The sequence below is a fragment of the Phaethon aethereus genome (genome assembly GCF_964289735.1).
Source record: "Phaethon aethereus genome assembly, chromosome: 3".
NCBI classification, from domain to species: Eukaryota; Metazoa; Chordata; class Aves; order Phaethontiformes; family Phaethontidae; genus Phaethon; species Phaethon aethereus.
In genome coordinates this window covers 52029108-52173286 of record NC_138576.1, presented here as the reverse complement: position 1 = coordinate 52173286, position 144179 = coordinate 52029108, and the positions used below count along the sequence as shown (strand labels likewise).

Below are 144179 nucleotides of genomic sequence, written 5' to 3'. Positions count from 1 at the left end.
GTATTTAAAAAAAACCACACTGAAAATTATTGTTGAAATTTTCAGGGTTTTTATAAGAAACCAACCATCTCAGATCACTCTTAAATGCTATTTCAAACAAAAGTATCTGGATTAGATTTTGCCAGCCCTTTTGTTTGTTTTTATTCAAGTTCTACAACTGTTAATATAAACACTTTTTTTTTCTTTTTTAACTAAAACATTTTTGTTTTAGCCAAGTGGCCAGCTTCATCTCCAACACTCCACCACCGTATCAATGAAGTGATGTTTAACAGACAGCTTGCACGTTCTGGTCAAGGACGCAGTGGTCTGCAGGCATGGAGGTCTTATCTAATGCCGTGGCCTTAAAACTCTCACCTTCTTCCTTCTGCTTTCCTTCCCACCCTTGGCCATTATAACCATTACGCTTTATGCCCCAGAAAATGTAAAGTAAGTAACGTAAGGGAGAGTCTGCATTTTTGTCTGTACCAGGTTGCCTTGCCCACACACATTTGGAAGGATGAATAAGTAGAAGATGTTACAACTGCCCAAGCTTCCCATCACATTTGCATTTATAGTATTGCCAAAAAAACACATAACTTGCGTTTAACCTCTGAAAAACAAAATGATGCAGCTTGAACCACGTTTCCCAACAACTTCTTTATACATTTCACCTCTTACAAACCCATCCTGCCCAAAAAATGCAGAGGAATAGGTAGGTCTTGAACTGAAGACCAGTCCCAAACACTCTGAAAGCTAGAAAGAGAGAAGCAAGGCGTGGAACCAGGGCCATCCCAGGTGAGAGCTGAAGCTCGGCGCTGGACCAACTCCACGACTGGTACGAGTTGTCCCAGCTCCGCTGACTGTTTGAGCACGGCACTTTCCACAGGCGGAGAGGGCTGGTCATCAGCACGCTGCTCTGGGGGCCGCTAACCAAAATGCAGGCTCTGGACCAGACCTTTCCAACTAACCCAGATGCACAGCTCGCCGTACGGTGGGAAAGGTCTGCGTGCCCACCTCCGGCGGCAGAAGCAACAACACGGGTTTTGCGTATGTGTGTGTATTGCGTGTTTGTGCCCGTGTACTGCGTATTTGTCTGTGCGTATTGCATAATTCGCGATCCAGATTTAATCCAAAATATTTGGATGGTGGCCGGCCCGACGCTGGCTTGGTGGGGCTAGAGAGGCGTGCCAAGAGCAGCTCCAGCAGCTGGGGTGCCCGGGATGGTCCGACTCCCGGGCTGGAAGCCCTGCACCTGCGCAGAGGCGCAATCCAGAGACTGTGCAAGTAAAAAAGATCCTGTTTTTTAAATCAGCTCTGGAGGCAGCTGAGGTTTGCCTCGGTGAAAGCAAAGCAGGGGATAGCTTTCAGCCCGTACGCCAGTTCCAGGCCACCTCTCCTACCCAAGCTCTGCAGGTCATTAATTTCTTGCAGCATTTTATTCCAGTGGCCGCCGGGAAGCATTTGGCAAGTCACCGCTGTTTTATGGGTGGGAGCTCAGCTTAACCACACCCGAGAGCAGCGAGGTAGGGGCTCGTAGTGTTTTAATGTGCCACTGTTAGTGTTCGTTTGTCTTTCAGCGCTGCTTGCAACCCAAGGTTTCATTTTAGCTGCTACAATACGCTTGCATCGTTAACAATTACCAGTCATCGTTCCGTTCGGATTTCTCTTGCTAATTAGATTCACTCTGACAATCTGTATGGCCCATAAACCTAACCCCAAAAGGAGTATCTTCCCACAGTGAACAGAATGGGATATGAATAATCAGTTTAATAATTGCATTTGACTCCTCAGCTTCTCAACACCGACGCGTTTATCCACAGGCTGCCAGGGTTCCCCGGGAGGGTCCCGCTCTGCTCCTGGACGCTCTCGCGCGAGGAGCAGGAGCCTCCCTGCCAAACCCGCAAATGCTGCGCGGGTCTTACACGCGCTTTAAGAGCCTCCACTTTTATTTCTTGTGGTCCTGCATAGGCATCCAGCTCCTCTCTTTCTTATTTATTCTTTTCTCACACTCCGCCGTTCCCTCTCACCCCTCTCTTTAGGAAGGCATCAGCCACGCAGGCAACACCAGCTCCTAGGGAGCTAAAGGAATTCAGAAACGTCACCACGCAGTAAAGGGCATGGCCCTGCAGCCCAGTTTGGGCAATCAACCTGGGCTGGAAGCCATTTCTTAGCAACTTGCCGGGCCTTATCCTACAGCCCTTCTCCAAGAGCGTCTCCAACGAGGGCAGCAATGCAGCTTCCAGACCTGGGTTGCTCCATGACTGACTGGCTTGAGGCACGGACAGAAGGTCGGACTCTGCTCGTACCTGTTTGTTTGTGCTTCATCCAGGGCCCTCCCAATAATTCCCGTCTCCACAGCAGATGCAGAAAAACTTCTGGTAACTGCGAGGCAGAGCAATACGTACCTTATCGCTCTGGCTGTGAATCCTGCAGACAGGCAGTTGTTTTTATCCATTTTTCAGTTGCTTTTCCAAGCTTCGAGGAAGAATATTAAAACGAACGCAATTGCACGCAGCCGCGACCGCTCCTCGTGGCACGCCATGGTCGGAGTCGGACCTCTGACGCCGCGGCACAGCTCGAGCCTCGCCGCGGCCCCGGGTGCTGGTGGACGGGCCGGTAACTGCCAGGACAGAGGGCGAAACGTTGCACCCGGGCTTCATTTGGTACCAAAGCACTGGGAGACACCGCTGAGCTGGTCCAGCCTGGCCTTTGCTCCCTCCTCTACCCTAACCCGCCTACATCATGTGCCCCAGGGATTGCTTTTGCCCTTAATCCAGAGAAAACAGATGTGAGGGTGCTAGCAGCTGGCGGCCATGCGGGCTGGAGCAGCCCCGTGCAGGCAGCGTTTGGATGCTTGAGCCCGAGACTCTAGGAGGGTGCCTGCTCCGTCGAACGCCATCCCCACCACCACATGCACGTGCTCCAGGACCTTCCCACGGCCTCCTGGGAGAGAGGGTCTCCAGTCCCCCGGTCTCCCTTGCAGCTCGTCTCTGCTGCTGCACTGCTGTTCTTGCATCTTTCCCAAAAGGAGGAGTGGGAATGCAGGAGAGTCGATCTGGGCTGTGTATGTTGGCAGTAATATTTCCTCATCTCAACTGTAAATAGACGTAACATAAGGATCAAGCTGGCAGCACACAACTCTTCTATTACTCTCTAATGATGATTTTTATTTTTCCTCAGTTATTTCCCGAACCGATTCACTCCCTGTTAATAGCAAAAGCCGCCTCTGACACTGGTTTTCACCTGCATGACCCTTTGTCTTTTACTTGAATGTCATCCTCCTTTTATTACATCCATTCTCGAGGTGCCCCGGCTCGTCCCGCCAGGCCTCCAAACCACCTCCGTGCCAGCAACGCGTTGCGGCTTTGTGCAGCACATTTCATCGGCACAATGCTCGCATGGGCCAGGAGCCTGCCATTAATGCAAACATTAAACCAAAATTGGTCGCAAAACTCTTATTTGAAGAACTCTCCCAGGTAACTCCTCCTGGCCCGAGAGCTCCACTCTCAGCACTCATCGTCTCCTCGTCTTACCAACGATGCAATTCCTCTGCTAATCTATTCTGTCTCCAGCAACATCAGTTGTTTCACACTTGACATCATAGCAAATACATTAAAGTAGTCTAGATAAAGGAAATGTGGCAGATATCACCTGTCTGGAAAAATAATTGTTTTATCAAAGAGAACCGTTGGGTTAGTCTGGCAGGATGTACCTTTAGTTGCATTTCCTCCCATTTTTGATGTGCCTTTGCATTTTTAATTAACCTTCAAGGCACGTTCCAAAGCCCTGCATACCACTGAGGTCAGAGTTACAAGGATGATGGTTGGCTGGATTATTTTTTAACCCTGCGCAACCAAACGCATTGTAATGGATATTCCGCAGTGACAGGGTCCCTCTCTGACTTGACAGATGTATAAAACCAGTTGATAATAGACGTACCACCCCACTTGCTGGTCTTTCCAGAACTCCTGGACAGGCATGACGTGCCTCCCCAAGAGGAACGCAGCCTGCTCTTTGAGCTTTGCCTCCCCACAGTAGCAATTCCATTTCCATATCCCTGTTCCCATTAACCAGCCTGCTTTTGCCCCTGGGATTTGTCTTCCTTACACGAGAACAGAAGTAAAATACTCCTTTGATTTTAGGCCATGCCTAGATTATCTTTAATCTCATTTACTGCATGGTAGCCTGACTCTGCTTTTCTTCCACTCTTACACTGAGATTTGAAGAAGTTTTTCCCATTTTTTCTGGAATACTTTGCAAGTTTCAGCTCAGGTTTGCTTTTGACAGTTGTACTGGCATTTCTTGACCTCTGAATGATCAGGTCCTCTTTCTGCAGTCTGTGAACCCTTGTGTCTTCCAACAGCCTTCCCGAGGCTCCCCAGGACTAACCAGAGAACTGAGTGCCACGGACACGCGGAGCGAGCAGGCAGGGTGCGGGATCCCTCAGCGCCATGCCTCTGCCTGTGCCTCCCCTGCACTCAAGCCTCCACCTTCTCCCCTCGATCCAGCTTTGCTGAGGAACATCACTCCACTTCATCAGTTTGCTCGTTGGCAAACTGAGTCTCAGATGTACACGTATTTGTGTTTATTCCCCCGTTTGCTTCAAACAGTGAGAGCTACTCAGCTCAACGCTCTGCTCTGTAACTAGATCCCTAGTAGCTTAACTGCACATCAGAACAACATCACCTTGTATGATTTCACTGAGGAAGACATTTGCTCGTTTTCAAATCCAAGAATATCTGGGCCCTACCATTGCTAGCCTGAAGCATCATCGAGTAACGCAGTCTCCTCGGATTGCCAAATCATGAGCAGCAGCTAAAGGAACAAAGATAAAGCATATTTCTGACCCCACAGCTTTGCTCCTTCTGAGTTTCAGAAGCCATGTGTGACCACCAGCAGTGCAAGAACTTCTCAGCAAAATCTTGCCAGAAACTTTTATGCTGGGAAACGTTCTCCTCCCGTGCAGACAGTGCTGTTGTGAAGGAGAATTTCTAGATTCTCGTCTTCTATTTAGTTACACTTTTGAAAATATTTTTCACAGCGACAGCAGTTCTTTGGTGCCTGAGATGGGAAGCTGGGCCATTAAGGATGGCCACTGATGGATTGAGTCACCAACAATTCAACAGACCATCCCTGCTCAGTTTGGGGGGAATGCACAAAAATCCCCTACAGGCAGCTCTCCCTGCAGGATGCAGCCTTTTCCAGGGCAAGGAGAGTGAGAGAAAGAGTTTGGCAGTAGAAAGAGCAGGTTTTTAGGCAAAACACAAGCAGGGTGTTGTTTTCAGACAGACTGGTGGGTAGCCCCAGGCTGCCCCAGTCCAAGGCGTTTGGTGGCAGCAGGACAGGCAGGAGCCAAACATCCCTGTCCCTTCAGAGCAGGTTTTTCTTTTCCTTTTCTGGAAGGGAAGCCCGTTTTCTGCAATTTTGAGACTAAGCCATGTGTCAGAGGGCTGGATCGCAATTTCAGCCTCAAGGTGCCAGATGCACCCTGAAAATGTACGAGGACTGAAGAAGCTGTGAAGTCAGTCCGTGCACCACACAGCATGCCCTATAGGATGCTATAGGACAACGGTCAAATAAGATGTGTAAGAGGTCGTCGTCGTGCTGAATCCCGGCCTTAGCAGAGAAACCTGGGCAAGGCCAGCTGCACATCTCTCATTCCATGCTCAGCAGCCGGATGCAAAACAACAATTACGTTGTGATTGTTGTTTGGGTCCACTGGGGAGCAAAAAACACGTCAATATTGTCTTCTGGTTGCATCGAGTCATGATGATTTTGCTTGACTGCAAGCCTGGATGAAACAACAGAGAACACAAACAGAGATGGGGCCAGAGCTTGCCTGTGCACTGCTTTTATCTCCCTGCCTTTCCAGTGCACCCATCAGAGCAGCGTCTAGGTGATAAGTCCGACTCTTTACAAACAGGGAGACCGTGGGCTGGTTGGCTTCTCTGATGAGCTATAGATTACACGGGCTTTACCTGGCTCCCAGCCCGTGCTGTACAGTAGGTAAGGCAGGCGCTAAGGGAGGGTGCTGGGGTGGCCAGCGATAGGATAATTACTGTTATTGCATTAGGAAGGAAGAGCTGAGACTTAAGAGCTGGAGGGAAAAAGAGTCCCAAGAACTGGAGCACCGAAGGCATCGCTAGCTGCACGCACACAAAGGCGACCGACCTATAAATAACCCGACCTCTTTGTTCCAGTAAAATGGCACAAGAACTAAGACCCCCGTTCAGGAAGAAACTTAAAACGTGTGACTGAGCTCGGCATAGCCGGGCAGACCTATCGACACCCCCGGGGTCCGAAGGCACTTCTGCTTCGTGAACCTTTGTGCTCACCTGGGAGAGCGGCTGCTGGGGGTGTCCCACTGGCAGAGCTGCTTACCGGGGGCTGCAGGGGGGCGAGGTTAAATCACTGCAGGTGAATGAGTGAAAGTACCCTGAGAAATTTTGAGTGCAACTTGTCAAGAACACCCAGAGCCCAGTGAAGTGCTCTTTCTCTGCTAAGTTACAGCTAAAGAAAGAAACATCTCTTAACCTCAGTTATTTGATAGTAGCTAGCAACTTGAAAACAAAAAGCTGACATGCGAAGCAAAAATATTAGGTAAGGTGTTAGAATATAAGCCTAACAAATGTAGCCCAGAAGTTTGCCAGTAAAAGAAACCCAAAACAGAAAAAAAAAGGTGATGAGCCAGCAGCAGGGCAGGTCACCTCTAGGTTAGCTTCACGCTGCACGTGTATCGTCTCTCACCTTTTGGGAGAAAACCCGCCCAGCAATGTGCTTGTTCAATGAAAAGGCTTGTCATCAGGCTCTGAAGGTCCTTGGCAGCCTCGATAAAGTAAAACTAGAGCTACTTGTGAAAAAAAATACAGGCTTTGACGGTTGCCTGTGATGAGGAGTAGCACCATTTTCAAATATTTTTTTCCTGGCTCTTGATCACAGGGACTTAAAAAAAAGGTATCTGAAAATTATTTGTAAATATAAATAGATCATAAACCCTTCCTAGCTTTGGCTTTTTATCTTTGCATTAGAGAGGGTAAATAACTGTTCTCCTTGTGCTGGAGGTGGGGAGCAAACCTGGAGAGGGTGCGTGACTGACCCAGCATCGCCCACCCCACCACCAGCCCCTGGCCCCCCGTGACTGGGATCTGCAGCAGATACACGTGCCCCGGGGTAGACGTATACAGGGTGGGTTTAAGAGCCATTAGTTGGTGTGGGGACAACTAACAGGATTTGGTAAGCATCTTGGAGCCCAGGGGGGTGTCAGGCTTGGTTGTGTGCTACCAGGTTAGCAGCTGGCTGGAAAAACCATAATCCAGCAGCCTTTTTCCCCAGGTGAGGGGGAAACAAAGGGATGCAAAGTGATCTGCCAGAAAGTTTGCAGTGGCTGTTCGGGCAATGGCAGGAGGTCCAGCCACTCTCATTTGTGCTGTGAACACCAGGAAAGCAAGGAGCTGTAAGATGTGTACCCGTCCCTTTTGCCTGCACTGTTTTTCGATGTATCAGGGGACACTGAGGCTGAGTAGAGACGCATTCCCTTCATGTAACTACTTATCCCGACCCACAGCACCTTTCCACTTCACCGGCCTTCCCCATGCCTCGCACGTATACACAGCCCCTAAAGCAAAAACTTTAAAAAGACTGGAAGCATAATCCCAGTTTGCATTATAATTCTTCCTATGCAGCTTAGTCATTAGTTACCACGGAGCAATTAAGAACTAACAGGTCTAACAGAGACAGCCAGTGTTTTCTGGTTGCTTTCTCCAAGCTCCCAGGACCATTTCGGCGGATCTCCTGGAAGGCTCTCAGCCCCGTCACAGAGTATTATATGGCAGAATCTCTGCAGCCAAATATTCTGCAGTCACACATTTGCGTGCGTCCTGTGTTTGCTCTGTCTCATGCTGGGAGCCACGACGTTAGAAGCCATACCGTCCGCCTGTTGCCCATGCTTCTCCCGTGTGCATCACCCTGGTGTCCCAAAGAGCCATCAGGCTGCAGAAGAAGCCAAGAGGCAACGTTCCTCTTTGTTCTGCAGCAGCGCAGCGCCTGGCACGGCTGTTCCTGATCCCTGACTCAGGGCACAACGATCTTCAAAATAAATAAAATGAAGAAGGAGAACATCTTTGGACTCATATTTGACACTTGTTTTCCAACACCACTCGGTGCTATATAAACCATACGGATTGGTATGGTAGTTATTTGGACTCATCTGTTGAACAATCATTTTATTTTAATCAATATTTATTTAACTTACCAGCTAGACAAAAGCTCCCTAATTTCTTCATCTGATTTAATTGATGTTCCCTGACAGAATGAAGCTAGGCTAGATAAGACAGTACAAACTGTGCCAGTCGTCTTCATCTTCAGTTTGCATCTCTTTTAACAAGTCCTGTGGCTGTTGCAGTGTGAAGGCACATCTTACGTCTCGCAGACGAACTGGGACCGTACATGGCTGTATACCCTGGGACAAGAAGCCAAGAAACACTCCAAAACAATAAGTGTTGACATAATAATTAGCGTATTGATTCTCAATGCAAATTACGTCTTCATACGTTGTGAAACACTTCACAGTTTCTGAGGACTTCAGAGGAGCCTGTAGTTTCTTATAGGCACCACAACAATTAAATATATGTCTTCAGCTGTAATATTAAAATACAGTTCTGGGTGAAGGATCATAGAAAGAGTCGTGCACACTGCGCAGATAAAAATGTATGGGATGCATCTACCTGACATTCCCCCGCCCCAAACATGCACCATAAATTACATTCCTGAAGGAGCTTTCAGGCTATGGGTATTTCAGGCCTCTTTAAAAGAACTTTCTGCTTTTTCTTTGAAGGAAATGGTCTCTACCTTGTGTCACCTCAGCCTCGTGCCAAGGGAGAGAAGTGGCTGCAAGCTGAAGGATTGAATCACAGAGTTTAATCTTAGCCCAGTACTCCACTTGTCTGGAAAGAAAAGTTCGCTTTAGCAAAACCTAAAATAGACTGGCTTTCAGAGGAACTAATTTTTCAAGCTCAGTCACAACAAGTGCAGGGGAAAAAATGAAGTCTCACAGTTACATGCAGTGGAGTCAGACAGCAACTCTGATCTTGAAGTCAACACCTGGAAAAGCTTAAGTAAGTGAAGCAACACTAACTTGCTGCCCAGATTAGTTCATACCCAGCTCTCACTGCCAACATGTAAAGTCTTTGTGAAATGCTCAAGTGTAAAGGGCAGCACTGGCTCTCAAGTCCAAAGTCAACTGATATTAGGAAAGGGTGCAATAATTTTATGGCCGTTAACAACATTAACGACCCTGTGAGCCAAGACAAAAAGCTGCCAGCCCTCGTGCCACAGAAAGTCCCAGAATCAGCTCTGCAAGGAGGAAGCATCCCCCTCCCTCCACAAACATACCGCAGAGCTGTACAAATTAGCCGACTACCTAAGCCGCAGGCTGGGGCGGTGGAGCTGCCTGCAGTGCCGGAGGCAGAACCCTTCCAGGGACAAATCTGGCACCGTGAAGCACCCACCAGGACAGCTAGGTTTAAATGTAGACCCAGGTACATCAGAGCAGGCTGGTGAGTCCTACAAAAGGGAGCCACGTCATCACAGTAAAATTTTAGGAACAAGTCACTGTCCTCTAATGGAAGGCCCCGAGGTGCACCAAGAAGACCAGAGCTCTTACACGATGACTTTCGTCCAGCGATGCCCTTGTATGCTCTTCACCTAGATGTTGCCACATGCTAATGCTACCATAGCCTCTTGACGAAAAACACCAGCTTGCAAGCATATTCAAGTGCTTCAGGTAAGGCTTCTGGTGGGGCTTGAAAAGGGTCATGGAAAGAACCAGACCCCCTCTGAAGAGCTTCAGGGAACAGGGGACAAGTGAAGCAATTTCATCTTCCGCAAAGGCATTCAGGTCAGCTCAGGATTTGTTCAAGCTTGGTTTTCTACAGAAACTAGTCGTGTAACGTCGGGCACTCCCCATACAGAAGCTCTTGAAACTGTTGGCTGGCTTTGGTCAAGCGTGGCAGGACATGAGGATCTCTGTGATCACCCAGTTCCTGTGAGTTTTCATGCAAACATTACCCTTTCCTGGTTTGCACGGGGAGGCATGACCAGAGGGGTCAGGGGTGCCAGCAGAAGACACGGGACTGCACACAGGCTCACTGGGTATTTGCTCCCTACGGCAGAGGAGCAACCGATTACAACCTGAATGATGGGCTACACCTGCTCCAAGGCCAAATCTTGGCCTCTGAGCATGCACATCCAGAAATGAGAGGAGGTCCCAGCCCCGGGGGGTTGAGTGGCACCATTTGAAATGACTTCCATTCTGGTCCAAGCGCAATTCAGCTCCTCCACTCTGCGCCCCAACAAGTCCTGGCTGTTGGCGAGAGCTGCCCGCCTCGAAAGCTGCCCGTAATTGCAGGCTTTCTGCGCTCTGAGGGAAAGAGCAGGGGCTGGATAAAAAAAACACCTGGGTCTTTGAAACACAGAAGAGGTGTCCGAGTCGGTTCAATAGCCTTTCACGGACTCAGGTTAATCAAATCATCCGCAATGAAAGCAAGTTTGGCATCCCTGGCCCTGAGCTAGCAGTAATGCAGAATCCTCACGCAATTTCTTACAACTGATGCTGTTATTTGGGAAAGACTTCGAGTAAAGTCCTATGGGGGCTGTGTGTGTGTGTGTGTGTGTGTATAAAAAACCCACCCCAAACCCAAAAGCCTGCATGGGCAGAATTGTGATAGAAATTTGCACTTTTCCTGCCTGTGAAGATAATTTATGCAGTTAGCGCTTTATCAGAACTAATTTAACCCACCTTCTCATTTAAAGTAACAGAAAGTGCGTTCAGGACGGTTCCTTTAACATAAAGGACACCTTTTTAACCCAACTTTTGCTCTTGTTCACCCCACCCCCACCCAATGCTACCAAATGCCTTGAAACGTGACACAAAAATACATGCCTTATCGCATCGGTTGGCTTCTCTCACTACAGCAGCCCTTATCAACACTCAGCAGCCCTATTAACGCAGTCCCCTGCAAGCAGCAAGGAAAAGCAGCGCTCCACAGATCTCTGATCCATCCCTTCCCGGCACCATAGGCCATTTCTGGATGCCAAAGGAAGAGCAGGAGCTCTTTTTATGCCAGCAGCCTGTTCCGTGACACCTGGTCTGCGCGCCCGCGGTCCAGAGCCCCGACGGCTCGGCCAGTGGCGGACCCCCGAGCTGCCGCCCCGGCGCCAAGCTGCCCTTCCCCGGGATGCGGCTGCTGGCTGCCCTGCCGCTGTCACGCCGGGCACCCTTCCTACGGCCGGGCTGGGAGAGCCCTGAGCTCCCGCCCTGTGTCGAGCGCCTGCGTTTGGGGGAAGGTTTACCTGCGGATGTGCTACACGTACCGCACTGCTAAGCGCAGACCGCTCCGAGGAGGTGCGGTAGATTTGCCTTAATCCTATGCTGCGTTCTCAGGAGATGTGGTGGAACAAAGTGCTGGCAAACCATTCCCCGCAAACTGCCAGAATTTTTGTAGAAAAAACTGCAGAGACCCAAACCTAGAGAACCTACGGCAAGGAGCAGGGCTTCAGGAGCCAAACTGTTCAGGAACTGGGAGCTGGACGTTCTCAGTCAGCGCTAAATTTGACTTTCAGCCAAAAGAAACCCAGACCCCAGCAGCTGTACCTCCATTCTGTTTGGTAGAGCTGTGTTTGCCACGTTTCAGTCCTCACTGCATATATTGACAATCCCTTTACTAACTGCTTTCCTGGGGTTATCTTCTGTTTGTGGGTTGCTGTACTTCGCTTAAGATTCCCAAGAAATTACAAAATGATGTAAACAAGCGTTTTCAAAACTGTTGGCATCTCTCCTTGTCCCCTCCTGAGGAACAGAGGAGGATGGGACCGGGGTGTCCTTGAGATACTGTATTTGATCTTAGCCAACCGACTGAGAAGCAGGGTTGGGAAAAACAGACAGAGGAAGGATATTGCAAAACACGAGTGAAATCCTTTCCATTGGGATTTGGAGTTTGGTAGGGCAGGCGAGGCTGGCCGGAGGTGAGGGGGATGACCTCTCCGCTTTTGCTCCACACGAAGGCAGGCTCGCGAGGAGGAAGCCTGTCTTCTGCAAACGCCGCTTGGGCAGAGTTCACACTGAGCGCGAGAGGTCACGGGCGGATTTTGGAGCACCCACGGCACCTCCGCAAAGCCAGGGCACCTCCGGCACCTCTGCAACGCTGGGCTGTCCGCGGTGAGGCTGCGGTGCCGGGGTGCCCGCAGCACCTCTGCGATGTCGGGGAGCCCCGCTGAGCTCAGGGCCAAGCCCCGGGAGGCCCCGCCACCAGCCCACGCCGGGGGGACTCCAGCTCGGGCAAGTCCTCCAGCTGGGCCAGTCTCTGACCCACCCTCAGCAGCCACCCCAATTCTGCAGCCCCGTCGGTCACGGCCTGCGGGGGGCAAGGGGCTGGCAGGGAGGTGTCCGCAGGAGTCCCCAGGGCCTGGCTTTTTCCCCTGAGGCTTCATGGCCCTCTTGCAGGGCGGGCAGGTCAGGTAGGGAGACAAAACCTCCTCATACAGCTTCTGTTGCAAGACAGAAACTGCAAGGCATGGTTGCTAGCTATGAAAAATTATCCGGGGAGAAGGTTTCCCTCTTATGAAATGCACCTCCTGATCGTCCTGCAGAAACCGTCCTCGCCCTTGCAGCCACCCCTCAGCTTTTCAGTTCTACCTTTGACTTTCTGACAAGCGTTCAGGAATGTCCCCACGCCAGGCTGCCAAGCAGTGTTGGCCTTGCTGCCTTCCCTAAGATGTGCTGTTTCAATTAGAGGAGAAGAAACCCCCGAACCCTCCCCTAACTTCACAGCGCTGATGCAGAGGGTCTAGGTTTTATCGGGGCTTATAGGTATAATTTTGTCTAATCGAGGGTCAATATTTATACTCGCAGTGTTGCGTTCTTATTCTCTAATGTACCGTTTGAAGGTGTTACTGACACATAAAACGGTGAAATGTAGCCGATCTTCCTTGTATTTAATCCCCATGTGCACAAAAGCAGGGAAGTTCATACTTCCCTGACCGTTTCATTTCTCTATTTCCGTTCTCCAATGCCCGCAGAATTATTACAGATAAGAAGGAATCATTCCACGGTTAAATAAAAGTACATATGCTTTTTGCAGGAAAGGAGGAAAAATCAGGTGTTTTCATATTGCCTGTCAGAACTTTTACCAGTGCAGGAATGGGCTAGATTTGGACCAGGGAGCTAGTGCTCAAAAACATGTATTGCCAAATCAGGTCCCTTCTAGATTCTAGTTTCCATCAAGTTGAACATGAAAGCAAATTTCTTAACATTAACCCCCTCACTTGGTACAACTGCAATTTGAAAGGTGTAAATTGCTGAACAAGTTTGTGGGGAGACACTTACCGAGGTACTAATTTAGGTAACCATAGGTTCTCAGTGCCCTCTCTGTTAAACTGTTCTGTTTCTTACCATCCGTTCACAAATGCTTTGTCAGGACAATTAGTGGTGGTAAAGAAAACTGGAAAAGAAAACTTTTTTCAAAACTTTTGGCTTGGATGTATACAAGCTACCGTGACTGTCACATGAACATTCAGTCCCCAGAAATACACAGTTGCTTGTGGTGAATGTAATTTTCCTGGGGAAAAGGAACAAACCCCTCTAGCAAGTCAACTTATTAGGATTTTATTGTTGTTTTCAAAGAGTCATTTAACTGTGACTGGGGAGCAGGCTCTTCAGAAGCCATGCACGTCACGGATTACACAATGTGCATAAAGCATGATAGTGTCATTACCACACCTCTATTTTTTAAAATACACTTCCTTCTGCTTTTAGGTTGGGTCCAGTTATTCATGGGGAGCACCCGGCTCCGTACGAGGAAGCAGTGAATCCCTCTCTTTCTCCAAAGCACCCAGCCAGCAAGGAAGGCCAAATTTTACTCGGGTTTCCCACCAGATCTTCAGATCAGATCCCTTATTTTCTCAGTAAAAATGTGGCACACTTTTTTTGCATGTTCAACTGTGAAGGAAAGGCCTTGATTAAACCAGTGAAGCTAAACCACCTCCCCAAATGCCACTAAGACACAGCGGCACAAAAATCAAAATTTAAACGTACCATGGAGCAAGTAATCCCAGGTAATCCCAGCAGCCCCCGACAGTCCCTTATGGCGCAGGGCGGGCAGGGACCAGCCATATCTTGCGGTCGCCGACCATTCCCACAACCCGGGGACTTGCCCCGCGTCCAGGTACGGCGCCTTGTTATCAGGGGGACACAGCAGATGGGGCGCAGGGTCTGCGGTCCCACGGGGTGCCAAGAGTCCTCAATGTCCCGCTGGTCCAGCCAGGGGAGAAGTCAGCCAGAGGGAAGCTCAGGGCAGCCCTTTGCACCATGCTTGTTGGCTCTGGTTTTCTTCAGAGACCTTGAGCCTCCCACCCTCAAAATGCCAATGCAAGCGCGAGGGAGCAAGAGACTGATTTATCGCTGTTTGGAAGGGGCTGCCCTAGTTTAGCTCATAGGTAAGGGCAGTGGTAGACGAAACAACAAGGACAAGGAGAGACCTCTGACAGGTTTTTCTCCAAGTCTGTGCTCTGGGCAGGGCGGGCAGATAGGATCTGCAGAACCATAAATCAACTCGTGGCAAAGGGAGAAGAGAAATGGATTGTGAAATGAACTGTAAAATAAACATCTAAAGTAAACATCAAAAAGCCGTGGTTAGTTTTTTTCTGTCTGGGAGCCCAAATGCGGTACAAGGTACTGGCTGGCTATGCCAGTTGCGGGGGGTTTACTGCTGGCCCCGTTGCAGGGCGAGGAGGAAGCAGCCGCTCCTCTTTGCCGTCGGGAGAGGAGGCTGATCCCACCATGAGCACCCCTGCTGTCCTTTGGCACAGCCCCATCGCGCACCGCCTCGGGAGCCTGAGCTTTGCCCTCGGCTCCCGGGATGGGCTCTCCTGACCCAGAGCGATGCCCTCCCAGACACCCGCCTTGGTGGCCTGGCAGCAGGGATGGGGCCACCCTGAACAGCTTCAGGCTGCACCTTTCTCCCGAGCCTGGGTTTTCCGATAAGCAAGTGCTCACCCAAAGCTGCCGCTCCCCGCCATGCCTGCTGGCATCCCTGCCTGCCCAAACCCTTGCTGCTCATGGTCAGTGGAGCTTTGCTGCTTGCACATCTTCTCCTGGTCCAGCCCATCCTCCCTGCTGGGAGGGCCAACGCGTGCCCTCGGCGGGGGAAGCTGGCCACCTCTGAAACAAACCTGACCCGCTGCAGGAACATCTGCCTTTTCACCTGTCTTTAAACTTCTGGACCTTCAGATTTGCAGGCATCCAGCCACGAGAGGGGTCGACAGTTCCTCGTGGTGGCACATGGTGGCACTCCTTGTTCTGCACGAGGGCCTTGCTTAGGGCGTGGGGCACGTGTCCTCCGGCTGCTGGGCTGGCTGCCACCCCAGCAGTCAGATGTTGCTGCCAACTTTCGGGTTTCCAGGCCCCCACGGCCACGGGCATCCAGCCAAGGCTGGGTGGGGCAGGCAGCGTGGGGACTGGGGGGCAAATGTGGCACGAGATTAGGCTCACGGGAGGAGGATGGGATAGGTGGGAGGGGAGATAGTGTGGAGGTCCTGCTCTGGAAACGCACATGCAAGAGCTGATGATAGTTGTTGAAGTGTCGGGCAGAGAACTGGGTTCCAGATTCCTCTTCCTATGGCCACCACCTGTGGTTCTGCCGGGAGGAGGGAGGAGAGGCTGAAAACTGACACTTGGCCAAAAAGCCTGTGGGATACAGCAGAGGAAGCCCCAGGGGAAAGGGACTTTAAGCTGATCACCGTTTCCCAACGGAAGTGTCTGCATCCCGTAATGCCCTACCAAACAGGGCGGAGGGGATGCCGCTGGAGACACTGGTTTTAACTGGGGGAAGTTACCCACCTGCCCTACTCAGTTCACGCCTTCAGCCGTACCTACAGTACCTACCTCGGCTGGATGGCCGAGCCCAGAGAGTTGTGGTGAACGGCGTTAAATCCGGCTGGCGGCCAGTCGCAAGCGGTGTTCCCCAGGGCTCGGTTCTGGGGCCGGTCTTATTCAATATCTTTATTGATGATCTGGATGAGGGAATTGAGTGCTCCCTCAGTAAGTTTGCAGATGACACCAAGTTGAGTGGGAGTGTTGATCTGCTGGAGGGTAGGAGGGCTCTGCAGAGGGATCTGGACAGGCTGGATCGATGGGCAGAGGCCAACTGTATGAGGTTTAATAAGGCCAAGTGCAGGGTCCTGCACTTTGGCCACAACAACCCCATGCAATGCTACAGGCTTGGGGAGGAGTGGCTGGAGAGCAGCCCGGCGGAAAGGGACCTGGGGGTGCTGGTTGACAGCCGGCTGAATATGAGCCGGCAGTGTGCCCAGGTGGCCAAGAAGGCCAACAGCGTCCTGGCCTGTATCAGAAATAGTGTGGCCAGCAGGAGTAGGGAAGTGATTGTGCCCCTGTACTCGGCACTGATGAGGCCGCACCTTGAATACTGTGTTCAGTTTTGGGCCCCTCACTACAAGAAGGATGTTGAGGTGCTGGAGCGTGTCCAGAGAAGGGCAGCGAAGCTGGTGAGGGGTCTGGAGCACAAGTCTTATGAGGAGCGGCTGAGGGAACTGGGGTTGTTTAGTCTGGAGAAGAGGAGGCTGAGAGGAGACCTTATCGCTCTCTACAACTACCTGAAAGGGGGTTATGGCGAGGTGGGTGTTGGTCTCTTCTCCCAAGTAACCAGTGATAGGACAAGAGGAAATGGCCTCAAGTTGCGCCAGGGGAGGTTTAGATTGGATATTAGGAAAAATTTCTTCACTGAGAGAGTGGTCAGGCATTGGAACAGGCTGCCCAGGGAGGTGGTGGAGTCGCCATCTCTGGAAGTGTTCAAAAAACGTGTGGATGTGGCGCTTCAGGACATGGTTTAGGGGACATGGTGGTGCTGGATTGATGGTTGGACTTGATGATCTTAAAGGTCCTTTCCAACCTAGTGATTCTGTGATTCTGTGATTCTGTGATTATGTTTTGAGTTTCATACATGGATTTTGCGTGAAGAAGCCGAGCACGTGCAATACTTTCACCGGGAGCCGCGCTCTGGGCGAGGCTTAGCACGTGCCCACGGGTGCGCGGTGCCAGGGGCCGTCGCTTGCGGGTGGCCGTCCCACGCGCGGGGGTGCGAGGGTCCCCCGGGTTTGTTTCAGGTGCCGTTACCGGCTGTTGCAGCGCCTGTGCTGAACACGGAGGTGTGCAGTGAGACGTAGGAGTCTGTACGCTTCCTCTGCTGCGGCACAGAGCCCCTCTTGGATACACAAAATTCAGGAGTAAACTGCTTAAACGCCAACAAGGAACTTCAGCAGTTTGGTGCAATTAACATTTCAGATAAGAGGGGTCAGAAGAATTAAATTCCGCTCTACCCATTTCTGAATAAATCTCCTTTGTTCAGACCCTTATTACTCTCTTATGTTCCAGGTGCCAAACGCAATCCACCTTTAACATTTCTAATACAGCTTCGTCCTGAGACTTTTGGCACACGGGTGATGTCTGAGACAGGGCTAGACCAAAAGGAAATGTGTGTGGGCTCTGTGTGTGTGTACAGATATGTTAGACAAGTCACCTTTAGATGGTCTTTCCTCAACCATGAGCTCATCCAATCTGCCCGTATGATAAATTTGACCTTTAAGTTAGTCTTGAAATGCTGAACATGCGCCTACAGAGGACCATCGGTTATAGCGGGAAAGAAACAGATACGCCTTTCGTTAGCTTACGGATGAGGTGATCAGCATAAAATGTTCAAATTCTCTTAACCTTCAAGAGGAAAAGTTAGCAGATTCTTGACTGACTGAAATAGAGAGGATCAGAGTTTTTATTTTGCAGATTATGGCCCAGGGAAGCATTACAAGTCACAAGTGCCAGCACTGCCCGAGGGCAGGCACCACAGCCAACGCTGTAGGTGGTGGTTCCCGGCTGCATCTAGGCTGTACGAAGCTACTTCACAGTATCCATTTCCCACAGAAAGACTCGGCAGAGAATGAACAGAGAGAGACACTTTTAAAAAGAGCAAGGCATTCATTTTTTTTCCCATTCCTTTGGCTGTAGCAGTTTGCTCTGAAGTGGTGTGCTTGTGTCCTTTTGAGCAGCCACACCTGGTAAGAGGTGCACAAACTATTTGCACTTACTCTCAGCTCTGCGTCTCCTGACCTTAGCAGACCTTTGAATACAGCCATCAGTTCACATTGGCTGCAAACGTTCTCTTCCGCAGCGTTCCAGGTTTAGCCTGTGTTAGGAAAAGGTGGCTGACATAGCTAGACTGGCAAACTGTGTCTTCAGGCTCAGAAGTAGCTTGAAGCAGCAAAAAAAAGCGTGCTTCTTGCCGGCGTAGCTGGAATGGAGTGAGTTGCACTGGCAGCGAGCTCTTGCCAGGTAACTGTGTTACCTGGCCTTCTTGCTTGTAAGCGTTAAAAATAATCGTATCCACAACTGACATTACTGACCCCACAAACGTTTTAATACCTGGACTTAGAAAAACAGAGAATGTAAAAAAGTCAGAGAATGAAAAAAAAATAAAAAAAAAGGAAAAAAATATTTCAAAGAAAGGTTCCTGGGGATCAAAAGTTAGGAAGACTATTGGTGATAGCAATGGGAAACACTGGTGACTTCAGACATGGATCGAAGAATGATTGAGGGGCATGAAGGAGTGGTTCAGGTGCTCCCTGATGGCAATGCATCATTTAAAGGATAGCATTTTATTAGGCCCTTTTCATGTGCTGCCTTGTTTTTCATTCCTGTATGCTCACATCTCTTAACATTTTCTCTGCACACACAGAGAAGCCCACTCGGAGGCATGGTCCGTGAGCTAGGTAAGGTGGGAGCTGGGTCCCCACTCCTCACACATGCATTTGTGTGGGAAAACCAAACTGCGAGAGGCTCATGCTAACAGCAACATCATGTCACCGTCCCAAAGGCCCTTTCTCAAGAAGGGAACAAAGCTTTGTGAGGTAAGGTGAAGAGATTGTGGAAAAGCAAAGATATTCAAGCAGGAGCTTTAAGAGGCTGGAAATGTAGCCACAGAGTCTCAGACAAGTCCCCCAAGACCCAGAAATTCAGGGCACTTTCTGCAGACGACTTGTCACCTTGAGGTCCTCTAGTGTTTAAAAACAGAGTGAAATGGGCTCACCCTGAAGTGCTAGTTGTGGATGAAATAGAGAAAGGGAAGCCAGGCTTCGTATTGTTATTACTCTAGGGTAACTCCACACATAACCGCTCCTACTCTGTGGTAAGGTAGCTAGCACTGACCCTTTGGTGACAACAAGGTGGCCCACCTTAGCCGGACTGCCGAGCAAACACAACCTGACTGCACAGTGAAGACCCCCCTGCACATCCACATCTGACCTTCCCCTCTGCTACCTTCTCCTTCTAGCTGTGGTCCTAGAGATGAAGCTCCAGAGCAGACACCTAAAGGTAGCTGCCTTCCCCAGGAAGAGCCTTTGAGATCTCCTAGCTCTGAAAGTTGCTATAACTTTATAACCGCTCAGGCACAGTAGAGTTTTGACTTAAATTGTGACTTTTCCATAGGAATCTGCTAGGCTGAGTGACAGTGCATAGCAAAATCTTCTGTGTAAATGAGACAGCCTCGCCATCAATTTTGCTTAACAAACAGATGCACACTGAGGTTGATAACACAGTTTGATGTCACAAGTATGACTCTCAAGACAAGTGTGAATGACAACGGGTGTCATTTAATGAGTAAAAGGACTAAGTTTATTTCGCCTTTTATGAATTGCTTTCTAAGCACTGACTTTTCTCCAGGACATTCATCCATGAACTAGTTAATGGTGTGCAAGCCTGGATAGCCTTAAGTAAGAGGAGCCTATAGAGATTTAAAATAAAGTGCTGGTGAAGTATGAATTTTCTATTGAAACGACAAATGTGACATGAGAAGCTGCCCAGACACCAGGCCTGTTGTTCACAGTGGAGGCTCGGAAAGGCTGGACCTCCGCGGTGGCCATGTCAATGCACAGTTTTCCTCCATCTTTTGCTTTGGAGGTCAGAGGTAGAGAACCCCCATATTTCTTAATTAGCACTTTCTAACTGATGCCTTCCTTTTCCAAGGTGGTTAAAACCAGAAGAAGGATCCATTGTCCACACAGCAGATGAAGCTTCAGAGAGGTCCCACATGACGCACGACAGGAAAGGCAGCACTCTGGAATTGCCTTGTGCTCTGAATTGCAGCAAAACCCAAGTTTTAAGGTATCACCTAAAAAAAGAGTGAAAATTGATGGAATCCTGACCAGGATCGTATTTGTGTTGGAAGCTGGAAAGGTTTTTATGAGATGTCATATGTTTTTATTGTTTTCCCCCCATTTCACGTGTTGTTCATAGGATATAGATATCTTTAAACCTGCATGGCATAATGTAACATTAAAAGAATGTTACAACAGTTACCCTCATTGAGGCCAATTGTTCCTACTGAATTGAGACGTTCTATTTCATTTTCTAGATTAAATCGGTTCCTTGGTATGTCATCAAAGCATCAAACAATAAAGGCAGGAGATGCTTTGTTCTAATAAGTAAATGTTGTGGCACATGCAAAACTACTGGTGTCATTAGTATGAAAAGAAAATCCAAGTGCAAAAATAAAAAATCCAAACTGGAGTTTCTGAATTATGTCAGACAATTCCAAAATTTTCTAAAGATTTGAACAGCAGTAAAAAAAAAAAAAAAAAAAGCTTTTCTTTTGTTTTGTTTTGTTCTAATGGAATTTTCTATGGTTTGTGTTCACATGATAAAAGTATTTTCATTTTAAAAAGTTCCACAGGCTGAGCCAGTGGGAAAAAGCTCTGTGGGCTGGGTCAGGCAAACAGAGGAGCGATGAGACACTGCAGAAGTCGCTGGCAGTGGGATGAATCTGTGCACCGGCAAGAGCGGTATCTACTCCATCTGGCTTGGGCTCCGCTTCACCCAAGAAGTCCTCCTTTTGAACAGGGAGATACCAGTCACGATGACTCCACCAGAAAAAGAGGCAGCCTCCCAGATTTGCTTATCTCAATCTCCTTGAAAGCACCCCTAACTTCCTTGGCAGCGGTAGCCAAACAAGAGCCGTAAAATACTGTTTTCCCTGGTCTGGTCAAACTCGCAACGCAGCATATGTGGTGGGGAGCTCCCAAAATAGCTCTCGGTTGCCTCACCAGTCTCGGCAGCAGCTTGAAAAGCCTTTTGTCTTCTGGGACAACTTGGAGAAGTTTAAAATGCTTGGACTTATTTTGAAAGTACTCTGAAAGATAAGAATGATCTATTCCAAGGCCGGGTGAACCGAAGGTCACAGCTAAGGCATTGCACAACGTAACCAAGTCGGTTCAGCACAAAACTCGCCAAGGATTTGATCAGCTCCTCGTTGCTGCTGCCGCCCCTGCCTAAATTCAGGTCAAAGCTGAGGCCCTTCCAGCTGACACCTCACCAGGCCAAACGCCCTCATCGTTTGTCCTAAATACCACTGGGGCGATGCCAACGAGGCGGAGGACGCGGGTCCTTCCCTGCCAGAGCACTGCTGGAGGAACCTTCAGAAAAACCAAGCAAAACAGCTCCGCTTCTGAGGAGAAGCTGCAGTTGCTGCAAGGACAAGCGCGCGCTCACTCTGGGAAGGCTAACGCACACTTCATCCTGGCCGAAGGCTATGTTCTGACTGGATCTGGTAATATTTCAGGCTACCTCTAGTTAAGACAAAGCTCCGAGTAGCTCTTCGTATGACTTCCCCGCAGTCCCGGGAAACCCCTTCCTGCTGCGTGAAAAGGCTCCTCTTTCTTGAAAATATCATTTGCTCTTGAAAAATGACTCCAAAAAACCCCATATACATCTGTGGCTTCCCGTCAGGGTGGGAGAAGAGTTTTTTGTTGACATGTCTCATGTTTCTGAGCACGCTCTCCTGTGCCTTGGCCACAGCCCTCGGTGTAACTTTCCGCTGATTCAGGCTGCTGGTTTTCTTATCCCAAATACCAAACGGGTGGTTTCAAGTACTCCAGGCATTTTTCAGAGACAGGCTGAAACCCAGCCAAGCCCACGGGGGAGAATAACCGGCCCATTTGCAGTTGGGCTGGTTGTCTCCCAGGACGGGCGAGCTGGGCTGCAGCTGCTGGGTGCAGCCACCATCCCAGGAGCCAACCTCCTCGTCCCTCAAGCTCAAGTGAACGTTGATGATTTTTAGCCGCAGTAAATAATGATCCTGTTGGGGGTTATTTGACCACCAAAACTACACTGGCTTGGTTGAAGGGTTGAAGCGCAGAGGCCCATGTACACAGGCATTTGCAGACTCCAGTGCATGCAGGATCAGGCCCCCTCCCCAGCCCCAAACCCCCACCAGCCGGTTTCACCCGCTGCTCCAAAGTCACCCTTTCCCCAGGTCCTGCGTTTAGATGTCTGTCTGTGACACAACAGAACAGAGCGAAGGCAAATGTGCAATGTAGAGATCCATTATGCTTTATTTACATGCGTCACCATCTCTTTTACAAACTAGATTACAATTTAAAATGGAATACACAAGGCAATATCTACTAACACCACGTGGAGTAAGCACTGCATCTCTGTCTCGTTTGGAAAGGGGCAGGTTTTGCTCCAAAACAAACTTCCTTCCAACCTCTGTGTAGCAAGGTAGTATATTCCTCCAGGGCAGCATCTTTTTTCTTTTTTTTTAAATATAAAATCCTCAGTAAGACTGCAACATGAGAGTGTCTGCTTTCAAATGAAAGTACAAGATAGCCCAAATGAAAAGTATAAACTGTTCAGCTCTTCGGTATGTAAAGACGGCCATGCGCGGTAAGGCTGTGGATTTAATATTCGTCCAATTTACATGGCTTGAAACAAAAACAGATAAAACAGTTTTACAGATACTGTATACATATTTTTTTCCAATCATGCAACTTTTAAAAAAAAAAGTTAAACATGTGAAGCCAAATGTACAATCCATTTTTTCCAACCCATAGTAACGAAATGTATCTGGTCCCCCTTCAGATCTGTTGGCAATTCCTAAGGTATATCGTGTACTAGAAACACTTACAGGACACCAATTGCCAAGCAATGACATCATTTTAGAGAAATACATGACCTAAAAGGTAACTTTTTGAAGCGGTGGCACAAAAATTTCTGGAGTTAAGCAGTGGTCAACTATCCAATTATTCTCAAGAGAAAATTTTTTTACAAAATCATTAAATCAAACCCCAAACCTGTGACTAGGAACTGCATAAATGTCACCTTTTCAGACCTTTTGTTTAGACCAAGTGTTCAAATGATAACTACGTAATTGTTCGGGACCTTTATCTGTTTTACATGGTTTCAGAAGGAAAACTTCTAGGCATAAACATGTTCAAAGACTCACAAGGCCAAATTTTCAAAAGGTAGGTTCCCAAAATTAGCCATTCAAGTCTGTATTTTGAATTCGGCGAGATTTATTTAGCACCTCTGGAGAGGAGGGCGTTTGCTGGGCACCTCAGCGGGTGTAGAGGGTGGTGACCTTCCCCTGGGCCTGGGGGGACCTGGCACCTCTCCTTCCTTCAGGAAGCGACGAGGGCAGAGCAGCTCACCCCCTGCGACCACGATGGAGACCCCGACATTTGGTGCCTGACGCCAGGCACTTCCATCTGAAAATTCAGAATGAGCAACAGAAACTAAACCAAACCAAACCAAACCGAAGAGGCTGGCCAAGTCCACCCCTCTTCAGCAACTGCTGGGATGTTCTCCAAAGCAGAGGCTCAAGGTGTCCCGGCCACGCCAATGGAAATGCTTTCCTTGACGTTGCTGGGAGGCAGGTTAAGCCTTTCAGCTGCCAATGCTTTTATTTCTTTTTTAAAATAACCTTCTCTGCCACTGACGGGCTGTCTCTAAATCAAGTGGGTTTTTCCTGTTTTCTGAAAAGAGTGGACCATAGCTTTCCCTCTCATTTCTGCCAGCGGGAGCGAGGTCCCTTGAACTCAATCAAGGGGGGTAGGCTGCCGAAGCAGAGTGGAAGTTGCCCCCATTTGGTTTGAGCTAACAAGCCTCCCTTGCCTTTGACAAGAACTGCATCTGTACCAAGAAAAAAAATAGAACGATGGATTTGGGTCACCTTGGCCATATCATCAAGTCAGGCCTTACCGGTGCTGTCAGAGACCTGGTCGGTGGTACTTTGGGCAGGCACCCTGGGTGTCACTGGAGGCTCACCCATGCAGGGGCCAAATGCTGCGCCCCGGCACGGGGAGCCACCGAGTCAGCTCTGCTGGTGGCCGAAACCGCGGGGCAGGGGCACAAGCCCAGCCGCAGGGCATCAGCCACAGAGCAGCCTCAGGGAAAGGAGCACCGGAGGGAAGTCCTGCAGCGTACACTCGCACTGCGGGGTGTACTGGGAAGCAGAGAGCTATTGCTACACGCTCAGAGGAGGCTGGTGATAAAGCTCTCAACCAATTTTAGTAAAAGGTGCCTGCAACTGGACTCCAATAGGCAAAGTGGCCTCTAGCCCAGGTGACTGCTGTGCCACACCAGCGTCCGGGGTAGCTGGCTGCAGACGGAGATGGGCAATGAGCATCAGCTAACTCCAATAAATGTAATTAACTAGTCCCCACGCTGACAAATAGACCACCTCGGTGTAAAATGAAAAGAGAGGGTTTTTTAAAAGGCGAATGACAAACCCTTGGCTGCTTGGAAGAGCTGATACGCTACAGGGCTACGATAACCACGACTGCACAGAGTCTACAGAGTCGTAACTGCGGGGAGAAACCAAGAGGTGCATCGTACGAGAGAACAGCGTGGGGGCTACGGTACAAAAACAAAACTTCCATCACACTGGGAGCTGTTGTTTCACCAATATCACCTCAGGGACCTGGAAAGCAAGGAGTGAGGAAGGGCCCATGAATGTGTCTGCATGACTGTGCATGTGCGGTGGCAGTGGCAAGAGGGAGTCACTCCACATTGCATGGGACACAGGTCGGTGGGAACTCATGCACTGAGACTTTGGGTTAAAATGCTAGTTTGTTTTCCTAACAACCATGCATAATGATCCATTTCTGTACATAATAAAATATATTTATATATTTATATGCATAATGCTTTTATGCCACAAAAAAAACCCTTCATATATCGCGTTGGAGAATTATGTATACACTGTCCTATTCAGAACCTCTTCATACCGAGTTCCTATGTACCATTGGTGTTTTCCCCTCTTTTTTTGTATCCCTCCCCCCACAAGATACTAATAAAAAGTAATCAAACTTTCCAGATTATAGAGAGGATCTATACAGCACCATACCTTTTATTCATTATGATTATTATTATTATTCGTTTTACAAAAGAAAATCTTAGAAGCAAAATATATAAAACTGCCTTGTCTTTCAGTGTCATTTATCCTGTTACAATCTCTGCTCATATGAAAAGCCATTTGCATGATACTGTCACCTTGCGATTCCCTCTCCTGCTTCTTCTGCCACAACGGATTATACATAATGAGAAGGAAAAAATAATCAAGGATATGTCCAAAACAAACAAAAAAAAAGGATCATTGATGCAGTAACACACCCTGCAACGACCCTGTGCCTCAACTCCCGGCGTTGCCACTGCAAGCCAACCTGGCGATGCCCAGCCTCTACGCTCAGCTGTTCTGCGAAGTGGCGTACCTCCCTTAATTTTTGCTTTTTCAAACACATCTTTACAGGTGGCTATGTTCAACTTGTCTGGCAGCTCAGCTTCTAACTCCTTACCAGCTCGCCGCGGCAGTAGGGGCAGCCTGGCTAACATACGGCAGGAGGGGAGCCTGCTCCGGCGGGCAGCAAACGGGCTCCTGCCTGGGCGCACGTGTGGGCAACGGCACCCGCTGTCAGTCCGTCCCCACGAGCCAAGAGGCAAACTCGCCGGCTTCCCTTGTTTTGCAACCAACCCTGGTCTGGCGCTTAGGGAAAACAGGGGCGTACCATTAAATTTAAGGAAAGAATAAAAAAGAAACAAACAAACCAACCCAACAAACAAACAGGCCACGCACATCACCTCTCTCTGGAATTCAGCCGGTTCATATCGGTATAACAAACACTGTATATTCAGAAAACCCTGATGTCTGAGCTGTGTTGGGTTATGATCATTTCCTTGAGCGTGCGCAGTACTTCAGATTCCCCAGGGAGAGAAAGCAAAAATGCAAAAATGGTCAAAAACCTAAGGATCAAACTGGAGGTTGTAGGGGGGAGGGCGGGCAGATGGGGAAAACCTCCAAAAAGAAGAGCCAACTTAAAACATCCCATAAATCATTAATATATTGAAACACCACATACTCATTGACAAGTAACTACTGTAAAGGCTACACAGTGTGTTCTCAACAGGATGGTGCTGAACATTGTCTCCACAGCAGGTGCTTGGCCATCCGAGAAAAGGAAGATTTTGCATACTTCAGAATGAGTTCAATTCCCCCCAAAAAAAGAGAGAAAAAAAAAGAAAAAAAAAAAAGGAGGATCTTCACTCCGGTAAGGGGCCTATTAACAGTTTGCTTCGTTAGGAAAATAATGCAGGGTTCACAAAGGTCGTAAGCTGTAAACAGTATCACTGTCCACTTGCTGACAGCAGATTTGGCAAAGGGTTCTCTCTCTACATCTCGTGTCAGTTGGAGGGCCTGGAGAGGAAGAAAACAAGACAGTGAGACTGCTGCATGTAGGAAAACACCACAACAAAAAAGACAAACAAGCAAACCTCCAAACCCAACAACAGCTTACACTGACAAGCAGTTTTGATTTGTTTGCACCCAGAAGCTTCAAACTTAGAGCAAGGAATGAGTTGCACCATGACCCTGTCTGAAAATGCTTCTCCCTTGCCAAGGTTTGAGTGTGCTGCTTGCTGCTCCCAAGCAGGAGAGAAAAAACCCTCTCTACAAAGAAAAACAATAGCCAAGTCTGATTTATAGAAACGCAGTGCATCATCTATACGTTATGTCTATTTCTAGGTGAAGCACAGAAGGAACCTCCAGCTTTTCTCCATTTTTCACAATCACCCTTTCTCAGCACCACCAAAGGGCTGGACCAGTCTTCCATCAGCATTTGACATCGACCACCACCCTTCAAGGACAGCCAAAGGAGGCTGCTCAAGAGAAGCAGCGAAGAGCCATGAATTTCGCTTCAGACTTTGGAGTTCTCAATCTTCCTCCTCGTACGACACAACCACCAACAGACAGGGTCCGCCCAGCTTTAGAAACACGGTTAGGGTCCAGCTTGTTCTGTAGCCATGAAACTTTTCCGCACAGGGAAAGACACTGGAAGGACACCTTGGATGCAGCATAGACAGGACTACAAAGGGACACGGTAAGTAGGTAAAACACTGAAAACAGATGAACATTGCAACCAAGGGGGCCAAGGGCCAGGTTTTTAAAAGTACTCAGTGGCTCAAAGATCTAGGCAGGCATCAAACAGGGTTTTCAAAAGTATGTGCATTTAAACATTCCCATTAAATCCTTTCACATCTTCAGAAAGCCCACTTGGTAGCCATCCGCACTGTTCGGCATGTAACTTCTGGCTCTGAAATGGCTTCTGAAACCAGGGCTTAGTCCCTCACACCACTTACAACCTGTTGAGGATTTTCCCTGAGATGAATGACTGGTGATTTTTTTATACAGTGCAAAAACAAGGAGGCACTTGCTGAAACCAAAAAGCCATTTGAGTTGATTACAGGAACGTCTGTACTCTCAAAAGATCCTGCTACCAGGCACCCTCATGAAAAATGGTGGATTTAGGGGGACTGCTGGATTAATCTAGACCAGCATCTCCTGCAAGGGGGATCACTCAGAGGCTGTCACGAGATGACTCTCCATCACTGCCCTTCTCTTTTCTAAGGTGCCAGGCACTGATCCTATGATAACATTTTATTAAAATGACCTATTCTGATAATACTAAATGACTGATGGAAATTTAATCATTTTGTCTCATGGTTATTAGAGCAACAGCATGACAGCTGCTCCCCGCGCCATTAGGGGAGAACTTCATTCAGCACAGCTTAGGCAGCAGACAGATTGCGCGTTTCACCCAAACAAAATTTGGCTTTAGCCTTAATTATGTGGAGAGGTTTGGGGTAGACTGTTTTGTGAATAAAGGGATTTCCAACTGGATCAACATATTGATTTCTTCATTTTCAAAGGGCAAATTAACGCTAGCCGTTCATTAACGTGACTGCCTGGCAACGACTCCATTTGGTGAGTGCGTCCTGATGGCCGTAACAAGGTCAGCAGAAGATACCCAGACAGGCCTGGTAGCCCCCAGCAAAACCCGGCTAGTGGCTTGTATACAGCTCAAACAAGTGCATGCCCTTTTCTCTACTTCTCCTTAAAGCCTTAGCACTAGGGGGGCTGGAAACGGGCGACTTCCCAAAGCGCAACCCCATCCGAAGGCGAGGTGCGGGTCCCTGCTCGCTCTCGTGCAGCCGCCAGTTACAGTGAGCGCGGGCTCAACTTCAGCATGTGGGAGAAGTCTTGCTGACTTTGAATGGAGCTATTAATTAAAAGCAAACAAGTACAGAAACTGCCAATGAAGTACCAGAGTAGTGTTTAATGCTTAAATTAAAAAAGTATGTAAGATATTACACTATGAAACAAAGTGACAAGAGAAAAAACTGGAGGATGGAGGGATGATGATGAGCATCATTTGTGGAAGTGGCACTGCCTGTTATTTTTTTTTTCCTGAGGACACCCGTCCTTCAGACAGTACCAACGTTTAGGAGACAGATGCACAGCTGAGGTGAAAGTTGCTCATAGCAGAACCAAACCACGCTCCATTTTCACAACTCTGTTTACACGGACTTTGCGAATGGATTAAAACATGAAAAGGAGTAAATCAAAGTCTTAACCTGCCTGCCTTCAAATTACCTCATTAAAGTCTGTAATAGACCCAGACTCCCTCGCTTTCTGTCTCGCCACAAAAAGCCTGTTAACCCTGAGTTAGCAGCCTGCTGCTTCACAGCAATGAAAACTGTATCAGGCAGGGAAGCAAGCACTCCGGTTACATCTCCATTTATCAGTGGTCCTCAACCACAACTCGCCAGTGTTCCTCTCTCCCAGCCCCCAAATATCTCCAGCTGCATCCTGAGCCACCACGAGGTTTTCTCCCATTCCCCACGGCCGTGGGAAAAGCTTGTCCTCTGGAGCATCCCCCTGAATTTGCAGAGGCGGACGGGGTTTCTCCTCTGGTGAGCCAGAATGATGCTGTCCTCTAAGGGCAACACGCAGCTCTCCAGGTAAAGTACTCCAGCGCCCACTTTATCCTTTCTCCTAGCCGTTACTAACAGCAGCAGAAGTATCAGCACAGGGAGTGATCAAAAAAATATGTAAGAACAGAGGTCAAGGAGGGATGCATGAAGTCTAGCAGGGCTAGCGGGTTAGAACAGCGTTTGCTAACTTGCCACAGCAAAGGTGTAGAGCCCCCTCTTACCTGTGGCATGGTTTCTTGTTTCTTCAGCTGGGGGCAACTTCCAAAAAGGGCACAACTAGAAAACATCAGCTGCCTGTACTCCTTAAGCCACCCCCTGGAAAATTCAGTTCCCCCTTGAAAAGCTCCTCTGCCAAACCTGAAGCCCATTTTCAATCATCGGGGAGTGGAAAGGAAGGAGGAATTTTAGACTTTCTCCCAAAGTTTCTTAGACTTCCTTTTCTTAAGGTTTTCTTCTGAAGAAAGCGCAGGCTTTCTTTTGGAGTGCAGTCTTCACAACTGCGTCGATACCTGGGCTCTGTCACACACACACACGCACGCACTGGAAGTTAGAGGCCATTCCACCATGGCTGTTTCGACCCCCGGGGCACAGAAGGCTGGAGCAAGATTCATCTGCTGGACATTAGAAGAATCCATAGTACCATATCAAGCTATAGCTTATGCCAGCATATATGCATGTGGTTGGTGAAAACAATGACTTTAAAACAGAAAAAGCATGAAGTGAGGGGTGAGGACGAACTCCTGCTTTGTCACGTCCCACCGACGTTTTGAACCCTAGATGCTAAATCTGTTTATCCTATTTGGTGGAAGAGTGTAAAGCAAGCCTTTCTGCATTTTCTAATTCTTCAGCTTGCAAGCAATTATGGGGGAGATGAGAAGCCCCTTCCATCCTTTACTCTGCCTTCCCATCCTCTACCTTGCTACCGACGAGTTACAAATGCTACCCTTGCTTTACGCTGTGGCGGGGCTGTTGTGATTTCCCTCTGGCAACATTTCCTCACCTCCGTCTCACATCATGCCACCACTTAACGGGACAGCCATCTCCCAAGCCCCACGCCAGCTCGTGCACCGTCAGAGCAGCTCTGAAGGATCATCTGCCGCCTGTTGCTTTCTCCCTTTGATTCCCAACGGTGCCAATTACGCAGTGCTGGAAATTTCTTCAGAATAGAACAAACAGACGCATGGATGCTCCCCAGAGCGAGGCACAGACAACACGCACCGGCGGTAGGTTTATCAGTAGGCACATACAGTAAAAATCAGCACATACAGTTTTCTGTTAAAAGTTACGGGCTCCTTTACGTAATTATGGCATGAGAAACCACACTACCACCACACAGCTCCTCTGTATGGCAGCCTACCAAGGACCTCCTGATTTGGCTGGAAGGCTTGTTGAGTGGATCACATTTTGGAAAACACCACCACTTAGAGGTCTGTAAAACAAGTGTTTTCCCTGGGTACCACTCCGTAACAACTCCCCAGGGAAAGGAAATCCCAATAACTACTTTTACTGCCCAGAGACTTGGGATGCAAACATCTTGAAGGAAATCTGAGTCCTTCAGTGACAGATGTGCATTCGTTCTGGTGCCTCTGCCCCTTGATTTGTCATCGCCGCCAGCAGTATAGCTTCTACTCCAAAATGGGGGGAGGCTCAAAAAGCCACACTTGATTACGTGTTAGTGAGTTAATATTCTGCCCAAGGTTTCACAGCTCAAGAATGAAGAATACACAGTATTTGTTTAGAAACAAGCAAGGAAGGTAACTACTGTGGCCAATCCTTCTACAATGACAGAATTGCAGCATATTTTTTTTTGTTCAAGCAGTATAAAAATTAGGAATCCCGATGCCATAGCAGGTGTGCCACGGTGATGCCCTACTGGCTTGGCGTACGCTGCACCAGGATGGCTCCGTGCTGACAGACAACGCTGCGGTCAGGGTGCAAAGCCCAAGGGGAGAAAAAGAGCCGGCAGCTTAATGTGCTTTCTTTCCTGAACTTTCAGCCATGTTGCAACTTTACTTTTTCTCTTTAAGTTCTACTCATAAAAATAGATCTTTTCCAGCTCAGAGTCAGGGGCAGAGAGTGAGGGAGAAGGATGGAAAGAGGAAGAACGCTAGCACAGAACTGAGGCTTATGGGAGCTACAGAGCTGCTGTGCTGGTACTTGCGCAGGCACGTAAAGCACGGAAGTGTCTCTTCTGTGGCTGCTCTTCCACTCCAAGAAACGTTGCAAACCATAGCAGACGCCCAAGTATTTTGGAAGTGAATGTAACTAAAGACAGCAGATCATTCTTTCACCCTGTATCAGCTCCCTGGGATGAAAGGCTTGCCCAGAACTCCAGTGAGGTGCCACAACTATTGATATATGTGTTATTCAGATATCCCACTTGTCTACAGAATCATAAAAGTCCAGGCTGGAAAGGACTCAGCATCATCTGGTCCAACCTTCTGTTGAAGGCGGGGCTTTAGGTTAAGTTATTCAGGGCCCTGTCAAGCCAAGTGTAGAATATTTCCAGAAAGTGAGAGTCCACCACTCCTCTGGGCAGTTCATTTTATCCCCAAAGGTGGGTAAGGTCCCTTCTACCCATTTTACAGATGAAAAGGAGACACCCAGAGAGAAAATGGTCCACCTATGCTCACATACTTAAAAGGAAAAGCAGATCATGATTTTCTTAACGTATCAGGACCTAATACTGAACAACCAATTTCATGGGAAATTCTGCATTTGCTTGCAAGACGAGCGGGCACATGCAGACTCCACTATATACGTGAAGACCATATGCTGGTACACTTGTTTTTACACCTACAGACGTGTCAGTGTGCAGTTGTGCCAGCTTTCCAGCACAAGCACTGCCGATACACAGCTGCTGTTGAGAATCGCCGCATCTGGCTGGGTTCAATCCTCTACCCTGGCCAACAGAGAAGAGTTTAGATACAGGACATCATCTCTCTACAAGGTCTTCAGGCCTTTTACTTGACAACCTTATGGTAAATTTTATCCCCTGCCTTTCGTTGAGGGGCCTGAGGAGTGGGGTGGAGATCCTGCCAGTTATGGGTGACACTGCCAGGTTGAGAGACATCAGCCTGGCTGTTCAACACAGCACCTTTTAGGCAGGATGCTGCTGGACTAGAGGAAGAAGGCCAAAAATGCTTGCAAAATACATCTTCTGCCTGGGGTAAAGTACATCGGCTGTTAGAATGGTGCTTTCTTCAGGCACTTGGGAGTACTGGGAGGGAGACCTCTACTGTGGATCAGAAAAGGATGGATAACTGTGCAAGATCAGAGAAGGATTTTGCTTGCACTTTTGAATCTGAAGAATAAGAGACGCTTTTTAGAGTAAAAGGTACTTGCATGGCTGGAAACATCCCGAATTATGCGTTTATAGTGCTATGGAAATGTGCTATGTACTCTTTATTCTGAATGTCCTCATAGGCAAGTTTCTTTTTCTCTGCCAGGTACCAAGCTCATTTTAAAAATATCCTCCCTGCTATGGAGTCTTCTCATTATACTCTGCAGTAAGTTGAAAATGACAGGCCAATAATGCTCACAGAAGTCACACAAAAGGATTTCCACCATGTTGATATAAGGCAGGACATCTTCTATCATGACTTACAAGTGGTAGAAAAGACAAGAGAGGGAAGGTCCTTCCTCAAAACCAGATTTTCTCTACATTTGTATGAAATAAATTACCTATGAAAGCCTGGAGAAGCAGGCAGTACAAGGGAAAAACAATGGGCAAGATACTCAGCTCAGCTGTAAAAGTGCATAAACGCAAGCCATTCTCCACAGCAGCATCTGGGAAAAGTGGCTTTTTTCCTGGACTAACGGCAGACAACTGCGGCTACGCAGCGGCCTCCGTTAGCTGAGCTGCATCTCGGTCCGATTACTGCTCAGCAGATGTCCGCTCCGCCAGACGCCAACAACTGCCACCCTGCGCGGTAATCTGAGTGGAAAAGCTGATTAAATAGCCCCTGTAGGCTGAACCGGAGTGGAGCGTTCCCACCACCCAGCCGCAGGTACCTGATTTAATGGGGTCAGTGTCCCCACGCACCGTGTGGGACTCGATCAAGGTCAGCGCTGAAGGGAGCATCCTCCTGGAGACTCTCCACTGGCGGCACCGGGAGCCCAGGGTGGCACGGCATGAGCGTCCTCCTGTCGTCCTCCCACCCCAGGGTAGAAGAGAAAGGCTGGCTATTTACATACATTGCTGCTCAAACATGTGCAGTCCTGCTGCCTACACTGTACCTGTGCGCTTTGGCTGTCATCAACACAAGGCTTAAACCTCTCCGGCTGTCAGTTCATCACCTTGGCCGAGTACTGAATTGCTATGAAAAAAGATCTCGACCTTCCCTCAGCTGCATGACGCTATGTTTCTAAAAAGGATCTCTTATTACGGACTTCCTCAAGACAGTATGTTTTTAGGGGGGCTATTTAAAAGTCTGTCTCAAAAGAAGGAAAGAAAAAAGAAAAACCACCTGTAACCATCCCAGCCATCAGGCAACAGCACGTCTGGGGAGCAACACTGATCTGCAGCTCTAAACAATCATTATGGCTCATTCACATGAAAAAGATGATTTGTGAAGACTCATTCTGTAATAAAACCTGCATGCTGCTGATCCAGGGAGGAAAGCACTGGGGAGACCAGTTGATGCGGGCTGTTCTAAAAATACCCATTTGTGCTGTCATCTGGTGAGAGTATGTCATCCTGTAATCTTGGCATCTGCAGGGACAGCAAGTTTCTGCCTAATTATTGCTGTTGAATCACATGACAAAGGATGAGGTACTAAAAAATATATCTATATAAAACACCAACAGCAGAACACCCAAACCACAGGATCAGACCACTGTCCTGGCTTCAGCTGCTGTACGCTCACAACACAAGCCTGCAGAGGCAATCCTGGTTTTTACCCATCTTTTTGCAGGGTTAATAAAACCCCAAAACATAAACCCAGATTAAAAAACCACCAAAACCAAAGAGCCCTACCCCCAGAAGGAGCGAGCGATTCATTGCATTTGCTGTCAGCTCCTGCTGCCTTCACACAGCAAGAGCTGCAGCATCCCTGCACACATAGGGCTGGCCCCCATCTGCAAGGGGCTTCGAGGGGCACTGTGGCCAGCGGGATCACATGGGGGACCCCCAGTGGGGTCTGCCTGCCTTTCCCCTCTCCTCCTCCCCAGCAGCCACGAGTACCGAGTTTGCTCCCGCGCTGCTGGTGTGTGCCTGGGGAGCGAGAAGCCTGCTCCGGGCAGGCCCTCCTTGGACTTAATGGGATCCCTGTTACCAGCAAAATACATTTTCTACATGGATATTTTTGTTCAAAGACTAAACTTGGCACACATGATGTTCAGCTAGTTACAAAACCACCTTTCAAAACTTGGGCTGGCTGAAACAACACTTAAATGTTAGAAGCGCACCACTGCCTTAACCACTAACCTGTTACAAACGGAGCACAAGAATTTGCTGCTCCTGAATTTCCTTTACAATTTTTTAAAGGCAGACAGCCCCATCTTGGCTCCATGTAAGAAACCTGCCAACCTTACCCCTAAGACCTCATTTTTGAAAGTAAGAGAGGAGGAAGCATAGCTGTGGTCCTGAAGCAGTCAGTGTCCTCAGGCAAGAAGTCCACCAATTCTGGTTTCCACATTTCAGCTTTCATGAGCAAAAAAGAAGATTTCTGGTAAAGAACAAAAAACATCTTCCTCATGGCTTCCAGAGCTCTCTGATTCAAACCTCCATCCAAATGGAGATCTACTACCTCCTTCAACTTTTAAGACGGTGTTGTAGTGAATAATAAGTCATCCTCAGACCTATGCCTTCGTCTTCGGCATGAATTTCACCCAGAAACAGGTTGAACACTAATTAACAGATCAGCAAGTAGTCCAAACTGATATGGACTAATGAAATACCAGCATTTTGTTATGTTTACTAGGATTTTGCTTTATCAGAGATGTTAATCATCAAAATTGTGTGAATATTATACGACTTTGCTATTAGTAGCTTGTGCACTCTACTGCTACAGTAAGATGATGTGGGACCCAGATGATGCTAGGGCAAAATGAGTGAATTTAACTGATCTGTGAAGTATTTTACTTGTAATTTTCGAACAAGTCAACATGACTCCAGCATAGCTCTGCTACAGAGCTTAGAGGCATCCTGCTGAACAGCACATTGAAATCTCTCTCAGAAGATGCATCTGGATGAGTTTTTCAGACAGTGAAACCAGCTCAAGAAGTTCCTGCCCCGCTTGCGCTGAGCCATCCTCCACCCCAAGCCCTGCCACCATAGGCGCCATTGTAAACTGGATCACTGAAAAAATCCTGGTAAAAACAACTTCTTGGATGGGTTTTGATGATGGAGGAAATTATTGCCCAAGCAGTAGCTGATCACTGGTTCCTGACCTTCCAGGCAGCAGCAAATGTCCCGAATAGTCTCCCTTGCCAGTGTGTTTGGGACTACTCTTTGGCAAATGCTAAGTCCCTTGGGACTCACTGGCTGAGAAGGACCATGGAGCAAAGTGCAGAGTTGTGGGAACCCCAGGCTGAGAGAGGACCCATTAATTTAAAAATAAAAGGTATTCTAGAGACAAGCGAGGGAATAGTGACATCTTTATTTATTTATAAACAAGCTGAAAAACCAAGGTGGTGATTATCTGAGCGGGCGGAGGGCATATCCAGCGCTCTTGGGAAGCAGGCAGAGAGAGGAACAGAGGCCTCAGTCAGCTTAAGAGGAGAAAATTATGGCTGAGTGAATAAAGCAAGAAGCAAGCATATTGATTTTCTCCTTTCCTTCTTGTAAGATAAAAAAAAACAAAACAAACCCAAATTCATTTATATGCCTCAATTAGGGCCCTCTGAAAGGCTGGGCATGGCTCGTCTCACGGGTACAGGGTCAGCGTGGTAGGACCAGGCAAGGCTCTCTCCAGGGATCGTGCACAGGCTTTCGTGCAGCAAACGTGCACAGCCACTAAACCCACAACTGTGGCATCTCCTGCACGGGTTTCTTCACTTCCCCTACGAAGAAACTGTAGTTGATTTTATTCCAAAGTAAACCCCCCTCTGTACCTAGAGTATGTATAAAATACATACCTATGTACTTGGCTTCTTTCTTTTCTTCCCAAAAACTGACTCCAACGTTTCTCTTATTTTCCATAGAAAACACAGCACTCACTGTTCCCAGGTATGCCAATAATCCATTGTAACTGCTTCTGCCTGCCTGCAAAATGCACCTGGCCACCCTCATGAAACAGATTTAGCATCAGCAAGCACCAAGCTGTTCTGCTGAAAGCGTTGCCCAGTCTTCAAGCCTGTAAAGATTCATTATTGGGGTCAAGAACACGGTGGAGAGAAGATTTTAATTCAGGGGTCCCTATTGCTACAGCGAAGCAGAGAAGTAACCGAGAAGGCAATTCAGAACGATTGCATCCGATGTCACGCGAGGTGCCCCTATCAAGATATGAGATGCTCGTAGGGAGGCAAACTCTCAAACAGCACTGCTTAACAGATGAGGAAGGGTGCATGATGAACCAGCTCAGCAGAAATGATCTGCGCTTGCACCTGATACCGGAGGCACCCCACAGAAGCCGGTCCACTTGTCAGAGAGAGGGGAAGAGGCTTCCACAGATGATTGCACAGTAATCTGCCGGGGAGAGCTCTCTCCTTAATAAACCTGTCCTCTGCAACGAGACTCCACTCACACAGACGTGTCCGTTCTTTTATTCGGAGGGGGCAGCCTGAAAAAGACCATGGTGGCTACTCTTTCCATGAACGGCAGCGGCGAGCACTGGTGAGGAGGTGGCATGGCGTGCAGGTCCCCCTGCGGGCAGCTTCTACCTGTACACAGCAAACGAAGCTACAAAAGCAGGAGGCTGCCCTATTTGCCTGTGTCAAGCAACGCTGTCAATAACATCTATTTTTTAGGCCTCACTTGGCAGATGGTTCTGTTGGATGTTTCACAGCGATAAAAGTTCCAACAGTCTTTTTTTTTTTTTTTTTTTAACCTCATGCAAAAAGGGTTTTTAAATCCAAACAGCTCATGCACCTGGAAGAAGAGAGACCTGGTCAGCAAGTGTGTCCTTCTGCAAATTTTTGCTTCCTGGTTCATGGGTCAATTCATTTTTTTCCCCTCTCCTTTCTTAAATTCTCTAGCACTGGAACTGAAGGAAAACCAGAATTCAGCTGTGGCCCTGGCCTTGCCAGACTGCCATCTCGTGCAGGGTGAGGGGGACATGATGTCCTCTACAGCCCACCTCCGCAGCCCGTCTCCTGGCTGCACACTGCAATGCGCTTTCAGCGAGGGGATGGGAAAGAACCAGAGGAAATCCTCCCACCGACAGAGACAGGACTGCGCAAACCGGAGCAAGGCAGCTTTGCAGAACGACCGAAAGGAGGACTCTCTGCAGTCTTGTTCTCCCTCACTGGCAGCAGACCACAGCACACGTCTCCTGTGGTACTCCATCCACACAGGAAGACATTCAGGAGGTTCACCACTGCGGCTCACCTACCGCAAAGCTTCCCCCTGAACGTCTAACTGCGAAACAGAGAATGAAAACTCAATTAAAGATGAAAGGGGCAAATTATGCACCGTGAAGTCAAATGACACCGACTCCCTCTTTCCATCCTCACCTAGAAAATAAAAAAGTTCGAAGTAAGCTGCAAACTGAATGAATGCCTCCTTTAACCTCACCACTGGGATACTCTACATACTATTCTGAAGTTAATAGAACACTTTCAATAATTTATAGCTAACCTTTTATCCTACTATATTTTGAAATCTACTCCCTTATACTAATAAATAATCAAAGGAGAAAGGGCACTTTGTGTGGCACCTACCCTATGAATCAGGGAATGTATGTGTGAGCAGGCAAGAGGTATGGGCAGGAGCCTGCAGAATCACAGAAAGATGACAGAAGCAATGTTTACAAGTTCAAATGCCCCCAGCCATGGAAAAGCAGCAATGGAAAAAACCACATCAATCTGGAAAAACATAATCTGAAGAGGCCAACATTTGAAAAGCACCTATGTCAGAACCCAAACCTACAGATATTCTCTTGGTGGAGTCCAAAAGAAAATGATACCCACCCCAGTCCTGCGGGGACCAACAATTTTTGCATATTTAAAACATTAAACACAGGACATTAATGGGACCAGGATCCCACCGTTGCTATTTCAATATATAATTCCTCCATTTGCTCCGTTTTTTTGACCAAGAAATACAATTTAAAAAAAAACCAAACAGCTTCGCTAGTGTTGCCGTACCACAGCAGCAGTACAACTCTAATTCAGTCCAGACCTGTCCCACACACCCTATCTTCAGTGCGTGCACTGATCTTGCAAAGACGCTCTTCCTCCTCCCCTGCAGTAGTATTGCTCTACTGACTGCAAAGCCCCTTGCCCCATCCCTACGTAACACAGCTTGGCTACGTGCGGCATCAGCTGCAGAGAAGAATCCATCTGTTGCGACTTCAAAGAAGACAAGTTGGAGCTCTGCGATTCCTAAAACCCACAAATATTCCACCTTGGTTTGTCTGATTTGTCATTAACATTTCTCATGCCTAAATTAAGAAGGACGCATAGCATCAGATGCGTGCTGACAGTGTTGCAGCCGGACAGCTTTTATAGCTTAGCCTCGTTTCTCTCCATACCTCCAAACGTTTCTTGGTTGTGCCTGCTGCATACCAACACATAGCAAGCCATCACAAGCCAAATTAATATTATTAGTGTGCACTAACTATTAAGGGTTTGGTGCAAACTCCAATATAACTAAGGAACCAAGTATTTTACCACATCTATGGGGCACTGACCTGTTTGCCCATTTTCCCTGTTCTCAAAGATCCTTCAGCCTGGTACCCAACTCTGTGATGAAGCCTGTTTAGCACCAGTGAAGTTCCCCACATTCAGACTGACAACGTTCTGAGCTGAGATGAGGGAATCAAAGTTAAAATCCAGCCCATCTGCATCCATGAGTTCACTGCGGATAATGGACTCCATGTCACACTCCAAGCTCCCATTGAAAATATCCAGGTCCAAGTCACTTGGGAATTTCTCGTGTCCCATGACTGGGAGGTTCACGCTAGAGTACAAAGAGGAGCCTGAGAGCGGGTCAGAAAGTGTTTGCATAGACTGATTGACAGGTGACTGCTGATGTTTGGTAGATCCCAAGCTGTTCGAGTCACTCAAGCCTATGTTACTGATGGAATTGGACAAGGCACGGCTGCCACTAAGAGAGGAGTTGTGGGACTGGTGCTGGTGATGAGGCAGGCTCTGATTGACCAGACCGCTCTGGCTGGACTGTGCAGCAAACGACATCATGGGGTCATTGCGGAGCATTATATTCCTGCGGGAATTCTGGGCAGACACAGCTGTGCTGGCTTGTGACATGAGTGGGTCAGACTGTGTCATCATGACATCGCTGTGACTAAGTGCATCAGAGGCGAGGAGATCCTGCAGCGTCTGGTTGTTGTAATGAGAAATGGAGGAGAAGGTGGCCTGCTTGTTCTCCTGAATGGTCTGCATGGGTGACTGGCGGAGGGAATTCAGGGACGATGGCCCGAACACGGCGTTGTTGAAACTACTTGACGGGGAACCCAGCCCTGAACCTTTGGAACCATACGGAAAACTGGAGCTTCTCTGCATTATCCCTCCTGTGGGTGACTGCTGGGAGGGAGGGAGTGTTATATTGTCCAAGAGATCATCCATGAGGTTATCTGTCAGTCCATCGTTCAAATTCATTGTCCCAGCCATATCAGTCAACCTAGGCAACTCCACAGTACATGGTTTGTTTACTGATGGGGACAAGCTCGATGGACTACTGTACAGCATGGGAGAAAGCGGAGCATCGTCATCTTGAACATCATCTAGTTCGGTGCTTGCCAAAATTGGTGACAAGCGGCCGCTGATAGTACTGGCGTTTGAATTTGTACGGGAGCGAAAATCTGTCCATGCATCCAGCTCGTCACTGCTGCGGGAGGTGGGACTCCCCGGCCACTTGGAGAGCTGGGAAGGGCTGTCCTCGCTCGTCTCCTGGGCGGTCTGTAGGGCTGCCTTTTTCTTAGCCGCCCGCCCTCTGCTCTTCGTGTACTTGTTGCTGTTGTCCATCGACACAGCACGTCTCCGGGGCGCCTTGCCACCTTTTCCACCGTCTGGATTGATCATCCACCAAGAGCTTTTGCCGGTGCCTTCATTCTGCACCCTGACGAATCGGCTGTGGAGCGACAAGTTGTGCCGGATCGAATTCTGCGGGAAAGGAACAAAACAAAACATCAAGACCAGCACCCCTCTTCTTTTGCTACCCAAATCTCAATCACATAACCAGCATCACATTAAAACAGCAACATGAGTAAAAGCATTGGGACATCAACACAGGTTTCTCGGGTGGTGGATACGGGAGGGCGGGAGCATGACTGTAGCGTGCCAGCATGCTGCTGCAAAGCCAGCCCCATGCGTGCACTAGCTGTGCACTCCTGGTGCCCATCTCTACATCCCCAAAAGTTGCATCCTAAAGAATGAGCATGACACAGCTCCATTGCTGCTAGCAAGAAGCTAGACATTTCTCCTTACTTTTGACTCAAGACAAACCTCTATACTATCAGCAATCTTGCCATCAGTTCCTTGAAATAAAAACCGCAAAGACACTGCAAAAATCTGACTGGAGGGGTAGTCACACTCATCACAGCCCCTGCAAATGTCTTTTTAATTCTTCATGGGCATGTGTGTTGTGTATTTGTTACAATAACTCTTGAGAAAACTGCAAGTGCTGTTGCTCCTCTCCCACAGGCACTGTGCATGACTAAGCTGCACTTTCTCTCTCAATTAGAGGCACCACAATTACGCCCGTACCGCGGTAGCTGGCCAGCTGTCCCCTCGCTATAGTACCCTCACAGTCTTCAAAACATGATGTGATATAGTACACAACAATATCCCTGTCCCTGTAAGCTGCTAGATGCAGAGTTGTATAAAGCCACTGTACACAGCCACATACCCCGTGCTGTACAGGATGCTACGAAATACAGTACTTTCAGAGGAGCCTGTGCACGGTCTGCTCTTGCATATTAACCCCTTGCACTGCTCAGCAACACCTACCATCCAAAAACCACGTTGGCTCAAACCAGTGATAATCACCTCAGAATGAGAAAGAGGCAGAGCAAACCAGCCCATGGTAGCCCTAGTGAAACAACTCCAGATTTATATGAAAATAACTGAGATGAAAATCCCATTCCTCTCATCCTGCTGATCTTGGGCTTAACATGTGTCTCAAAGAAAGGACGATCAAGTAGTATTTGTTAGTGAGAATACTTCCATGTTTGGTTGGTTATTTTTTTTTTCCATGTGCGAGTCAAAAGATTTTTGGACCTATCCCATATTCCTTTGACAAAACAGTTCATAGAATCATAGAATCATTAAGGTTGGAAAAGACCTTTAAGATCATTAAGTCCAACCGTCAACCCAACACCACTATGCCCACTAAACCATGTCCTGGAGTGCCACATCTACGTGGTTTTTTTGTGCTATTCCTCCAGGTTAAAGAGTTACACAAGTTCTTTTTTCTTAAATTTTGGCACTTACCAGGTATATCTATATTGTTCTACCAGCATGCTTTAAAAGCACAAAATCAACAGGATCATAGCATAATCAAACCATCCAGGATAAATGTCCTTCATTTACAAAGCACTGAAGAAATTCCAAATTTAAATGGGAAAAGAATGAATCAATCAACAAATCATTCACAAGCATCTCGACATTTGCATCGTTAGGATAAATGGGTGTTTGACATACATGAACCGGTGACACATTGGATGTATAAAGAAATGCAGCCCAGCTTTTCTTAAACAATTCTTTTCAGTATAAAAGGCCTTTTTTTTCCCCTCTGTAAGTGTTGTGCGTTTTGTCAGGTTGTGAAATGGAAAACACGCCTGAAGTTCTTCTCGCACGCAGACAGCAAACACGGTTGTGATTATCACTTAATGAAAAGAGAAATCATATGGGCCATGGTTCAAAATAGCAACTGTTACGTTTTAAACAATTTGCACAAAACAGCAGGCCAGACTTCGCAGACATACTCAAGAGAAGTTTGGGTCAGTGCCTCAGCTACGAACTTGTCCATTTCTACGGGACTATCATGCCATCAAAACATGGTGGATTGAGCTGCAGCATAATAGTTCTTCAGTCTAAGGAAGGAAAGAGCTTTTTATTATTTAACTGATGACATTTTAACTCTATTTTGAGTCTGGCAACAGTCTGTTTCTAACTTCTAATAACTAGGCGCCACTGCTTACTTCCTCAGGCTTCTCCCCGTTGGCTGGAGAATTGCTGGGTTTTTGAAAAATAACCTTTTCTGATACTCCAGCTTGTACTGCATCAATGCAGGTAGCTCTCGCATTCATCCCGTGGCTTTCACGGACAACCACATGCAAGAACAGCTGCGTGGGGATCTCTCCTCGCAAAGAGAGGATGACCAGAGCTAGACTACTACACCAAGCCAGGCTACAAGAGCCACGCAAACCATGCTGTTCCCCACCTAAAAATGCTGGGTAAAAGGATACACAGCACTGTGACTCTTGTTAAGAAAAAAATCTTAGAAAACACAGAAAAGAAACACCTGAGGTGGCATACGCAGCATGCCACACAGCTTCAAATATAAAAACACTCAGCCAAAGTGCCAGCAGTTAACAGTTTTCAACCTATAGTCTCCTCATAAAACAGCTTATTTCTGCTGGTAGCAGCTGTAACATGAAACTATTTGGCCTAAAACCATGAAAAATTCTAAATAGCAAAACTGTGAGACTGAGGCACCTTTCAGGATGAGGGCTCCTGCATGTGTGGATATGTGTGTGCACATGTGTAATTTTCTTACTTATGGTATCTTTTTGCTCAGTGTTAGTATTACACAAATAATGAAAGAATGTAATAATACTTTTGCATTTAAAATTGGTGGTTATAAAAAAAAAAATCTAAGCAGTTTGTTTTCCTTTACATTATGCAATATACCACTTATACTCTGGCTTCTGTTTTTCTTTACTTTTCTTCTGTAGGAAGATTGTTTTCTTAAGCATAATTATGGGCCAATTTATTTTTGTGTACCCCATCTCCACCCTTTGTTCAAACACTGCCTTAAAACCCACTTCTTTCACGTAACCTCCCCCACTAACCTCTTCAGTAACAGTATCTGAGTTTCTTGGTTTCTCCTTGTGCTGGGTGCTCTGCCAAATCAAATTAGGGCTGGATCCTATTATCCTTTCACATGCAAGTTTTGCTACAAAAGTCACTAGGATTGACAACTCGCATCAGTAAAGGCTGCAATCTGAATGGAAATAACCATATTTTCTACACGGTTTCTGAGCTGTCAAAGAATGTTCCCATCTGCTTAAAATACAGGAAAATATCATGGGACAATCTTTGCTCAGAACCATGTGCATTAGTAATATATGACCACGCGACAAACCGCAAAGGAGGCGGGGAAGCAAAGAAAACACAGTTTATCATTTGAACCTGCTGCTGATCAAATTAATGCGGATTTGTCTTTGACTTATGTGGGAGACGGATTAGGCCATGATGATGGAAACAACACATTTTTCCATTCAAAAATGCAATGAGAAGCTTCGAAAGGTCTATAAAGGAACTTCCATCAACCCGTCCTGCAGACCATATGTAGAAGGGACAGATGCTAGCCAGGCTGCAGACATCTTGGAAAAGAGCTCAGACACCACTGATGGGTACAACATACGGACTGAACAAGAACAGAGTAGAAAAGAAATATGACGAGCTCCTCCCTTTATTAGTGTTGCTATTTATACCGGACTTGAAGAACACTGTGAGCTCTGCTAGATGCCAGAAGACTGAGGTTCTCGCAGATAAGATCAGGAGCACTCCGTATGGCACTGAGCCCGCCCAGCCGCGTCCCGGTCCCCTGGGAAAAGTGGTCCTGCCAGGAAGAACGACCAGCCCTGCAGATGAGGCAGACCAGGGCAGAGGAACACGGGAGGCAGGGCAGATGTGGTGCGAGCGGAGGCTGATGCAGTGCCACAGGCAAGCAGCGCTGCTACCCCACCTCGGCTTAGGCTGACGGCATCAGGAGACAGGGTGCAGCTGGGTGCCCGCTGGTAGCCAGGGCAGCAACACGTAGAGTGACAGCACCTTCCCCAAACCTGTGGCCACGCGCTCAGCTTTTATAAATCGACCTGCTGCACCACGTTTTGCTCAGTGAATGCTCCTTCAGGGAACCAGCCACACGTTTCGCTTGCAAAAAAAAAAAATGAAATGGGCTACCACGTCCTAATTACACATCTCTCTTGATATTTTAACACGACTGCAAATGGGTAACCTCCCAGAGGGGACACTCAAAACATTTCCAAAGAGCTGTATACCTGATTTGATATCAACAACTGAATGAGTCTCCCAGGGAGGCTGGGACTGCACGTCATTTCAACACTCAGCCCCAGTCAGGCAAGAGCAGCAAACGCTTGAGCCTTTAAAACGGAGAAAATTCCCCCTCCCTGAGTCTGTTTCGGCCTCTTCCAACCCATGTTTACCTTGTGGAGCCCGTCCATTAACTCAGACACCAGCTGCAAGTGCTTCCACTGCAGTACAGAGTCTTTTTTGTCTGGAAGCAACATGTGGTATCAATTTATCATCCTCAACAACGCAACAAGGAATCCACTCACTTTAAAAATAAAAAGAGAGTTGTGTAACTTAACTCTTAAAAGCCCCTGCTTTTTTTTTTTAAAAAAAAAAAAAAGCTAAAGATTAGCAAGATGAGGTGCAGCTGGTGGCTGCCGAATCCAAGTTACACACTGGTCTGTTTTTATTTCAGTGTTTTGCAGTGAGTGGCTAATTTGTTATTTCAGATACAGGCTCCTAAACTGTGAAGCTACGGCTACAAATCAAAAGCAGTGTTGTTTATTTTAACAACTAGGATACTAGGACATGACGGGAGAAAAACAAACGCTATCTACAGACCCATAAATGCTGCTAATGCTCACTTGGGAGACTTATACTTTATTTTATACTGTATTAACGTATTTCATGTTCTGACTTCACCATATGAAGTTGTCTGGTAGCCACACAGTAGGGAAAGGCATCAGATCCAATACCACCAAAAAGCAGCCATGACAGTAAGTCCAGCTTATCAGCCTCCAGTTGACTGGAAAGAGCCCTGCTTCTCCATGGCCCTGCTTGCAAACTTGAATTTCAGTTTCCAGTCTGCGTCACCTTACTCAAAATGTTGTAGCACGAATCTCCTTTGGGATGAACATCCCTACAGAGGGCCTCCACCAAAAATTAAACAAAAAATCAAACAAACTACTTTCTTCGCATTCAGTTGTGGCTGAAACAGGAGGTTGCAAATAATCAACACATTTTGCCCATCCATCCAGACCAGTGTCTCTGCCTTCTCATGAAGTAACTCAAGACGTGCTTCAACTACCAGTTTTACATTTTGTTTGCTTTGAAGTCCCCAATGAGATTCAATTGCAACAAGAAAACAGATACAGTGACTCCAAAATTACAAATAATTAAAGTTGCCAGTTGTGTGCATGTATGTAGGAATTTCTGGTGAAAGCAATTCGGGAGTCTAGGCAAGGAGATCTTTAGGAAGTACCAATCTGTTGGTTCCATACAGTCATTTTTTGCCTCGCTCTCTGAGGCAGCAGTGCTGTTCTCAAGGAATTCAGAAATCCCCAACTCAAAGAGGTCTCAGAATTTCTTTCTCTTTCCCATGCAAACCAGGAAAATACATATATCATTTAATAAAGTAGTGAGGGTGCTCTGGAGATGCACAAAAAGCAAGAACTAAAACATAAGGAAAGTCCTCCTACAATATCTATACAACCATGTTGTACCAATGTATGTCTTTTTAATTGCCTGTATTTTTCCATATAAAACCAAGTATTATGTATTCCAGATCATTACATTTTCCCTAAATTATGGAAGTTGCAAGGGAAAAAAAGCATTAAGCAAATTACACACGCAGAAAGAGAAATCCTTCCTGACACCCGAACGTTTTCGATGCTCGATGTTTGGTATCATCTGCAAGTTCCTAAGGCAGCTCCCACAAATCCCACCAGCTGTGCAGCAGAAGCAGGCGGCGAGAGCGCACCAGGGTCCCGCAGGGGACGTCCACCAGCCCTTCGCACCCGGCTGGCAAAGGCCACTGTCCTCACAGCCCTGGAAAGGGTAAGTGGGACGATACGGGCTCAGCCCTGCCACCCACGCATGCCCTCCTGTGGGAAAAAGGTGGGGGGGGAGAGGGGAAAAAACCACCACCACCATGGATTTAGGGAAAAAGAGATCGGCTCAGCATCTGAAGGGTGGCTCTGCGTCTCCTCATCATCTCTTCAAAGGAGTATTTCTGACCTTGGTGGTAGGGGAACGGCTAGAAGAGGCTCCTGCTGTAATTGGCTCTCTGCCTGCATCTCTGCCCGTCGTCCCCCACCCCCAGTAAGAGCCGCAAGCCTTGAGGGATACTAAAGCTCCTTGGGAGAACGTTCAGTCCGGCGAAGATTTATCCTCCGCAATGTGCTGGCTCAGATAGGAGAGCAGTACGCAGCTCTGCCTCTGTCCCGCACGCAGGGCGCTGCGCTGCGCCAAATTACGACAGGAGAAGGTGATTAGCGCAGGGAAAACAAACCCTCCCTAACGACGTGCCTTGCTCCCCGCCCCAGCTGCTCCTTGCCACAAGGGCAGGCGGCAAGCGGTGCGCCCGCCGGGGGGGTTTATGCCCTCCGTTTTGCAAAGAAAAGCATCCCAACGCATGGAGCTAGGGGAACCGAGTCACAACTTAATAAAAAGTTTTTCCTTAAAAAAATGTAAAAATTAATTCTAGCTAAAACAGCTGCTGCCTCACTCTTTGCAAACAGTGATATCGCAAATCGCTACGCTGACGTAAATAAAAATTAGCTGAAAATACACACTGCCTGGAAATTGTCTCAGAGCATCACGCTTCCAGTTAGCAGAGAAATCTCCAGTTATTTTACAGTCAGACATCCTCTGACCACAGAAGGACTCTAATAAATAACATTTGTTTTACTGCGAGTAGAGCATGCCGGTTGCCATTAATTTTTTTCCACTGCGTGCTGGGAGACGGGAAGCAGAGAGCAAGGCAAATGCCGAGGGTTGGGCTCTCCAGCAACTCCTCCCGGCATCAGGAGCCACGTCGCCTGGCGCCCCTTCCTATGGGAAATCCCCTAAAAAATAAAGCGTTAAGCCTTTACGTGCTACGCCAACGCTTTTCCATGTGAAAACGGGATTTGGGCACCCAGAAACAGGCGTCGTCATCGCGAGGCTGCTAACGACACCTCGTCAAGAGCCGCCTTTTTCATTCCCTTCCACACACTTCGTAGCGCGGCTGCCCAAAATTCAAGACGACAACTAATTTCAATCAAAGGATTTAATTCAATTAAGAGTAGGAATTTAAGGCATTGATCTGGCAAGGTGCTGAATTCAGGCCTGACTGGGACACGAACGCAGTCAGCGAGAGCACGGGAGACGTGGCCACTTGCTGAACCTGAGCGCAAGGAGTTGCATAGAAAAAAGCCGCAATGGAATCTCCACAGAGCCAGATCAAAACAGTTCTCATTCCTGTTTAGGAGTGGTGTCACCAGCAGATAACATCTTCTTTTTTTCATATATTTTTTTGCTTAACAGCAAGCCCCAGCATTTATAGCATTTCCACTGTAGGAACTTTGGAAATGACACCACGCTGTATTTGTGGAGCCCCTTCAGCACAGCATCGCTGCATTTCCCCTCCTTGGTGCCACGGAGCCCCAAGAGAAGTGCAGGCGCACACAACTAACCAACCCGAATATTATACATACAGTAACTCACAAAAATAGCTACCACTGTCAGCACAGTGCTGAAGCTGCTGGAAAAGTCCTCCACAAACCTCCGTGATCACCCAGTTAGACCTCAATGAAAAAAATGCAATTTTACTGCAAGGCAGACTTTCACCCTGAAGGCTTTGGGTTTCTTTTGCTAGAAAGAAGAATGACCAAAAAAAAAATTCCCACTGTTTTTTGTTTCTTAGATGCAGCACAAGATCGCAGCACAACCTTCACGCAGCATTGTGGAAACCAGAGTGCTCAATTCTATTTTTGCTCATTCTCAGCATATGGCCATTACTATACATTGACTATTTAGAAACACATATGGGCGTTCTTTCATGCCTTTATAAAAAAAAAAACGTGAGTGATGCTACTGCTTATAATAATTCACTAAAAATAGTAGCTTCCCATGGAAGATCACAAAAGCCTCTCATTGCTGAATCACCTATTATAAATCTTTATTTTTTGAATAATTTTTGTGGTCATGTGTTCATTTTTTTAACACTTCCTACGCCTGTAAAATGCAACTAAATTAGCAATAACTTCCACTGCACAGTGGCAGGGAAAGAGTAAAATCAGTGTGCTTGAAGAAAGCCTTCCAGGGCTCCTGCCTTACCGAAGTGCAAGGCTGCCTTGCACGCGGCTCCGTAAAGCGCTAGCTCTGAAATGATAGATTGTTGAATACCCGGGCTGGATTAATTGGAAGTGTTGAGCTGCGCACATTAAATTGCAAATCTGGTGATAGTTACAGCTGACATGCGACTGATGGGAGGAATAGATCTGATGTGCTGTCGCCTGACCGAGTTTGATCAGGCCTGAGCAAGCCCTTCAAAAGCCAGCGCAGGCACCCGAGACCTTCTTGCGAGAAAGCCTTCAAGCAACCTCCAAACAGCCCCCGGCATTTCTGCTATGTAGACTAATCCGAAACAGGACCCCCCTCCTGTGCTATTTTAAGCACATAATTAGTTTATTATTTAACCAGAAGATATTATCTGATTTTTAAAAAAAAAAAAAAAGGTGCTTTTTAAAACATGATGCGCTTCAGTCAGCGGCTGACGTGGCAAAGGGAACAGTCCGGCTCCACGGACCTGAGCACAAGGGACACCCCTGAGCGTGACTGTCAGTGGGTCTGACCCGCTGGGTTTTAGGGGTAAAAAAACCCCCAGGAGCCCCACGGAAGGGCAGCCGGGGTGGGAACGCACAACCGCAGCACGAGGTATTCACCGAGTTACTGCAGTGCTGGTGCGGACGGGGTGTGAGAGTCAGGAGACGAGGGATGAGCAAACAGAACAACTTGAAAAACGGGTATCTCCTCCTTCACGACTCGGGACTGGGCAGCTATGGTGCTACCAATAAATACCTGTGTGCTCTTCAAAACGTAATGTAATGGTAGCTGTAAAACATTAATGCCTTTTGAAAGTGGAAAGTGATCGTTTTTCCTTCCGATATATTCCGACGCACATTCTGCTTTCGTCCTGAGAATAACGCATGGGTCTTCCCTAGCCTCTTCCCTCTTGGCTTCCTACGGTTTCCTACCTTTTCCCTGTGTTAGGGAACATATTTTGAACATTGCATTTGGGAAAGTATTTGAAAAATCATACAGACTTGCTTTCTGTCAATACAAACCAAGCTCTTACCATGCCAGATGACACGGGCGGACAAAAGCATCCATTTTCTCATCGTTTTTACACGAACAGTAGCAACATGGGTTTACTCCAGGGGTCCTTCCCCAGCCCATTCTTTAACCTCACTTGCACCGGCGCATTGCATTGGGACACCCAGCCCCAAAACCAGCCCTGCCCACAAACTCACCGCCCAGGCACGTGGCTTTAGTTTCCATGCTGTGATGCCCTGGCTGTAATCCCCAAGTTGACAGCATTTGATTTTTTTTTTCGTTTGTTTGTTTGTTTGCTATGGAGAAAAGCTTTTTACTGCCTTAAAATGCAACTCTCCTCACCCAGCCTGGGCAGCTCCAAGCCAGACCCTGACGTCCCAGGTAGTGATGCCGGCTCCCCCTCGGCAGCTGGGGAGAAGCGGGCACCTCCAGCAAATAAGCCCCCCATCCCATCTTCCCATTTTCCTATGCATGTGCCTGACCCTCTCCGCTGGTGGAGATGGACCTCACCCTTCGCACAGGGAAGCTGCTACATTTTGGGACTGCGGCTGCTTTGGGAGAGTCGCTGCCGATGCCTCCCAGGGCATGACGGCTTCAGAGAGCTTGTCCCCACTGGGACTCACCAAACTTTCCTTCTACCCCCTCCAGATTAATCCCAGCCTCACCTAACCCCATTTATGAACTGTCATAGGTTTCATCAAACCTCACCTCGCTCAGATGACTTGCATGTTACTGGTTTTACTGGATTTTTTAAAAATTTATTTTCTGTTCACTGCAGGGGTAAAATACACCTCAGAGCTGACAAAAGGGAAGATGACACCTATTATGCTGCCAGTGAATCAGCCTACAGCAAGCAGGACATTCCTGTTTCACATGCAACTGGCAGCAGCACCATCCCAGAAACCTCACAACCCAGGTAAATGCACAGGTACGAAAGTCATCTTTTTTTCTTTTTTTTAAGCTATTTACCTAATCCGAGAAACGGAGATCAGTGTCATTGATACAATGACAACTGCAAGTGCTAAATGTTGAGCCTAAAGCTAGGCTGTGTCAAAACACTTCGGCACTTCCCGGTGCTTTATTAGCACCTCACCCCGACACCAGAGCCCGAATGGCAGAACGATGAGTAGAAGAGCCCTTTCATGTTCCCTGTTTGAACCTGTACACATGAGTAATCCTTCCCGAAACCAACACTCGGGCCACGGAGGGGCCCTTGTATCACTTAGTACATAGACTGGGACATATTTCAGAGGCAGCTGCAGAGCCACAAGGGCAGTGGGTTTCAGGACCTTGACTGTGCCAACAGCCAAGGTCGTCACCACGTACTAGGACAAGAATTATCTACCCTGTAGGTTGCAGTCTGGTTGAGCTCCCGTTGTGGGCAGGACTGCACAAGTAGAAGACACTTGCATCTGAAAGTTTTCAGCCTCAATAGGCAGACAAAGAAGCCTTAATTCAATAAAGATGCTACAGAACATAAGATAGAGAGGCTTGCTTTGGTTTCATTTGCTAGCACAAGCCAGCCTGGCCTTACCTGCCCTTCAGGACAAGCATTGAGGCAACCTCTCGGTACCCTGAGATGGTGTCACTTCACAGACACCATCCTCTGCTCTGGAAAATTGTAAACATTGACTTGCTGAATCAAAATCTTTGCGTCTTGGGGTTGCAGTAGCTGCATGTACTCTGAGATGGCCCCACAATCCCTGCAGATAGGTGGAACTACACTGCTTGAAGTAACTCCTTTTTCAACACCTACATGTTCAAGACACAGGGCAAATTTTAAAGGACAATGCTAAGAATGACGATGCCTTTGTACATCATAATTTTTTTATGACACTGTTCACTGTATTCATAGCTCAAGAATTCCAGGCCTCCTGAGCATGCCAGGTATCATTTTCACAACAAAGGTACACAAGAAACAAGCACCTTCAAGTTGCAGCTGAACAGAGGAGGACACAAAGAAAGAAGCATCAGCAAATGCTCATGGGGATATTTACCCTCCTTCTGGGAAAGGGAGGGGACACACTACCAAGCACCCTGAGCGATGTGTATAAGTATACATTACGACAGGTCTGCTAATATTTTTATGGTATCAGCTGATATGCAAAATATAAAATGGGCTAACACAAACTAGCTTTATGCTTTTTTTTTTCCCCCCTTCTTTTAAAAATTATTTTCCTGTGATTAAAGATTAGAGATGGGATATCTAGAAAAAACAGAAATGGACCAGGCTACCTTTTGGTTAAGATTAGAAAAGTGAGGAATGAAAAAATACAGAGATGGAAGAGTCCATACTTGACTCTAGTCAAGACTTTTTTCAGAGCTGGTGGAAACTCATTTTGTTTCTAGGATCTGACCACGTGCCCTGTTGCAAAGTGAGATTCTCGCCTACAAAGGCTTTTGCATGGATCTAAATGCCTGTTAGCTGCTTTGTAGACTTGAATGGGATTATCCTCAATGGGTAGGGTGAGACATGTACCAGTCTTTTCTTTGTTGACAATGATAAACAAGAAGAGACACACAGAAATTTCCAATTTCATTCACAGGCAAGTTTCAAAGCTTGCAAAAGCTAACGAAAACCTTCTAGTAATTTTGTCTCAGGCTCTCTTTGAGGTGAAAATGCACCATATTAATTATTTTCAACAGAAATGGGTTCTTGGTGGCATCCAATCACAGCTATAACCCCAGCAGCCCTTCTGAAGCAGAGCGACAGCTGAGTCACTAATGTTAAAACAGGGATGAGACAAGGAAAAAGAAACTAGGCTACTTCCCCTGAGGAGCTAAATACAGTATTTAATGGCATCTTTTTATGAGGCTAACAAATCAAATGCTTCAGCTATTAATTGTTGCCATCATCGTAACTACAACAGGATGACCCTGGACAACCTACCTCTGTCTAGGTTTTTTCCTCCTGTGACACGTCAAGGAGGAGGAAGAGGCTGGAGGCAGCCCAGCCTTTCACCACGTTCTGGGTCTTTGGGGAGACGTGGGTCTCAGTAGCCGCACCAGGTTTCGGCAGGACAAACGGCAATACTGTCAACAGAGGGGGAAGACAGCGGGAGGGAGCAGATGGGGCACTCGTCTTTCCCAGCATCTGCAGCAGCTGCCATCTTCGTCAGCCCTTGCCCCGGTGGCACTCTGCCTGCATGGGCAGGAGCAGGCAGCACTTGGGTTCCTCTTGTTTCACCCAAGCTGAAGTCTCGTCCGCCCCACCCCACTGCCCTTCAATGAGTGTGTCAGAAGCAATTAAAGTCAGGACAGGGAGAAACCTTAAAGCTGTATGCATAGAGGAGTATCTTTTTTTTCCAGAAGCCAGAAGCGTTGGGCACTTTGGACTCCATGTCGCTCCCAAGTTGCATTTTAGTAAGTTGCATTTTAGTAAAGGAGCTTAACATAGGCATATGCCAGAAAACAGCTGTCCAGCAGAACAGTAAGGACTGACGTTGATTTTCCAGAAACCACCTGCAGCTACCTGACAGGCCCTCTGTACTAGGAGACCCTAAATGAACTCACGTAAGTATTTTGGCACAACAGGGTGACATTTTTGCTCGTTCTCACCTCCCTCCTGCTGCTCCAGTTGCCACACGCAACGGCCCTGGCTTGGGGCTCCAGCGGGCGAGCTGCTCCGCAGCTCCGGGCCCCAATAAATGGTTCCCGCTGCAAGAGCCAACGCCGTCGCCACAAACGCGACAGGAAGACGGGGCAGTTCGAGACGCCGCCTCCTCGTTCGGTAGCAGTGCCATACGCGGGAGCACACAAGATACCAGCACGCAGGGAACTGGGCCACCTGGGCCCGTCATTCCTGGAAAGTTCACGTGCACTTGGACTAACCTTTCTCCTTGGGGCCGATGCCCGGGAGCGCACATTGAACACGGGTGGTACTGCATTTATACGTGCTTTTTAGGGAGTCGCTTTCTCCGAGTTCCAGAGTTTGACCTAGCTCGGCCCCGCTTGCCAAACAAGCAAAATTTCTATTTAATTAATCCCACGCATGTCTTCAGCAGCCTCTCCTTTCCACTGTCTCAAAGCACCCCATCCATGCCTCATCACAAACTCTGGCCATGTTGTTATAGTTACTTTAAGCACAATCCGAGCATGATGCTGAATAGCAAGTGACCACTGTTTGTGCAAGAAGTCTGCCTGACTTCTGCAGGACTCCTCGCAGGAGAAAAAGTTTGCAGGATTAGTACTGAAGCCTGAAGACAGGGTCACCTCTTCCCTCTGCCCACCCCTTCTCCTTTGGCTCTGGCATCCAGTACATACATTCTGCCCTCTTCACTGCTTTGACACAGTCCTTAAGGCTTTAGACCTGAATGAAGAAAAGCGGAACGAACACGCTCTATGATTCACGGGCATTTAAAAGAGGGGAAAAAAGGGCAACTGTTAGGCAGAATCTGCCAGGAGAAGGAATTGGTCTGTGAGCCAAGAGGCAAGACTCCACAGTCTTAGAATTTCAAAGGCTTTCAGGAAGGACGACCTCAAGATACTTTCACAAGCTACTTTGAACGAAGTCATAGTTTGGTATTCTGCCGGGTTTTACCTCCTCTCCTTTTTTTCACCTAGATAACTTTCCTTTTTTTCACTTGGCGAAAGGCAAAATAACTTTACTAACTTTAAATAACTTTACTCCACCATTTATGGGTGCTTACATGTCAATTAGCCCTGGATTGCTGCTATATATCGGGACAGTGTACATGCTTGTAAAAGAGTCCCTGGGAATTATAACACCGTAAAATGCCTCAGTGCTTCAGCCACATCCCATCGCTCTGGCACGCCAGCCAGCGAACACAGAGCGCTTTCTTCTGCCATGCCCCTGCTCCGTCTTCCCCTCCCTCCCCAGAGTTAGGACATTGCTGGAACCGTGTACAACGCTGTTTGCAACCATGCATACTTAAAATAAAAAAAATGAAGTCCCATACAAAATCAGGGACTCAGGCTGCCTGCGATCCAGCACCCTTACGCTGCCCAAGTCAGAGCTTGCACGTTTAGATGGCAAAATGAAGACAGAAACTGTAAGGAATGCCTTTTAAATGCAGACAGGGCAGGGAGCGGCTGCCAAGACGTGCCAGCACTAACTGGGGCCTTACGAACGTTTGACTGGTTTCGCTCCCAAGTTTCCACCCTGAGTCCCAGGCGGGTGGAATTTATCTGGGGACACGGGCGGGCACGGGAGAGCCCCGCACCCGCAGCTGCCCTCCCGCCGGGGAAGGGGCCAGCTGGCAGAGCCAGAGGAGGGCAGAACATCCAGCGACTCCAGGCAAATAACCCGACCAGCGCAGCGGGAGTAAGGCCAGGCCTGCCTGCTCGCTCCCAGGCGCGGACTGAGAGAGGTCAGCGTGACGCTGGGCACGTTGGCGAGGTCTCAGGGAACCCGGGGTCCTGCCTTGCAGAGGAGCAGCGCCAGCGGGGAAGGAGGGGACACCACCTCCTGTGAGTATTAATAGTCGTCACCTGCTCATCAGGAGGGGCATCCACCCTTTCATGAGCGCACACTGCCAACGAGAAGTCTGATCAATACCAGATCTGGGACAGCCCAACAGCGTGTTTTGCTGGGAGAGCATGGGAAACAAACAAAAAAAAATAATCCACAACTCTAGTCTCGTTGACAGGTGGCCCCTGCGAGGTGCCAAGTGTCATCTGCCAGGTACTGAGTCCCCCAGTTCATGCTGACTCTTACTGGAGAGAAAAGCAACCTGCTGCGTCACCTACCTACTGCTGACAACAGGATTAGGTTCACTACTGAAGGACTTCTGGAGTGGTAGATTTAGACTAGGTAGAATAAAGACATTTTTTACAACAAGGATGGTGAAGCACTGGCAGAGGTCGCCCAGAGAGGTGGTGGATGCCCCATCCCTGGAAATATTCCAGGTCAGGTTGGACGGGGCTCTGAGCAACCTGATCAAGTCGAAGATGTCCCTGCTCACTGCAGGGGGGTTGGACTAGATGACATTTAAAGGTCCCTTCCAACCCGTTCTACGATTCTACGAAACGACAACGAGCCCTGCTGTTTTGCTGGGGTTTATCTTTCAGAAGTACTCAGAAAAGCTAAGGGGAGAGTCTCACCATCAGCCAAGTTTGCAGCAGTACTACTGGAAATAAACTGGCTGGGAAGCGTCATGGTGTCATGCCATTGTCCTGACGCACGGATTTCCCGGCATCGCCACGCACACTGCAGCAAGATCTCCACCCCAAAGCCCGAGCGCGGCATACAGGCACTTCACAGGCGAAACCACATCAGTCCTCCAGACTGGCAGTGGTTTTGAGAAATGGTCTTCTTCAGGAACAAGAAAAATCCAAAGCATCCTGCAGGACACAATCCATGCTCCTGCATGGCTATCCCAACAAGCAAGGATCAGATGAAAAGCCTGGGACAGACGTCAGCGGCTCTCAGGGCCCTGACGAGCACTGGAAAGGAGTGCTTTCCAGCACCAAGAAAAGGCTGGGTGTACCACCTTCCCCTGGGTACATAGCAACAGTTGCTAGTTTTGGCAGGCGGAGAGATGCAGCGCAAGACGTGAGGGTGACATCATTTGATTATCACCTCGCTTCCCTCAGATTCAATTTGATTCCGATAAGAAATTATTTTTAGAACCACTACAGACAAAACCCTCGAAAACTCATTTATTACATATTTGGGCAGAGGCGGCTGGGGACTGTATTGCTAGCAGACGAAGCCTTAACGAGGCCCAAGTATTTGGAACCTGAAACCACAGCAGAAATAACACGTACATATTAGCAGTGAAGGCAATTAACCGTTTGAAAAATACACTTAAAGGAGGGGTGGATTTTCCATTGCTTTAAGTTTTTGCATTTAAGGCTAGATTTTCTTCCAAAAGGTGGGATGAAGCTGAAACTGAATTTGGGATTTGCTGTTGAAAGAACTGGTGGGAGCTCTGAAGCTTTTATTCAGAAGGCCTGCCCTTAAAACCTTAAAGTTTGCCTGCTGCTTGTACTTGGGAAGTTCAATTCCATTTTGCTAATACAAACATTTGCAGTTACAAAGAAAGTTAAGAATTACTAGAGGATATCATGACATATGATGTAAATACTCCAGGGAAAGCAGTACAGGAAAAAAAAATAAAAGCCCTCCAAAGTATTAAGCAAGAGGTCCATTGCTTTTGCCCTGGACAAGAGAAATTAATAAAATCATGTTCTTGTTTCTCTGTGCCACTAAGAACTTGAAAGTAATTGGTCTTGCCTCCAATTTCAAGTTAGCCATGGAGTTTGTTTAGGAGAAGAGGTTCACATGACAGGCTGGAGGTTTTGAAGGAGACCTTTTGCTGAAGCAGTAGCAGCGCTCTGGAGATAAATAACTGCAGGGATTCCCAGGCAGCTGCAGGTTTGTCAGCAGCGGTCCATGGCTTGGTGGTGCTCAGCACTTCTTCATTGTGTTTATGCAACTACAGGTATTAGTATTTACAGCAAACGGCTTCTTTTTACATCCCTTACTTTGAATATTTGATATCCTGTATGAATTTTAATGGACCGTTGTACTGTCTGGTGTTTTGTAGCTTGTCATTTAATATGCTTGTACAGTGACAGGCTAATGAACTACTGAGTGATGTGAGGAACCGTGTGGTATGTCACAACAACTTGTTTTATAAAGTAACAGGGCAAAGATTTCTCTACTTTTACAGTGAAGACAGATTCACTGCTCTGCTTGCCCCAAATGACAGTGAGAAAAAATGTTTTGAGCAAGAAAGAGGGGGGGGGCAAGACAGAAACAAAACTGCACTGTCAGGTTTTCATTTTGTTAAAGCCCTTGTAATCAAACCCAGGAACGCTACCCAGCGAGGGGCCCTGGACTATCACATCATCCCCAGTGCAAAACTTCTGACTGACGTAAGCAATTGACTTGTCTGCTAATTTGATTTCTACAACTCACTGCGTCGGGACGTGACCGATAAGAGCTGACTAGCAATTCCCACAGATAGGGATTTTGCAGACCCTTGCACGTCGTACAGTGCAGCCAACTCCACCCATTTCTTTCTGCACATGCCACTGTCACCCTCAACTTTGAGGCAGACACACACAGGACTCTCTATCAGCAGGACCTTATGCGTCTGCAGAGATAGCAAAAGCCAGAGACTGCAATCATCTAGCCAAATAAACAACTTCACGTACAAGAAATGACACGTGGCAGGACTGATCCAGGAAAGGACACGGTTTAAGCCTCCTAAATTCAGAGGCTGTTCCTTCATGTAATGCCTCTAGCAGATGCAAAGGCAACCCAATAGCCACAGATTCCTCCGTGACACAGGTTCCTATTACAGAGAAGTCAAAGTCAAGAGGGACAAGCCATACCCAAAGCAGAGGAAATGGACTTCTTTGAAAATAATGCCTCTAAATTGAGGATTTTTACATGCGTGAAAGACCTCTGATAAATACTTCACTAGAAGGGTAAGAAGGGGAAAATGGATGGTAAAAGGCAGGCTAGCAAGTAACATAAGTGATCAGAAAATATTTGGTGGAGTAGGTGGGCAATAAATTACTAAACCATCCAGCCCACGGAGATTTATGAGAGTCTGTCTGCCAGTGAGGCCAGGCAACTCCTCTGTCTGAAGTGGGACAGGTGAGGAAGCGCAAGGGGCAAGACTGAGACTCTTGTTTCCTGGAAAAGTAGGTTTTTAAAACCCTTGGAGAAGGCAGGACAGACTGCAAATGAGACTGCTCCAAAAGCTCAGGCGTCCTGGAGCTACGTGCCTCGAGCTGAAGGCTATGCCGGTACCCGTGGCTGTAACTGCCTCCCACAAAGGATGCGGCACTGCTGCTGGAGGGATGGGAGGTACCCGACCTCACCTGCCCGAGCCCCTTCACCCCATCCTTCCCAGCAGGCCAGCAAGGATTTACTGCTTCCCCCGGGGTGTGCAGGGTTCAGGGCACAACAGAGCAGCAACAAATGTGCTCCCCAGTATGGCCACATCCCTTCTCCCTCTCCAAAAGCACCCGCCGGGGCTCGGAGACCGCACCTCTGTGGGGCAGCACCCAGGGATCCCCGTCGGCCGCTGGTGCCAGCAGCCCCACGAAACAGCTTTCCCAAATCAAGATACAGTTTACTACTAACAGAAGGTAGGCAGCATAATGTTTTCTAAAACCAATACAAAAGAGGACATATATCTCTCCTAGCTCGGTCCTGCACCATCACATGTTTCGGGAGCTGCTGAAAAGCTGTGATTCCTGCAAACTCTGCAGGCAGGTGTCTGCTCCCAGTGAGCAGCTCCCAAACAACTGCCTCCTTTCTGCCTGGAGAGTTTTTTTTAACTGTTTATAGTTCCTTTGATCTGTTCCTTCTTAAGACTGGCAAAACAAACTGGAGCTGAGGAGGTAGGATCTTCCCAGTTAATAGCTTCTTCGGCATTGTATCTTAATCCCCCCTGAGGCATCTTCCCAGAGTTGTTTTACCAGCAGCCACTGTCTTGCCTGCCTGGTTGTTTTTAAAACTACTTTGATATTAAACCAACCCCACATAGCCCTACAGTAATCATTCCAGTACTGGGGCGTACACCCTCTCCATCCCTGGTAGGAGATGTGCACCACACTGGGGACAGAGGGTGAGGAAGAGCGGGATGAGCCACACTGCCCACCTTTAGGCATCTTGGATGTCCAAGCTGGGAGTTGAGGCTCCCAAGGCATCCTGAAACCTGAGGCTTGTTTCAGAGCACCTGAGATTAGAACTGCCCCATCGCTCATGTGCAGCACAGAAGCACCTGAAGTAAGACTGTGATGGTCTTCTCTTCTCTCTCCCCAAAGCTGTTTTTTCCTTTGGCTTCTCCCTTTCCATTGCGAGCTCTGTGCAAGCTGTTCTCATCTTTGCCTGCGCAGAGAAATAAACTAAATGATAATAATAGCATATGAAAAAGGAGAAATTGTCTCAAGACCATGGTGCTTCTATTAAAGTGACCAGAGGCACAACACTCATGCCCCAAACGAGGGGGGAGGCAGGCAGGCAGGGAGGTATGGGAAGAGGAATTAGTACTAGCGACAGAGGCAATAATTCATCTGAACCAACAGAAAAGGGTTACACTTTCTTCTTGCCCTTCTCAAGTAAACGACTTGTAACAAACAATAAGGGTTTCTCTACCAATAAAACAAAGCACTTAATACCTGTAATTTTAACCTCAGAGAGTAAACTATTTAATCCTTCATTTTTAAATTTCTTTTATTTCTGAAAAGATCACTAGCTCCTCACTCTGGTGCTTCCACAGCAATTTACCAGGCATCACATGACAAGATAATGAACCGATAAACCTCAGTTCAAAGGAAAAATCTCTCTACCCTTGTTTAGAGCAGAAACTTTCCTATTCAGCTCCCTCTGAGAAAATCCAGCATAAATAAATACAGTGCTTTCCCTACCCTCTTCATTTAGGAAAAAACCACCACCACCATGTGATGCAGCCTCAAGGCCGCAGCTTTCTAGAAAGGAAGGCCAAATGAAACAGTTGTTCCTAAAGAGTTTGCCTGACTGCAGAAACAGGGTCATACCAAGCAATGAGCAGCCGGATGAGTGCCTTAAATCACACATCACAGATGCTTCTCGGTCCTCCATGAAGCTAACAGAAGAAAGAGCAACCACTGCGGCCGGCAAAGGAGAGTGGGGAGGTGGTGAGGAAATACGGGGACGCTGCTGCAACTTTTACGCTGGCCGTACTTCTGCCTGACAGCTCCTCAAAAAGGAAAGACCGCCTGGCCACCAACAAAGGCCAGGCAACGGGCCAGGCAAACAGAAGCCCTGTACCTCTGTTCTGTGGAGGTAGAGCCGGGACCGGATGGCAGAGCAGGTGGGAAGCAACGTATCAACTGGAAAACTACCACGAACGAAAACCCAAGCATTACCACAAAAACATGAAAACCCCGGGGAAAAAAAAAGAAGCTTCTGTGAAAATAGTGTAATAGGTTACCTTTATGTGGATGACTCTTCATGCTCGCCTAGACTGAATCACTCTGTGAACTGGCTCGCGGTCCATCTGTCTGCCAGCTCCTGGCTAAACTTGAACATCCTGTGACTGAAATGAATGCATCAAAGGCTAAAGCCCCACACGGTTACAAGGTTTTCTTTGTCCCGCACTTCCAGATGAGCCAGCGTTCCCCTTACGCTAGCTCTTACGTATCCTCTGGGTCTGTATTTGGTATGTTGCTGACTTTCAGAGCCTGCAAAAAACTGAAAGACTCGGACTTTGCCTCTCATCCTGCTTTCGTGGACATCCTCAATCCATCCCTCCCCACGTACTGGTGACATCCTCCCGCAGCCCGCTCAGCCCCAGTATTGCACCACCGCCGTCTGCAGAATGAATAGGCCAAACACCTTTGCGTGCCGTGACTTGCCCTCGTGCTGTTCTGCGTGCTTTCGGTGCAGACTTTACCTAAGCACGGCTGACAAAACCTGCCCCCTTCACTTGCCAAGCATCACTACGACGTGCACCACGTCCGCCGCCCCCTCAGTGATCTCCACTCCCCCGGTACCACCCTCCGGTCAGAGATGTGGCCCCGTCACCCGCTTCCCGCGCTGCTGCGAGCCCTCCTCCCTGCACTGGTTAGCACTTGCCTTCGGGTGCGAGTTAGCCAGGGCCAAGACTCCCTGGAAAGACGCTTGCTGTATTTCATACAAGAGATACTACAGGGGGGGGAAAAAAAAAAGCATAGTTTCGGATGTGGATCTGTTTTCAATTTTTCATTGCTTTGGATATAAAATTTTGCTGCCACCTATGTAAACAATTTTCAAATACTGCAGGACACGATTGCTGCAGATGAACACAGGCACAGAAACCACGCTGACACCATCTTTTACAGAAAGCAAGCCTGCATTGCCAGATTCTGCACTTCCACCGTCTGCCTTTCAACCTACATGCAGTTGTAGTGGAAAAAAAAAAAAAAAAAGAAAAAAAAAAAGTAGTGTTACTTACATTCCCAGCTTTCGTCCCCCAGTCAGGACTACACTCCTATCTCTTAGGTGACAACATAAACTTAAATCATTTTGCCTGTCCTCACTAAAACTATTTTAAAACCAGCAGTCAGGAACAAAACAAACATCCCAGCTAATGTAACGTGTATTACTCAGTGATGATAAACACTATACACCCACCTAGACTTTTCACTTGATGTGGTTGGAAACTGCTATGTAAGGTGGAAAAAGTAAGGTAGGCTGCTTTTATTTTTGGCATTTGTTGAAGCAGTCCATTTACTCTGGCTCCTCGCGCTGCTTGCAGCCAACTGTGTAAGGGTATTTTGTGGCTGGTTTTTTGGGGGGAAGAAAGAGGTATCACCCCCCTGTGTCTCCTACTCCACCGCACTGCCAGGCTGCACGAAGGGAGTGCACTGGGAAGAGACCTCCTCTTCCTCGCCCGCCGGAGCAGAGCTTGGCAAGGTAAAGCTCTGTCTAGCCAACAAAGCTCTTTACCACAAATATCCTTATTAAACACAGCCTTATCAGAGGCCAGTTTCTGCAGTCTGAAGCAGTCAGGAATTAACTCTGTCAATATTTAAAATTTCAAGCCCGGATTAGAGCCCAGACCCAAGGGGACGCGAGCGGGCATGCAAGCCACGACAGAGGCACCCGACCGTGCTCACGCCGTGCCGGGGGGCTGCCCAAGTGGCTGGGGCTCAGGCTCTGTACCCACCGCCTTGGTGGTACCCCGGCCCCCCGAAGAGCTCACTCCCCCGGGCTGCTGCAGCAGGAGGAGGGGGATGCCGAAACTCGCCTCTCTCTTGGGACGCAGGGGAATGGCCGTGCCAATGCTTGCATAAGGGGTCGGGCTGGGGAAAGACCCCAGGTCCAGCAGCATCAGCTGCGTGCAGAGGGCAGGGAAAGCCAGCCTGAAGGAGGACACAAGCATAGCCTGGCACTGTTGGGATGGAAGGCTCACCAGTGTCTCCCAAAAGGGTGCCACCGGCCAGCAAGGTGCATGGCCAGGATATAAACTCATTCGGTAGGCTCCTTCAGCAGCCTCTGGCTCTAACCCCCACCCACAGGATCAGGCTATGTCTCCTGCCTTATCCACAAGATGAAGCCATCTATCCCCGACACAGCCCTCGGGGCAGGGCTGGTGGGACCAACGCTGCCTGCCTTCGCTCCAGGGTGAGCCTCCACTGGCACGGCACGGCTGCCTGACCAGCCTGGAGAAGGTGCGAGCTTCACCCCACCACCCTGTGAGTCAAGGTCTTAATGGAGACCTTGCTCCTCCTGCTACATATTGAAAGCTGGCAATGCTATTGATGAAGACTCCATGAAAGACGTTCATAATACTGCGCTAATAAGGCAGTGGCAAGGCTATTGTGCCCTGTCATTAGCAATCCTGGTGAAGAGCCTTCATGCTGCCCTTTCCCACAGAAAGAAATCTCTGCAAAAAAAAGAAAAAAAATCAATATTGCTGTACGGTTTTTGTCAGACCTACCAAGCTTGGCACAGAGTCCTCAGGTGTAGGTGCTGGGCTTTTGCCAGAAAAAGTCAGCCTGGGTAAGCAGTGAAAGCAGTATGTTACAGGAAACACCGCAGTCTGCATTTTCTTCTTCCCCTCAGATAATCCATTGCCCCAACCCAATATGCTGCTCCTTACACTTAGTGCAACAGGGGATGCTTGCTGTGACTGGCATTGCAAAATAATAATTCGCATGTCATGACATTAATCTTAATACTCGTGATTGTAATAATTCCAAGCCTGTAACACACTCTGTAGTATTGCATTGCCCTCTCAACTGACAAATGGAAGTACCTTTCCTGTGACTCACAGTATTGCTGCTAGCTCCTTTCCACTGAAGATATAGAGAATTGGTGAAAAAACCACACATAAATAGGTAGAATTACATGAAAAGCAGAGGTTATGCCCATTAACCTTTTATATTTTTCCACTGGCGTTGTTAGAGAGCCCAACAAAGAACTGGAAGAAAGGTTAAAAAAGTTGTAGAAATAAAGGAGAAGAGAGCCAGTTTTGATCTCACTTTCATTTGTAATATATCAAGCCTCTTAGCTGAACTAATAGCCTTGGCACAGAAACCAGAACATGGATTATTATTTGTTGTATATTAATCTACATCTGAAAATCATCTACGCTAATAACTGCTTAAGATTTCACCGCAGGTTCCTCTGTATTTCTTACTGCCCAGAATACTTGTGCACTTCCCAGCAAAGCAGAAGTACATTTCAGTGCATGCCTAAACTACAATAATTTAGAAACCCTTCCTCTTCCTCTGAGCTTACTTTACAAGAGGTACTAAAAGGTTAAACTCATTACTGAGTCCAATTACGAACATGAGGAAAATACCTCCATCGCTTTTGGCATGAAGTGCAAAAAGTTGCCTTTCTGCTTGACTGAAAGCCTGAAAAACAAACAATGCACACAGTCTATGTTGCTCAAGAAGTGAATGCAAACAAGCTTAAAAGCAGGTTAACGCTGTAGGTGTCGTGCAGAAGGAAAGCAGGCAGAACCTCCCGTTCCCACCCCAGCACCCGGGGCAGCGGGTGCAGAAGCGGCCGGGTGGCACCGACTGGGATCCTGACCATTAGCCTCCGTGTCAGCACTGGGAACTAGACTTGCACCTCAGAAAATAAGCTGCTATTAGAAAAACAAAGGTACAATCCTGATCCCTCCTTGCAGCTCTAACAGGACCTCGTGTCTCATGCCAACGGGAGCTTGGCAAGCGGAGCCGGAGCAGAACATGCCCCATGATGTGGAGGACTTTTGTAAATGCCTGGGTGTTAAACCCAGCTGCAGACAGCTAAACAGAAACACAATTATACTGCATGCGCAATTTTAAATTATTAAACATTTTAACTTACTCTGATTTAAACATAACAGCATCTAGGGAAAATTAAGTTTTTACAGTGCTTTTTCTATATCAAGGACTGGCTACTATAAAGACACAGGAAAAGATAAGAGACAGAAAGTGCAGATTGCACTGTGCGAGATGTTTTTGGTTTCCTTCAAAGCGGCTCCCTGTTTAAAAACAGGCTGTAGTGTAAGCTTTTGAAACCTACTAACTATGCAAAACCTGCTGTTACCTGCATGATGGTATTTCTCCAGCACTTGCAGACTCCTCGTGCATGTAACAGTCCATGCCTCCCCGATAAGTATAATAACCAGGGTTAGCTCCGTTAATCAAAACAAAAAGTAACTGAGAAATTGCACTTTGGTGTTGCAGGAGACAACTTGGGAAAAGGTGTGAGGCTCAGAAAGGGAACCCGAGGAGCAGCCATCACACACGAAGCACAGGTACGACCCAGCTGTAGAAGTCCCCGTATGCAAACTCCTGCCAGCCAGCCTCTCTCCCCAGGCTCCGGTGAACGCTATCCGAGCTAAGAAGCCCCACGGAGACACAGGTACCCCATCACCAAATTTACCAAAAGAAGGAACCAGGCAGGGCAGCAGGAAGTCCTGGCCGTCTGCCTTGCTCCCTGCAGTGGAAATATGTGACTAAAGCAAAGACGTTAACGAAGCTCCTACTAGCCCTAGCATTTAAGGCTTCATTTTATTTAGCTTGCCTACTAAGAGCTTCAACAAGACCAGGTCTTCACCCCCTCAAAAGCACACGGTCCTTATTTAAAGACTTATTCATCTTATTCATCCTTTCCCAAACAAAATGAAGAAGTTTTCAGTGAGCCAAAACCTGCAGGGAGATTTTCAGTCACCAGAGGCAGCAGTAGGTGCCTTGATTCCCACTCAAGTCAGCAGAAATCAGGTGCCTAACCCACCCGTGCCTCCAAACTCCCCTCAGTAATAGCTTAACGCAACAAAAGGGAGAAGCAAACGTGTTTTGTCTATAGCCTGCTTCTCAATCAAAGACTACAAATTCCATGTGACAGGCTGCTGCACGAGTTTGACTGAATGTGTCTACGTGCAAGTGGAAGCGCTAGCGGAGAAGTATGCCAGCTTTCGGAGGGCATATTGCTGCTGGTCATTTTTAATAATAAAAAACTAAACCAATAAAAGGTATCCTGTAGACCCCTTGATCTGCGCACGCTGCGATTCAGAAGTAGCACGCGCCACTGCCTGCCCACGGCCATGGACCCCACACGAGGCACACAGCTCAAGCATTGGGGCTGGCTGCCCTTGCCGGGTGCAGCGCAGTAATGAAACTCCCGTCCTACTGTCCTAAGAGCTAAAGCCAGTCACCCTCAAACCTTCCTCTTTCTCTTTTGAAGGCATTCATCTTCACGTCCCAGTACATCTGCTTGCAGCGGCATTGCACCTCTGCTGCTACAGCTGTGAAACAGGCGACTGCCAAGCAAGGCGAAAGCCGTGCTTTGAGGAGCGTGTCCTTCAGAGGCAACGCTGCCTCAAGCAGCTCTCTTCTCCCACTGCCCAGGCCTGTCCCTGCACTGGCCCCCGGGAGTTTTTTCAACTGCTTAGGTGGCTGCATGAGTGGGTAACCAGCCCAACATAAAAATACCCTTGCTTTTCTGCTGGTGTATCGTTTTCCACCCTCAGTAGTTGCCCAGTCTACAGAGCTGCCTACCTATACACAGCTCCACCATCACGATGTCACTGCAGGCTCATGTTGGGTGGTACTGGGCCAAAGAGGGCTCCCAAAGGCTACTTTTTTTTTCTTCTTCTTCTTCCTTACAGATCTTGGCCAGACCAGCTCTCTGAACTGGCCTGCTGAAGAGCAGAAGAACTGACGTTGGTGGAGAAACAAAGGAAACAGGAAACCACAGGGGATGTAGGGAGAAGAGGGAGGATGCAGGGCAACCAAAGCCCTTCTTAGGGTCAGCTGACATTGCCATGGAAGACACGGCTGTCAGAAGCAGTGCTCCTCTCTATGCCCTGACGAAGCTAGCCTCAGTGAGCAGGGAACATCCCCTGGCAAGTTGCAGCCATTGCTTCAGATGGAATCAGTTTGACCAAGCACCCCAAAATCAAGGATTTTTTTTTTTTTTAAGTTTTGGTTCATCTTTCAAAAGTGGAGAAAGAGCAAAATACAAAACTTAGATCCAAATCTTCCTGTGTAGGATGCTTGGACTTAGGAGGCCAGGTCAGGTACCTATTAATTAAAAATCTCACCTGGACCTTGCCAGCTTCCAAAAGATTCTTCTGCTCGTAACTTCATAGCTGTGCAATGGAATCATCATTTCCGTCCCCACTCTTTATCTTCTGCAATTCTCCCTGGGTGATAAATGCTACAGCTCGTAAACACACTGGGATTTTGATGTGGTTTTTTAGTTCACAAAAATATTCAAAGCGACACCATTATTTGGCAATGCTGGAGAACCCCTACACAGAGAGTTACGTTCCCACACTGAACATCTGGGGAGAAACATCCAGCAAGGTGTTGGTCTGCTAATGTGAAATCAGTTCATAAGAGCCAGCACCTCACTCAGCTGTTAGCATTTAAAAGAGGTGGAGGCTTTCAGAGGGACCCAAGACAATTAGATGCTCCAGACTCACTGAATTTCAATTAGATTTGTGCACTTACTTCCTTCAGGTTCTTCTAAACTCAAACCCATCGCTTACACCTTTAATCATACTTAAGTTTTGAAGCACCTTTCTCCCTTTGTGTGTATGCAAGTCTTTATTGGGGAATATCTTGTGTGGATGATTAACTTCAAACGTACTTAAGTATTTCTTGAAGTAAACACAACTTAAGCACATTTAGATTTAAGCAGGTACTTGCCTGCTTTTCTGAAGAAAGATGAACTTAATTACATGTGTCTACCTATTTTTCTAAACAGGGGCCCTTCACACATCTAGTATTACTTTTTTCTTTTTTTTTTTTTTTTAAACAAGATGTTCACACCACACTACAGAGTTGATAATCTCAGTTATTTTTAGATGCCTGTAATACTCTCAGACTGGGATAAGTAAGTACAGAATACTTACTTTGAATATTTTCATTTTTGTCTGAAGAAAAACATTTACACATATCCAGTTTCACTACAAATTTAAGCAGTATTCAATTAGCACTAATCGTTGGATATGCCATATTACTGTGTAATGTGCTGATCTTCTAAAACCTTCAGTTGTAATCTTTAATAATCTGTCCCTAAACAGCAGTCTAAACTTGGCTTCTCCACATAGTTTGCCTTATCGTATTTGACTTGTTAACAACCTTCCCAAAAGCTGCACTCAAAGGGCAGTAAAATAGAAAAATCTACGTTAAGATAGACATATTTGGATTCATCTCATTAGAAATCAGTAATGCTAACTTTTTAATGCTAACTTTAACTAATAGAACATATTCTAAGTAATGCTTAGATGAAAGACAGGCACTGAAGCACCTTCCAATGAAAAGCGGGGAAGTCCTTAACAGCACCTTATCCAAAAAGATATTTAAAACAAACAAAAAAAAAAGGCACAAGGACAGCAAACATTGAATGACCACCCTCATATACACTTATGTCTAACTTCTAGTCTGAGGAACTTGTACCTTGAACCTTCCCAAGCACGGAGCTTGGCCAGAGCACTGTTGGGAGAACCCAGGATGGGGGTAAGGCAGGGGCAGTGGCTGAGGTCAGCTTGCCTGCTAACACACACCATGAAAATTTCAGCTGCACCAGAGTGGAGGTTTTATGCAGAAAAGTGAAGTGACTCTGCCCTTTTGCACATCTGCGATGCAATACGCTATTAAGCAAAATTAACTGATTACGTAGCAAACACGGCAAAATGAAGCACTGACTCCTCTGACAGTGCTATCTCCTTTTTAATGAGGCACAGAACAATCTGTTACCAGGGCTAGCGCTGCAGACAGTGTTTATGGTAATGGGTCCCAGCTCATCTTTTTTTTTTACAGTTGAGTACATACCTCAGGTGCCAGAGGTATCGTATATTAACTGCTGAGCCTACAGGGGCACAATATACGGCCATGTCATCGGCGTATTAACAAACTTGTACGAAGGACCTCCAACAGTTTAATATGTTTAATGACATCTATTCTAGTCCTCCCAATCTGTTCCAGAGGCCTCCACCTTGCCTTATAAACACTTGGTCCAACCCATTCACACCTGTATGGCTCATCCTCCTCCATCACCCTGAGCTTTCCTTACCTCCAGTATGTTGTGCTGGCCATGCCTAATTTACTGGGCTTTTGTAAGCCAAGGAGCAGCTAAAGAACATTGCTAGGAAACCCTACAGGCAACTGCAGAATCAGCTAAACTGTGCACAAAATAGGTCACTTCTGCATTATCGAATGTATTTAGTGCAATTACAATCAGAGAACCATTTTGAACTGAAAAAAATATGGTAGGGAACAGAGAAGAAGGGAAAACCAGCAACAGCAAATGTGAAGTTCTATTTCTTCACAAGACAATGCCTTCCACAGGTCACCATGTCCGAACAAAAAACAGGCTTTAAAATGGACATGGCTTTTATCACATAATTAAAGGCTGCAACAGGACACATTTAGGTTTTCCAGTACCGTGATGAACATCGGAAGCAAGAACATGGAATAAAGCATTAAAAACCTGTAACAGCAGCCTCTAGAAAGGAACCAGATGGGAGCTGCTACCCATGCAAGAACCTGGGTGGGAAGCCCATCCTTCCCAAGAACCCCACTGTCTTTCCACAAAGCCTCCTCATCACTTGAAACTTCCCAGAAGAGCATGTTGGAAAGGCGAAGAACGCGCTTTGCAGGGCTTTTAGCCTTTTTTAGTAAGACAGAGTAAGAAATGTTTTTCAATTCCCAGATCTTGAGGGGAAGAGAAGGTCTCTGGAATCTGCTCCCCAGTGACCATCAACACCAAATCTTCTGCCTGGATATTCTGCGCAAAATTCATACCCAACTAACTCTAGCGAACCACTCTTGCTAAAGTAAGGCTCTTTGCCCAAGGAGCCAGAAAATCTTGTATTAAACATATCCTGACATGCGAATGTCTTGCATTAATGAAGCAGGCTGGCACAGAACGCGAAGACGACAAGTGCATTACTGAGCATCCCCTCTTGCACAAAGCAGTCCACAGGCTGCACTTCTTTCCCCTTCCAGACAGAATCCCTTGCGATTCACTACTGGCTTGAATGTTTCTATATGTGAACACAGAAATGCAACTTAATACCTTCAAAAGTAGTAAGGACTCACCTTGGAAGTTGGGATTCAAACCGTTTTGAATGAGACAACCAAGCCAAGGTATGCCATGATGAGCACAACTCTTACTGTGTAGCGTGCAGACTGACAGGAAAGCATCATGAGGTATGGGGTATTTCATGTCAAACAAATTTTTTCATGTCAATTATCAAATTATTTCATGTGAATAAAAATCACTCTCCACTGTTCTTAAGACACTCTCCGATCAGGCAGTACTGAAAACAAGACAACTCCTTCATTTTCTTTGCAGCGCAGTTTCTTGTGCAAGGTGAATGCTTTCACCATCTAAACAAATGGGTTTCGTAAATAAAAAAATATGTGAAAACAAAACTATTATGATTTCTTTTTTGGTTTTAGTACTTCACTTGAGAAATACAGGTGTAAAGATTAGGTACAGGATAGCATTGATGCAGAAAGGGACTGTGACACCACACAAAACCATAACAAGACTAATTCTTCCATCCCCTCCTAATCCCTCTGAGAATGCAGGATATTTACTTGTATCATCACCGTCATTCGACTTCCCAGCCCTGCCTGCCAGTTACAGTAGTACAGTATGTACTGTTCAGAGTTGCTGAGTCAAAGAAAAAATAGCTCAAGTAATTAGAAGACAAACAAACAAAAATACTTTTCTCTCTCTCCCTCCCCTCCTTCTCAAATAAAGCAACATCACAGACTGTGAATCACATCGCAGCCATCATATGTCCATATCGAAAGCCTCATACTTGCTATTTCTTTTACTGTGTGTGTAGACAAGAGAAAATGTTTCACTGAGAGTTAGTCATCATAAAATACCTGCTGAGTCAATCATTCATCTTTACAATGCAGGTGATCTCAAGATGCAGACTGCTGTTTATGGACTGCAGATTTTTGGAGGAGGAAATATTAACTCGTGAGAGGTCACGTCGTATGTTTGTTGGCTTTTTAGCAACATGGTTTTGTGTGACTTGATCAGTTTTAAAATGTACCTGCTGACACTGAAAGCAATTTTATTTTTACAAGAAAAATCAAAAAATGTAATATACTATGTTATATTCACACTCTTTCTCTCTTTGTGCCTCTGTTTGGACCATATATATTGCTAACACATAAAGTGGACCCCTAAAAGCTCCTCTCAGACTGAAACTGAAAACTAACAATGTGCGAGCATCCCAAGCAGCAGGTGAACAACAGTCACCATTTAAACAACAGCAGAAAAACTGGAATCAGTTTACAGTAAGTTTTGAAACCAGCATTCAACATAGCCATAAAACCTCTAAGCGACACGAGGATGCCTACTTCCAGGTAGAGATACGCTATGGTTGCACTGAAATGCATGGGCAGAATGGAAAATGTACTCACTTCAGCCAACCGCTGCCAGCATATTTCTCTCTAAAGAAAGAAGATGGCTGAATAATCAACTGCAAATGACTTCTGGGTCACAGAAGGAGGCGGAGAGGTTGAAACCTTGGACTACTGCTGCTGATGTATAGTATCTTTATCTCCCTGCTCCCTATGGCGTGTAGTTGCTGGTTATCTCAAAGGATGAATGACCTGCCTGCAATGAATTATGCCTGCTTATCTTCCAGACGGGGTATATACCAAGTCATTAAGTCATCTAAGAGTATAACCCCAAGCGAATTACTAAATGAATGCGAAATCCTGTCCTGCTCTTAGCAGTTGTGTCAGACTTCTGCGTGCTGCTGGTGCAGGCGTCGAGGGGAGCGAGGAGGAGGCTTGAACATCTCTCACCTGTTGGCTACCTGTTTTCCACTATTGACTTTTTCTGCTTCCAATATTGCAAAGTCAGATGGTGACAGAGCAGTAGCAGTAGCCATTTCCTGCAGAGGAAGGGAAAATGCAGCCCACTCTGACCACCAAGATTTCCAAATCACAAACGTACCAGCTGAGCCAAACGGCCAACGTGAGACTAGCAGAGAGCTGACGGCTATCCTATTTGTGTTGGGATATAATGGGTTCTGTCCAGATGAAAGGCTCCACTTCTTCTGAAGAGCAGCGCATTTTTTTTTTTTAATTAAAAGAAATTGATTTAGTGACAGGATTTACAATAGGGTATCTGACAAGCCCACTGACCTTCACACATACATACAAATGACTGAGGCTTGATGGATTCAGAGAAGCAGATCCTCGTTTGAAACAATAAAACCGTTAAACATTGAGATCATTGACTCCTGCAGAAACCAAGGAATCCCCCCCCCGAAGCAAAGCGTATCAAAGGAGGCTTAGGGTAAAGACTGATCTGCACAGTGAGCCTTTCCAGGTAACACCTCATGAAGTCCGGGGGATAAATAACATCTTTAAACAGAGAGGAAAGAGCATGTCTGGCAAAGGGTCACCCATGCTTTATCACAGCCTGGCAAAGCTCTAGCTCATCACTTGCCCAGGATGCTCTATTTACTGTTCCTACTCCCATTGCTCCTTGCACTGTCACGCCGTAGTTAAATACCTCCTTTCAAGTACTCTCAGTACCCACAAAAGAAAGCAGCTCAGCAGCATCCTGAACAAGAAGGCATCACACCAGCACCTCCAGACAGCACTGAACTGTTTGGCACCCAGCCTCTAAAGCTGCTTCCAAGGGCCTGTTGCTCAGGTTTGGTTTGTCTCCCCATCACCTGCAGCCAGGGTGCTGAGCACCCTCAGAGGCGTTTCCTTGGAAGTGGTGGTGCGGCAGCCTCTGCACTCCACCCTGGCTGAACAGCAAATGAACCTGAGCTTTACTGGGAAGGAAAATACACAGGACCCTTTGGGAAAGAACAAGCCCATCTGAAGGGAAATGTGTGCCTTTACAAAAGGGCAACAACAATCTCTAACCTTCTGCCTGGTGATACCTACACCGTACATGAAGAAACGATGCTCAGCATCATTTCAGCATTCCCTCCTAAATTTAAAATCATAGAAATAATAACAAAAACAGCAGCAGCTCAGTTTTCTTCTTGACTTACACACTTTACTAAATGAACACCCCGCCCAGCCTGGTCACCCTGATAGGTTTCCCTGAGTGTTACTAGATAAAAAATAAAACCTAATCCTTGCTTGAACGTTCCTGGGATGGGGCCAGGATATTTATATCTTTCCAGGGCAAAACTCAAACCACGACTTGCACTGTCACCTGTGCCAAGAAAAGTCTTGCTAGGACATGGAAAGAGGAAATTGCTCCTGTTTCCATGTGGACATCAGAAAACTTTGTCTGGAAACAGAAGATGCCAAACAGAGGGCCAGAGAGCAATCAGATTTCCTTTAGAATGCTCCACACAACACACTTCTCAAAAGTTTTTGGAGGATGGTTCAGGCTTGTTGTTCTTCTCTGTGTGTTTTGCTTTGTTTTGTTTTGATCAAGACCTTCTACATGAATAAAAACACTTAAGTAACCCATGTTTCTTTTCCAAACAGTACTTTGCACCCAGAGATGTACCAGGCACCTCTGGAAGCGTGATTTTAATCTTATTTTCCTATACACAGTGGTTTATATAAGGACTTGATTTTTGTCCTCTTATATAACACCTATTTTTTCACACTGTGCCTCCAGCCACTACCATAAATGAGGAGTTAAACTGCACGATGGTGAAAAGATTTCATTAATAGACTAGCGTCTAAGCTTGCGAGCAGTCTGCTAAAGGAAAAATAAAAGCAACAGATTTTCAGTTTTAGCAGACAAGGACAGCAAGGGCTCCCTTGTTAGCTTCTATTTATGGTCCCACGGCAGATGACCTGAATCTCCTCCATACTCATCCCCCTCTACAGATCCTATAGCTTAGATTATTCACTTCTTAATGAAAACACCACCTGCCAGATGGACAAGAGAATAATTACATTACACTTACATTAATAAAATACATACAAGTCCCGTTTGCTGCGCACAGAGCAGTACTTTACATCTGGATCTGGGTTCAGTAGAAAGACACTCAGAAATGGGATTTTCCTTGCTGTATTTTATGGTAATGAAGATCAAGATCTGATTCATGCAATTGCCTGATGCAAACCTACTTGATATGGGAAAGGCAGCTCTTGGAGTAATAAACTGCATTTCCTTATCATCTGAGCTCGATGGGTTTTGTAGGCCAGGGTTCAACCATTGCATCTGCAAGGTGCTGCTATTCCCACCTGAAACCCCAAGCAGATGGGAAGAGACACCACCAAGAGCTACACAGAAAGACAGAGCTCTAATGGGAGTCAAATAGAGGCAGGGACCTTATCTGAACTTGATAAAAAAACTTTGGATTTAATTTTAGGGGTGAGCAAAAGTTCAAGCCAATTATGGCCTCGCATCCCTAATATTATCCACAGCATCAACCAACAGCATGTCCTACCCCAGCGGTGTGTCTCAGGGAGCATTTCCACCTCTCTGCTAAAAGCCTCATTATTCATGTTTCTGGGAACCAGGGGTAGAGAATTAGAAAACAAAATGCCTGAATGGGTGATGTAGCACATAATAGTTTCATCATTAAAAAGATGGACACAGAATGAGTCACTTACTGTATGGCCACGGTTGCATCTGCGTTGAACTGAGGAGTGCAGAAAATTGATTTCTCTCCCCAGGAACGTCCTGAACTATTATGGCTTTTATCCAGGATGGCGAGAAGACCAGCAGGCACTTTCTGCTGGTTGAATCCATTTCTCTTCCCCCAAGAGAGGCCATATCTTTAACAAAAAAGGCTACGCTTTTAAAGTTTAACCTCCAGAAATTGTGCTAACAGAGATTTTGGTGATACCATTTCTTTCTGTCTGTCCGGTTACTCCAAACAGAAGCACTTTTCTGACACTAGTAAGGCTTTTCCAATGTATTCCTACTTTCTTGGCTCTTGCTCCCTAGATGAGGTAGAACTGTAAAAGACCCTTTGGGGCCTTATCACTCACTTTGGCAGACACATGAGGAAACTACTGTTTGCTTTGACTGAAAACTTAAATTCTGACATTCAGTTCAATGGTACCAGAAATGTATGGATGGCAGTTGTTGTCACGAGGTGAAAGAACAGGAGCACAGCCTTCAGCACACAGCTGGTTCACTCCCTCTGCTACTGGGAAAACCAGTAAAGTTTCCCCTTAAAAGGACTACCATGAGTTGGGGAAGTGAACAAGATGGAGGAAGCCCAGAGCTAACACTAAGCCACACTGCAAAAGCCTTGCACACAAGCCATCATGTCTTTCTGGCTGACAACTAAATGCAGATTTCCTTGAGGGAAGAAAACATCTCCATCAGTTTGCCTGAGACCCGAATGTCAGTCCTCGCCAGACAGCAGTCCGAGTTTCACCAGGAGCCAGACTCCAGCCCTGGATGGTTTCCATCAGGATCCCATTAAGCCTGTGCATGTGCAGCTCTCAGAATTTGCAAGAGCCACGTGTGTATTCAAGAGCAAATTTGGATGCTGTGTTTGCTTCTGGCTTCGTGTAATGGTTCTCATGTCCCTTAAATAAAAGCCTGCTTTCTGGAAATTTGTAATTTCTTAAACATGTTCACAAGTTTATCCTTCTTATCTGGCAAACAATATTGAAGCTATCAAATGTCTGTAGCTTTTGTTTTTACTTTTGAAGACAAAAGACTGTTTCTCTAAAGGAAGGTGTTGGTTAGACTGTGTGCTTCGGTGCTCAGGAACCTTTTTTCTTTTACCACACCAATGCCTGCAGACGTCCTGCTACATACGGCTCTTGGTTTGTCTCCTAGGTTCTACCGAGTTAGTCTAAGCAGATGCGAGGCATCAGAGAATTGGACTAGCGCCTGTGTCACGAAACCAAAAATTACCTCAGAACACAAAATATGCAAAGAAGAAAAACTTTGCACAGAGCAGAGTTCAGGTAGCCCATGTTGCAGATCACCCACGATCCCAAGCAATTCCCAATGTTCCTGGCAAAAGCAGAGTGTAGATCTAAATTCCCAAACGCAGCAGTGTTTATTGCACTAGCTCGGTGATTCACTAAGTACAGGATGTGCCCAATTATTCTGTGTATTTTTCCAATCCTATTTCATAAACTTCAGTTGCACAAGTAGAGCAATACATTCTTTCTTGCTTGGCCATTAAAATTCGTTTTAAGAAAGGCCATCCGACTCAAACAATAAAAATCACCAACTGGCTATATGCGTGTTTTTTTGGTTTTATTGTTGTAACCATGGAATCAAAAAATCTCGGCTGTTAAGTACATATATTCTGTGATACAATCGCTTTCTTTTTTGTCTCAACCTGCTGAGAAAAGTTTTGCTTTTAACTTAGAATGCTGGGTTTGTTCCAAATCCAAAAATTAATAACAGCAGTTCGGAGGGACACAGATATCTAAGCCAACAACATTTGGCTGCCTAACATAAAAATTAGCAGAATTGTTATTACTAAAAACAAACCATTAGATCTTTCCAAGATAAATAAAAACTTAGAATTCTGACTATCAGCCCACAAACAAAGCTTCTAATTTAGTTTGTTTGAACACCGCACTACGGATAAAATAGATACAACTTTAATTTCTGTATCTCTAAAGCTAATTTCACTACCTTAAGCAAGCTGGCTGGAAACTGAAGCTTCACCTTTTTTTCCTTCTAAGATGAGTTACTACAAGTAAACACAAATCTTTCTATCGTCATAAAGTCTGACAGCAAACTGACACCTTGACAAGCACGTCCCACACTCAGGGCTACACATTTGAGATTATTTTATGAATGACGTGTGGGTTTTGTTGCGAAAGCAGCAAAGATGACAGCGTGAAAGACGAATGTGGTGCAGGGTCCCCGTCTCCCACCACATCGCACACGCAATGTTTTAGAGAACCCCAGCAGCTAGAAAATACAATGAGGGTACTTGACGTGTAATGAACCAGTTTTCACCTGGAGAGCTCACAGCATCCTCCTTGAAGCAGACGCAGCAGTCTGAGGTGCAGCGGCCTCCAGCTAGGATCACCCTGGCTGCGTCCACACGAGCGGGTGGTCCGGAGCAGTTCTGAAGCAACCACCTGGCCACCCCTCCCACTGCAAGCCGGCTTTGTTCACGGGGCGGCTCTGCTGGGCCCCAACTAGATTCCCTTCAGACAAAACTAAATGGGAAATTAGTGCCGGGGATGCACCAAATGCCCTCCCCTCTTTTAACAGATATTGAAGGATGTGAAACAAGTGGTTGCTTGGACCTAGGTACGCGGTGGGGACATCTGGTCCAAAGGATTGGACTAAATCTAGTCTGGAATAAAATGCTCAGTTTGACTATAGTGAAGATACAGGAGCCTCTGCACCTGCTGCTTTGATCCACTCATCCTCTCCCGCTGTGCCAAACAGCACCATAAAGCCCCCGTCTCTCTAGCGCGGAGAGCTGCCAGGCCAGCCAGTGCCTCCTGCTATGCAGGCAGGGCAGATGCCTACCATATGCCTACCTGGACAGCCATATATTGCGCTTAACAAATCATTTTATGCACTAAATTTGATGAAGAAGGTACAACTGACCTTCTTCAAATTCCAGGCGACAAACTGACAAGGCAGATCAGACTTCTGGTTTAACGGTGTTGACAATGCAAGGAGGACTTTATCCCCTGGTCCAGCTCACGTGTGCTCTTCTTTGACAGTACCTGCACATCTGATGAACCCCACCGCAGCAAGTACGCTGGGAGCAGTTCCCTCCTACAAACCCGCAGCGGCTACGTCGCTCCACAGGGCCGAGCGACACCTGAAGGGGAACTGCCGTCATCTGATGTGACCCATCAGTCAGACCACCCACTCCCTCCACTGCAGCTCAGAAGGCAGAGACCAAGCTGCTTTGAGACACTAGGACCTGACAAAACAAGGCCATCCAAACCAGCTGGGGCACTCTGAAGTGAGCCCCCCACCTCCTCCTCTCAGCAGAGGTTCACCTCTGGCAGCTGCCCAGCACTTCAAGGAAACGAGCGTCACCTCGCCACTTAGCGTGCGCACCCCACAGTCACCTGTCAGGCTTTGCAACCTCACTCGAGAGAGGCACAGGAGTAAGGCCAAATTAAACCCATAAGCCCATTAATCACACCCTCATGACTTCAGATAATGCAACATGCAATGTGGCACCATATGCCTATATAGGTCTTGCCTTCGGCCATAATCTAGATTATGGAATAAACTAGGAGCAGGGCTGCGGTGAAAAAAAGAAACTACACTAGTGAGGAGGGACAGGCAAGGGTCACGGGAATTCACTCCCTCGACGAAAGGCAGTTATGCAAAGAGTTCATACCTGAACTCCAATGGCTCGATTAACATTCCTGAAATGAAACTCATCAATTCTCCACGTAAAAGGAGGCCAAAACTGATGGCACGTACCCACTCTTTGACACGCGCAACACTTGAAGTAGAGTTCAAATGGATCATTGCAGCTCCACAAAGGTCTCTGTGAAGAACTGCCAAAGGAGCAAAATTATGTGAAATACCACTTCGTCATTCCTATGGTGGGAGCAATGTGCAATCACAGAAATGGCACCAGAAGAATGCAGCTGAAGTAGTTCCTCTGACCTGCTACAAGGCACTGAGAAAGCTCTTCAGCCTCGCTGGCAAATTGCAGGGAGCTCAGCAGCACAGTCATTTCATGCCTATATTTGCAGACAATATTGCACGGTATTTTAAGATCTGCATTAATAGAAATCCTTTAAATAAAAAAAAAATCAAATGAAAATTGGACATACTCAAATTACATTATTTCCATGCTATGTTAAATACGAATTCTTTTCAGTATAACTGCAGAATATTTCATGTGGAAAAAAAAATAATTTTGAGGGGGAAATGAGCCATGTGGAGATTTATAAAGATTTAGAAGCAAACGCATCAGAAAATGAGTAATCCTATTAGACCAATTGTTTAAAGTCAATGTCTTTCTAAAAAACACGCTGTATTTCCAACAGATTCCAACCTGATATAGGAGGTTTTGGATAAATTGATACAGTAAATGACTATGTGGTTCTTTCTCATCCTAAAATCTGCCTGTGCTAACAACTAAACGAGAGAACACCTAACCTGTTTCCATCTCCCTTGCACTGAAAGAGACCTTTCTTAGGGAATTTCACAAATGCGACCTGCTGAAGCAGCTTGTTACCTCCCGTGTCAGTGGCCGGGGAAGACACATCCTCCAACAAAACACGGTGGGCCCTCTTAGTGTCATGGCAATGCTGCGTGCTGCCCATCATGCCAGGTCTGGGACAGAGAGGTGTCAGAAGAGGTATCTATTTCTAACTTGGCTTCAATCGCTGCTGTGACTTTCAATCCTATTACTCAGTGGGAGAAACATCAAAAGATAGATATGCACTTGAAGAAATTGCAAAATTTGTTCCACTTACATGTGGAAACCAATCTGCCACAGACCCAGATCACTCTGTAGTCCCCGACAATGGACAGGAATGGTGGGTGAGGCACATGGAGAGAAGAGCTGATCCCAAATATGCACGTTTTCCGGATGCACGCTTCCCCCCAGCTCCTCCAGCCAACGCACAGAGGTCTGTGCCCAAGCCTTTGCAGAAGGGGGGGTTACACTGGGGAGAGGACAAGTCCCAGAGGGAACCTGTCCCTGCGATCCTTTCGTGCTTAACATGTTCTCTCAATAGCTTAGTCTCCAGATACAAAGCACCTGAGTTTTTATTCTCCCAGAATCTTTGCCTGCAGACAGCAAAAGGTTGTTTCTAGGCAATAAAACTGTGTTAATTCCTTCAACTCCACCTGGTAGAAACAGCAAGACACTTCAAACTAGGGTTTGCATGGAAGTCATTTACCTTACCTCAGGCTTTAACGAACACAATAGAAAATGTCTTTTTATCTTCATCAAAGACCTGCTATCAGCTCAAAATCCCATTAGCTTAACAAAACAGAAAAAGAAAACAACAAAAAAAGAAGGTGGGTCTGGGGAGGCGTCAGGAACTGCCCAGAACCTCTTGTGTACTTACAGTCCTGTTCAGCCCACCTAAAAGGCCTTGTTTATATGCAGGTGGAAAGCCCAGACTGATGCTAGGAATGGGAAAGAGTCGTCTTCTAACCTGAAGAGACTAGATATAGGTTGCTGAGGTACCTAAGTGCCAGAATGGGAAAGGTGGAGAGTTGGAGCAAGCTTCCTCGAGAGCACGATTTGACCCAGCAGAGATGTGAGCTGTGATGTGGGGGACCCTCTCCTCCCTCACCCAGAGAGGTCACCTCGGGCACACACAGCCCTTGTTGGGTGCCCACATATCAGGGGATGCAGTAGTGCCCGGAGGAGCTGATGCGGGGGAAGGCAGCCCCAGGTAACACCGCTTCCCTTGAAAGAGGCCCGGGCTACAGACGATGCAGTAAGGAAAACTGAGGAGGCAACTGTTTTGCCCAAGCTCTTTCAGTTAGAGTAATCTTAGATACTATGAGTGACAGTAATAGGTAATAAGCAAATGCATAAATATCCAACCCTAAGCCTCCTGAGCTCCTTTGATCCCAGTGAGCCACACTGTCAAACACTTGCAGTGCTGCAAACCTTGCCAGAAGGTTGGGGAGAGACACCAAAAACACACCGTCAAGTATACAATGCCGTATCCCAGTGAAAACTGATTGGCGCTCACTGCTCTCTTGAAAAGCAAGCCACAGAGCAGGGGAAAGCAGAGCTCATCCTCCAGAGCCGGGCCTCTGCTTGGGGACAAACATCAGCCCGCCAGCATTCCTGTCCCACGCACAGCCTGGTGGCCACGGCACAGCGTGGGTGGACGTCCCACCTCCCAGCTGGTGCGGGCAAGACATGTTCCCTTGTGTTTAGGACAGAAAGGACTCAAAGGCTAAATATCCTTCTTGCACAGGGACTACAGGCACAAACCATGATTTTTATTAGCAATTCCTGTGCTGCAGACTGATGTTTTCTCTAAAAATGTCAATGTGCACCATTAGAAGCGTATGATGCGTCTACCCCTCCCCAGCCAGTCTTGTTAATAAAATACAAAGGCGTCCTCTTAAGTGACCTTCCTCATCTAACTCCCCTCAAGCCAACAGTAGCCGACCACTAAAAATAGTTAAAGGTAAAAGCTGTTCCATGAAGGTCCTAAAGACGACAGCAGCGCTGCATGCCTGGAAGGAATCGTTTATCCATAACATCTCAAGCATTCAGGCAGAGATGGACAGAGAGACGCTTGACTTAATGCTCCTTCCCCTCTTCCCTCCCCCCGCTTCTTGAAAAGGGTATTATGGCTGAACACTTCGCTCCAAGTAGCCGTAACCGTTCCTGGCTTTAAATGCCTCTTTCCTCCAGGAACCATTTCAATGTAGGCCACGCTATTTATGCTGCTCTTCAGTAATCGGGGATGAAAGAATATCGCTTGCAAGACATGACTGTTTGGTTCACAACCCGCCTCCAGGTGATGCCAACAATAGGACTGCTTACGGCTAATCCATTTACTCAGCTTACCTGTTATACTCCCATCCCCTCGATGGGCGCTACATGGCAGCTTCACCAAACTTGGAAACTGCTAAGTGACTTGTAGTAACCTCCCCTGTGCCACATACTTAGAAAGCTGTGGATCTGGATTAAGACAGAAGCAAACCAAAATTGTCACAGATTTTCCGGTGGCCTGCTGATGAGAGAAGACATCTACACCTTTCCCTGTGTGGAGACAGCGCTGTAGCCATCAGTGGATGCAAGCATCTCCCTGTCCGTGGCTAACCTTCAAGGAACAGAAGCCAGACATGACACAAACAGCAGCTCCCCCTTCAACATCTGAAAAAATCACATTATACTACACTTTGACTTTTTTTACATCCTCATGCAGGCAGAAGAAGTACCCAACATGCTGCTGACCTCGCTGGTAAGAGGGCTTGCAGCCATCTGGAGCTGGCTCTGCTACACCAGAGCTCACCATTTCCCTGCTTCTCTTCAAGAGTTTCAGCGCTGCTTCCCCGTGCAAACTGCAATACAGGTAACAGGTGAACAAAAAGCAGCAGGAAACAGAGGCTGGAGCTTCAATGGTTTTAGAAGAGCTGCAGCTCCTGCATCTACAAACCATCATAAGGTATCAACCTTCCTGCCAGGAAAACAGTTGGTGAGGTGTACATCCGAGGCAATTTTGGAGAGGACCAATCCTTTGCAAATGCAGTGACCAACCCGTAACATAAGAAAAAGCTAATTTTTCCAGCACATGCACAGCAGAGCAGGGAAGTGGATGAAGAATATAGAAAAGGAATGGATGAGCCACATTATTTCCACTTAAATAAAAACAAAACATTTAGCATATCTGGGTAGGTAGGGAAATCTATCTTTCCCTACAGAGTGGTGTAAAGATAGAAGCGGAGATTTTTGAACTCTGACATAAGACACATATTCAATTACAATGGCAAGCAAACAAGAATCCACAAGGCACATTCAATTTAAAAAAACCACACTGATAGGGACTAGATTTCTAATAGAAATGAACTTTCATGGAGAGTTCAGTTACAAAGACAGATACTACTGGTGCAGCTGTGAAGTAAGAGAAGAGGTTCAAATGAGGTTCAAATACTACAAAACGTCTTTGCAAACACTTTTCAGGAGGTACTGAAGTAGGTGAGAGAGAAGAAAAGGCAGAAGAGAGCTCCTGTCCCTAATCCCGTGGAGCACAGCTGCGTGCCAAGCTACAAAGAAAGTCTCTGCAGAAGCAGGTACACAACGAGGGTTCTGCTCCCACAAAACTCCAGATCAACATGGGAAAAGGTCCCCTGCTACCACCAGCTTTGGCCACCCAGAAGTCAGATGTCCATACAGAACTAGGGGTCATGACTGCATCAGCTGACGATAATGTGGGTACGAGGAATCACCTTCTGTCTCTCCTTCCACCGATCACACAGGGGCCACTGACTATGGGTTTAGACTCGGTGCCCACCCCATGACTGCTGAAGGTAGGGGAGATGGGAAAACAGACTTGATCTCCATGTGTCTGTGGGACAAGAGGATGCTCCGAGCCCCATAGGTAAAACTGAAGAGCAAAGGGCAGTGTACATACTAATGAACATCTAATGTAGAGTTTTGAAACTTCTCTGTTCAGTAATGTATTTACTCCTAATGTTTCTGTTGAGTAACATTGTCATGCCTGTAAGTCCTTCCTGAATATTTTTAATACACTTAATTTGTTCATATGAATTACTATAATACAAGATAAAGAAGTGACCAATAGTACTGAGTCTTGCCGTTTATAGTGAACAGATTGATTTACCCAACAGTAAGTACAAATTTTTATTTCATTTCTACTTGTGATATAGGACCATCATAATGAATTCCACCACCCTTGGTAGGAATTGTGGTCCCTCTAGCCCAGTAACCACAAGTGGTCCACAGCAGGTGCCTGGGTAAGATGCCAAGAGAAGGGATGGCGCAGGGTGACCCGTCATGCTGCCAGCAGCTCCGGGACCCCGGAGAGCAGAGGTGAGATTTTAGCGTTGTAAAAAGCCCATCTACTGAGCCTGATCCATTAACCTCTGCCTACTGAATTCCACTAACTGTATAAAATAATATTTTTTCCTTTATGTCCCATGTTAACAAAATCTTTGAAGAAAAAAAAAAATTACAATTGGGAAAAAGAAATAATTTGTAGATAAGAGCTAATTTTCCCATCAACACTGCAGAAATGCTCTGGAGCTGACAGTAACGTGTGGAGTAGCAGCACTGCAGGCTATTGAGCAAAAGGAAAGCACATTCATACCTTTGGCTTCACAATCAAACCAAATTCAAAGGTCCTGAATCCCTCGCTGTGAGAAGCAATTTATTCATCATCTGGTGTATACAACACTTGACACTACAGAGGGCAGCTCGACTGGCCTTCACTCTACATAATTATTATTTGTTAGACCTACAATTTATGCTGAACTATCAATCTCCAGATAACTATTCTCAGCCAGGGGAGGGATGGGGGAGAGAGTGAGAGAGAATTTTCTAAACCACGACATATTTGTCTCTCATCACATCACCTGGCACACCCTCACAACTCTTGGAGCAGCTAAAAATAGATAGTTCCTCAGTCACTCAATGCACAAATAGATGCCAACACACACCCTCCACACCTACCAAACACAAACTGTACTTTGCAGTGCCTACAGACGGATGTGGAACTAATAGGTGATGGAACCAATAAAGAGCATTTTAGAGAAGTTCATTATTTCAAAAAGCTTAGTGTCCATAACAGGAAAAAAAAAAACAAAACACATAATGAGCAATACTTACATAAATTATAGCAAGAAGAGTAAAGGAATACCAGAGTAAAGCCCTAAAAACACACCTTTCAGGGAGGGCAGGAGGAGTCAAATTGATTCAGATTACCTAAGAGAAGACCAAGAGGTGACCTGGTCAATACGTACCTTCACTAAGCCAAGATCTCTGATAGCAGACATCAGCTAAGTTAGCACAGAAAACGGAATAAAAAAAAAAAAAACTCATGGCTTGACAAATTCAGAGTGGAAAAGCAGTACCAAACTCTTTACCAAAAAAAGGTCATTAAGCACTGGAAAAAATTCCAAGAGCTTTATCATCTCAAATCTTTGAATCAGGACTGGATGCCTTTAAAGTACTCTCAAGCTCAGCCAGAATTTATGGGCTTGATGCAGGAATTATTAGATGAAATTCTATGTCCTATATGTCACACAGACGTCAGACAATGAGCATAATGGGTCTCTCCAGCTTTAAAATGTAACTCTACTCTGTATGTTCTAGGAACTCAATTACACTTTGTAGCTACCAAAACCTATACAAATACTATCACAGTGCTGCAAAAGACAAACTAAAGAAGAAATAGTTTATCAGTCACAAAGCATCACAAAATGAGGCTTCTTAGTGCATCTTAAGACAAAAGTGCACTAATACATTTTAAAAAAAAGACAAAACACTTTATAAAACTCATCTAGAACAAAGGCAATTTCTCCTCACATTACCCCAGTGTTAACAATTTTTTAATGCATGTTTCTTCGTTAACAATCAGTATCAATAATTGTAACAAAATGTGTTCACCTTTTTTCTGCAGATGACTGGGAAAAAAAGAGAATAAAGGGAGGAGAATTCTCTTTTCAAATCCAACACCTGGACCTTAGTTGGTAAGAAGTGCTCTCTTTGCAGATGCTTTATTCCAGAATGGAGAAAAAAAAAATTCTTAGAGAATAGAATATTTTGAGTTGAAACAGCAGTTTCCATTAGCAGGCATTAGCAGATAATGTCTTCCTCATAAGGATACATCCCACCTTCTGCCTGGCCTGGATGAGGGACTCGTAGTGCTAGGTGCCATATGCAGAGTACCAAGAGATGGTTGCTCTCTCAGACAGCTTGTTTAGAGCAAGTTGTCTTTTTTCCACAACTTGAGGAAATTTGGGTAGGTGAGAGAAACATACTTTTCAGAAACCACAGCGGCACTTTCAACATCTCTCCCTTCCCCTTCGTGCCACCACCTCCCATCCCTTCTTGCTACGGTCGAACAGTACGTGCTTACTTACACCTGTGAGTTGACAAATCAAGGCTGCTGCTACATAAAATGAAGTAGATAGGGCTCCATCATATTTCTACATTAATGTCACTTCACTTAATCTGATCTCTTTATTACACTCAATCTTCAGGCATAGTTTTCAAATTTGCAGCTAATTATTAATAATTTTCTGGTGATTTCCCCCCCCCCAACAAAACAGGGAAAAAAGGACTAGTCTGCCTTTTCAGAACAGGCTTTTTCTTAGTAATAAAAAGGATCATATGACAACAGTTTTGCAGTGTGTCGTGCAAGCTCTGTTGGAATCAATCCCATTTCTGTACAAGTGCTGCCATTTGGACAACAAAGCCGCCTTATTGAAACAGGCAGGCTTCATCTTAATTCTGGCACTACTGAATGGAGAGTACACACTAGCTGGGGAACAATGAACCAAGAAAAGAGTTACAAATCTCTCATGACAACTGCACGCCAAGGAAGAGAAGATGCATTATGATAGCGTTGTTTGCTCTGCTCCTTCCCAAGACCACTTTCAAACAAAGATGGCTTTTTGCACCCAAAACTGAAAGCTCTTTCCAGATTTTGCATGTGTATCTTCCAACCCCATCACCCATCCAGTGAGACCCTCTGTTACAGCTCTGCTCCTTGGACAAAGGTGAGAAAAAAGAGGTTCCCACCTTCCCACTCCCTTCCCTCTCCTCCCATCCTCACCTTTCACCCCTGTTATTTAGAGCCTCCCATGCTATTTTCATACAACCGGACTATGGTATTGTTCTGGGTGAAAAAAGAAATATTTGCCCTTTATTTGATTTATGTTACTTAGTTCTCAGTGAAATCTAACTTCTGAACTCCTGAGATTTCCTGAGGTTTAGCTTAGTGCAAGAATGCCTGCCTTGACCTCGGTTCCTGCAAGGAATGGGGGTAACTTGGCTCACGCTTGTCCCCAATTCATCTTGGGACACAAGCTGAAACTCCTTACATGATGTGTTTTGATGCACCATCACATACAGCTGTAGAAATATACACTAAATATATGCTAAAGCGTACAGGTGGTGAGATACGTTGTTCAACAGTGTACATTAAATCCCTTATAGAAGAGGTTAAAAAAATGCTCTCTCCTACCTAGTGTTTCCTTCCAACATGTATTTTTAAGTGGGAGCAGAAGCAACCAATCTAACTCCACGAAGGGAAAAAAATAAAAGAAAATTTCAAGGTAGCAGAAGATCACCTGCGCACCTCTTATCCATGCCAGCAATTCTCACGTGGCTGTGTGTGACATTACCGTGGGGAATACACGCTCCTTGGCAGAAAGGGTCGGTGGCTCCAGGCCTGCCTCTCGCTTGCAGCAAAGCTTTTTCACTTTGCTTTCCTTCACATGGAAGAAAAAAAACTCAGACTGCCTATGTGGGAGCAAATGGAATCTTTTCTCAAAACTCAAGACAATTTTACCAGTGTTTGCAGTAGTTCTCGAAAACAAGGCAATGTGTATTTATCCTGACCAAGGATGATTACAGCTCTTCAGGCTGCTTGCTTATTGGTAGGGTAAATGCAAGGACACATATACACCCATATAAACATGAATACACATAGGAAGATAGGACAAAACCTTGTGAAACCTGAGAAACAGGCCAGCTCAGTCCATAAGCTTCAACGTAATGAGTTTCTTAAAACCTGTCAGGTATTTACTCTGGCAAATACAACCTGATAATACAGGTATTTGTAATATAAATCAAATACAGGTACATGCATGTTTTTTTTAATTAAAGCAATTACAATCTTTTAAATATTTGAATATAAAGCTTTGCTTGGTAATTCTGGTAAGAAGTTCAGGAAAATAGCAGCTTCAAAGACTCCTAGAGAGAAACATCAACTCATCACAAAATGCTAGGCATTTACAGAGAGATTTTTCAAGGACAGCAGCAACAGCTTTTTCTTCATATCCCAGTAGAAGCCAATGGAGTTGAGAGACAAACTCTTCTAGTACACCTGAAAGTCTCTTCACTACTCTTCAAATGGAAAGACTGGAAAGCAGGAATGACTTTAAATTAAAAGGCATTTAAATTAAAGCCATCTCCATCACACCCGGTTTCAGAAACCTGCTAATTATAATGCTGATTTATACGAAATGTCCCTTGGAAAGAGGAGATGGAGGGTTAAAAGCAGGACCAGTACCCTTCACACGCCAGCATGTTCGAGATGGGAAGGAGAAAGATCTGGCACTTTCTTTTCCTTCTGAATAAATAGCTTTGAATTCTCACTTAGCAAAAAGGAATTAATTTTTTCTCTGGTGGATTGCAGCGTCTTGGCAGCAAACACAGAATGCAAGTTTAACCTTTCTAGACCAAGTCCTCAAGCTTGGATGATGCGAATGAAAATATTCGAAGGGAGTTTTTCTCTCCGCGAAAAATTGCAGGGGAGGGAGATGAAGCAAGTCACAGACCTAATGAGCAGATTTTCTCATTTTGCTGTCTGGTGAGGGAAGCACAGCTTTTGTTTTCTTTGACGAAACAGAATTACTGCTCAAATTTCTTCTGAGACTAGGAACCTGGGTCCACAGCCTACAACAACTGCTGTTCATTTGCCTCTAACCTGAATTACTGAAAAGTGTGGAAAATTAAAAGCCCTGGAAGCTGGGAAATTTTCAGAACATCAGAAAGAGGTAAAAAAGTAAAAAGTTCAGTCACTCAAAGTACTCGGAGAAGACTGTGGAGGTAGAAGTGATGTGTCGGAGCACACGGTCCAAGCCGGGGGATGTCCTCCAGTATCGCTAGAGCAATGGGCACAGCGAGACAACAGCAGACTCGGGCTATGCCTAACAAGTCCTCCCACCAAAAATAAATTACAAAATACGTGCAAAAGTTACCCTAAGGCAATAATCACCAATCTGCTAATAAAAGCAAAGGTTGACGATGTTCAAAAAGCTGCTAAACCAGCTACGTGAAGATCTCAACTCTTCACTGAACACTTTGCTTGAAAACCACAGCTAAAGCTGACTGACATAAATCAGTCAAGAGTTCACCTTTCGGTCCATCAGAGCTGGTGCTCACAGTGCTTAGAAACTCATAAATATGGGTACAACATACTGCAAGAGGCATTGATATTAAAAAAAAAAAAAAGCTGAGGTGTCCAGGAGCTCTCAGGGATCCTGAAGTCCCATAGGACCCTGCCTTTGACTCCCAGAAAGTACATCAGTACCAAGATGATTTGGGTCCAAAGGCTCAAAAGCTCCGACTGCTCTGGGAAAAATCTCCATGCAGCTCTCATCTCAACTGTGTCAACCTTGTTAGAAAAAAAACATGATTATCTGAAGAGTCCATCACAAGTTCTAACTGAGAAAAGCTGCTGGTGAGAGAAGATACCAGGTTCTTCAATTTTAAAAGTAAACAAAAACTGTGCTTTTGGTAGAAAAATCTACTAACTTGCTCCCTAAAACTTTTGACCAAAGCTCAGAGAGAGGCAACTGAGTGGTGAACACAAGCACCTCCCTCATCGCTGTTCAACGCATTTCAATCCCTAGGTAATCATTCACATAAAATGTACTAGATCTTGGACTCAGTTCTACTTTGCTGCTTTTAATTTCTAAAACAAACCAGAAAATAAAGAACACCTTGCAAATTTATCCTAAGTGTCTAGAGAAGAAGGTTCAGGGTAGAAGGTTACAACTACAACCGATCTTTCAAGCAAAGGAAGATGGAAGGCGATTGCTGTGGAGTCAGCCCTGTTGTCCTTCACTCAGGTGCCAACGATTCAGAAATGCAATGCAATTCAAAATATTCAACAAAGAGAGTTTGTATACTCTGATTATCAGGTGTCTTAAGATTACATTTAAATAATCAGATTAACAATGCAAAAGGAAAGAAATACAGCTTTGACGTAGGGGTGTTTTTTGATGATCTTTTTTGTTAAAGTATCATGGAAAGGCCAGATAAATTTCCAGCACTGTAATACTGGAAATCTCCTTCATCTGATTCAAGAATTCCAAAAAGGAAAAGAACAGGGGAAAAAAAGAAAAAAAAAAAAGCTGTAAATAAGGACACATTTAGAACTCCGCAGTCAATTCAAGGGAACTTTTGAAGTCCAAGAATCAGTTCTTTTAAATCTTCTGCATTTGACTTTGCTTCCAGCATTATAAATTCAGCCCAACCGAGGGAAAATTAACATAGATTTAGAAAGAAGTGCTGGGGAAATAACATGAGCTCCTTTATGTTTCCCAAGTGAGGAGAGGTCACTCTCTGAAACAATGTAAAATATGGTATTAATTTCAGTCGGCTTGTCATAACACACTGAAGGTCTGAGCTACTTTCCAACCACACGCTGAGCCAGACTGAAAACAATAACAATAAAAGTCCAACTCCCAAACGACATTGTTCTCGAGCGCAGAGGCTCCCAACCCAGAGATGCAGGCGGCAGAGCCTTTCGACACCAATAAGCCAGCTTTTGTGCTGCCTTAACATGACTGTTGTCGAGGCATGGACATGGCCTGCTTGACTGCAGAACCGTCATAAGTCACAGTGATGTCCTCTCGTCTTGACCTTTCCCATCTCGAGAAAAGGATGCTTCTGGGAAAGTGCCCAACTTCTTGGACAGAACTTGTTTAAACACAGACTAAACCCTCTCCCCTGACTCTGAAGGAGCGACTGTCATGCTAAAGCAAGAGTTTGTAAAATGATGCCTAGACATGGTAACTGGAGAAAAAAAAAAATCTCAATATGTTCTTTTATTGTCTGGGAAAGTTGTTCACACTGTTCCTTACGAGTCCGTGGAAAAACAGAATTTAGTCCAAAATTAATGTCACATTATGACATTAACTCAATTTTCATTCCATCCTTTCTGAGTCAGAAGACACAGAAGACCATCCTGATTTAAACCAAAAATATATGGATTATTAGGTACATGTAAGACTTCTCTGGCATAATCCTGCATCTGTTTTTGGATAAAATCGAAATGACAAGTATGCAATTACAAATTAATTTTCCCTTTTTCCTGCTTAGAATCCAAGTAACTCCTGTCAGGCAGCAAACTATGACCACCACGCACACAAGGCTAATGAAACACAAAAAAATAATCACTGGAGACAAAAGAAAAGGGAGAGGTTACTGGAGGGCAAACAAACCTAACCACTGAGAAGTACCTAAAATAAGCAAGGGATTTACAAAACTGTTCTCAAATCCATTCCATTACATCTGAATTCTGAAATTACTTCTGCTGAGGAGGAACCATTTCACCTAGCATATAATGCACTGATATAATTAATAATACATCTGGTATTAATACATTAATGCATTCTGGTATGGAGAAGTAGCTCCTGACCAAAACGGTGATCCAATGATAAGAGCAACCTACTAATATTTGCTATAGGAAAATGATGCACAGAATACATGGCTTATTGTATGTTTGTTCTGAATACACCTAATTGCCCACAACAGAATGAAATTTTTAAGATATTGCAAAGGAAACATTTGGGGGTTTGAGTTACCTGCCTGGACTCTGCAACGAACGGAGCCTTTTGGTCACTTGGCTCGGCCTGACCCCGGCACCTCCCGCCTGAGGGAGGATAGCTGTAAATCACACCCTGCGAGACCGTGTCAACATCCTCCATCTTCAAATGGCCTGGTAGGATCACCCCATACCTGGCAACGCTTGCAAGGTCACGTACGCAATTGCCTCTCAACCTTTAGGATTTAAATTTTGCTGGCCCAACATGCAAGGAAGTCAGAAAACCTCCCAAAACACACGGCCTCCAAGCAAAACCGCTTGCACAACATGGAAGAGGCTGGAAGGAGAGAGGAACACCTTTGGATTTGCTCGTCTTGCAGAATACTGAACAATCTTAATTGCTTTCACGTCTTAGAGTCATCTTGGATCCTTTGTTATTATCTCTGTGTGGAAGCACAGCACTCATTTGAAACGAACTCTCAGGCTGAAAAGAATAAACACAACTGCCTCAATAAAATATTAACTGGAGGTGGCAGAGACAGGCAAAGGTGGGAAGACCAACTGTGTCCTGGAACCATAAACAAATATTTATTTCTAAAGGAAAAGGTTTGCTTTCCCTGAGTGGTTGGGAAAAAAAACAGACAGAAAGTTCCTAAAAGACAGGTTGCCTTTGATCCTCTTAATACACTAGATTAAAAACAATTTAATTTATTTTTGCCAGAGGTCTTGGGAGCATCTATGTCTTGGCTACCTTTAAAATACTTAAAAAACAATTCAGTCCTGTCTCTTGCTATTTATTCCTCTAAATGACAGCGTTAGGTACGAGAGGCAAGTTCCTGCAGCCAAAAAGGTATTTAAACACAGACATGCTACCTGATTGAAGTATCACATACATTTACAATCTTGTCTTTACAGCTCTCCAGACCCTGGCTTGGACACCTCCCCACGGGAAGAGCGGAATCCTGAGGAAGACGGGAAGTCCCCACCACCAAGTCTCCCAAAAGGCTGCAGAAGTCCTGGTGGACACAGCACTCACGTCCTCAGCACCCACCCCGGCTCCACCATACCAGCACCGATGGTTTTACATGCCGGGGCCAGGCTGTCCTGGCAGCTCAGAGCAGGGGAGCCTTCACGCAGGAGAAGGAAAGAGATAGCAACCACTTATTATCATCTTGCCCTTGTAAATCTTCTGGCGTTGATTTGGCTGATTTTCACTTTAATTCATGCTGTTTTAAACTGGGAAGGACTCAAGTTTACCGAGGCGAGCAGCAAGGGCAGGGTGAAATATTTCCTTGGCTTTGGCTGATAACACGTGGAGCCAACATCTGGAGAAGTAGCCCGGCCTCACAAGAAAATGGATGGGGAGCGTGCCAGCCCAAGATGCCCCAAAGGCTGGTCATCGTTTCCCCTGTACAATTTGACACCCCCTGCAGTGACAGCCAGACCCTCAGCCTTAGCGAGCACTCCTGGAAGCGGCGGCAGGTTCCTGAGACCCGAAATACCCAGCGGACAGGGCTAGCCCAGAGGCAGCCAGCAAGGGAAGGAAGCACCTATGGGATGGGGAATGGAGGTGGCTGTTTCATACGCCACACGACAGCAGGACAGCCTTTCCCTTTGGTTGCCTCTGGCAGAAGTGAGGAGACCCCAGCAGAGAGGGTGGAAAGCTGCGAGCGTCGCGGCTAAAGCTGCTCTGCCCGGCCTGCCAGCGTCCTCCCCCGGCAGCAGGAATCCCCTCGAGGTAACCCAGCTGCTCCAAAACTGGAGGAAAGTCTCTTATCTGGCACAGCATCGCCTCAGCAGAGGAGCCTGTGAGAGGCATGCAATAAAAACAGGGTGGTAACCGTAAATCGCCGGGATGTTTTTGGCTGTGCGGAGCCCTTCCAGAGCCGTAAGGCAAGGCAAGGCTGCTGCCCCAAGGGACCTGGAACTGAATTTGGGCCGATAGCGAGAGCACCTCACACGAGCACACTCACACAAATGGGCACAAAGCTAGGCAAGCCAGGGGCGAAGGGGAATCACGTTTAAGGATTAAAAACAACAACAAAAAATTTCTTTCCTCCCCGCAAAATCATTAGGGGGTTTTGAGTCTCTTCAGTCATGGCGTTTTCACACAGGCTTTGTTTAGGTAAACAAATAACTTTTAATAAACTTTGTTAGCCCTCCCAAGCCATTCGTTAAACGCGGGGTAATTGCGGAATGCAGAGGTGACGGTTTTACCAAGAACCTTTTTCCTCTAGCGAGCTCCTTCACTTGCTGCTAAAAACCCATTTGCACTTTGGACCAAGACCACCATTAAAAAACCACTTCCCTCTTTTTTGGGAGAAAAAGAACACAAGCTCCAAACTGTGCCTCTTTCAGAGCCAAATTTCAAAAACACTAAATACTAAAACTTGCTAGCTAGCACCGAGAAGGGTTTATATTCGTCATCAAGATGACCGAGGCTGCCTTTTCTAATCAAACTGAGCCAAATTCAGCCTGTGTGGCACTGGCCCAGCCTCTTTGCCTCCAGACAGAGGGACAAACTTGAGCCCTTGGATGTGGCACCAGCCCCTCCTGAGACCCATGGAAAACACAGGGGCTCACGCTCTCTCAAAGCTCCCAAAAATATTCCAAACAGCTGTTTTAACCCCCCCCTCCCATCACACTTATTGAAAAGAGGGGGGGGGACACCAAACCACCTTGCCCCTCTGCAGCTCAGCGTTGCCGCGCTGCACTGACTTCAGGCATATGGCAATATTTAAGACAAGCTGGGAACGGTCCAGATTAAACAAAGCCGGGCGCAGGACAGCGCGGCGGCCGAGCCCAGGTTGCCGTCCTGACCTATATTCACACCTCGGCAGCTGACCGGGGCTCAAATCATCGGGCCAGCACAGGGTGGGGGAAGCAGCCGGCAAAAGCCCGCAGGTGAGCAGCCCCCGCAGCCCAAACCGAAATGTCTTCTGAGATACAAATAAAAGATCACATTCATGGATCTAATAAACATTACACCTGCGGCATAGCTTGGCTTCATGCGACAGAGCGTACGCCTTCAGCCTTTCGAAAGATCTCAGACACCAAGGGAAGCGCTTGGGTTGGGCTTGATTTTGTCAGAAACCACACACAGAGTGCGGCGACATGACCGGTGATGGGAAAGGGCCTTTCATTTCCCCGGCATCAGATCAAAATCCCACCCAGGTCAGCTTCTGCTTGCTGCCTGGTAGCTGTTAAAAGGCACCTGTAAAACGAGATGACTGTTTTAATCCAGTTTCAAGTGGACTGTGTTTAGAACCCAAGGTGGTAAAAAGCTTTAGCTAAGTGGACAGGCACATACCCTCCATGTAAAGCTCAGTACAACCAGTACTAATCAGCAGCAGCCATGCAGGAGAGAAGCCAAGGACGGAGAGGAGGCTGGAAGTACAGTTACCCACTCCATTCCTAGAAATGATTCAGCTAGATTGGACTTACAGAAAATGGGCAGAAGCACAACAAGTAGCTTGTCTCTGCTCCCTGTGTTTTATGAACAACTATTTCAGCTCCTGAACCCTTGATCTTTCTTCCCATAAAATGCTATTGCAAAAGCCAACTCATATTTTCCACACACATGGAAAAGTATTTGCTACCCATTCAATTCCTTAAACACACACACGCACTTACTCATCAGCTTTCTCCCCCACTCCCTTTGCATTTTTTCTTTAAAAAATGCTTAAGTTTCTTCTTTTCAGGTCTTTCGTTTCAGTATTACAGTATTCTTTTTGCCTGTGCCATCACTAACTTTCAGAGGGCAGCACACAACTTCAGGGCGATGCAGTAAACCATTAAAAAGAATACTAGGATTTCTGTTCTCTGTTTACAACCTTGTCAGAGCATGGCGTTTTCCTGTGAGATTTTCACTCTTGCAGAGCAGTTGACAAGTGAATGAGAAATTAGTAAATGTCTTGTCTGCACTGTGGTAAAATAATAATAATAAAAAAAAAGTCTTAAACCCCTTAAAGCACAGCAAATAGGAGGGGTGAAGGGGCGCTTTGGAAATTGTGCATGTGCGGTAATTACGCATTACTTCCAAAAACATGCTTCCAGCTGCTATGTGTAAACATTGGCTTGAAAATGTAGCCCGAGCTGAAGTGCCGGCACTAGTCGAAGCTGTTGGCTGGTGGGGCACTGCTCGGCTGACACCGCGTACATGCCGTGCTGTCACAGCGCGTGCTGGTCCCTCCCGTCCTGGTGTGTCACTGGCATTGCATCACTGCCAGTGAAATAACGCAGCTGCCTCACCGCCTTTTTTTTTTGTGTGTGTGGGTGTGTTAAGTGACAGCAAATTTCAGTGCAATAAATCTCTCAGCTTGTGCCCAGCTCCATCGCCCACACAAGCCAGCTTCACTGCAGTACCCTGCTTTTTAGGACCCTACTTCTTCCCCCACCATGGCCTCATTTGGGAAGAACCCTCTCACCACCTGAAAGATGTCATGATTAAGATAAAAGATTGGCAGCCATGTTATTGCCTGTCGTTATCCCCTTAGGCCTCTGGGATTACTGCTTTCACTGACCATTATCGGCGCGCTCCCAGGAGCCGCGTCGCGTTAAATGGCCTCTCCGATGGCCCCTGCAATCCACCACAAACCCCGAACGCTGCTAAAAGGCCCCAGCAGCCACTGACAAATCCCAGCAGCAAAAAGCATGAAACTTTTTCTGGGCGCTAAGACAGAAGCAGCAATAGGTGTGGTAAGCCCCGTCTCGCCAGGCTGCTGCCCTTCATTACCATTCAGCATGCAGATGGCCACAGCCAGGTTGCCCACGTAGCTTTCAAAGAGCATCTTGGTGCCACGATCACAATGCAGTAAAGTTCCTTTTTCCAGCTTTACCCACTCTTCACCTGCAGCAAACCTGCTGTGTGCCACTCTTCGTAATAGCAGGGCTATCCATGGCCACTGCTTGTCATTTTAGTAAGACACAAGAGATCATGAAAACATCTTACCCTATGCCTCAACCACTGTTTTAGAAAAAACACTGCAGGTTCTTCAGAAAAAGAAAAAAACAATTCATAAGATAAAAATTCCTTTCTTCTGTGTTTTGACAGCAGTGAAAAAAACACTTTGGGTGAGCTTTCAAAAAGGTTTCCCAAATGCTGGACACACAGAAATCACTAGTGATCTCTCCAGAGCACCTTCTTTTCATTTTGACAATTAAACGCATTAGTGTAAGGTTCAGCATCGGTTGCAGCTGCAAACACTCTAGCTGAAACCTGCAAGCTACATACTTGTTCAACCAGATTCATGTTATTATCTTTTCCCTTTCCCTTCATTGTGGCAAGAGTAACAATTTAATTAGATGGGGGAAGAAAAAAAAAAAGCCCGTATTATTTATAACTATAGCGCAAGACATTATTTTTAGCCAAAGAACTCTGAAGAAAGAAACAGAGCCCAGACCGATTTTCATGTACAACTTCCTGAATTGGTGATTCAGAGCCAAATTTCAGGGACAAGTTTAATTTAGGTTTTGATCCGTTTGACCTTGGCACATTAGCAAGAGCTCTGGTTTTACTGCCTGCAGCTTCACTGCTTCCGAGCTCTGTAAGATCTAAAACTGAACCGGTCCATCAGCTGCAAAACCAGCGACGCTTCAGAAAAGGCAGCCTTCGGAGAAATAAAGCTGTCAGCCTCCTGCAGTTCTCGGTGAAATTTGGGAGGCGGGGGAGCGTCTACCCGGGCACAGTACCGCACTGATAGGAGCAGGACGTATCCCGTTACGGGAACTGCGCGTTCGCAAACAAGCGCCGGAGTCACAGGCTGTTCTGTGCCGTGCAGCAGAGATAACACTGAGAGGCTTCACGCTGCAAATCCACCCTCCCCAGCAACTTACTTTTTTCTTTTTTTAACCTAAACTATATTTGACTTCGCTGTCAAGTATTTCAGCGCAGCTGCTATTCTCAGATTGTCCTAAAATACACACAGTAGGTACTGTACTACTGCACATACAAACATCTACCTTCCTACCACAGCTATTTATGATTAAATTAACTCTTCTCCATTTCTTATTTAATTCCCTCTCTCCAGACCCCGTTCTACATTGCACAGGAGGTGCTTTCATGACTGCACCCAGGACCAGCATGAAGTAAAGAAATGAAATGTTAGCCCAGTTAGAAGTTTAGAATTTAATATCCAGTTTCCCTTGTGGGTGACCTGTAAACAGGACTTGATCTCTGACACTTTATGGTTTAGGGAAAAGACAGGATTGAAAGTTAGCAATGGGCTTGGAGGTGGAGGGGAGCTGCCTGTCATCTGCCGTTCCCTCAGACACCACCAGTGTCGGTTTCCAGCCTCTGCTGGGCTTATTGCACAGCTTACGGGGGCTTGCACAGGACAAGTCCTCTCTAAAGATCTGACCCAACTGCAGCTATCAGGGTCAAAAATTGTGCAGTTGCACAACGGTTGCACTTAGCAGTGGTGAATCTTACTCTATCTAAAAAAAACGCTCCTTGGTTGAAGAACACCACACATGTTTTTTGGCTGCACTGGAAGAGGATAAAATGGTAGCGTGCAATTTAACAGGCTCTTCCACCCTTCTGACACTTTCATGGTTCAGGGGTTCTCCACTGATGCGATGCACACTCTGCTTCTGGAAGAGGGCTCCTCTGCACTGAAACCTCCTAAACTTACCCATCCAGCTTGGCAAAGGGTCTTCCTCATGCAAACACATCTTCTTTCCACCCACCCTTGCATCAGGCAGGTGTGGAGGTAAAAGTATTAACGCCGCAGTTACAGAGCAGAGGGAGCCATACACCTCCACCTCCCCAGTCACACCAAGTTTTTAGCTGAGCTCCAAGCAGCAGCTCTCCACTGCACTCAGCCAGCAAGCCGGCGGGATGTTCAGACAGATGTTCCCAGCACCTGGTCCTTACCCAAAACCTCTCTTAGAGGTACCCGTCCACTCAAAAGAATCTTGCTCTCAGTGCAAGTACTCTTCCATAATAAAATATGTTCAAGTCCAAAGCTTCTTTTCCTCCCAAAGCTTTTGCACAATTCGTAAGTTCAGCACAACATTTGCTCTAACACTTCTGGAGGGCTAAGGAAAATCCCTCCAAACTCTCAGAAACTTTACTCTGGATGTAGTCGAGCAGCCTTCATGCCTTGTCCATGACCGTCCTGCCTACTCAGCCAGCTATTAACAAATAATTAACCCACACTGAGGCAAAGGCTCCTTTCTGCCTGATGGGATGGACCCTCGAGTTTTCGGCGTGAAACTCCTTTGTGTACAGTACATCCTAGAAATCTTTCTGTGGGCAGCTGTACCCTGTACAAACACTGATACAAACAACAGAGATTAATGGGGTTCCTCCCTCGCTGTTAAAGCAAAACAAATGCAACTGTCATAAACCATTTTAAGAGATCTGGGGTGAGCGATGCTGAACCCGGACTCTGTGACCCCATGGCACACATCTAAGCTCAGCAGGAGGAAGCTCCCACCGTAGGGCACTGGGTACGAATTACTCAGTTCCTGAAGCTGAGCCACAACCCACCCCAGCGGGTCCCAGCCGTGGGCACAGGCACTAGCACCGCAAGGCTGCGTTTCAGCAGCACCGCACTCCGCTCTGCCTCCTGTGCTGAGTCCCTTCTGCTCATTTCCCAGGTCTTCAAACCAGCTGCACAACTGAACTCGTATCGGGAGACAAGCAGCAGCTCCATTTTGTTTCGGGGGAACACCAAGCCTGGGAAGTGGCTGGCACCGGTTCATTTAATCTCGGTCTTTCTCGGACGCTAAGAAAAGTTGCCTATTGCTAAGATTCTTGCCATTGCTACTAATTCACAACCACAGAAAATTGTTATTTACTTGGCCCCCACCTCAAATATAATTTAATCAAGGGCCTTGTCCCACCAGAGTGGAGATGGTACAAACTGGTGCAAATCCCCTTCAACAACCACTGGATGGCTACCTTAATCCTGTTGTTGAGCCCAGCCAAGCAGCTGGATACCTCCATAAATACACACACTCTGAACCTGTCACTTCCTTACAGAATTTGGCAGTTTTCCTAAAGAGCTGTTGTTCCAGAAGAGCCTTAGTCTTCCTTCTTCTTGCTTTTAAGTTCCCCTGTATTTATAACTAAGGAAATTGCATAAGGACCTTACAGAAATTTGCACTTCTAGGATGGAGAAGTAAAATTTGCGATGAGATGCTCTAGATACCCCTATCCATCATTAAGTCAGGGGGCAGGGGTTAAAAGAAAAATACCATGTCACTACTTGTCTGTGCTACCTGTTCTCCCTGCTCCAAAGCTCATGGCTGGAGACATGAAGCTGGTGCTGCTCCTGGCCCAGTGCTCTCAGGTCCCCGAAGCAGAGCAGGGTACGCTTCTGACACCTGCCCACTTAAAATAACTGCTGGATTTGCTGTCAGAGGAAACCCCCCCCTCCTTTGCCCTGCCCTGCCCTTAAGATCAGACTGACAGGGAAGGCTGTTGGAAGATTTTTTTTGTCCTGACTTCTGGCATGGGATCCTCTGAACATCTTATTTAACAGACACTCTGCACCTGCAGTGCCCTCAGTTTTCCCTCGTCTTTGCACGCAGTACATCAGTGTTGTGGCTTCTGCCTTTTAATTACGGGGCTTTGGTTTGTCATAAGGTGACGGAAAAGTGTTTTGTCCTACATGGCGTGCAGGCCAGCTCTTTGATTCTCTTTGGAATAAGATGCTCGTTGGCATGGGTGACTGGCCCAGACTCACCAACTCCAGGTCCATTAAAAACTCTTCGTAGGAGAGAAAGGTGCGCATATATTGCAAAAATAAACTTACCAACATGTCAGAACCCAAAGTCACATGGTTTTCTTTTAATTTTTTCTACCTACTTTTCACACCTTTTTACTGAAAGAGGTGGTTTACAGCTTGGACACTTGCATCAAACAAAACTCTGCTTTACAGCCTTATCTCAACCCACGGCATGTTAACTCAACGTCGTTACCTCTCCTACCTCCTTTCGTTGCCCACTGGAAAATGTAGAAAACAAACAAAAATCATAAAAGGCACATGGAAAAGCCTCGGTGCAGTACAGACAGGACAGATTTCCTGATCCACCTTCAACCTCTTGACTTTTCTGTCTTCCTCAGACACTAGGTAATATGTACAGGTTCTTGTACCTATATAGGCTGCCAATTTCTAACTGGTGTAGGCTTCAATATGCGATGTGCAGCATGGAAAACAAAAGTTATTTAAACTCTTCCACCCTCCAAAAAAGCACAGGAAAACGTCAGCTGGAAGCCAGCATGCTGCAGGACTCAACGCTGTTTCCAAAACCTATATATTGCTGCAGACACTCACCTGCACTTTAAATATGTACATGTGAATTTTTTTGAATGTGCAGAAAGCACACGATGTAAAAAGAAAACAGTCTTAACATGACACAGAGCTGCACAGTAACACGCCCTCTGTGTTACGCAGCTAAAGCTTCAGCCGACAGCATCGGCTACATGACAGAAATACTCCATCAAGCCAGTGCTACAGCTCTGCAAAACTGTAAATGATTACAGAATAATGCCCTGCAATCAAAGAACAAAATGTGTGCTGCAGATTAATCACTTTCCAAGACGGGAAAGGAAAGATAGGCTTGAGAGATAAATCTGGCTGGGGTGTTTATGCAAGCGTATCATGCTCCTTAGTACTGAATGTCCCAGAACTTACAGAGGAAGTAAACAATGTGCTGGGGGGGCGTGCGGGGGGCGTGCGAGGGGTGTGCGTGTGCCCGTGCTCACAACCCCAAATAGGCATTTTTCACAAGCTGTCCTAACTTTCAGCTATGAAACCCTAGCACCAGAGGTCCCCCGACTGCTGGCTATATTGCTACTGCCCAGGAAAATCTAAAACAAGGACCCGTTTCAATACAGCCGATGCTTCTCTTTGGCATTTCAGACTTTCCTATAAAACTCCACGAGGATGCCCACGGACTCCTGAGCCCTCTCCCCCACGTGGCCTCAGCAGCTGTAGCAGACAGAGTGCATCAGAAGGCAGGGACTGCAACCGCTTCTGGTTGGGATTTGCTTCTGGAGCGGACTCCAGCAACCTGCATTTTCAGCGTCCCTCTGGCATATCATCACGCTGCTTTTGGCTGCTTAAGCAATGCCAGCTTTCATGCATTCCTCGTTTTTGTATAAACATATTTACATTTGTAACTCCTAACTGGCTTAATGCTACACAGGCATTTTGAGGAAAACCCTACCAGCACTTGAATTAAATGCCACACTTTGACAGTCAATTACGAACACAGGGAACAACAGACCGACGGAATTAGGGGGGCTGCATTTCCACTGAGGGCTCCCGGTGACTTCAGCAACTGTGTGAGCAAGGACTAACCCACACGGGGCTGCACACACCACCATGCTGCACTGGCCTGAAACTGCAAAGAGGGAAGCAGCCCTAAGCCCGATCCCGCAGAGCGAAACTGTGTGGCTGAAAACTCACGCTGGTGAAGTGGGGTGACGTGGGCACCTTTGTCACCTGCAAAGAGGCACATTCACAATCTGTTAGGTCATAAGTTAAAGGAGTCCGAGCACATTGTGTCATGACCACTCCGTGCCACCTGGCTGCGATGGGTGCGGGAGCGGCCAGTGACCTGGATTTAAACTGAGGGCTGCACATAAAAACTGACAGGTTTGCTAGGAAGCCCCTCTGCAAAAACTTGCCAGGGGCTGATGCTGCAGCAGCCCGAGTTACAAAGTCCCATTATCGTGCTTCAACACATTACAAAAAAGGTACAAAATCTCCATGCAGAGCGTTCCAGTTGTCACCACCAGCTTTGGAGGAGGCCAGGGCACCACACAGCAATTCCTGACTGGGAGGTGACAATTCTACACCAAACGTGTATGTCCACACAGGAGCTGATACGACACAAGATACGGTGCCAGAGTATGTCCTGCAACAGTGCTGCATACAGTGAAAAGATTTCACAGAAACGAGCTATTTAAGGTCCCTCCTCCCTGCAAATGTCTGGCTCTGTATTAAAACCAATTAACAATAATCTACTAATAACAAGACTGTGATGTAGCTGCAAGATTCCCCTAAAGCAAAATCCTGCCAGTGCTAGTAATTGATTCGGCAACGTGCACCAGCTCAATGGCACAGGCGCCTCCAATTCTTGGAAACATTACATCCAGTCTAATTCCCCCCCAAGGTCACCACAACCATCAGAAAATCCCTGCACATCGTGACCCAGAGAGCTGTGACTAAACAGCTGTTATCAATAGCCTGGGAAACTGCAGTGCTGTATCTGAAAGGCATCAGCCACCACCAGCGAACCCCTCAGCCGACCGAGCTGCTGAAGCTGCTTGGGGAGCTGTGGCGGAGAATAAACCACAGATTTCTGTTGCGGGAGAGGAAGCAGGGCATGCCAGATTTAGCTCTGCACTATTTGTTGCAATGCACGTTTACGCGTGCTTCACTGCGATGGAAGAGGAGAGGCCACCCTGTTACTTGATTGAAGTTTTGAGCTTTATCACGAAGGAACAAGGGAGTCATAAACTGCACGCTCTACGCATAAGCTCTGTAAAAGGTCAATGTAAGGTTGTTCACACCATTAAATGGCTTGACCTAGCACCAGGTCCATTGGAAATTGCCTACTGACTATGACAGAAGCTAAGTCGCACCCAGTGAAAGCAGCAAAGGTGTCCATCCTCCCACACGCCAAGGCATCACCTTGCAGTTTTAAGCAACAATTCAGTACAAGTTTCTCAGTCTAATTTTGATAACAAAAAACCCTGTGATCAGCTTCCCACCTACATGTGGATTTACCAGGTAATGATTTACCAGAATCATTAACGACCAGGCATGAAGTTAGCAGCAGTGGCAGAAGAGAAAACTGGGGAGCTATGGTAAGGAAAAGGCTCTTTATATATTCTGACCAAGTCAGAAGGCACCTGCTAGAGGATGCAGAATATGGTGTGACTACAGACTGTATACTTCCATGTCTTATATGTCATCAGTGAGGAATCAGTACGTCTCGCCTCTTCTCACCAATAGGGAAGGAAAAAGGAACAGCCCCTCACCGTGGAAATGACAGCAATCACTACATGTACCATTAAATATTTCAGGGACAGCTCAGTAGCCCTATGAACTGTATCATCTCAGACACTATTTGCTGTCTAGTTCAGGCCACACCAAAACAGAGATTGAAGTCTCTCTGAGGCTGGATCCTCCATCTCCTACACAGATGAGCAATCCCTCAGTATCAGCAGAAGGAACAGGACTACCCAAATGACTAAGGATTTGCAGACTGACAGCACCAGGACTGCTTACCTAAGGGCGGATTAGTTAAAAAAATAAACAATATTGTAAATTATAGGTGGTACTGGGAGCCTCACCCACACCTCATATTGTCCAACACTTCCTATTATAAAACCCTGTTCCCTGCTGCTAATAGCTTTGCAAAGCTGAACAGAAACTGGGATTAGAAATGGGGTAAGTGGCCCAGGACAGGAAAGACACGGGAAATGGTGAATCCTGGGGCAGGGGAAGATGACACAGACGAGCACACCGGGAAGGGCGTATTTCTTTACTCAGAGCTGAGCGCAACAAATATGGCACAAGGCCCACACACAGATCACGGAGGACGAGACGAAATCCTGAATACCCCTTGAAGCATCCAGCTCGACGAGGAGACTGGGGGTGGATAGAGAGTGTGAGCTCATTACTAACAACGGTGTCATAGCCAGCATGAGAAGTAGTTTCAAGTGTCAGAGGCAACTTTATTTCTGACATTCTGTACTTCCCGAGCACTTGGCTTTTATTCTGAAACATTTTTTCGGTGCAGATTTTCATATAAATGAAGTACGCTCCTAGTTAGTACTTCTGCTCGGCACTTCACTGAACAGTAAGAACTATCCAGAGAGATACTGCAGGCCCATCACTGGCATTGCTTGAACCCACCCACTGTACTGGGGTGCTTCTAGGGAGAAAACTGTTGCCCCCCGCACACCCATACCCACCTGGAAGAATTGGTGGTTTGATAGCCTGATCCAGTTTCCTGCAGAAAATAAGAAAACTATCATCTCTCAGGCCATGCAGAGCTTCGGTTAAAAAAAAAAAAAAAGCCAAACAAACCAACCAACATCCAACGAAAATGTCAAACTAGAAATCAGACACTCGGGACTGGACAAATTTAGTAACATGTCATGATTCAACTACAATCAAAGGAAATCCATACTTAATTTCTCAAACAACTGCTATCACACTGTTCAAAAAAACTGTTTTTCCTTCAAGCTGAGGGGACACCAAATCCACACTATTTCTCAATTGACTACTTTACTCCTTTTTTTCTTTTCTTTCAACTACAGAACACTGTCATTCCACATGCTTAGTACGAGCCTGAATAAAAAATGACATGTGAGAAGCTTTTGCCAGGGTTAAGTCCCAACACAGCTGTTGGAAAAACCCAAAATGAACATTTTATCCTGGCCAAATCAGTGTTCTTTTCACTATTTATACTCTTGGATCCAGCAGCTGCAAGTGACGCTACAGGTCACGTTGTCCTAAATGGACAAAGAATCTGAGGATCCTCTCAAGTTTTGGAGGTTTGTTTTTACTTTTGTTCTCCTCCGATACTTTGCAGCGCTGCTGCACTGATGCCAAGTTGCTGCAAGTTTAAGTAGGGTACCAAACTCTGGTCAGAACAGATTTTTCAGCTAAGATTTTCCATCTTTTAAAAAAAAAAAAAAAAGAAAAAATAAAGACTATTTTTCCTGCTTCCATTTTTCAGCAGCATAGGATCAATGCTGGCTGCTCAGTTGATAATACCCCTCTTTATTTGAAGTTATTTTTCTCCTTTCACCACCCACATTCATCTGGGACTTATTCAGTATTATTCTGCCTGACACTGGTCCAAAACAGCAAACAATTTCAGTAACAGCACAATAAGCAGAGCGGACCCTAACGGAGGCGCTTTGTTGTCTAAGAGTATGTAACATCCAGTTATGTGCCAACAAGTGATGTCGAAAAACTTCTAAGGAGGTTAGATACAGCTGTGCCCTTAACAGAACAACCCCTCTGGTATCAGGACCAGCATTTTACAAGCAGGGAAACGTTTCTGCTGTACTTTGGCCTTCTGTCATCAGAGAGAGGTGGAGATTTATGCCCCTTCTCCTTCTAAATTAGACTCCTTCAGTGCCCTATTTTATATTCTTCCTGACAGGTCCCTATTTTGTATTAAAAAAAACCTGCTGTCACTGTGTTGCATAGCAAAAGACCTTTCCAAATGAAAGAGAAAACTCCTGCCACCGAGTCAAGCAGCAAGTGGTAACTCTGCAGTTAAAACTGCGAGGATAAAATACTTTGCCCAGCAACATATTCATTTCCATCAGGATTTGATAAAATTATAATTCACTGTCCAGAAAAAGACTAAAACATTAAACATATTATACTGAGAAAGTCAAAATAGGTCATTCAATCAGCGTTAGTCCCCCTTCATTTCAAACATAATACAAAGCAGTTAAGTAGTTTCTCTTGCAATTAGCATCATCTTTGTCTCTTCGGTGTCTACAATACACTTGAGATACGGAGCTGCTCCAACTGTACGGCAGCCCAGGCCCTGCTCCTCACCATCACCGACTTCCCAGTAAACACACAGAGATGAAATCCTGTCTTCAACAATTTAAACCATGATCATTTTCTTTGGTTTTTCCAATTCTCTGGTCTATCACCTCAAATGACAGACCTTTTTCAGCCGATTAAAGAGGATGCGCTCAAGAAGAACCCCAAGATCTCCAACTGCTAATGCACATCTCACTCCACCCTCTGACCAGGAGAACTTGCTACCTGGCAGAGCCTTGAAGAAGGTGGGCTAGAAACAGTCTCCCTGGGGAACGGCAGGGTTCTAGAGATCTTTCCTGGATGTGAGAAGCCTGACATATGCTTAAAGTGCATTATAATTTAGAAAAAAAAATGTTGGAAAGATTTTATTTATGTTTCTAATTAGGTAAACAGTGTGCTTCTTCCACCTGCTCCAAGCTACCCCACCAGGCCCAGTAGACATCAGATGTCTATGAACATACATGAGGTTGACTACTCCCTACTGCTAGTTCACAGAATCCTTCCTCCTCCCAGCCCCCTATGCCACTACCTCATGGTCTACACACTTTCCCTCTTTTTTCCTATGTAAAGTGGCCTTCCTATTGATTTTCAAATACCTTCTTAAGCACACAGTTCCCTTCCCCAGAGCTTTCTGAAAAACAGCTCCTCGTAAAAAATATCTCTCCTACCCCAAGCGTGCAAATCTTCTAGTACATTTTAATCAGAAGTATTTCTGCCATGCGTGAACCAGGCTGTAAGAGCAATGGGGCAAGAAATAAATCTCAACATGCTATAGGAAACAAGAATTACACTGTAAACATCACGATGAAAATAGTAATATTACAACTGGAGCTTTTGGCTGCTGCACAAACTAGGCTGGAAATCTCTGGCCCAATCCATGCAGAGCTCTGACATGATTTCCGTTTGAAAAATCTAAGATTTTTAGATGAGGCCCATTTACCTGGGCCACATATATGGCTCAGGCTACGCAAACACAGATGCTGCTTGCACAAGATTCACAAAATGCTTCGGAGTTTTTACAGCTCCTCAGTGGCAGCACCATTCCTAGTGCCAATGCTGTTCTCCTACAAAGGCATCCTAGGACCAGCAGCCTCCCACTGTAGGTCTTGATGAATACTTAAAGAAGCACATTGACTCTGAAACCTGACATCTCAGACAAATGGTTTTGAGTTCCCCCATCCAGTGAAACTTTTAAACACAATAGATCGTGTTGCACAAAAACAGGACTCTATGTGTCTCAGCTTACAAGCATCTCAGGACACAACTTGAACTGGCTTCACCTTCTCCTACGAATTCCTGGAAAAAAACATTTTCTGAAAAGTAGTTAAGGTCCAGAGAGGTTTTGCAGAACAAACAGTAGGTTATAGGCTTTCAGGAAACCACATCACTGCTCTCAGCACAAAACCAATCAGCAAAAAAGGTGATAATGTGGGAGTCTCTGAGCGTCTCATACAAAGACATTCTTTGTTGAGCGCTGTTCTCACTTATCAGACGCCAAATTTTATGTACTAAGCATATCTAGAACTTTATATATGAAACTGATAAATCCTCCATGAAGTACTAGCAAATATATTTACATAAGATAGGGGTTCACTGCCTAACTTCACAAATACCTGCAAAGTCAGAAACTTCTGATCTGGATTAAGTCTTGCATTTTAAGGTATGTTTACACTGCAAATTTCATGTGAGAAAGCAGAGCTAACTTTGGTCATAATGTGTCTTCAGAGAGCTGAAATAGCTGCTTGAAGAGCTAGTGTGGAGAGAAAAAAACCACAAATACAGCAGGTTTTAAGAGCCCTGACACATAACTGGCATATATATCAAGATAATTGAATCCATATTCTAGGTAAAACAAACATGGCCCTGGAAGCTGTGTCCTAAAATGATTTCTTTAGAATAATATATTTATTCTTTTTCATCCTATTTTGGAAAAAATACAGAAACGTTGGTTTCAGCATGGTACAGCATGAGAAAACACTAAGTTGTCAGGGCAAATCACCTACAACATCAGAGGTGCTGGCTGTCTAGACTAGGAGAGTAGTTTATATTAGAATATTATTAGGTAATTAATATGTTTTTAAACAAAGCTCTGTTTACTTAAGTGCAGTGCTGTTACTAACACTCCCTGGTCACGCTCAGTCCTCATCGCGAGTCCAGGCTCAGCTGCAACCAGGGTTTTAAGCATTGCTGGCTTAAGCCTTACTTACACCAACGCAAACGCACACCGCTGCAGCATCGTCCGAGCGCCCCACGCTGCTGTTTTAACGCCGCCTTTAGCCGGGACAGGAGTCAGACCCTGCTCTCTCTATTTGACCCACCCATGAAAGCTGCCCCGTCCCAAACAAGGCCGCATCCAGGCAAACCAGATTTTGCTCCCGCCGCCAACTGCTTTGGGTTGGGCAGTCGCAGCAGCCGGGAGGCAGGGCGAAGCCCGGGCGGACACGTGCCGATGTGTTTGGGTGTTCCTCTATCTGTCCTCCCCCAGCAGACCGCTCTCCGCTCCCCACCAGCCTTCCGGCTTATCTGCTGCCTCCCACTCCTCTGGGGCTGGGATAAGCAGACATTACCTCCCTGTTCAAAATGCTGGCACCCAGCCCAGGCCTGCCCTTTTCTGCTGACGCAACGCAGGAGCCAGCAAACCTACGGAAAACTTTTTTCCTAGGACCACATCCCACCCGCCGGCCACAACCCCGGGCGTCCCCATGGCCTCGGCTGCTCCCTCAGGAGAGCCAACGGCCTAGGAAAGCCAGGGACCAGGGATGAGGAGGCGGGCCGGCCTGCAGGCACTGCGAGGCCGAGGGCTGGGTTATGAGCGGCCTCCGGGCAGACCCACAGCACAGCACGAAGCGTGAAGGCAGCCTCAGAGGCAGGTGTCAAAGGAGAGGAAACCAGCACCTTTGGCAGCGATCCTGCCTCCTGCCCTCATTCCAGAGCTCTCGACAGGGTTTTGGCGTGGAGGCGTCAGCACAGACCCACCCTTCGCCTCGGCACGAGCAGCGGGTGAAGGGACGCAGAAGTGGCACGACCCAGTGACGCGCCCCACGGAAGCGCCCCTGACCACCGGCAGCACCCAGGTCTACAGCAGCCAAGGACTGCACAGGCAGAGCCCCACACCCACGGCGAGCAGCCTCCTGCCCCCCCAAAACCGGCAGGTAGCACTCTCCGGGTGACCTGGAGGCACAAGCTGCAACGGCCCCAACGACGAGCCGCAGGGGCCGCACGCCGTCCTGCTCGCTTCAAGTCGACCTTCCTCCAGCCCTCCGGCAACGCTCTGCAGGCTGCCTCTGCCCTCCTGTCCCAGCGCGCACCTCCCTCGCACGGCCCTTTACACGCAGCAAGCGGCGACTGCACCAGCAGGGGAAAAATAATAAAGGCAAGCAGAAGAATACCTCGCCAAATAAACATGTTCAAGTGAGAACCCAGCATTTCATACTTTAGCTCTTAAGTACATGGCATGTTGCGATGGAGCAAGCAATCCATTCCATTCGTTAGCACAAGTCTGTTATAAAAGCTAATTTTCACAAGGCATTTCTTTACCAGTACAAATCCCCAGGAAAGGCACTTCTCTGTCAGTGGAATCTTACAAAGGTGTTTTGTATTTAAATAGCCTTTATTTTTACTAGGAACTGGTGTACAGAGCAAGAAAATGTCCCCGATAAGCAAAGTTCAGGTAGGACACACACAGAGAGTTATTAACAAGACACCAATGCTGTTAACTCCTGACCTGCCTCAAACTCCCTGCAAAGCACATCAACACACGCGCCGGTCCTTGAGCAGACGTGCAAGGGGGGTGGCCCAGAGGAAGGACTCTGGCTTTGCAGGGCAAGACTGGCTCCTCCCGGACCTCACAGCTGGGCGCAGCATCGGGAGGAACTGCTCCGGCAAAAGGCAGTGGCAATACAGTCCTGCTCTTCTCCTCCAGCCCCACTGAAAGGCAGGTCCCTTGCTATTTCGTCACAGGGATGAGGCAGAGCACTAACGCAATCTCCCGCTTGCTCCCAACCCCTTAGAGTGCTCTGAAATCACTGTTCATCAGTCCTGTAGCTCAGTCGCCTCCATGCTGCATTCCCAACCAAAATGCAGTGATACTCTGCAACATGCCCTCACAGTTACAAGCCCAGCCCTCCACTTCCCACAGAGGCACCCTATGCACCATGCAACCTCCCCAGCTGGCGTTATGAAGGGAAGGATGGAGAAGGTGAAGTAGGACATAACGTCCCCAGAGTCTCCCAAGACAGGAATGAGGAACTCGGGGATGGGGAATTGAGGAATGGAAGTTTTTGTTGTTGTTTAAATATTGGTATTTGGAAGTTGAACAAGTGCTCTCTGCTTGTTACTCCCCCCATCTCAGAGGCTTTAGACCAATGACCTGTAACAACCTTTGCCCAACGCTTTGCCCAGGAGATAACGTAGATACCGCAGTTGCTGAATACAGCAAAACATAACCTGCTGTTGTTGGAGACCATCCTCTGCTCCAGCGGCAGCCAGCTCAATGGCTGCAGGAATCTCAAGGGCCATCATCCTTGGCCATTTAGAGCTGAAGACGCTCTCCCTGCAGGGCACCAGAGCATGCCCCAGCAACTCCTGCACACCCCCTCCAGTCTTCCACACCTGAGCCAACAAACAGGGGCTGGGGACAAACTGCCACAAGCCTCCGGATCTCCCTGCAGCTCCTGGCAAGCTGAGAGGCACAGCTCTTTCGCCGGCTGCCTCAATCAGAGAAGCAAGAGCTGTACCCACCGCTAGCAAAAAACCACTGGGAAACAGGCTGGTTTGCTTGGGAAAGCTAAGTCGATGTTGAATAAATGTCAGATACACATGGGTAAGAAGTTGGTGCCTGTCAGTGGTGCAGTGGTATCCCACACACACACAACTGGAACATCAGGAAACCGGTACAGCCGTGCAGAGAAGCACGGGGTGCCCCATCCTGGCTTTGTCTGAAGCAAGTTAGAACATCTCACTCCGAAGGAAAATCCCTTTCTGAAGACAAGCCACTTTTTAATAATAAGTGCTAAATGGACTATTCAAGCAGGTAATTAATGTTAATTAACATATGTCAGGCCATAAATTGGCTAAATGCACCTCATTTTCCAAGCTTAGTGTGTGGCAACGATCAGGAAACTGTAACAGAAAAGAACAGTCTAAGTTTGTAGAAGCACAAGAGAAGAGCAAATAAAAGGTTAAGCTTAATCTTCACTTAACTCATGGTGTGCTGAGCCAACACTACTGAAAACTGGATGACTGCGCACACTACCTGCACACTTTATTTTGCTCCTGAACCACTGCGCTACGCACATACCGTCAGCCCCAAGAAAAGCCACATCAAAAAAAAAAAACCCAAACCCTGCAGCTCCCCAGGCGCTGCGTTATCAGGCAGGCATTCATCGGTGTGTTTGCTCCGCGCTGCGGGACCGGGATGAGCCTCCCGCCCCGGGACCCGGCGAGGCTGCGGCCCCAACCCAGCGCCCATGTGGGAACTGCGGGTTTTTGTGGCAAGGGGGACGAAACAGCGGCAGGAGGATGCTCAGAGCTCAGCCCCCTCCAGAGAGGGTCTGCCTCGAAAGGCGGAAGGCCTTGTGCCTTTAACAGAAAGGAACGCTGCCATTTTACAACCCTGCCCTTGGCCACATTTTCTGTGACAGGGATAGTAGTAAGGCTTTTGAAAAAGTGGGAGAGAAAACAAGAACACAGGAAGATTTTAGTCTAAGTAGCAACTTGCATTTAAGCAGCACTTTCAGCTCCTCCCCTGGCATGCCACCAGCATGCAAAGACCCACTGTAATCACATCGCAAATAAGAAACAGTCCTCACAAAAGATTTTTCCATACTTCCACGCAAAGCAGCTGGCTGCCAAAACCTCGCAGGGCACCTTTAGGAGGCTGCCACCTAGAGAAATGCTTTGGCCATTTATCCTCAGTTCTCCTCGATCTCCAAGGCGATCCCTTCGGCCTCCCTTTGAAGCCAGCACACCCACTGTAACTTTCTGGGGTGATTTCACGCTTGTTCTCCCCATCCACCCCACGCAAGCTGGCTGGAAACAGCCCAGCTGGCGCAGGGAGGTGTGTGGGGGGCTGCACCCACCCCGGCGCGGCTCTGCTTCTGCAAAGGACGCCACTGACTCCGGGTCGGCACAAAGAGCTTTCACAAAAACCACCCGGCTAACCCTCATCGCTCGCCTTTCTAAATGCACCAGCACGTGCCCAGCCTCCCCTAATCTCCCAGGATTACAGCAAAGTGGTGTAGCACCACCAAAATGACCCGAATACAAAATGGCCTCGCGTGTTAAGACGCCGGTTGCTTTAGAGGGACAAAACCAAGCAGAGGCAGGATGTCCCAGCGCAGGAGCACCTAACTTCCCCAGCCTGATCGCCTCAGTGTTTGTTCAAGCCAATACAATACACCGGATATAAAAGCCACTAAGGTGATTTAATTTTTATTAGTATTAACTGTGTACTTTCAAACACACAGAGCTAACCTCTGACTCTCAAGCTTTGCATTTTAAATATGCTCAGATATTGACATTAATAACCTATTACAGACAACACCTGCACTGGCATGACTGTTTTAGGTAACCTGCTACCTTTAAAGAATTAAGGAACACTGATTCCAGTATTTATCCTGCAGGTCTACCTGACAGCTATACTACCCAGGATCATTCACTGGAGATTTCCCATTCACATCAAAAATTAAGTTTATCAGAGCCTGTGACTCTCTGCAGTCGATGACATTCACCAAGGCAATGTGTCTGTATCTGCATTTAACAAGTCCTTCAGTGAAGGTGCTCCTCACTGTCACAGTGTGGATCAAACAGTATCAATGATCCTGGAAGAACTACTCAGTGTCACTTGCTCTCCTCTAATAGCTGTCGCCTGCCTGCATGAGCTGGGGAAAGTGAGATCTTTGATGTATGTTACAGATATAAAATAATAATGTGTGCTAATATCTACATATGGTTTCTCCTGGAAAGTTTTGAAAGTCATTTGTTACTTTGATACTAAAGTATACTCCTCTTTAATGCAATAAGCTTGTTACCTAGCGGTTTTGACTTTGGGCTGGAACCGAGCATCTCTCTACGTTGCTCAGCACAAATTCACTTACAAATGTTACCGGGTGTTTTGTTAAAGCACAACATAGTAAGGCTTTGATCAGGTAAGATGCTTAAGCAGTAAGGTTAAGCACACAAGTAATCCCAGTGAAGTCCCAAGGATCCATTCACGTGCTTAAACCCATGCTTGCTTCGGTAGATCAAAACTTAAAATAATCAGACTACAGTTTGTAACACAAACCCTTCTGTACAGATGAACAAGGCAGCTCAAAACTAGGAAGAAAAAAAGTAAGAATATAATAGAAGGCTGGAAAAAATATTCATGCTAGCAGCTAACTGGGAAACAGAGCCTTTTAAAGAAAAAAGACAGCAGAGAAAAAATGAAACTGATACAAACTCCAGTATTATGCTGCCACTCCTGATAAAGATGCTGTATGCCACTCTGAGGAAGGAGGAATAAAAAGAACAGAGAGTGGTGTTGCTTCCTCCCACATCCTTTGCAAAAAGATGATGATTTAAAAAGTCCAACACATCTTGTGTATCAGCATCTGGCTAACAGATTTAGACATCTGTCTACATGGCTGGCAAATTTCTCAAGTCTTTTCAAGTCTCAATAATTAGAGCAAAGACTCGTGCATTTGCTATGCTGAAGCGACTGCAGCCCTTCGGTACATAGTGGTCAATAAAACAAGGTAAGGAATGATGAAATGTCCCTGTACAAAGTTTACAAAAATCTTCCCTCCTATGTAAACATCCCAGCAGCTATTATTTATCTTTCATGAGGAAGATGAATGCAGAAGGTGTAAAACAAATAGGCCTCTGATATAAAAAACAAATCGAAGCAAATCAGCTGCATTTAAATTTGGGAATTGGTGGTATCTGCGTATAAAGGACCAGATTCATAGTCTTGCCATACCGTTCAGCAAAGAGGAAAATAGTCCCCCTAGTGTACTCTTCATGTAGAAAAGACTGTTTCACAAGATAGTGCTGCAAGAAATTACAAAATAATGTTATCGGAAGAGATATGGAAGTACTTAAGCTGTAGTGAAACCCGGCGCCTCTACTCTATACACTGACACAAAGGCCTTCCAGTTTCCTATTTCACGAATACCAAGTGAAGTGAGTTACTGCTTCCTAAATATTTTGGGGGAAAAAAACCTTGGGTTTTAAGCCAGCATACTGGTTTTGTGGCCGCAGGACATCAACAGGGTAACAGATACCTGAATTTGGAAAGACGGGTAGATCTGGTGATGAAGGAGCTCTGTGGAAGTACCAGCAACAGCACAGAGCATTTCACAAGGGTGAAACCAGCTCACCCTCAGACCTTTTTCCCTCTCCAGCAATGATAAATGTAAATACCGACCCTCCATAAGTATTCAAGACAGTAAGCGGATATTGGAGCTCGCACCTAAGCCCTTGCCGGCGATCTGGGAGCGTACCAGATTGTATCGAACCAGGCTGCCCGCGGCATACGACTGTGCCCGCAGCATGCCGGCTCTACAGCGATGCACCGCACGCTACTGCCCTAGTTAGCTACCAGGCAGTATTAGGTTAGCTAACGTCCCGCCGGGGCTGGGGAGGGGGTGAAGCAAAGAAGATTGTTCGGGGGGTGTATTGGGCAAATCTTATCTGAATTAGCGGAAACGTAATATATGCCTTCCTAACCACATCTGAAATACTCACTTCTGCTTTAATGCCTTCGGGGGAGGAAAAAAAAAGTGATAGTTGTAACTTTAATTTATAGCACTTAAAATAGTTGTTTTGAGGAGTATAATACCAGCTATGTTTATGGATTATGATATACACCACATCTTACTGGGAACAGTATTAATATTTCATATATAAGAATACATAAGATAATAAAACCAAGTTTTCTTCTTCCCTGTGTTTAAAATGACAATTTCCCCCACTCAGTGCCAAAGCAGAATATTGTTAAATGTTCTTGCTGCCTGCAAAGACGAACTTAACTGTGTAAAAATACTCTAAATTAAGATAAAAGCCTTCTGATACACAAGCATCTTCCATTCATTTAAAATCTCAGTGTAACTAGCAATCTGAAAAAGTCCGATTATGAAAAGCTGACATTAGTTCCTGAAGTGCTGTATTCGTTACCTGTGAGGGAAACAAAGACGATAATAACATATAATGTGTTTTAGCATCGGCAGACTAAGATGGAGTCTCTGTTTAAGAGTGTTGCCTCTGCACAAACTAATATACGTTCTGTCCAAGAAAGTGAAATAGTCCTCTTCTGAAATAGTCCTCTTCTGAATGTATATGCATATGTTAAAAGAAACTCTAACCCTGCTAAGGAATTAAATTTTGCAGTTTTGGATGCCTGGCAAATTATTAGCTCCTGACCTCTCCTTTGCCCCTACCACCCACCCACAACTGCACCCGCCGTTAACACTGTCGAACGCCTTACCCCAACTTTGAAAGACAGCTCACAGTCATTGAAGAGGCAGAATTTTTTGCTACCAGTGTGCTTGCATCTCCTGAGAAAGGTCATCTTCAAGGCTTGTGTGAAACTTCTGAACTAAATTATATCAGAGGGATCTCAAGGGATCCAAGTTTTTAACATTTTAATTAGCTCCAAGTACCAGTTAATGCTGCTCAGCAAAGGAATCAATATCAAATTAACAGTATAAATTGTCAGAAAAATTGTGACTGTATTAAGCACACTAATCAATGTAAGCACTCTGCATTATGGCCCAGATCCGGCTTCTGCCGAAGTGAATGGGAGTTTTGCCACCAAATTCAGCCGAAACAGTAACAGTCCCTTTGTTCGATAAATCTTCCTTTGAATCAGGTATCAAGAATTTACGAAAACTCGAAGTATCGGATAAAAAAGCTGGATTTGTCATAGCAGCTGACATCTAAAGCCACTGCTTCTGCGTGAAACCAAACAACTTACGAAGGCATGGGCTGTCATCGCAAGATGTAACCCTTTATCACACTCCGTGTTGCACTTGTAAAGTCAGATCAAAATTCAACACCTAATACAGACGCAAAAGCTGTAAAAAGGATGTGCTTTTAAAAGCCTTGTCCTGAATTAGCTATGCCGCAGATAAACTTTGTGTTTATATTTTCCCCAGCCTGAGACAAGTCTGTCAGTGAAATGCTTCCTCTACAGTGCTCCATTTGGAAGGTAAAAATCACATAGCTGCACTTCAATTCCTAGCAGCAAGTCCTACTCAGGCACAAAAATAAGACACAGGGCTACTAACACAAAAACTGCCAGAAATGTTTCATCCATACAGTACTTCTGACTGATTTGTATACTGGAAGTTATCCCTGATCCAAAACTAGAGAGATTCAAAGAGGAAATTTAATTTCTCTGTAACACCGTAAAACTTCCCCGCAAATTCACCTTCAGCCATCCATTCAAAAACTGGGTCCCGGACACTGCCAGTACCAGCCCTTGGCAGCAACCAAACCGCACTGGGATTTCCCTCTGCGAACAGTATCGACATCAAGCAGCATCTGCATTTCTCCATAGCTGCAAGTACGTGACATGTTGGTGTCTGACAGACGCTAATAGATGGATATGGATAACAAGGAGAAAAAAGCAGTTGTGGAAATCACTTCAGATGTGCTTTACGTGCAGCACCGGCTCCTGGTAGGCCTTTACTAGACTTCATCTTTGAGAGCAAAACCCTGCCTGCCTGCAAGGTGCTTTTGCACACACTAAGTAAACAAGCCACAAAACCAGATTATTTATTCTTTTCCTCACTTATTAAAATAGTAGTAATCTTAGCTGCTAAGTGTCACAATGCTGGACAGAAAACGCTCAGATATACGGAATTTATCAGTGGCTGGTGCCCTCATACGCTGGCACTGCAGGAAAGGCAAACCAAGTGTTCCGCGGCGGAGCAGCCAGTAACTCCACGCTTTGATTAACTTTATGAAGAAATGTCAAGACCCGAATTTCCCTCTATTGCCTTTGAGGAACGTGTGGGAAACCACTGAGGGTTTTCTTGACAAAAATTATAATAAGAGTCATTCTGTATTTCGGCTTTGAGACTCAGACTGATCCTGTATAAAAGCAACTCTGCTTATTTCCAGCACGACTTACACCAAAGATACCGATAACTTAAAAAAACAACACAAAACCTTTAATTTTTTCTTCCTTCCCCCCCCCCCCCTTTTTCCCCCCTATTTTTCTTTCCCTGCTTACACGCTTGTGCACCAGAGAAGCCATCTCTGCTCCAGAGTACCACTTGCTCCCACAGTTAGGAGCCCTCACCGCTCGCGCGGAGCAACAGCAAAGAGCCAAAACTTTTCTTCTCCCCCTCCCTTAAAAAAAACATATATATATATATGTACATATATAAGGAAAGGCGACAGGCAGCGCGACCACCTGCACGGCCAGCAGCAGCGCCCGGCCGGCTGCCGTCGGGGACACCCACCGGCAGCCCCCCTCGCGGCCGCCTCCCCCGTAGGCAGCCCGCCAGTCGGGGCTGCGCGGCGGGCCCGCCGCGGCCGCGGCAGCTCGCCTCACCCCTGGGAGCCCGCCTCACCTTCCAGCCGGCCGAGCTGTTGCTGTCGCCCTTGTCCTTGAAGTAGGGCACGCAGCGGACCATCCAGTCGTAGATCTGGGAGAGGGTGAGGCGCTTCTCCGGGGAGCTCTCGATGGCGCGGGTGATGAGGTCGGCGTAGGAGAGGTTGCCCCACGCGTTGCGCCGCGACGAGCACTTCCTCGGCGCCGCCGCCGGGCCCCCGCTCAGCCCCGCGCCGCCCGCTGCCGCTGCTGCCCCCGGCGAGAGGCTCGGCCCCTCCGGGCCGCCCCCGGGCAGCGGGGCCAGCAGCCGCACCGCCTCCTCCGGGACGGTGGTGGCGGCCGCCGCCGCTTCTCCGGCCGCGGGGGCAGCGCTGCCAACGGCCATGGCCGAGCCGCCCCCCTCCTCCTCGTCGTCCTCCTCCTCGGGGATCATGGAGGCGGCGTCGGCGGGCGGCTCGCCGGCGGGCTTGGCGGGGCTGGCCTGCAGCTCGGGCCTCTGCAGGGGCCAGGTGCAGGAGCGGGGGCGGCTCTGCGGCTCGAACTCGGGGTCCAGCTCTACGTCCAGGGGCGAGAGCGGGGCGGGGGGCGACGCCTCTGCCATCTTTGGCCTCCCCCGCGGACGGCTGCGGCGGCGGGGCGCTGCGACGGGGCGGGCGGGCGGCCGCCGACCCCGCTCCTCCTCCTCCTCCGCCGCCTCCTCGGTGCCGCCGGGAGCCTAGTAGGCGGGGGGCCGCCGGGCGGGCATGCCGCTCTCCGCTAAGGGCTGGCAGGCGCTCCGCTGCACCCCAAGCCCCGCTCCCCGCGGGCGATGCGGACGCCGGGGGGGGCGGGGGGGGGAGAAATCAGATTAGGAGCCGGAGCGGCAGCGCGGGGCCGGGCGGTGCCGGAGCTGCCCGCGGCGCTGCCCTCCGCGCTGGCGGAGCGGCGGCCGCTCCCGCGGTGCGTGTGTGCGTTTGTTTATGTTTCACTCCATGCGGATGCAGAAGTAGCTCCAGCGGGAATCGCCCGTATCCAGCCGGGAAAGGACAGCCCCGTCCCCCGAGCTCGCTCCTCGTCGCTTCCGCAGGTATCTTCCCTTTCGGGGGGAAGGTCCTTTGCCCCCTCTCTCGGCAGGAGGGCAGGGAGAGGGGTCCTTCGGATCACGCCGAAGACTTTTTCCTTCTCAGAACGCCCTAAAGGGAGCCGAAGTCATAGCATACATCCAACTGCACACTAGCGTAAACCTGTCACTTTGCGGTACCCCCAAGCCACACGCAAGCAGCCCCCAAAAATCTCACAGCCGACGGAGCCGGGGACGGGAGAAGGCCACCCCGGGGGCTGGTCGGTTAAAAAAATAATAATAAATCCTTCTTCTCGCAGCGAAAAAGCAAACACAACGGGAACAAATCAAATCGCCAGTCTTCCAACAGGTCCAGAAGCTTTAAGCCCTCCCTAGGGCTGCCAAAGAGAATAGGTTTTGTTCCAGCATCAACACCACATTCATAACCTCCTTGCTCCTGCTGCTGCCATCTTGACAGTTTTTTTTCCCCCCCTTCACTCAAGTCATTTAAAAAGCGCAGGCAGAAGAGGCAGGGAGAGCCACATCGGGAGGGGAAGGGAGGGGATCAACAGCCACCTCCACACCGGCAGAAATCAAGATCCGAATTCACGGGAGGAAGAAGCAGCGCTGCTGCATGGTTCCTGCTCCTCCTGCTCCTGCGCCTTCAGCTCCGAGGAGCCTTCCCTTTAAAGGCGAAGGAAGGGAAAGCGGCAAACCACCCGCTCCCTCTGCGAGCAGCCGGCCAGAGGCGAGCGATCCTCCCGCACCGAGCCCGCCTGCCGCAGCCCGCCCGAACAGCCCGTCACCCTGCTCGCTGCCGACTTCCACATCCCTCCTCCTAACAACCACCGGCAGCAACACAAAGTTATAGACACACGCAGGCAGCCTCAACCTAACCGCACGGCACGGCCCGCCCACGGGCGGAGGGCGGGCGGTGCCGCCGCGCAGGGGCCGCCCCGACGGGGCGGGAGCGCCGGGCCGGGCCGGGCCGAGGGGAGCTGGCGGGGCCGAGGGGAGCCGGCGCGGCTGGCGAGGCCGCTGGGAGCTAGTGGGGAAGGCGCCTGCCCGCTCGCCTTCCCTGGGACGGCGGAGCGGCGCCTCCTCCCCGCTGGCCCGGGACCTGGCCGCGCCGCCGGGGCCGCGGGAAGGCGGCGGCGGGAAGCGCCTCTCGGAGCATACCGTAACTCTCTGCGGGGGTTCCCTTAGCCCTGGCTCTCAGTGCTTACTAGAATTTAAACGGCAAAACCAGACACAACCGCCCCACCTTTCCATACCTCTCACCTTTGTTGGGCCCACCTGACTGGGAGGGAGCACAGCGACGGCACCCACTGCCTGCACGACATCCTAAAACCAGCCCTGGCTGCCAGTCGCAGCGTCACAACAGCACGCTGTTTCTTTTCTGACTTGTTTTCACAGGTCATAAATTATGGGTGCACGGGTTATATTGTTAAACTTTAAATTTGGAGTCTAATTTAGTCATTTTTTGAAAACTTACATTCTGCCAGCGGGTGATACAGGAGCACGTTCAGACATGTCCACACATGAATATAAGCCTGCTATACTTCCTCCTCGGAGGCCGTGCCCCAGCAGAAAGCCCTCCGAAGTAGCTCACTTATAGACATAGTTAATTGTGGGTTGGATAACGGGGTGACCCACAAAGCCAAGGAACAGAAACTATATAGATTTAAATACATTACATAGCAACATCTATGTATCAGTTCTCACCTAGTCTTTGGGACCTAAACTATGGACTAGATTTAGTATGAAAGTAGCATTGTCTCTGATAGCAGATAGACAACTGTAGATGTTGAGAAGTAGGTGTGCTGCTAGTGAGGTAGAATTAGCAGACAGATTAACTTATTCTTGATTTATTTAGCTTACAGGCGAGCAATGAGATTTGAAAACCATGTGGTTTGATTAGAAAACAGCAAGGCCCTGATCCTTCACACCTTACACATCCTGCTAAGTAAGGGCAAAGGCCTTCAGGGTCTAGTTAGGTTTCAAATTCAAGCGGCACTCAAGTTAGGAGCAGTTTGGCATGGTTTTATTACACGGGGGCAGCATCCCAGCATGCATACAATTAATCCTCAGTTATCTAAATATAGTAAGAGACACTGAATCAGAATGAATGCAGGTTCGAGTAATGGAAATAATTTTCACTGCAGCTCCATTTTGGGTCACGATGTTGTGTGCCCTGCCATGGCTTTTGTTGTAACATGGCTCCTTATGGGAATGCAAGGCAGCTCAAAAAGACACCAGCTACTCTGCAGTTGTGGCCCTGGCGTTCCACTGCGTGAGTTAGCAGTTGGTAGGGGAGGAGAACCGCAGCAGCATTGAAGAGCCAGGAACCAAGATCAGACAAGACTGTGCGCGGTGAGAAGATGCCAAGTCCAACACCGCGTCTCCAAGTAGCCTGTACTTGTGGCTTTCAGCAGTTAGCCAGAGAAGGCTGGCTGGAAGCTGTGACTGACGCTCAGCCCCTTCCTAAAACCTGCTGCTGCTGCTTGGGGCTGATTTTGACCAGTGCAGAAACCTCCCCGTGGAGCACTTCCTCGGGTCCTGAAGTTCCAGGGAAGCATAGCACTTTGACCTTGGGCTGGATTACAAGCTGCAAATCTAGTCCTAAATGATATTATCATCTCCATTTATTTATTTAATTGGCATTGCATTACTGTACAGGCATTGCCATTAGGTCTGATTGTACTGGGTGAAGGCCCTGCACGTGGTAAGAAATGCTCCACTCCCTGGCAGAATTGCAGTCTAAGTAAGGCAGGCCAGGGCGGGAGAAAGGAAATAAGTAAGTAGTAACCCTATTAAAGAGATGATGGACTGAGGCACCGAGCAATTACATGACAGTGCTGAGGTCATACAGGAAGCCCGTGTCAGAACTGAGAAATAAAACCAGATCTCCTGAGTGCCAGCCCTGGGCCTTTACTGCGAGACTGTCTGCCCTCTTCAGAATTCACTGGTCTATCAGCTGTACAGCCTTTATCACGTAAGTCACGGTGCCAGTTCTTCGCAGCTCCACACAGCACCTGTGTGCCCATCATATTGCAGTTCAGAGGTGGAATTAAAACCATGGTATAATTGTTTCTACACATTTTACTTACCAAATGCGCACAAGCAAAACAGAAAGACGGAGGAGCCCTTCTTATCACCGTTCCATGGCCGGGCCCACTGAAAGACGTATAAAATCTGATCAAAATTGAATCTAAAGCCTGCACGATTTCCAGTCTCTTCCTTTAAGTACTTTAATGCCCCAAGGGTGGGATTTTCAAAAAGGCTCCGTTTATGGGAGTTTTATCGCTGACTTCAACAGGAATAATGTTAGGCCAGCCCCGAGGCGATTTGAAAGCCTCGCTCACTTATTATGCCTACCTAGACTGCGTTGCAGGGCAGTGCTGCGTCCTCCTCTGCATCTCCTTTTAGCTGCTATCCCTGCGCAGGTTTATATCAAAAAGATGTGCACCTATCATGGTGCCTGAGTACATGCATCTGGCAGTTACTTTGCAGCTCCGAGTTGTCTCTCCGGATGACCCCAGCCATACGTGGGCCATGCGAGACCCACGAGACGTGAGGCCTGTGGCGTACTGCTTCAGGGAAAGTAACGTCTGTATGACAGCGCTTGGGGGGGGGAATCCTCGTGAGTGATTTTTGTGGTGAGACGAACTCTTTTAAGCTTCTACGTTCAGCGACAGCAGGCTATCATCAGCTCACTTTTCATTCTTATTCTTCCATTCTGTCAATTCAGAGCCTCAGCTTCCCGTAAGATAAGAGCGTACCAGCTCACAGTGGTCACCCAGATGGGTTCATGCCTTCATTCTGCCAGAACCCGCGCTCTCCTGGGCTGGTAGCTAGAGAAGTGCAGGTTGCGTTTCTGGCTTTACCTCTCTTACACAAAGCTCTTACTGCAGAAGCACAGGTGTACGGTTGGAGCTAAAGTTGCACGGGGGCTGGGGGACCTGGAACTTCTCACTATTACATCATCATCATAGAAAACTACTGTAAAGTGTACTCAATAAAACAAAGTTATATTGCAGTTATATTAAACAACGGCGGCATTGTGTCCGTGGATGTCACACAAACAAGTATATGATGGGTTGTTTTGTAAGCCACCTGCAGCCTGGTCTCCATGAGGTTTGTGTCCACTGCAATAACCCTGTCTACCATCCACCCCATGAGAGCGGCTCCCTTAGCCTATTTTTTCTTCTTCCCACAGTTCCCTACTGTGTCCTTTAAACACAGACTGGGCAAAAGGCAGTAGGTTTTGTGGCTGATTCGGAGCTGTGTGCTGATTAGAAAGAAATGTCTATAAGCTATCCAACGTCATACTTTGAGACTTTAACCTTTCTGCCCAATTTGGCTAAAACTGGCTAATGGGTTCCACAGTTATTGAGGAGGGATTGGCTGACTGGCAAGCAGACACAGGGCAAGGGTCCAAATTGTGCCATGGAGACATGAAGGGTTTGCCAAAGATGGCTACGGAGTTCTGACTATAAAATTTTCCTCAAAGTGATGAACAGCAATTTAAAGATCAATTGAAGTTGGACTTCAGCCTGCGAACTGGCTGACTGACTGCTGTAACAGAGGGGAGGGGAAGGAAGAGAAGTGCCGTAGCAGAAGGAAACGGTGATATTACCACTGTGGAGAGAAGAACTTTTTTCCTCAAGTGATCTTTACAATTTGGGGACCGAACCCTAAGGCTGGAAGCATTCAGCTCCGCATACAGCTAAACTTGAGCACCCACTGCTGAGGAATTCTTGACCCATTTCTGCACTATGTGGAGTACTGTGACTACAGTCACCCACCTTAAAAAAACAGGATCACCTTTCTAGAAGAAACAATGTTTACAATGAAGCCTCAAAAAAACCTGGTCCAGTAAGGAGCTGCGAAGCTGAGGAAGTGGGAAAATTCAACCCTATAGCTTCAACTTGTCATTAAAGTATCCTCACGTCTGCTGAGCTTGCATTGCCAAGGCCCACCGAAAAGCTGTACCTTATAGGCTGAGAAACACTCAGCTTCTCGCAGATAGAAGTAGTTTGTTTCTAACAGTGTTTCATACACTTAATAACAACAACAAATAGTGCATCGTGGTGTTGTCAGCTTTCTCAGATTTATTTACGAGTCCTGCAACTCTGGTGTTTTCCTGAAATCCCGGTTCTTAAAGTCCCATAAAGGAGCATCTCAGCTTCTATTTTAAACCAACAGCCAAGTTCCTGATGCTCCACAGATGTGACCCAAGTATATTTTCAGGGCCAGGAATAAAGTAGGGGAAAAAAACCCACCCTAATTGCATATTTGAAAATCTTTTAAAACCTGATTTTTAAGCTGACATTATGCTACTCAAAAGCTTGCATCATAATTTTTGAATACTTGGGAGTACATGCAATTATTGAGTTTATATCATTAGGGTGAAATGAGTCAAACTTCTAAGATCTGGCAAGAAACTCCACTTTTTTTTTTTTTTTTATGTTCCGCTTAGATGACACAAAAGGATTTCATCCTCACAACAGCAATTTCTGTTAATGGTTCAAGGAGGCATTTAATCATGTCCCCTCACCTCCTGCCCCAGCAGGACACCTCCACGAACCGACCTCTCCGATACCTGTGAAGACAGACAGACGGACAGACACCTCTCCCGCTTGGCTCGGGCTGGTCAGAGTGGCTAAATGCTGTTCTGCCCCGCCACTGACTCGTTGTGCAACCCGGGCATGTCACTTAACCCGTCTCGGTTACCCCATACGGGCTTAATTATACCCACTTATCGCTTAATGACTCCATTATTATAATTTAACACCTTCCTTTGCCCACACACCGGGGGGCAGCAGCCCTGCCCGAAGACCTGCGGCGAGGTTACCTCAGCGGGGCGTTTAACCGGCGGTTGAGCGCCCGCCCCTGAGGGCGCTGCACGCCGCGAGCCCAACGGCCGGCAACTACTCCGCGCCGGTGGGGTGGGGCGCGGCGCCTGCCGTTCGGAGGAGCGCCCGGCGAGCCGCGGTCATCGACACCCTCCGCCCCACCGGCAGCAGAGCGAGAGAAACCAGGGAACCGTCCGCAGCCGCCAACCCCGTCGAGCCGTATCGCGGCGGCTGACCCCCCTCCCCCGCCCCCGCCCCGCCGCCGCCGCCGCCGTCTCGCCCCCTCGCCACCGCTCCGCCCCCTCGCCACCGCCCCGCCCGCACCAAGCTAGGCTGCGCCGTGCAAACAGATGATGTCATGCTCTAGAGCCGCGCGTGACCGCTGGGGCCCGCCCTCGTCGCCTATTGGCCGGAGCCCGTCGCTCGTCAGGGCAACGGTGATTCCCATTGGCCGGCGCCGCCACCCCGCCGCCACCCCGCCACCGCCCCTTGGAAAATAATAAACAATCGAGTAAAATGCGGCGTGGGGAGGGGGCGCGAGGTGGGGGGAGGGGCGGCCGCGGCTGTCCCGGGTCCTGGTGCAGAGCTTGTGGGCGCCGCGGCTCCCTCCTCCCCTTCCCCCCGCCCCGTGATGGCGTTGGGCGGGCTTGGCTTGGGCGGCTCCCAGCGGGAGGCGGTGGCGGGCCGGGAGGGCTCGCCGGGGCGGGCCTGCTGCGCGACTGGCTGCCGGCCTGGCCCGGGGTGAGCGCCGGTCGCCAGGCCCCGGCTGGCGTGAGGCTGGCGGGGAGGCGGCCGCTGGTGCGCGGTGTGGGCCGGGGGGCTCCGGCAGGGACCCTGCAAGCCCTCGCCCAGGCCACATCCCGTGAAGCCACCCCTTCGTGCAGTGGGGCGGTGTGGGGAGGCTCCGGGTACTGCCGGGAGCGGTGCTGGGGGAAAAGCCTTTCCTGGAGGAACCGTGACACTCGCACTGAAAAATTGCCTTCAGCCAGGTGCTACGGCTGCACCGGGGATCGGGCAAAGCGGTCTCTCGGTTTTCCCCGTTCCCCTTGTCTCAAAGCTAAGCTGAAGCCCGCTTCTGGAGGGGACTCGCAGCCCTGCATGAGGCAGTGGAGGTCTGTATGTGGCGTGAGGGAAAGGGACTGGGTGCTAAGTGCCTAGAGGTAGGGCACCCACAGGGACACCTGAAAGCGATTGTGCCTCTGAAACTCTGGCGTTGGTTGTCTTCATGGGACAAAAGATGTCCCCGAGGTGGCTCTCCTCTGCCTGCTGCAGAGCCTCGATCTTTGCTTCGTTGTAGTGGTGCTTACATGCCACAGCCCTAAGACAGTCGCCTTTCACAGTCCTGCTTCCCTCTACCTGCAAACAGAAGGCACGCTCGAATAGCCGAGGCTTTAATCGGGGATCGGGTGAAGAGAATGGGGGCTGCAGGAAAGGATTTCCCTTTGCTGAGACTCACAGCCTGGCCTCTCATTTTGAGAGCAGCTGCCTACGTACAGCCTATTTCAGCGCTTTCAAGGAATTAATTATTTTCTCTTGTATGTGGCCCCTGGAGGAAGAGGCCCAAGCACCCCCCTCCCCCTGTCATTCCGTGTCTCCAGTGATCAGAGCACTTGCTTAGGAGCTGGAGATGTGGCTCCTGGTGCTTTTCCCAGAACTTTGTGTTTTGTCCTCTGACAAATGTTTGACATAAAGTACATAGAGCAGACTTGGAAAAGGGGACTGAAATCCAAGGCTGTTCCCCTCCCTTCCCCATGGCAATGTTGTTATTGCTAGGTCATGGCCTCACCTCGATTACTCCCATGAATCCTGACTCCCCACCCTCTCCCCCAGGCAGCAGTACGGGTTCAACAGGCTGGTTGAAAATGGAATGCATGCTAGGCTAGCCTATCTCCCCAGTAAGATACTCTTCAGGAAGGTCAGAGGGAGGCATCTGAACCCCATCGGGCAGAAGTGGGGAGATGTTGACCTTGGGTCTCCCGGTGTGGGAGGGACTGCAAGGCACATAGGGGGAAGGAAATCCCCCCTGGGGAGTTGAGAACGGGTTCAAAGGACCTGGAGAAGTGTTAAGCAAAAGCAGTCAGCGGCTGAGCACATGGCGGGGAAGTTGATGATAAGCATTTGCAGCTGGTTCTCTCTCTCTCCCACCCTGGAGGAACTGGGCGGCTGCTGACTCAGGAGCTGCATCAAGTTGGAGGAATGGGAAGGGGGTCACATTTCCTGCGTGCCGGAGACACGTTGCAGCGAGCCATGGGACAGCGACGGGCACCTCCTGCCTGCTGTCCTGTCTTGGAAGAGCGATCACAGCACCATGCCGTAAGGAGCTGGAGCCTGCTGGTATGCGTTGGATGTGCTCCGAGCAGGCTGCGCAGCTGGGGCTGTGGGTCTCGTCTTGCATGGAGACGTGTCTGAGCTCCGAATTCCAGCGCTGGGCTCAGGGGGAAGAGAGGAGTGGAGCTGCCCAGTGTGGGGTGGTTCTGGGTATGTGAAAAGCAGAATGTCCTGTGTCTTGGGATGCTGACAGCATAAAAATAGGACTCCAGAGCCACTGGGATTAGGCATCGGCTGAGCAGGAGCTTTTGGGAGGGCAGTTCTGAACTTTAATGCCTTCGTTCTGCCCCAGTCCTGCTTCTGGTATTAAAGGTCTTACATTCCTTGCAGCTCGTGAATGTCACTTTAAACGTGCTTGGGGCACGCAATTACAGCTAACTGCCCTGCAAACTCCTCCTGGAATCTGGAAAGTTGAATTCTTCCATTCATACGCACCCTCACCTGCCCTACAAAATCATTTCCTTTAGTCTAGCAAACCACTGTGTTAAAAGTGTGCATCTTAAGTCGTTCACTGCTGTTTTACCTGTGGAGAGCCAATGACAGTGAGAGTCAGACCTGATTTTATTTTTTTAATCATTTTTGAGGGTACCATTTAAGTGAGCACATGTAATTGAATATACACTGAGAACTGATCTGCTGAAGAGCCTACTGTTTCTAAATGCAGTAGCTACTCTTCATAACAGGCATGTTAAGCTTAAAGTATATCTAGGTAGGGGTATTATAAGCCTTGTTTTACCGAAATGGATATTTTCTTGGAAGTAAACAGGGAAAACCGGGGAGGAACTGTAGCTGAGGTCTGACAGATGTTCAAGTACATGAAGCTTAAAGAGGAACGTATGCTATTCAGTTTGCTCACAGAGGCTTTGTGACCTGTGTCTTCGCAGTAATGATGACACAAGCTTTTTTGAATAAAAGGAAGAAATTAACTGCCTTGGCTAATTGTACCCTTGCTAGCTAGCTAACCAAGGACACCATTTGACTGTGAAAACTGTTGGTGCACCCAAATCTCTCAGCTGGGGAGAATATCTGAAATGAGAGTGTTCCTGTATCTGTGGGCTAGAAGGGCTATTTAAAAATCTTCCTAATTGGAAAATTAAACACTATTGCTTTAAAACAGTGGTGCACTGCTTTGAAAAACTAAGACCATATGGAATCATTTATTACTTTTCAATATGTATTCAGTCTCTGGTGCAATTTTATGTACCTGCTAATGCAGAAAGTCTTTTGGAGCCAGAATAAAGCACCACAAAGCATGATTTAATGCTATAGGGTCACCAGATCTGTTTCAGATTACTGGATGTTTCAATCTGCTGAGAAGGGGATGCGCCTGAACCAATGAAACAATGACAAGGTGGGGGGGGAGCTCATTAATCTGAAGTGCTTTGGAAATATAGTGCACATTAATCAACAAAAACTTTTGAATGATTGAGGGGGGATTTGGTCATATAAGAGATACAGTTATGAAACAAACTATACTAAGTAACAGGAAAGTTAAAACAAAGTCAGTATTAATAATACAATACTTGGTTGCAGTTTAAGGCATCTTAATGAATCATGTTTTCAAACAGTACAGGCCCGCATGAGCATGTGACTGTAAGAGAAAATAAGAGCAAGTAAGCCGGGAATGCACAAAAGTGCTTTTGTTTATAGTTCTGCGGTCACTGGAAGTGCCTGTTCTTGTGCTTATTCACAAACACCTCTGGCTCTTTCTTCCAGAAATCCTATCCAAACATTTTTGTTCTGACTTCGTTAGAAAAGGACTTTGTGCTTCGGTTCTTCTCGTACGACTTCTATGAGGTTCAGTCTCACAGTGCCCTTCCTCTGGCAAGGGACTGAGATGACTTAGCTGCTTGCTTTTTTTTTTTTCCTGAGTGACAAGCCATGGGGCAATCTTTGCTCTTGGGGCTTGGACATTTTCCTTTCACTGGTTCAGCAGGGACCAAGAAGAGGCCAAGGCTGACAAGTTAACCGTGCATGGTCCGTGCCACCTGGTGATGAGGTCTGCAGGCATGGGAGGCAATCTTTATGCCTTTATCATGAACCTGAGAGCAGTATAACCATCTGGCTAGTTACAATTTAACAGAAAACCCATTTTTCATCTTGCTGTGGTGTTGTGCTTTCTTTTAAATGTCACCTGTAGAGTATCCCAGTGAGTGGGAGCTTCAGTTTTGCTTTGTATTTCTTGCAGATACTGACAAAAAAATTTTCATATGAACATGGTCCACTAGGTTACTGAAAAAGAGACAGATTCTTTCTTAGAGGCATAAGCAAACTAAAAAGAATTTGCAGTAACTTTTATACTTCAATCAAACTATTTTGTGAGTATATATTTGTAATTTATAACCAGTAGATTAATTGAATGGTTCTTTTATTAAGGTTGAAATCTTACATTTTTAGAAGAGTTATTAAGCAAGTAAATTAATCTTCAGCTTTGCTGTAGCACTGAAGCTTGTTCATCACCGTTGTGCCTTCCATCATTCTTTAAACATTTGATAATCAATAGTGGTAATTTCAAATTCACATCTTTTTTTTTAAATAGAGTATGCATGCTTCTTCTGGATCGACACCTTAATGTGACCTCTCCCTCCTGCTCAAATTATAGTATTGAAATAAAATTCTTCAGGCGAAATGAAGCCAGCTGAATGAATGCATAATTAGGATTAAGACAAATACCATGAGAAGTAATTGCTGTCTGTGAATAATTTTTATCCAGACCCTATATCTTAGCCGTTGGAAAACCTTAAATAAAATCCTCTTTAAAGTCCTTAAAATTTTCTTGAGAGTGGTTGTCAGTTTAGGTATGTATTCTGACTTTAACTTGTAAGGATGACTGGTGAGACTATTACTTGCCCATAGATGGCAATAGCATTACACTGTTGAAGTAGCCCCCAGCCTATGAAATGAAGCTGTGATGGTGGTGAATATTAACTTGGGGAATGGAAAGAAAAAAAAAATCTTGCCTTTTTTTTTTTTTTTTTTTTTTTGGCTGCAGCAGTGGTGATGGGGACTGTTCTATTTGCAGGAATGTTGGGACTAATCATGTGAGAAAAGATCCTGGAGTGATGAGGCAGCATATTTCCCATGTCTGAGGTCAGGATTTGTTCTGTGAAGCTGACCTTTAAAACAGCCTGAAAATGAGGAACGTGGCACCAGAGAGCAGAGCAGGAAGCATGAAATGATGTAAGATATGTTTCTTCTGCATATGAAGTACTTTTTTTTTAAAGCTCCAGGTTTGTGATTCAGCATTTTATGCCACTGACAGAATATAAGAAAGGGGACAATTTTGTCAAAAAGAGAAATTCCTATTGTTCTACTCAAAATCTAATAAAATATTATCCATCAAGTATTTTTGTTCCCTTCTGTTGAGACGGGAGGTGGGCGGTATCTTTTCCCCAAATCACTTTTCCCTCAACCTCAGATCAGGAATGGTAGAAAAAGTGGTATTTAGGCTCAGCCTGGATGCCTTATCTATTTAGAATGGGGTTGACCTGCCACCAACTGAATGAGGTGAAGTGCCACCAGCTTTGTTGGCGTTGGATACCTGGGTGACTGCTGTTTTGACTCTGACAAGTTACAGTAGGACAGTCCTGCCGTGAGAAAGCCGTGGGGTGCTGGGTGGATGTTTGATGCAGGACATACAGCTCAGGGACCCCCAGGGCTCAAGCATCAGCTTGAGGTTGCCAGCCTGGGTTTGGTCCCAGCTGCACAGTGATGCAAGACCTCAGACACAAGCCCTCCTCTCTGAGCTTATGCAAAAGTGCCTTTACTGCCTTTTCTTCCTTATTTCTTGCCTTTTCCACCAGTGTCCTTTCTCTTGCTAAGACACATGAGGCTGCACTGAGAGGCTTCATGTGCCTGCTGGAGGCTCTGCTGTGATGAAAATCTTGCCTCTCCAGTATCAGTGCAAGCACTTAGGCCAGCACTGGGCAGGAAAAGGATGCCCCAGCCTGTTGCCACCTCTCCGATCTGAAGACCTGCTGCCCTGTCAGGAAAGAGCGTTTGGAAGGAGAAAGCGAGGGAGTCGCTTCATCATTCTCCCTCTGTGGAGGCTGACTCTGTGTTAAGACAGTGTTTATCTCTCTTGGTAAAGGCGATGGCAGCGGGGAGCACTCCCAGGTGCTGGAGATCTGCTGAGTCCACGGCAGGACTGCAAAATGGTCCCTGGCACGGCGTTGGCCCAGGCTGCTAGCCTCTTTCCCAAACAATTCCCAGGCATGAATGTAAAAAATCTGGCTGCAGCCACTCTACTTTCCTGGGTAAGAAGGTTTAACAGCCTGGACATGGCTGCTTTGTGCCCGTTGGGTAGTTTATCCCTATGGATGTGGTCCGGGTGTGCCTGGGATGATCTGTGCTCAGAGCAGTTCCCTGCACAGGGGCAGCCTTGCTTTCCAATGTTGAATCACGTCACAGTGAACAAGCAGGGAGACAGCCTTGTCATGCTTTCTCTTTACTTGCTGAGATGGCAGCACCAGTGAAGGTGACTGATGGCTGGTTTTTAGTTGCTCCAAATGCCAGCCAGAAGGAAGCTGGCTTGCATCTGCCTAAGACTCTGAATAGATTTATTTTTTTTAAGAGTCCTAAGGGACAAGCAACTGGATATGAGCACGTACTGTATTTGTGAGATGGGCACTGGGATGGCTTGCGTATGTTAAATTGGTGTTGAAAAACGGGTGGTGGAAAATTAGAGCCACACAAAATGATTCAGAGCCTGAAGAAAATGCTTTGCAATGGGAGACATGAAGCGCTCGCTCTCTCTCGCTTATCAAAAAACACTGAGCAGGGAATTGATTATGATGGCAAAAGAATTTCCTTGGGAGAAAAATATCAGGTACTGAAAGGCTCTTTAATCTAGTAAATTATGGGAATGCGTAGCCGCAAGCTGAAACCAGATAAATTCATATGAGAAACTGGGCACAAATTTATTGGAATGAAGGTGATTAATCACTGTAACAAGCTGTCAGGGGGGTTGGCGCATTTTCCAGATGTGTCCAAGCCAAGACAGGCATATTTCTGATGGATGTGCTCTAATCACAGTTAAAAGCGTGAGTGACACTGTAGTCAAGTCTCAGGCAAAGTAAGCAGGTGAAGTTTGAAGGGCTGTGATATACAAGAGGTTTGACTAACAGTTCCCAAAGGAGCCGCAAAGATCTAATGGTTCCCATCTGTCCTTAACCTCTGAGAGACTGAGAAAAACAGCACTGAGCAGAAAGCGGAAGGGAAGAATCAAAATGACAGCCCCATCGCTGGCACGCTAATGTGCCTTCTGTTTCTGCAAGGACTGTATCTTTCACCTGCTCAGGGCTTTACTAATGTATTCTCAACACCCGTTGCAAGACCTATCTTTCTCCAGCCCACGAGCACTCTGTACAGATTGGTGTCAGTCTCTTTCATGTGAGGAGAGCTTAAGTAAAAATCTGTGATGCTCAGCAGTTCACATGATAGCTCAGATAAGTAGTTTCTTTTTTGTTTGATGTTATTTCATCTTGAGCTTTGGACTTGCCTGTTCTCTATGCCTCCTAGTTTCCTTCATACCCATTTCCTTGTATTTCCTTTGCCGTCGGGCTCAGTACACTGTGCTGTGTTGATGATCTCTGGTGCAGTAGATCTTGGAGACTGCTTCTTACTCATTCTGAGACCGTTTGTTCCTCATAATTTGACAAAATGAACCCTCTCTTTCTTGCACAGATTTCACACAGGATGGGTACGTCAGTGACGTGCTGTGTAGTTAAGAGCTTGTCGGGAACTTTTTGATAAAGTGCCTTTCATCCAGAAGTATAAATTTGTAGATGCTGTAGCTATTGACAGGAATGCACTAGAGTATCTGTGCAAAATACCTGCAATCTGTGTCTAGAAAAGTGCTCTAGTCTCACTTTAAAAAGAAGGCTTCTCTCCTGGAAAACCAGTTGGTGGTGGGAATCAAGAATTTCTCATTCCCTGTTGCTTTTTCCAGGGTCCCAGTGCTTTCCTGCTTCCTCCCTGTCTGCTTGGGATGATGCAAGAATTTTATTCTCTCAAGCCCTAAGTCAAGTCTGCTGGCTTCTCCTTGCTCCAGAGGGTAATTTTGTACAAAGTCAGGGCTGAAACAAGGCAAATGAAGGGGTGGAGTTGTCCACCAGTTGTCATCAATACCCACAAGCCATTAACCCAATGCATGGACTCTGTGGAACATGGGAAGTTAGAGGTAGAGCAGGGATTTGAACTGAGAGCTCCAAATAGTAAGTGAGAGTCCTGAGCTTATTTTTTGGGGGATGGGGGGGGTGGGGGAGTGGAGTGGTGCACATTTAAGAGTAAGAAATGTTTTTAAATCTTTTTTTGAGGAAATGCAAACAGTCTTCCATGCAGTTTTCCAGAGCCTTGGAAAGCAGGAATATCTGCATGAGCAAAAAGCTCCAGCCCAGGACGGCACAGAAGGTATAAGAATAAGACGATTGTGGCTGGAGAGATGAAAATGGCTTAGTTGGGGCACCAGGTAAAGTCCTGCAATGGCTGGTCTTATTTGCAAAGACTGCAGCCGAAAACAGACCCAGGCAGGCACTGATCCAGACTATTCCCAGCCTTTGGGGAACATTCAGTTTTGGATCTGAAGGACCCAGGTTTTAGGCTGGACTGAACCCATGAGTCTAAAACTTCTTCAAAACTCTGGGCAGATGTTGCTTTTGACTTTACTCTGTAGCTTGGATCCATTTGCTTAGTCACGAGTCAGATGAAGGTTATTCTCAGTGTCAGGAAAAGATTTACCTTTGCTCTCTGGCTCGGATTAGCTTACTGTCGCCCCCCAGTTTATCTGCTTTTATATGCACATCCTGCTGACAAATGTGGGTAAAATAAGTGGTTAGTCCTTTTACTCTCTTTCCTTTCAGCTTGTTGATTGCAGGATTCAGTCATATGCATAGTAATGTGCAACTGAAGGATGGTGGCTTTGCCCAGCTGGCTTAGATCTTACCTCTGAGCCCGTATTCAAAAAGACCTACCTATTTTGAGTGGTGTGGGAAGCTCTCCAGGGCCCAGAATGTGAGAAGTAATCAATTCTTGTAGAAATGTTTCTGCGATGTTGTGGAATCCAGCCAAGAGACATGATGAAAGTGGAAACAGTTTTCTAGGACATCCAGTTTCATTTGATGAACTTCTCAGCAAACATCTGTACCCTTCCATGTGTTGATTGTGTCCTGTGTGATTGATTGTGTCCTTTTGTGATTTGGTTACCCTGGCAATCCAGCTACTTTTCCAGAAAAGTCAGGTCCATCAAAGTTCATTGACTTGTTACATTAATGGCCTGCTTGCTCCTTCAGTAGACTTTGGCATCCATTGCAGGTTCTTTTGTGGGTTTGGACCTGTATGAGAAGAGATATGCAGAGAGGGTTATGCCCTGACATGCTTGATTGGAGATAATTTTTTTTTCCTTGTTTCTTCTTCACTCCGGCTGGACTGATCATCATCTTTCTTGTTTCTTGAAACACTGAGGCAGCTTTTCTACATATTACCAGGCTTCTGTTCCAGCAGGTTCTCAACAAGAGTGACGTTTTCCTGTACAGCTCTCTTTTTACATGCCTCCCTTTGACATGTTTGTACAATAGCTTGACTTGAAAAAGTCTCAACATCATTTCTGCCTTTAGGCAAGCCATGGAGGGACCAATGCATAGCAAGTTCATCTATATTTTCCACTTGAATTTGTAATTTTTTAGAGTTTAAGGATTAAGAGATACAGCCTAAAACATACTTAAATATGTCACAACACTGAGCATTAAAATGTCTGGCTCATTGAATGCCACGTGAGGTGCTGGCACGCCACAAGGGAAGACTCAGGTGCCTCAAAAGAACAGAACCTGACTGCATAAGGAGCTGCTTGCACAAGCCAGCAGAGGATATGAGCTTGGAAGGGGAAGTCAAACAGGGAAGCCCATGCAGTTGGAGTAGCTCACATTTAAAAAATAATTTAAAAATAAACATAAAAAAAACCCCAAACATGAAACATTAACCAGAGGTTGACCCATCTCTTTTGGTATCTTCCTTGCTTCTTTGCTCATGTTTTGGAAAGGATAGAGCCTGCACGTTCTCCTCAGGATACTGGCAATGGAGAGGATTGCTGCAAGCTGAACCACGTGGGAGGAGTAGGAGTGGAGAGACTGTGGTGATGAAGGGGTGGCAGAACAGGACTGGGGAGCTTCCTGAAGCTCTTACTGCAGCAAGTCCAAGCAAGGGCCATCTCTTTTTTATAGAGGCATAGTCTCCTCTCTTTGAGGAGTCCACTGTAAGCCAAATCCTACGAGTGCTCTGGGTCTCAGAGCATCGCAGTTTCAGGCTTGTTCAAAAGCCAGGCTCCTCCCAGCTGGAAGGGCACTGGCTGGTACTATTGAGGAAAAAATGAGGCTGTACTAACTCCAAACCTGTTCCAGGTGTTGTGATTTTTTGAGGGCAATGTCAGGATTCCAGCAGATGAAGAAGACACATGGCGCTAAGGAGATTTCTTCACTGAGATACAGAGAGCAACTTGTCATCGCAGCTGCCCTTGAAGTTGGGTAACTCACAGCTGCACCTGAAGTTGGGTGATTCTCTCTTTCTCATAAGGCCACTTGTATGCACAATGAGCACTCCAGAATTAAATTAAATCCCAGGCATGGATGGCCCTTCTTACCAGCTCCACTTGCCAAAAAGTCCCCACGTGCAGGGGTAGCAACGACTCGTCCAAAGAGCTTTTGCACCCCAGGGTGAGAAGGTTTCCCAGCACCGGGCCAACATGGTGCCAACACATGCTAAAAAGGGTAGGCTGGAGACAGCAATCCAGGTGGGGATATGCCTACCTGAGAAGTCAAAAGGTAGCCATGCAGAAGCCCCGGGCTTCCAAAACACGTTTGGGGGCCTGTCTGTTGCTTCACTCAGCACGACGCGTGCCTCATACCCCGTGCCGAGGGGTCCTGCGCGGTGATGCGGCTGGGAGGACTTTGCTGGCGCCATCGCAAGGCAGAATCTGGCCGGGATAGGATCAAGCCATGTGAAATACTGTATTTACCTGAATATAAGGCAGCCCCACTTCCAAGGAAGCCCGCGGTCCCCAAAACCAAAGCCGAGTAATAATTGACTTCTCATGTATTAAAAACGTAAATCTTCGGTGTCCTGGTGAGGGTCAAGTCACCCCTGTGCTGCATGAGGCTCCACGGCACTGCCCTATACCACGGCCTCCCCGCAGCCCCATGCCACCCCTCTGCCCCCCGTTTTTTGTGACCGCCCTGCCTGACACGGGATGCAGGGTGTCCCCAAAGCGCCCGGTGCGACCGGACGCGTGGCTTCCGCCTCCAGCCAGAGGCAGGAGGGTGCGCGGACTTTCCGGATTTTTCCGGCGCTTTCTGAAAGGACTCTCTACCCAAGCTAGCACCGTGTATTTATTCTACTTCGTTCTCAGTCTGGCGGCAAGGTGAAAGTGGGCGTATTTTATCCATTCGTTTCTAGCGTTGCCTTTGCAGAAGCGGCGAGCAGCTCATGCAGTGGCAGCTGTGACTGGGGCGGCGGCAAGGGCCGGGGCCGCCTCTGCCGTGATGCGGCCCTGCCATCTTGTGGGCCTCTCCTTCCTTTGCAGGCCGCCTCGGTTCGGTCTTCACAGCTCCGAGCGACAACGGGCTATGAAGACTTTTTTTTGTCCCCATAAGTTTTCCAAAGCAGTTTTAAAATTTGAGAGATACTTTTTCAAAATAAGAGTGGGAGGAAGCCTGAGGCGGCACCATCCTGGGGCACATTTTATCATCAGGGAAATGACTGACCACAGAGCAAGCGGACATGTTTTCAGAGCCCCAGTAAGTTGCAAGCTTTGTGGGGTTGATGGACCGTCCAGATGCCTCCTTCCGTTATCCTAAGGACACGTATCCTGATACATCTTTGCCAGTCTAGAATTTTATAGCCCCACCTCACTAATTTTTTGCCACTGGAGAGGCCAGGGTATGCATGCTGTGGAGAAGGCGAGTGAAGGAGAACAGCGAATGCATTTAAATTGAAAGCGCTATTGAACCGCACAAATAATGAGGTTGATTTAAAAATTATTTACATGAAATTGGCTGCTTGATACTATTGAGACACCCCACTGAAGAGAGCATTGCTGGTGCTTGCACACTGGCATGGGAAAGGGTAAGGAAAAAAAAATTCTTTCCTCTGTGGCAAGAGGAGAGATCCCGACGCACGGTGGCGCTAGATGATGGCGTATGATGCACCCAAGTGCAAAGGTATTTCTACAAAACAGGATTAGGGACTAGCTTTCCCTCCTCAGAGTCAGCCTTTCATGCTAGTTCACTGCTGAGCCTGTCTTAGCCTGGGTTCTCCATTTTGCCGAGATTAAGGAACAATTGTGCCTCATGTCACTTAAAATACAGCATTGAACCTGTCTGTTGCCACTGAGGGTAAATGCACCAAAGTTAGGGGACAGGGAGCCACAAATCCTGACTGTTTCTAGCCGCTCCCTTCATCAGGAGCACCTCAGCCCAAGTGAAACAGTAAGATCTTCCTAAGAGCCGTAGCACAACAGGGCTTTGTGCATCCCCCTTGCATGACCGTGGGAGAGCTGTGGAGTGAAGGCACTGGGAAGAGGGGAACTTGTGTCTGGTTTTAAGCCAAGAAATGGGAAGCTCTGCTGAAACCCACTTCCCCCTGCTTTCAGCCTCTGCTTACCCTGTTACACGCAAGACATGTGAATTCAATCATCTTCCTGTTCAGTCACCTTCCTGTTCCTGACAGGAGGTGCTAAAGCCCAGCTCCTCCTTTGTAGGGACCTACGTTTCACTCTAGCCAGGTACCCAAGTACAACTGGAGGATTTCCACCTAAGGGCCGAGGCTTTTGCGGCTCATTTCTAACTTGGGACATAGGCAGGAGCTTGTAGAAGTAACAGCTCAAGGGCTTCAGCTCCAAATGAGCTGGCAAAGATGTTCTCAGCCCAGAAAGTTTTTCTGTTTTCTTTCCAGCTGTAGCAGTTGATCAGAGAAGCAGGTGGTTTACCAGCTAGTCATGTTCTCCTTGCAAACCTTGTTCCTTTTCCACACCATGACACTTAGCTTTTGATTCATCATCACCTTATTTTGGCAAACTTTAAGTTAAATAAACCCTGGACCACACAGAGGAGAACCACAGGGCTGCCTAGATGCTAAACTGCGGTGGCAGATGGTTAAACAGGAGGCGGCTGGCTATCGAGCCTTTGAGTTCCACAGAAGGAAGAGCTGAGGTGGAGGAGTGGGGCTGGGGGAAGAGAAACAGAGGGTGCCCGAGCAGCACCGTACAGTCAACCAAGGGCAAGCAAAGGGATGGCAGGCGGGTCCCCATTCGCCGAGGGGACACTAGTTCTCAGGCTGAACAGGAAAAGGCAATCTGGCAAGGACAAGGGCACAGCTTTGTAATGGTACAGGGGACCCCTGGAAAGACCATAAAGTAAGAACAATCAATTAACAAGCTGCTGTGGCTTCAGGAAAGCCATTATAGACATAATGCTGTAATGAGCACATGTGATGCACAGAAGCTATTTAACTTTCAGCCTTGTGCCTTATAAAGCACCTCTGGGGCACTGGGTAAGGCTGTTAATTATTAGGGTCAACCTTAGCAGACAGAGGTGTCCTCAAGTATGGGTTGCTGTGATACACCAGATTATTCTCCATTACGTCAATAACTAATTTCCTAAATTGTTCAAGAATTGACAGATTGGCATCCATTAACCAAGACTTAACTCATGGCTGTGGGAGCAATTACAGGCCACAAGGGCTGCAAAAGCCATTCATAGGTCCTTGAGTACCTATATGTACACACACACACACATACATACACACTACAGTAACAGCTTGGTGCTAGCCGTTAGTAAAACAAATAACCAACACATATAAAAAGCCTAAGTAGAGAATGTCAGATATTGGCTTGAGCAGATGTCTTGATGCTTGAGCAATGTCTTCAGGTGCTCTGAGAGCAGAGGATGAAGTCAGTCTGACTTCTAAAGAGCTGTATATTGAGAAATTGTAAATGAACAGAATTGCAATCAGACCAAAATACCAATTATATTTACTATCAAAAGTGCATAATTCTTTTTTTTTCTGAAAAAAAATTTCTATACGCAAACATTTTGTGGATTTGATAAGCTGTGACTTGTTACATCATTCACCCTTATGCTGCAAGACAAATCTCATTGGTTTTATTAATACAGGCCATATAATTTTTTGTACTTAAATGCAAACATTTTTTTCCAACCGCAGCCAATGAAGAATCAGTATATTTGGGAATGACAATATGGGTAGGTAGGAAATCCCATTGATTCATGAAGAGATTTTATTGTTTTTTCTCAAAGCCAAGCATGACTGGAAAAAAGCGGAGCTATTGTAAAGGGGCGCAGCACTGAAGGCTTTGCTGCCCGAGCTGGCACACCGGCTGCATGCAACTTGCGGAGGAGAAGAGAAATGGCGGTGTTACTGGGTCAGAGCATTACATGTGTCTGAGCTTACCTGCTTGAGACTCCTCTGGCTGACTGCCTGGGTTAAATCAAAGGAGGCTGAGGAGAGACAGGAGAGAGGAGGAAACGAAACAATGACAGTGATAAAGCTTAATAATACTGATGGTCCTTCAAGGGATCGGTGGGGAGTGAGGTATGGGAATAACCGCTGCCAGCCTGCTGCCAGAAGGGTGACAAGCTGTTTTTCCAAGGCCAGCGTTGAACACAAAAAGATATTAAACCCTCCCCCAGCATAGATGAAAGGACCAGGGAGCGGGGGTGTGGAAAGGAGGTAAAAGCAGCCTCTTAAGGAGAGACATTACTTGAGTTGCACCTGCGTGTGCAGCCAGAGCTGGGGACTGATGGGCTGCAGGGCGGGATTTCAAGGGCTTGTCCAAGCTGCTGGAGACGTGATGATGAGGGGAAAGCCCTGAGCCGTCCCACAGACTGATCCCTGTCTCCTGGTGTGCAACGGGCTTTTGGCTGTACCACCAGCCCTTTTGCCCCGAAGGGACAGTTTCAGCTGTCCATTGCAGGCTGTTTGGAGGGGAAGGAGCTCGCAGGCAATGCTGAAAGAGAGCAGTCCTGTTGATATCAACACAGGGAGTGGGGCGGGGGGGGAAACAAAAGAGGGGTGCCAGCCCAATCAGAGGGAGGTGAATGTGGCAGTGGCCCTCACCTACTGAGCTTGTGCCCTGACAGAGATGGCAAAGCTGGGGTGGGGAGGGACACTCCTCCCCCACCTGGAACGGTGTCTGGCTTTTCTTTTTCCCCACAGACATCCTTTATTAAAGCGTCCGCTACCACCTTTCCCCACAAACCTCATCTCACCTGCGTCCTTAGATGGCCCCGGCTGCAGCATCACGGCCGCAGCACCATTGCTGTACCTGTGAGCAGGGGGCAAACGCCCGCAGGAGAGGCCGTGGGGGGAGAGCGAGCCCAGGTGCACCACGCGCCAGAGCCATCTTCCCACCAAAACTGGCCAGGCGGCTGTGACTGAAATTTAATTTGCCTGGTGCGTTCATTGGACATTTTAATCAGCATTTCCTACAATCTACTTGGCAAAGAGGCTCAACTGGCAGCTGCGTGACTGAATGGGCTTTGCACCCAGTCTAACCTTCTCCATTCGCAATTTCCAGTGCTGGAAAACCTCACTGTCTCACTCTCAGAAGTTTCTATAGCAATCACGGCTGTCCTAGCGAGGCACTGAAATTGGCAGCCCATTCAGATTGTAATTTTGCTGGACAGTAATTGCTCCTCTCTCCAGTGGCCTCTGAAATGTTACTTTTTGGGAGATATCAATCGCAACTGGGGAGACACTGGTCCTCTGCCTATGTTTTCAACAAACTTCATCCCCCTAACCCCAACTAACTTCGTTAGCTGTTTGCAGTGTGTTTGAACCTTGACTAACAGGGAAGTGTTGTTGGGCACTTTGCATCTCAGCTACAGGAAAGACCTGACATGAGCGATGCTCTTAACAAGCCTGCAGGAAAAAACCTCACTGCCTAACATGTCATGTTGTGACCTGGACATTATCCATCACTGTAGGTAGAAAAAGTTAGACAAGTGTGTTTGGCTTTGCTAATTGTAAAAGACCGGAGGATACAAAGAAAGCTTTTTCTTCATGTCATTGAGCTTACTTTTCCTGGTTCAGTTAACTTCAGCTTAAACAATCACTTGAGCTTTTGTTCCGTGCTTCATCTTTCAGTGGCTGTGATCGCTCTTAATTACTGTGACACTGAAGAATTGCGTGCTAAAAATATATTAAGTAACGGAACGAAAGGTTTTGCTTCTTGCAAGAAGAGGATGCAGTAGAATTATACCACAGCTTGTGAAGGAATCCATCAACCATTTCTCAAGCTCTTCTAGTAACCTTTCCCTATACTTTTATGGCTATTGTTGCCTGCTGGAAAAATTAGCTTAAAGCTGAGTAAGGGGAATTGTGGATAAGTATTTGCAATTTGGCTTTGGACCAACACAGTGTGATTGCACTCAAAGAATTTGAAGTCTTTGCACTGGCAGCAGTACTCGAATCTGGGAATATAGGATTCGCATTGGAAAAGAGTGGATTTTTATAACGATTTAAATGAACAATTTCAGCTAGAGAGTGGATTAACAGAGCCAACTAAACCCTTCACCCTGACAAAGAACTGGCGGGAGGACTATAGAAACTCATCCAAAATTTTACCAACTTGAATGCAGAGTAATAGGTCAGTGAGAAGCATTTCTGTATTTTAATGGCGCTCTTAGAATTCAATTCAATTTAAAACAAAAGTTGTTTTACAAATATGTGGAGAATGTAGAAGGCTGGAGAGGGAACAAGTGGCCTGCGTCCTCCATCTGCTCCATCCTCTACTCTCGCGCAAGGGAATGCCACTGCAAGTCCTCCTTCTCAGCAGACAGAAAGGCAAATGCAGGCACTGCCCTAACTCAAGGGTCAGAAACGTCTCTCATTCTGCAGGGGCACGGATGCACCCCCAGATCCCACATGCCATGTTTTATACGTGCCAGAGCAGCAGGAAACTCCAAGCCCAGGGGTTTGAGGGAAGCTGAGCCTCCATAGACCTGTGCTCCTACTTCAGAAATGAGGTTGCAGAACAACAGAAGAAAGATGAAGTATCCCAAGATGAGCAGCACTCTTCTCTGACAAGAGATGGACACGCTGGGGATTGCTCATCTCTGAGATGAAATGGATCAGGGGGATACGAGAGAAACATCCATCGGACAAACCAAACTGCAAAGGCAGTTTGGCTGCTTCTGCTCTTGAAATATTTCAGAAGAGGCAGCAAAGAACGCAAAGGGACCTTTTTTCAAACAAAATTTCTAATTAGACCCTGACAGCTCACCACTGGAGGATGTTTGGGGGGGGGGAGTGGGAATCAGTTTGGCGAAGGATCCAGTGTTTACATGAGTAACAAGGCATGCAACCCTTGGCGAGGATACAGCCTCCTGCTTCACTAGCCTGCGTGAACCTCTAACGGGCTATTTCTGGATGCTCTTCTCAAACAGTGGATACTGCACTGCTACAAGCAAGAGATACTAGAGCAAGCTGGTCACAGCTCGATATTCAATATCAATTTAATATCCCCTCTCTTTGGAAGAAATGGAGAGATTGAGGGTTTCCAGTAAAAGGTATGAGAGGAGGGAAAACATCTGCAGAAGGAAATAGAAATTGTCCCAAAATTAAACCCCTCCTAAAAAAATTTAAAGTGCTGGTTTCTTAAGCCCAAACTGTAAAACACTGTTGGCCGTCCGTCAGCTAGTCGTGCTGCAGCCTTGCTCTCCCATTCACGACACTCATAGGTGCTGCACGAGGGCACCTGCACTGGGGTGCTGCAGTGACCCTCGGGCCCTCCTGACCCATCCATGCAGGGACTCCTCTGCCTGCCTTAATGTTAACTTAACTTCTTCCCAGAGGGAATTTTGCAAGCTGTGTAAAACCTGTAACAACTAACCGCAGAACTAATTGGCTGGCAGTGAAAGCAGATCTTGAACAGGAAGAATCCCAAATTAACAGGGGGGGTGTGGGTGTGTGTGTAAGCACTTTAATTGTGGTTTGCACTCAGCTGGAGCACCTCACTCAAGTTGCTGGAGAAGAGAGACAGAGAGGTAGGGAATAAAGGTTCCAAAAACTAAAAATTAGGGCTGCCGGCAAGCAGTAACCAAAGAGGACAAGTCTAAACTGCGCCTGGAGGAGGACCTTTCTGACAAGGAAGGATATACCTACCAAAAGCTGAGCCACATGTAGAGCAATGGCCTGCAGTGCTACAGCTCATCCAGGCAACCAAGTGCCCAGAAATGGCCAGTGCTGCCAGTCCGGGGTTGCCCCTGGAGACAGAGATTTTAAAAAAAACAACTCACTAAGTAATTAACAGAAGGTCTGTCCAGTCAGAGCACAGCTAAAAACAGCATGAATAATAGGCAAAATGTTTATAAAATCTGGTTTTATTAATTTTTCTTTATTACAACATAAATTCTTCTCAGATAACAGGATTTAACAGTGTTCAGTTCGTTATATATTAGACTCAAAATGACATATTTTTAAAAATAAAATTCTCAGTATACAAGGAAAATCCCAACAGAATTTACAAAGCCAGTGTAGTTCACAAGTACAGGAGCAAAGGTTGTAATGAATCATGTAGGAAATTTGTCATTACAGGTAGAAGAAAAACTACATGAATTGGTTAGGGTTTTAATCACAAACCTCAGAATTTTTTTTCTTTAAAATAGATGCATCATTATGAAAAATAATCATCACTACAAAGAGGCACATGGTGTTTAGCTGATGGCATTAATTCTGTAACCCAAACAAGGAAACTAATCCACTTTGAGTAGTTAAATTATTTTTGCACTATTTACATGCTTTACTGAAGTATTTTCATTCCAGAGCCTCAGCAAGCATCTTAGAATATTAATGAGTGAAGCCTGGCAGCACTCCAGTGTCAGCAAATAAGAAAGCAACATCATTCCCATTGTATCAACAGGGAAACTGAGGCACCGGGAATATTCAGATCCAGGTAATCGCAGAAAGAAAACTCCTGGATCTTAATGCTCTTCGACAGGTCTTGATGGAGAGGCTGTTCTTCCTCCTTGTTAGATGGCTGGTGACTGTGCTGAGCACTGTTTGAAACCTGGTCAGTTTGCTTTTTTTTTTTTTTTTTAATGTTTAAATTGCTGCAAAATAGGTGACATCTATCCAGCTACAGTGTCATTATGATCACCCTTACTCAAAAAAAAATCCATTAATGGTTTTCCTTTATTAGATCCAACAACAACAGCAGCAAGAAGTGCATCTTCAATCCCTCCAAAGACCTTTGGAAGGCTCCTCGTTATACCCCAAATACTGCAATTGTTCCCTTGATTTGTGCAAAGGTAAATACAGAAAACCAGTAGCTTTGAAAGACAGAATTGCATTACTTATAAAAAAGGTAAGTAAGAGCTACTACACAAGAATGCTAAATGAAAATACATCTTTAAAGATAAAATGTCTATATGGATAGAATAACTGTACTCTCAGAAGCTGTAATTTAAATTTTTGGGCATTGGGAACATTCCTTTATCAATCAAGTACTTGAAATAATTTAGCTGAGAAATTCTCGGCCAGGACGTGGCCTTTATAAACCACCACAAAACGTTTCACATGGTCCATAATCACAAGGATTTTACTTCCTGCAACAGCAAAATATCACACCATATCAATAAGGTTAGTTGAAAAGACCTTTAAAAATAACTCAGCGATGTTTGCTGAATAGCTAAAATGGAAATAAAAACATGTTGCAGATCTGAGATAACTTGAATTTGCAAGTTAAGGAAAGCCTGAAAAGCCAATACTTGAACTTAGGATCCAGCATAAATCCAGCAATTTTAAGGCCATGAGGGAGTGTGCATGATTTATTCACAGGCATCTCACTGTTTAAGTTTTGGCAAATAAAACATGTTAGTGGGGGAATAAAAAGTCACGGACTGCTGCTGTCTGAGACCAGCGAGGAGCAGGCCAGGCAGCAGGGGACAGGACCGCTGAGAGGGCAGGCGACCCAGTGCCAGGACATACCCAGTTTCACCCATCGTGCCCCAGTGACAGATTCTGGCCAGCACTCAGCTGCTTGGAAGCTGTTTGGCCTCAGAAGCAGCCCCTCCCCACCCAAATTCCCCATTGGAAAGAGACTGGATGCATGCTACACCATTATTAGCAGCATCGTAAAATAAGCATACGGGGCTTCACTTTCTTTAGGGAAGTGGACAGACATAAATACTCTTCTTCTGTGGTTACTGCAGGGATCTCTGCCCCGGCATCCGAGCGGACTGACAAATTGATCCCATCAACCTCTCCTTGTGGTCCTGACCTAAAAGTGGCAATCCAAACTCTGCAGTGCGACCACAAATACTGCCCAGTGATTTAAGTGTTTTTTCTTTTTCATAGCCTCTTTCAGCCCCAAAACCCTTCTGGCATATGCCCCATTTCTTCTACTCGATTGCTGCCAGCACCTACCAATGACTCCCAACACACAGCTTCTTTGCAGGCTAAGGAAAGACTGCACTATGGTTTTGTTTAGCAATATGCCCTGGAAGCAGCGCTG

At 46.9% G+C, this 144179-nt stretch overlaps 1 protein-coding gene across 1 annotated transcript; it reads right to left on the bottom strand.

Annotated features, from left to right (window-relative positions):
• Nucleotides 1–38968: 38968 nt before the first annotated feature.
• Nucleotides 38969–117035, bottom strand: FOXO3 (forkhead box O3; the record flags this gene model as incomplete). The annotated part of the gene is made up of 2 exons (XM_081997846.1): nt 38969–40366; nt 116454–117035. The coding sequence occupies 2 exons, from the start codon at nt 117033–117035 to the stop codon at nt 38969–38971; spliced, it is 1980 nt and encodes a 659-aa protein (XP_081853972.1).
• Nucleotides 117036–144179: the final 27144 nt, after the last annotated feature.